The following is a 130,982-nucleotide window of genomic DNA, read 5'->3' as shown; positions in this document are numbered from 1 at the left end:
ATGTCCAGCGGCTCTCTCCCTTCCCTCCTGTCCCTTCTTCCTCTCCCTCCCATGTCCCAGCGGCTCTCTCCCTTCCCTCCAGTCCCTTCTTCCTCTCCCTCCCATGTCCCAGAAGCTCTCTCCCTTCCCTCCAGTCCCTTCTTCCTCTCCCTCCCATGTCCAGCAGCTCTCTCCCTTCCCTCCAGTCCCTTCTCCCTCTCCCTCCCATGTCCCAGCAACTCTCTCCCTTCCCTCCAGTCCCTTCTTCCTCTCCCTCCCATATCCAGCAGCTCTCGCCCTTCCCTCCAGTCCCTTCTTCCTCTCCCTCCCATATCCAGTAGCTCTCTCCCTTCCCTCCAGTCCCTTCTTCCTCTCCCTCCCAAATCCAGTAGCTCTCTCCCTTCCTTCCAGTCCCTTCTTCCTCTCCCTCCCATGTCCCAGCAACTCTCTCCCTTCCCTCCAGCCCCTTCCTCCTCTCCCTCCCATGTCCCAGCAGCTCAGCCATTTTTCCTCCAGGTCCGCCCATCCGCATCCTTCGCGCTGCGCTCCTCCCCCTGCCGCGTTCATCCGTCCCTAAACAGACGCGGCAGGGGGAGGAGCGTAGCTGCATGTGCAATTGCATGGCAGCGCAGCGCGACCGGCGAAGGAGGATTCTACTTGCAGGGAGGGACCGATGCAGCGGAGCTTCGGGAGAAGACAGGGCAGGAAGGAAGCGCTGCCTCCGTGGGACAAAAGGGAGACAGCAATGCGGATGGGCGGGCCTGGAGGGAAAATGGGTGGGCCTTGGCCCATCCAGGCCCACCCGTGGCTACGCCCCTGAGTAGCAATACAGGTGGGGAGATCAGGGGGAGAGGGATCACGGGCCCCCTCCTTAATTTCTGCCCTGGGCCCCACCATGTCTAAAACCAGCCCTGGTGCTGACATTCAGCAGTACTTAACCTGAGTGTGCTGCTGAAAGTCACCACAGACCATCTCTGCACTGTCTGGTTAGTGCCAGGGGAGTCCGTGGGCAGAGTTTAGGCAGATCCTGGGAGGATCAGCCAAAGTTAGACCTCTAACCAGTTAAGTAAGCAGCTAAAGGAATAGCCTAGTGCAGTGATGGGCAACCTTTTGAGCTTGGTGTGTCAAAATTCGCCAAAAAACCAAGCATAACTTGGGTGGTGTGTCACTTTGAGAAAAAAAACATAATTTCATGATATTTATAGTTTAAATAACAAAAATATATAATTGTAATATATAACTGTACTTAATAAACCAAAAACTAATTATTTAACTTACCTGCTTAGTGACTTCTTTGTTCATCTGTCAGTCGGTTTCTTTTGTTGGTCTTGATATTATTTAACTTGTGTGGGGTGCCGTGACCTAAGATAAGTGAGGGGGAGGGGGAATTCTTTAACTAACCTGTTATCAATAGAAATCAAACAAAATAAAACATGGAAAAGAAAATAAGATGATACCTTTTTTATTGGACATAACTTAATACATTTCTTGATTAGCTTTCAAAGGTTGCCCTTCTTCGTCAGCTAATCAAGAAATGTATTGTTATGTCCAATAAAAAAGGTATCATCTTATTTTCTTTTCCATGTTTTATTTTGTTTGATTTCTACTGATAACCTTAAGAGTGGACTAACACAGCTACCACACTCCTTAACTAACCTGGAAAGGAAAGAAAGAAGAACAGCAGCAGCAGGGTGAGACTTAGAAAATGAAAATCAGCTCACACTGCACATAATTCCCTGGAAGGTTTTCAGTAGATTGTCTTTCTTTCATAGAACTATGCACCCCTCCCCCCCAGACTGAGAAATGCCTGCCCTGTTAAATCATGGCATAACCTGCTGTTATATTACTTATATTTATCCCAAACAATTTAAGATTCTTAAGAATCTTACCTCACTGTTATGGCGGCGGCTAAGCAAGGGGCAGGCAGGGCACAAGAGAAGAGTCAGAAGACAGAGACCAGACTGTCCCGCTGCAGCCTCGTGCTCTCGTCGACTCGCGATTATTATGGCAGCGGCTGAAGAGAAGGCGGCAGGCTGCAGACAGTAAGCCGCTGCGCCTGCGTGAAGCGTGCAGTGCGTGCAGGATTATCACCAGCTGATGCCGAGCATGCAGGCGCTGGCTGGCACGCGCAGGAGCACAGACGCTGCCTCTAGCCTGCCTGCGTCGCCGTCGCGCGTGCATCAGAGCAGAGGAGTTAAGAAGGTGAGGTGGTCGCGTGCTCATCGGAGGATTCTGTCGGGGAGTGCGGGGCGGATTTCAGCATTCCCTTGATTTGTCGAGAAACCTGGACAAATCAAGGAAATGCTGAAATCCACCACGTGTCAGCGAAAATGGTACGCATGTCAGTGCTGACACGCGTCATAGGTTCGCCATCAGGGGCCTAGTGGTTAGTGCAGTGGACTTTGATCCTGGGGAACTGGGTTTGTGTAATATAATTTTTATTGATTTCATATACTTACAGAGATATCAACACTGCTTTTGTATAATATAGCCAATAATTACAAAGTAAACAAGAAAAAAAAATTATATTTCTTCAAATAACTATACATCACTTGGCTTCTTTAGACCTCTACATTAAGAAAGGGGGGGGTAGGAATCTGTGAAGTTAACACCACTTTACATACATGATTAAACAATATATATGGATCCGTATATCCCATTACAAACTTTATCTCTGCAGTTCTCTACCATCTAGGAAGGTCTGGAGTTGATCGGGTGTATAATATATGTATTTTGCCTGATTCAATCTAATAACACATTTGCAGGGATATGCCAGGAGGAAAGAGCCCCCTAATTCCAGAACTTTAGACCTCATAGAAAGAAACTTTTTTCGCTTTTCCTGAGTGAGTTTAGTCACATCAGGGTAAAGCCAAATTTTCTGACCAGCAAATACCCTATTTGTTGACTTAAAATAAAGACTCATTATTGCATTTAAGTCCTGTTGAAAAACAGACGAAACTAACAATGTCCCTCTTTCAGGTGCTTCTTCGATAGTCTGTTCCAAAATGGCCGTGACGTTTTGCAAGTCTGTTAAGTTCTCTGTATCTGCTTTTTTCATTGTAGTTGGTATATAATAAATCTTGTTCAGCGGGGGAAACACTTCTTGAGGAAATTTCAAATTTTCTTTCAAATATCTGTTAAACATATCATTTGGTGATACAGCAGGGGGAACTGGGTTTGATTCCCACTGCAGCTCCTTGTGACTCTGGGCAAAGTCACAACCCTCCAAGGTCCCAGGTACTTATTTTGTATATAATATGTAAACCGCTTTGAATGTAGTTGGAAAAACCACAGAAAGGCGGTATATAAGTCCCATTCCCTTTCCCCTTAAAGAAGTTAGGACAGCTAAGAGGCTGGTTAGATTAAGCTGCAGGCACCAGAGGCCATGGAAGGGCAGAGAAAGGGTAAATACAACACACCTTACCCTTCTGATCCTCCCTCCCACCCCTCGTAACTGTATCCCTCCCCGTCCTGATCCCGCTTCCCCTGAAGATAATTCAAGGCAGGCCTGAGTTCCCCCACCCTGGAAGGCCTCCCTGTCTGAATGTCAGCTGGAACCCACATAAGCTCTGGTGCCTTCCATGGCAGGAATTAACACTGGATATTCAATGCTGGTGCCTGGAAATGGCCTGGCATTAAATATTCAGAGCTAATTCTGCCCAGTGCTAAATGCCACAGGCTGAATATTGACCAATATGTATATATACAGTATTGCCCCAGATACAAAATAAGTACCTGTATGTAATATGTAAACCGCTTTGATTATAACCATAGAAAGGCGGTACAGCGTATCAAATTCCATCCCCCTTCCCCTCCCTCCCCCAAACACAATTTAATATTTAAAAGTATGTGATCTAATGCTGTTTTTTCATGACAGTTCTAGGAGGGGAAAGGTTGGGGTGATTAGGCTTGTTGAGTTTAATTATCAAAATCATGGAGACAGGGAGGTGCTAATGGCCTGAAAAGAAAAAGGGTGGGGGGGCTCAAAGCTGAAGTTTGAACTTTTGCATAGGGTGCCCAGTACCCTTGCACCAACCCTGATTTGCCCAGGTAATTTATCAGTTATCAAAGCAAATCATTTTCAAAACTGACCTTAAACTTTGAATCTTTTCCCCCTCCCTGTTCTATCTTACATGAAATATTCTCAATCTACTTCTATGAGGAATAGAATGCTTGCAGATCACTTCATACATATGAGAACTTGACAGACCATCATGCTAAATTAACTCAGAAACATAGTAACATAGTAGATGACGGCAGAAAAAGACCTGCATGGTCCATCCAGTCTGCCCAACAAGATAAACTCATATGTGTATACCTTACCTTGATTTGTACCTGCCTTTTTCAGGGCACAGCAGTATTTCCCGCCTCCCAACCACCAGTCCCGCCTCCCATCACCGGCTCTGGCACAGACCGTATAAGTCTGCCCTCCACTATCCTCACCTCCCAACCGCCAACCTCTCTTCCCCCACCTGCTCCGCTACCCAATTTCGGCTAAGCTTCTGAGGATCCATTCCTACTGCACAGGATTCCTTTATGCATATCCCACGCATGTTTGAATTCTGTTACCGTTTTCATCTCCACCACCTCCCGCTGTTTTGGGCACGCTTCGTCTGCGTGCCTGCACGCTAATAGTAAATTTCAGACTGGGAGGAGGCGGTGCAAGCAGCCGACTAGTAGCAACAACTTGAAAATGAGCAGAACAGACAGTAAAAAGGAAGGCGTCCGATTTACCGTGGGTGCAGGGGTTATTACCACTCCCACAGGGTGGGGAAATAACCTCTGTTTACCGTAAAACTTTGAAATTTTCTGCCATTCCCACAGTTTTACCGTGTTTACCCGCTCCCATGTCATTCTCTAAGCAGTTAGTTAGGAAACACAGATTATGAGATCACAAGTTTAGCTGAGCAGTTAAAAATAGGGTTGGTTTTTTTTTTTTTTTCCTGGTATAATAGAAATACAGTGACAGACTAGGATTGGGGGGGGGGGGGGGGAGGAGAGAGTTGTCCAGAGCCACAAGTGTAAGGTGGGGGGAATCAGAAAATAATCTTATCTGAGAGCACCCAGATCCAAGTCCAGCTTCTGTTCTGTGTAGAGCAGGGTTGCCAGGTGGAAAATTTTTTTCCCACCCAAACCAGCCTAAATCCAGCCCAAAACCCGCCCAAACTCAAACCCCGCCCCTGACACCCCCACCCCCGCGTCATCACCCCCGCCCCCGCCATCATCAACCCCGCCCCCGTCATCGGCCCCGCCCAAAACGTCATTAACCCCGCCCCCGCAGCCCAAAAAAACCGCCAAAAAACCGCCCAAAAGACAAAAAAGAAGCCCAAAAAACCGCAACCCGCCGCGGGCAAAAATTACCCGCGGCGGGTCGCGGAAAACCGCCCAATTGGGCGGTAAAACCGCCCACCTGGCAACACTGCTGTAGGGACAAAAACCACGTGGAGAGAAAAGCTCCACCTCTGTTATGCAATTACCTTACAACAAAAGCAGATGGGGGAGGGGAGGAGTTTCATACAGAATGGAAGCAGAGGGGAAAAAAAATACAAGAGAAACTACTACCGATTTTAAAGCACTTGTTAAATCCAGTTCCTAGATTATCAACTATCAAATACAAATAGCCAATAAGCAGTTTTAAAATCAGTTACATAGAGTACAGATATCAATTAGAAATAGCCACTAAGCAGTTAGTTAGGAAACACAGATTATGAGATCACAAGTTTAGCTGAGCAGTTAAAAATCATATTATGATCACTGTTATCAAGCGGCCCCAGCACCATTACCTCTCGCACCACATCATGTGTTCCACTAAGGACTATCTAGAATTTTTCCTTCTCTCGTCGGCTACTATACCAGCTGCTCCATAAAGCTGGCCTTGATTTCATCAAGGAATTTTACCTCGGGGTAACTGAAATCACCCATTATTATTGTGTTGCCCAGTTTGTTTGCATCCTTAATTTCCTTTAACATTTCTGCATCTGTCTGTTCATCCTGGCCAGGCGGACGGTAGTACACTCCTATAACTATCCTTTTCCCCTTTACACATGGAATTTCAATCCACAGTGATTCCAAGAAGTGTTTTGTTTCCTGCAGAAATTTCAATCTATTTGATTCAAGGCTCTCGTTAATATACAATGCTACCCCTCCACCAATTCGATCCACCCTATCACTACGAAATAATTTGTACCCCGGTATGATAGTGTCCCACTGGTTATCCTCCTTCCACCAGGTCTCAGAGATGCCTATTATATCTAATTTTTCATTTAGTGCAATATATTCTAACTCTCCCATCTTATTTCTTAGGCTTCTGGCATTCGCATATAGACATTTCAAACTATGTTTGTTGTTCCTATTTACATCATCCTCAGTACTTCACAGTAATAATTTGCAATCGTTTGTCTGATTATTATTTTTATTTAAGGACTCCTGATCTACTAGGGTCTCTTTTGCAACCTCACTATCAGGATACCCTATCTTCCCTGTTTGGTGATATCTTTGAAAGATACCTTATCCCGATCCATGCGCGTTTGAGCAACTGTCGGCCATCCCCCCCCATTTCTAGTTTAAAAGCTGCTCTATCTCTTTTTTAAATGCCGATGCCAGCAGCCTGGTCCCACCCTGGTTAAGGTGGAGCCTATCCTTTTGAAATAGGCTCCCCTTCTCCAGAATGTTGCCCAGTTCCTAACAAATCTAAAACCCTCCTCTCTGCACCATTGTCTCATCCATGCATTGAGACTCCGGAGCTCTGCCTGTCTCTTGGGCCCTGCGCATGGAATGGGTAGCATTTCAGAAAATGCTACCCTATAGGATCTGGATTTGAGCTTTCTACCTAAGAGCCTAAATTTGGCTTCCAGAACCTCTCTCCCCCATTTTCCTATGTCATTGGTACCCACATGTACCAAGACAGCCGACTCCTCCCCAGCACTATCTAAAATCCTATCTAGGTGACGCGTGAGATCTGCCACCTTCGCACCAGGCAGGCAAGTCATCAGGCGATCCTCACGTCCACCAGCCACCCAGCTATCTATATGCCTAATGATCAAATCACCAACTACAACAGCTGTCCTAACCTTTCTCTCCCGGGCAGCACTTGGAGACATATCCTCGGTGCGAGAGGATAGTACATCCCCTGGTGGGCAAGTCCTGGCTACAGGAGTACTTCCTTCTTCACCAGGGTGATGCTCTCCTTCTAGGAGACCTCCCTCCTCCAAGGTAGCACAAGGGCTACCAGACTGGAGGTGGGACTTCTCTACAACATCCCTGTAGGTCTCCTCTATGTATCTCTCTGTCTCCCTCAGCTCCACCAAGTCTGCTACTCTAGCCTCAAGAGAACGGACACGTTCTCTGAGAGCTAGGAGATCTTTGCATTGGGCACACACATATGACATCTCACCAACTGGGAGATAATCATACACGTGACACTCAATGCAAAAGACTGGATAGCACCCCTCTTGCTGCTGGACTGCTGACTCCATCTTAGTATTTTTGAATTTTTCAATAATTTAAAGCTTGATACAGCATTAAGGATATTTGTCTAATATAAAAGTGTCTTTTAGATTATATAGTATATTGTATGATTTATTTAGTGTTTCCTTCTTAGATGGTAATGAAATGTATTTAAAACTCTGTAAGAGCACTCCTTGCTTATTACCCAAATTACAATAACTGACTATAAATGAAGAGTTGTCCTAGGGGTGGGTGGGAAGACTAAACTGGATCCTGCAGTCCCTGGTAGATTCTATGTGTTAATGCTGTGGTACAAAGTTTTTAAAACTAAGTGGAAAAGACTATGGAAATTAGTCATCTTATTTTCTAACTCCTCTTACTCTCTTACCTATCTGTTAACCATCTCTCTGACCTCATGTTCAACTTTCTTTAAATTAGTCATCTTACTTTCTAACTCTTCTATCTATATGTTCCATCTTTGCTTATACCCTACACTGTCAATTAAATGTCTACTACATATTGTGTTGACATTATAAGTAGCAAACTATGCCATACTTTGTATTGCTATTTGAATATTTTCACTGCTGTAATTGTCTATTGCTTATGTTTGATTTATTCTTAATGAACACCACCTTGAGTGAATTCCTTCAAAAAGGCGTTAGATAAATCCTAATAGAGAGTGAGGTGGATAAGGAAAATTTGGGCCATGATTCCTGTTGCACTGCAGTGGCCCCAGTTGAACTCTGGTGCTCTCTCTTCACTTCTGCACACCTAGGGATACTCTCTGCTTATCTCATGCCTTCTTGCATTCTTTTACTGTTTTTATCTCCCTCACCTTCACTGGGAGGTCATTCTCATTCTGGGCACAGAGTTCTTTAAGAAAAATGCTTATCACTTTTATCGTCTTTTTCTAGTACTAACGGATTACACAGCACTTTTCGTAGAGAGGTGTGGTAGCCGTGTTAGTCCGCTTTTAAAGGTAGTCAATAGAAATACATTTCTTGATTAGCTTTCGAAGGTTGCCCTTCTTCGTCAGATCGGAAATAAGCAAATGTTGGTAGATGACAATATATATATAAGTGAAACATCAAAGCATTTCAGTGACAGTCTAACAGGATGGGAGTGGATAGGTGAGAGACAGGGACAGGGGGATATGCATGGAGACAGGAGGGTGACAAAGCAGTACAATTTTATGGTTTATAATGGGCTAGAAAACCCAGATCTTTGTTAAGTTCTGCCTGGTGGGTGTCAAAATATTTAGTCGTTCTGACTTCAAAGGTCTTACGTTCCTGTATTGTTTTAAAGCCCAAACAAACCAAGAAATCAAGGAAGTCTGCAGCGACCCTGCAGACAAACCACTGATCACACTTTTGGAGATACAGATCAAATGGGGATAGTAAACCTCTCGAACCATCAATTATTACAGCATGAAGTCTGTGTACTCGCCAAAGGACTTTCATTTTGCCCATCCAGCAAGCTGGACGAAATTCATTTATACTCAGACCTGGAAGAATTCTTTAGAAAACTGCGCCTGAAGGCACATTTTCACAACAAAGGAACTCCCAACAGACCGGAATACAGTGTTAGACTGTCACTGAAATGCTTTGATGTTTCACTTATATATACTGTCATCTACCAACATTTGCTTATTTCTGATCAGACGAAGAAGGGCAACCTTCGAAAGCTAATCAAGAAATGTAGTATGTCCAATAAAAAAGGTATCATCTTATTTTATTTTCCATGTTTATTTTGTTTTATTTCTATTGATTACAGCACTTTTTAAAAGCGACAGACACTGAGGTTTGATAAATCCCAGACCTACAGAGCTTATAATCTAAAGGGTCTATATACTAAGCTGCATAATTGGTTAATTACATGTGCATTAATGCCAAAAAAAATGAATGTGAAACAATAATGAACTATGTCACATGCAAATGCATGCAAAAGGTGACTTGTAATTTTGTAAGCTGTGTTGATCACAGAAAGTTAATTATACCTCCAGACATGTTGTTAACTCTCCTCTACGATCAACTTAAAGGGACCAGCAGAGGGAGGAAAACAAGTCCTTCCCTATCTTTTAGCCCCTTCCTGCACACCTGACACCGCACATAAAACATCTGGGTCCCTCAGCACATCCCCACCCCATCCCCTTGTATGACATATGCAGGCCCATTGCAACCCCCCCCCCCCCCCCCGGGCCGCTGAGAGGGGGGGCAAAATTCCCCAGGCATGGGCCTTCAAGGGAGGCCTGGCACCAGAGTCTCTCTTTCTTGCTCCTGAAGGGACCCGGGTGATCACGTCCCACCAGGAGCAGGAGAGAGAAAACTCTGGCGTCAGGCCCCCCTTAGAGGCTGGGGAGGGCCCGAAGGTGCAGACATAGCAGACTGGTGGGGGGGGGGGGGGGGCTGCCAACAGAAGAGATATTCCTCCAGCGCTGCTCTTCTTCATAGTCCGCCGCATTGCCTTCAGGGGCTGATTTTCCCCTCAGGCCACGCATGCTCGGTTTTGAAATAGAGCATGCGCAACCTGAGAAAAGCAGCCGCAGGGGCAGACCACGTGGCAGGGAGAAGAGCAGCGCTGGAGGAAGTCTCTTCTGCTGGCGGGGCCTTGGGATCCCTGCCAGCTAAGGTATTACAGTTGCGGTGGCATTCCCCGGGCCCGGCTCAGTCTCTCGGCGACCATGCCCTCCCCCTCCCCACCGCCTTAGAGTTTCCTGCCAGCATCCATTACCTGCCAAGTATCCCTGGTGTCTACTAGATGTGGGTGGGGGGAGGGGAAGGAGCAATCCCTGATCACTTTTGCCCCAGCAGCTACATTTTTAAAAAATGGCACCTCCAGGCCCCTAGTGGTAGTCTCACAATACACCACTAGGGTCAGGTTGCCAAATAGCGAACCTCCTCTTTTACTGCAGCTTAGAAAATGGGCCTCTGAAACAACAGAAAGTAAAGTGGCTTGTCTAAGGTCACAAATGGAATAAGTAGGAAACGTGCATTTGCTTTTCATCATGCTGTTTTTAAAGAGAAGAGCCTCTCTTCCTCCTTCTTTTCCAATAGGATGAATATTTTGGTTGTACTGTGACCACATACCGCCAGAGGAAGAGATAAGTACTTGGGGGTGGGTGTTTCTGGGCAAAGGTTAAGATTTACTGCAATAAGGTGCAAAGGAGAGCTTTGGATGAACTTTGTCTAGCCTGACAAGCCTGATAACAATTTTGAAAAAAAAAAAATTCTCACTGTCCTGACAAACTAGGAGACTGAGCAGACATCTCCCTGACAGGAACAAGGAGAGATTAGCACAGCTGAATTCACAGTAGAGGTACAGTAATTCCCTTATCTTTTCTCTTTCTTCATGATCCTTTTGGGTTAGAGGTTTTATACTTTTTGAATACCAAAGGTATGCAGCTTTCACTCTGGCCATGCTGCGTTTAAAAGTGACAGCCCTGGGAGCTTTAAAAGGATTATGGTCGCCGAGGGGGGGAGGCAGGTGGGGCAAAATTCCCCTGGCCAGGGTCTCTATCTCCTGCTTCTGACAGGACCCAGGTGATCGCATCCCAGCAGGAGTAGGAGAGAGAAATTTTCGGCGCCGAGCCCCCCTTGGAGGCTGGGGATGACCTGGAGGAGCAGACACAGCAGGACTTCAGGCCAGGGCTTCTGGTTTGGCTGACAGGAGTCCCCCCCCCCCCCCCCAGGCCCCACCAGCAGAAGAGGTCTTCTTGCAGCACTGCTCTTCTTCACTCTGCCGCATTGCCTGCCAAGCGGCTACCTTTCCTCTCAGGCTTGAAACTGAGCATGCGCAACGCGAGAGAAAAAGCAGCCGCAGGGGCAGGACATGCAGCAGAGTAAAGAAGAGCAGCGCTGGAGGAAGACCTTTTCTGCTGGCAGGACCTTGGGATCCCTGCCAGCCAAGGTATTTGCATTTGCAGCAGGCAGCCTCGGCGATCCTAGGGGGGTGGGGGGGGGGGGGTGGCAGGGGTGGCAGCAATGATCCTGGGGGGACGGCAGCCCTGCCCCGGTCCCGGCTCAGTCTCTCAGCAGCCTGCAGAGGGGTCATCATGGCAACAGCGGATTACTTACATTCCAAAGTAGAAGTAATTTGCAACAAGTAGAAATACTCAAACGCCCTGGGAGCTTATATTCAGGCTTATATAAAGAGGAGTTTTATTTACCTGATATCCCTTCCTTCATTTTAATTCATATGGAATTAGTGCTTACTGATATGTTTGGGAACTGGGAATGAGAACTGTAAATAATTAAGAGATCCTTTTACTATACTGTGGTAGAAAGTGGCCATAGGATGCCCATATGTGGGTTTTTCCCCACATGCTAAGGGCATTTTTACCATTTTCAATGTTTTTTTTCACTCAATGAATAGTTAACCTCTGGAACTCTTTGTCAGAGGATGTAGTAACAGCGGTTTGCGTATCTGGGTTTAAAAAAGGTTTGGACAAGTTCTTGGAGAAAAAGTCTATAGTCTGCTATTGAGACAGACATAGGGAAGCTACTGCTTGCCCTGGGATTGGTAGCATAGAATGTTGCTACTATTTGGGCTTCTGCCAGGTACTTGTGACCTGGATTGGCCACTGCTGGAAGCAGGATACTGGGCTAGATGGACCACTGGTCTGATCCACTATGGCTATTCTTATGTTCTTATGTTATATTCTTATGTTCTCCCCTCTCCCTTTTTTCTTCTTCCTCTCCTCACTTTCCTGTCATTAAGCTATAGTTCTTTTCCATGTTGGTTATTTTGTATATTTTTGTAAACCACTTTGATTCTAACGCTGGGGAACTGAGGAACTGAGTTCGATTCCCACTTCAGGCACAGGCAGCTCCTTGTGACTCTGGGCAAGTCACTTAACCCTCCATTGCCCCATGTAAGCCGCATTGAGCCTGCCATGAGTGGGAAAGCGCAGGGTACAAATGTAACAAAAAAAAAACCCAAAAACAAAAAAAAAGGTGGCATATCAAGTGCCTAATAATAATAAACTTAACATGCTCATATGACAGAACAGTGTGTTTTAAGTCTGTAAAGTGTATTGGGTATTTCCAGAAGTATATTTCTCTAGTTTGGCCAGCATGTGGTGCATATTTATGTTTTGAAGCTGCTGCAGAACCAAGGCTGCTTTCTTTGTTTAAGCCTTTTGGGAAGGCAGTCTGCAGTATACTTTCAAACTTGTTGTTCTGGGCTCCGATTGGCCTAAGAGCTCAATTTCATTTGGAGTGTACTGGCCTTTTCCCCAGTCTTAGACAGGAAGAAAAAGAGAGATAGATCTCTTTTTCTGAGGCCTGTGATCAGTTATATTTGATAATCTGTGAGCAGCGTATTTCCTGATCTCCCCAAATACTTTTTAGAAAGTAAACAAATGTTTAGATATAGTTTTATAATTGATCCATATTTCAGTTACCTGTTATTGTTTGTTAGCTGATTGCATATTTTCTGTCCACTGTTCAAGTTGTGACAATAAACCTGTTTAGTTTGTTGACTCTGCTGATAAAGAATCCTGGTGGGTTGTGTGTTGGGTCTCTGAGTGCTTTCTGGGAACTGTAGGACCAGTAGGAGTGTGGCCTCCAGTAACCTAGAAATCACTGGGGATGGAGGAAGTGACGTCAGCCATCAGCATGGCAGCCTGAATTCATAGCTCCCTCTCCCAACGCTGCAAAATTTGGAAAAACTACGATCTAAACGGCAATAAACATCGCAAAATTGTAAGAACTTACCTCCTGACTCACAGGCGCCATGAGTAAAGCGGCCTCGACCCGAAAAAAAGAGATGGACAAAACGGAGAAAAGCACAGCGAGTAAGGCCGCTAGACACCGTGAGTCCCCGGAGCGCGGATCTCCGTCGGACTCAGATTCAGCGCTATCCGTGTCTGAAGCGCGAGCCCCTCCTTCCAAGAAAGGATTATCCGTCGAGCTCCGTAAGTTATCTGCCACTATCCAGTCAGAGATTAAGCAGTCAAAAGATGAAATTTTAGAGCGGATGGATACGCTCAGCGCGGATCTTAGAGAACTGGGTGGCAGAGTGGAGGAGGCAGAATTAAAAATAGACGAGCACGCCGAAATGCTAGATAAGCATACTAACACGTTGCAGACGATGGAACAAAAACATGACCTCCTGCAATATAAATTAGATGATCTTGAAAACAGGGGACGGAGAAACAATCTCCGTTTCCGAGGAGTTCCTGAGGGCGGAGACACGGAGAACGTGGCAGAGATAGTGCACACATTATGTTCTACCTTGCTGGGCTCTGAGGCAGATGAACTGAGATGCGAGCTGGATAGAGCGCACAGAGCTCTTGGAGCGCGAAAGGAGCAGCAGACACGGGACATCATTGTGAGATTTCACAAATATGAGACCAAGGAGAGAATTCTAGCCTCAGCTAGGAAGACAAAGAGCCTGGAGTACGGTGGAGCCCCGGTTCAGGTCTATCAGGACCTCTCGCTATATACGCTCCAGATGAGGCGGCAGATGAGACCGGCGCTGGAAGTCCTGAGCAAACATCAGACACAATATAGATGGGGCTTCCCCTTCTCGTTAAACTTCACCCTGAAGGGCACCAAATATCGGGTGCAAACTCTTCAAGAGGCTTGGGAGGCCTTACACGCTGTTGAAATGGTGTCCACAAAGACTGCACCTGGAGTGGTGGCGCCAGCTACTAAGACGAGGCTTCAGCGATGGCAGAGAGTCCCGGGACCCATAAAGCACAACAACCAGAAGCGCTGAATCAGGTTGGATCGGGACACTGGGACTATGCTTCCAGGGGATTACTCTGATGGGTAGGCATAGCTGTATTTGCCAATTGACTTTGAACACTGATATTAGGTCTGACAATAGCCCTACACCACAGGGCTTTGGAGAGCGTTGAAATGGTAAACTGAAGGGAGGGATTAGTAATGAAGCATGTAAGGGGTAGGTGTATGTGGAATCGTGTGTAAGCTGATATTGATGGGGGAGGGATAGATGTGGGTTTGGGCACTGTGTGGTGGGTGGATAACTTCCTAGAGTCCCACTTGGAGGACATCGGTCTTTCAATTGGTGTGAATGGAGGGGGCGGGAGGGGGCGGGTGGAAGGGAGGGGGGATAGTGGGATGTGGGGAAATAGGGGAGAGAGCGGGGCACTGCTGGGTATGAAGGGCGCACACTTTGCACTATGGCACTGTATAGAGATGTCACGAAGGGGTGCGACAGAACAGCTTTACTACACTCCATGGAGATGAATACAGACTTAAAAATTCTCTCGTATAATGTAAAGGGCCTGAACATGCCCCAGAAGAGGCAAAAGTTTTAAAAGGAAATAAAGCAGCACAGGCCACATGTGGTTCTCCTGCAGGAGACGCATTTGGTGGGTAGGCATGAAAGGCTTCTTTCTCACCCAGAGTATCCAGGGGTGTATTTTGCCTCCACAGCTGGGTCAAAGAAGGGAGGAGTTGCGATCTTGATCCATGCTGCGGTTGGGGTGCAGGTTCTTAAGGTAAAGAGGGACATGGGTGGACGCTATATTTTTATGCATATCAAAATTGACAATGTGGACCTAACCCTGGCTTCTATATATGCGCCCAACACAGGACAGGCTGGTTTCCTAGAAAGAGTCAGAAACTCCCTGGCCACTTTTGCACAGGGCTCACTTGTAATAGGAGGGGACTTTAATACAGTGATGAACCCAGGCCTAGATCGTTCAGGGCTCCCCAGAGGTGAGGGTCAGAGGGACTCTTTGGCCTTGAGGTCTTTGGCGCTCTCACTGGGCACAGTGGATCTGTGGAGGGTGAAACACCAGAGGGTGCGAGACTATACATTTTACTCTGCAGTATATAATTCTTATTCACGCATTGACTACATGTTTGTGGATGCAACCCTAGTGGAGCACGGCCCTGATGCAGGGATAGGTAATGTGACTCTGTCGGACCATGCTCCAATATGGGTGACTCTACCAAATATTAGGGCCGAAAAAAAAAATAAAAGATGGACACTGAATGTTGGTCTTCTGCGGGAGGGGGCAGTGGTGGATGGCTATAAACAAATGTTGAAAGAATACCTTGAATTTAATTTAGGCTCAGGGCCCTCGCTTAGCACGATATGGGATGCTATGAAGGCGGTGACCCAGGGATATTTCTTACAACTGGCCAGTAGACAATCGAAGGCCCGTAAGGCGCAGATCGCAAATTGTCTGGAAAGCATTCGCCTGCTAGAGGAACAGCATAAGGCCAATGGATCAGCACGGGTCTTGAGAGAACTTAGTTACCAGAGAATGCGCCTTGACTCCATATATTCAGAGCACCTAAGCATGCTACAGGCAAAGAACAGGTTGAGCTCCTATGCACACGCCAACAAAATAGGGCGCCTTCTCGCCATAAAGCTGCGCAGGCCAAAAGTTGAGCGGAACATCTTAAAGATACGAGATGCCGGAGGAGGTACCTTAAGTACGTCCGAGCAAATATGAAACAGATTTGGGGAATTTTATAAAGACCTGTATGCCCAGGAGCTCAATCCTTCGATGGACCTGATAGATCAATACTTACAGGATAGTGAGCTTACCTCTCTGAGTCACCAGCAGCAGGCACTGTTAGATGAGCCGATCACCCCTGGGGAAATCCAGGAGGCAATCAGCAGTCTCCCCTCACATAAATTGCCCGGGCTCGACGGATTGCCCAATGAGTTCTATAGGAAGTTTGCCCCTGAGATAGCTCTGCTCCTAGCAGATCTGTTTAATCAGGTGGGGAGAGGGGGGTCATTACCTCAGTCAATGATGGAGGCATGGATAGCGGTCCTACCTAAACCAGGTAAAGATCATTCTGAATGTGGATCCTACAGACCTATATCTGTGCTCAACGCAGATGTCAAAATATTGGCTAAGGTCAGTGGCGTACCTAGGGTAGTTGACACCCGGGGCCGGTCATTTTTTAACACCCCCCTCCAAAATCCAGTACTAGGCATACCGAGAATACAAAACACTCAGGACCTATAGAGCAATTCTACCATACCATAAGCAGTCATTTCTATGAGTCACACATGGAAAAAGAAAGCTTAAACACTACAGTGAGCACTAGAACATCAATTCACCTATTGTAAAACGAAACCAGACAGATAGTACAGATCGTCAATCCTGCACAGTCAATGCCAACTGAAAGTCATGTCTTTTTCACAAACACAGATACACCCTAATCCACTATAGAACAAGTAATCATAAACTTTCTATTTATCAAAAATTAAACTGAACTCCCAAGATGCCAGACTCTGCATACAATGCAACACCACAGAAACAGAAAATGTCCCCTAGTACTGTGCAAAATATAAAGACAGCAGATGTAAATTTGGAGAAAAAAACTAACAAATATCAATCACCACTTTACAAATTAACAAATAGAAATAAAACAAATATAGAAAATAAAATACCATTTTATTGGACTAATACATTTAGCTGTCAGAGGCCAAAACCTTCTTCCTCAGGTCAATACAGTATAGTGTGTTACAGTGTCCTAACCTGACCTGAGGAAGGGGGTTTTGTTCTCCGAAAGTTAGTCAAAATGTATTAAAATTAGTCCAATAAAAATATTACCTTATTTACATGTTCTATTATAAACATTTATTAACACAGCTACAATACTACTTTATCCTAAAGCAAAAAAAAAAAAAACCAAAAATATATATTTTATTTACAGTTTGTTGTCTCTGGTTTCTGCTTTCCTCATCTTCTTTTCACTGTCTTCCTTCCATCCAGCATCTGTCTTCGTTCTTTCTCTGCCATCCAGTGTCTGCCCTCTCTGCTGTCCCCTCCATCCAATGTCTGCCCTCTCTCCCTGCCCCTTCCATTCACTGTCTGCCCTCTCTCTCCCCCTTCCATTCACTTTCTGCCCTCCCTCTCTCCCCCCCATCCATCCAAGGTCTGCCCTCCCTCACCCCCCCCCCATCCATTAAGGGTCTGCCCTCCCCTCTCCCCCCATCCATCAAGGGTCTGCCCTCCCTCACCCCCCCATCCATCCATCCATCCATCCATCGTCTATCCCCTCTCTCTCTCTCTCTGCCCCTTTTTTCAGTCCCCAGTTCCAGCCCTCTTATCCCACCTGCCCCTAGTTCTAGCCCCAGCCCACACCTCCCACTTGCTCCCCCTTTTCAGCCCCACTATCCCACCAGTCCGCAGTTTCAGCCCCAGCCCTTTTCTCTCACCAGTCCCGAGCTTCAGCCACAGCCACTTCTCCCTGTCCCCTTTTCAGCCCCCAGTCCCCCCAGCTTCAGCCTCTGCCCCTTTTCAGCCCCCAGTTCCAGTACTAGCCCCCTTATCCCACCTACCCTCTTTTTCATCCCCCAGTTCCAGCCCCCTTCATCCACATGCCTTGCATTAGGGACCCCTTTTCAGCCCCAGACCCATTTTCCCACCAGCCCCAGGCATGGCTCCCATTTTCTTGCATGGCCCCTTCCCCACCCCCCTTCTCCCCACTCGTCCCCTTCTCCCATCTGAGATCCCCCTCCCCAACCCAGTCCCCTTCTCCCCTCTGAGACCCCCTCCCCACCCCAGTCCCCTTCTCCCATCGAGACCCCCCTCCCCACGTCCCCTTCTCCCATCTGAGACCCCCACCCCCCTTCTCCCCAGCCCAGTCCCCTTCTCCCCTCTTCTCTCATCTGAGACCCCCCTCCCCATGTCCCCTTCTCCCATCTGAGGCCCCCCTCTCCAGTCCCCTTCTCCCATCTGAAACCCTCCTCGCTCATCTAAGCCCCCCCTCCCCAACTTGACCCACCTACCACCTTCGATGACAGCCCTCATCTCCTGCCTCCATCCGGGGCTTTTAAAAAAAATCTGAAAAGCAGCATGGCAGGCAGTGCTTCGTGTCTGCCCTGCCTGCTTGTAAAAGAAAGCGGCAAATCTCCTCATCGACGTCGCGACGTCGCGTATTCCCTCACTGGGTCCCGACCCAGCGAGGGAAGACCCGACGCGACATCGTGACGTCAACGAGGAGGTTTGCCAACGCTTTCTTTTACAAGCAGGCAGGGCAGACGCGAAGCGCTGCCTGCCATGCTGCTTTTCAGATTTTTTTTTAAAGGCACAGGATGGAGAGGAGACGAGGGCTGACTGCAGTCAGCAACGGAGCACCCCCCACCCACTGACACCCGGGGCGGACCGCCCCCACCGCCCCCCCCCTTGGTACGCCACTGGCTAAGGTACTGGCAAATCGTCTGGCCCCTATTCTACCAGTACTTATCCACCTAGACCAAGTGGGCTTTGTACAGTATCGAAAGGCGATGGACAATATTAGAAGGGTGGTGGATATAATGAACTTGGCAAAAAACAACCAGAAGCCGTTATGTCTTTTAAGCCTTGACGCGGAAAAAGCCTTTGACCGGGTCCACTGGCCCTTCATGTATAGGGTGATGGAAAATATGGGGTTTGGAATACAGTTTCATAGCTGGATTCGGGCCTTTTACGCGTTCCCCAAGGCTTGTATCCGGGTCAATGGCGGAAATTCAGAATTATTCACTCTGCATAGAGGTACTAGGCAGGGCTGCCCCTTGTCTCCCTTATTATTTGCGATGGTGATGGAGCCTTTTGCGGCCCGTGTGCGGTCTGATCCTAATATCTCGGGAGCCAAGATAGCAGATAGAACCTACAAAATGGCCCTCTTCGCAGATGATGTACTGCTGTTTGTCACTCGACCCTTGACCACTTTCCCGTATCTAGAACAAATGATACAGCAGTACTCCGCAGTGTCCGGATTTAGGGTCAACATGGCAAAATCTGAGGCCCTGAACATGACACTTCCGGAGGATGTGGTGGAGTCCTTAAAGATTTCTTCTCCCTTTCGGTGGGCTCACAAACAAAATATTTGGGGGTGAATCTGACTAGGGAACCTTCGGAGCTCTTTAATGCAAATTATAAGGGGCTGGGTAAAACTATTATGGAAGATCTAGAGAGGTGGGGAGATCTGGGAACATCATGGTTTGGTAGAATAGCCATCCTTAAAATGAACATCTTGCCACGATTGTTATACCTTTTTCAGGCGCTGCCTGTGATAATGCCCAGGCGATTCTTAGCTAATTTACAAGATAAGTTGGTGCGATTCGTCTGGGCAGGAAAACATCCTAGGCTAGCGAGATCGCTCCTATATAAGGAAAAGAAGAGGGAAGGACTGGGGGTACCCAATCTCAAATGGTACTATAGGGCAGCGCAGGGGAAAGCAGCACTTGAATGGTATCAAGAATACCCGGATCGCCAATGGGTGCATATAGAACAACATTCGGTGGGTGACAAACCATTGAGTGCACTAATGTGGTTGCCAAAGTCTTTTAGAAGTATGACTGATAGAGCTTGTCCCTCCATAGCTGTAACACTCCATTACTGGGATAGTCTGTTCCCTAAGAGACAATGTATATTGACCCGGTATACTCCAATAGCCTTTAACCCTTTATTTTTACCTGGTACTGTAACGGGGATTTTCATCAAATGGTACGAGATAGGGGTGAGAACCTGGGGCCAATTATTTGAAGCTGATTCCCTGGTACCTTTTGATGCATTGCTGGACAGATACCCAGGGATGGAGGGAGGTGACTTTGCCTATTGTCAATTGGTATCTCTCCTTAAAAGTAAGGCGGTGAGGGAGGTGATGCAGTGTGAGAAATTAGACCTGGAGGAGATATGCGAGCGACATGCTTCCTCTATGGGATTGATAGGTTCCCTGTACCTTAATATAAGCAAGCAGGCGCCCGGCTACGGGGTACATAGAAGAAGCTGGGAACGAGAGCTGGGGGTGAGCTTGGGAGACCCTGGGTGGGAGAGCATAGAAAAAGCAGTTGTGAGGGTGTCGACCCATGTACCCCTGCAGGAGAATGCTGTGAAAGTACTATATCGATGGTACCTTACGCCTGCTCGATTGCGGCGGATCTTTCCGACTGCTTCGGGCATGTGTTGGAGAAGGTGCAGCCAAGAGGGCACCATGGGGCACATATGGTGGAAATGTGTTAAAATTCATGCCTTTTGGAAGGTGGTACACTATAGGTTGCAGACCTGGTTAGGATGTGCAGTGCCCTGGGCCCCCGAGGTGTTCCTGTTTTCTGCTAGGATCGCAGGCCTATTGTCATGTCAACAAACTTTGGCTAAGCATGTGGTTGGCACAGCAAGGGTGGTTGTAGCCTCACAATGGCGGAGGGAGGGGGTTCCCCCACTAGCTAAGTGGCTTAATAAGTTGAGGTATGTGCATGAAATGGAGAGACTGGTGGCTGAGCATACATAACAAATAGGGAAATGGCATTCTGTTTGGAAGTACATTCCTATAGACGCTCTGACGATCTAGTATGTCTGTAAAGAGAGTGTTAAGAAGGGTAGTGCCCAGTGGTGCTCTCCTGGCGGGGTGGGGTAGGGGGGTGAGAGGGGGGGGGGTAATATTTGCTCTATTAAAAAGTTGAAAAAATTTTGAAGTTCAGTGATGTTGGTATTGGAAAGTTGAAACTACGATGAGTTATAATGTATGAGGCATTAGTGGAATATTGTATTAGTCATAGGAAAATGTGTCCTGATGGAATGTACTTTGCATTTTTTGTGTTGTTTCAATGAACAATAAAGACTTCATACAAATTTAAAAAAAAAAAGAAATCACTGGGGATAATTTGAGAGCGGGAGAATCACCCAGAGGCGGTTGTGATCCAGTCGGTGGGAGGAGGGTGCTAGTGTAGAGCACAAGCGGCAGGTGCAGACGGACCTGAGCTGTGCTGGGGATAGATCCTTTAAGGGGCCACAGGGTAGTAGTGGGTGGGGGGAGAGAGAGAGTATGTGAATGTTGGGCTCAGGGCAAGGCGGTTAGATAAAACAGGAGAAGGGGTGATCCTATCTAGTCCATTATATGGACTGAAGCCAGTATGCAGAGCTTGCCATCATACTGGTTCACCCAAAACAATAGCAAACACTATTGAAAACAATAGTAAAAGATTATTAAAAATAAGGGACTGTCTATGCGTGGTCCATCTGTAAAAAGTCTAAAACTGTAACAGTTGGATAGGCAGTGCCTTAAAAGGTGGAGGACAAAATATATTTTTTTATTTTTGTACTTATTTGACATTTTAATTTATTTGAATGCTTCCCATATGTAAATATAAATATCAATTGGGGCACATGGAATCACATCTGCATCTGTTTTGTAGAAGTTTACATTTTAGATGCACAAATGGATTATTCCGTTTTCAACATGTTTCAGGGACAAGAGGTTTTATAAGTCAAAATAAAAATAAATATTTTGTTTCATGCAGATCTCTTTGTTTAAACATAGCTAAATGGGCTATAATTCCCTAATGCAGTTCATTGATTTTCTTATATTTTATTCTTGTGATGACTTATACTGTGCCTAAACTGAAAACTCTTATCTCTATCTGGTCGATAATAAAAGGAGCTCATTGTGAACACTATCCACCCTAAAAGGTTGTTTTCTGCCTGTATATGAGGAATTGTGATATTGGATATATATGTGTGTACTTTTGCTCCTAGTCATAATCCGCAGATAACTGTGGGTGACACCCCCCCCCCTCGCTCCGCAGATAACCCGGGGGGGGGGGGGAATCCCCCTGCTCTTTGTTGGCAGTTGAGCTATTTTCAGCGATCACTCAAAAAAAAATTTGCACTCAGCGGGTTGCTCTTTAGAGGGAACACTGTGAGTGCTTTCTGAGAACTGTGGGACCACTGGGATTGTGGCCTTCAGTACCCTAGAAATCACTGGGCATAATTTGAGAACAGGAGACTCGCCCAGAGGTGGTTGTGACATAGTAACATAGTAGATGACGGCAGAAAAAGACCTGCACGGTCCATCCAGTCTGCCCAAGAAGATAAATTCATATGTGCTACTTTTTTTATTTGTACTGTCCTCTTCAGTGCACAGACCGTATAAGTCTGGCCAGCCCTATCCCCGCCTCCCAACCACCAGCTCTGGCACAGACCGTATAAGTCTGCCCAGCACTATCCCTGCCACCCACCACCGGCTCTGGCACAGACTGTATAAGTCTGCCCAGCACTATCCCTGCCGCCCAACCACCAGCCCCGGCACAGATCGTATATGTCTGCCCACACTAGCCCCGCCTCCCAACCACCAGCTCTGCCACCCATTCTAGGCTAAGCTCCTGAGGATCCCTTTCTTCTGCACAGGATTCCTTTATGTTTATCCCACGCATGTTTGAATTCCGTTACCGTTTTCATCTCCACCACCTCCCGCGGGAGGGCATTCCAGCTTAGACTTGGTGAGAGAAGGCTCGGTCTCTAGAGAGCAGGAAGGGTGCTGGGCTGGCTCCTTCCCCAGGTGGGCAGAGAGGCCCGGGGAAGAGTTTCCCAGGAAAGGCCCAGGACATGGGGCCTCTGGGCCCTACGGACCAGAAGGCCCGGAAGGGTTGTGTGCAGCTCAGTCCAGCCTCGGGGAGCAGAGAAAGGAGCCCTGTGGACCGCAGGGCTCAGCGTCTCCGAGATGAAGAGGTAACAGGTACCTCCTCCATGACCCAGCGGTTTCCGGAAAGGGAGCCTGAAGAACATGGAGGGGGGAGGTGGATAGGGAGGGCCTCGGGCCTCCAGAAGGTGGAAGGAGAGGAGCCGAAGTGATTGGTCGGAGGAGGAGGAGGAAGACAGGGAGGATGGTGTACGGTCGGTGAGTGAAGGACCGGGGCACTTGGCTAAAGAAGTGGTACAAAGGGTGCGAATGATTAAAGCCCTGGAGAAAGACATAGAGGAGCAGGGGAAACGGCTGAAGATGGCAAAAGCCATGACTAGGCTGGCCCCGGGAGATAAACGGGACATTTACAAGAAAGAAGAGGCTCGTTTGTTAAAGCAGCTTCAACACAAAGAAAAGACTTTGGTTTCATTAAAGAAGAATACTGATAATCCCTTAAGGGAAATTTACATAAACTAGGAGAGAATGGCACAAGGCACAGCAAAATCTCAGAGTCAGGTTTCCCCAGTATATACAGCAGAACTTTTTCAACAACAACAGTGTGTGAGTGAGGACTTGCCAGCTACAAACACTGGACATACACTGCAATTTATGAAGGGCTTAGCAAGTCAAACAGATTCTGGTGCACTTACTGTGATGGCTGCTTCTGGTAATGAGAGGGGAGGAGGCAGCAGGGAGTCCCTAGTATCTCTGGAGCCTACAAGGACAGAGAAAGAGCTTCAAAAGGCTCCTACACATTTGCAGGCTATGGAAACCAGAGATAGAGACTTTTTCATACAAGAGCTCCAGACAAGTGTTCCTAGTCTTGCAGAAAGAAGGTTTCCTGAAGAAGGTAAAAAGGACAGTTTTACTCTGGTTGAAGGTGCATTTGTGGAAGAACTATTGCCAGCAATGTTGCCAGGTGGAAAATTTTTTTCCCACCCAAACCAGCCTAAATCCAGCCCAAAACCCGCCCAAACTCAAACCCCGCCCCCGACACCCCCACCCCCGCGTCATCAACCCCGCCCCCGCCGTCATCGGCCCCCGCCTCCCACGTCATCGGCCCCACCCAGAACATCATCGGCCCCGCCCAAAACGTCACTAACCCCGCCCCCGCGGCTGAAAAACCCGCCCAAAAAACAAAAAAGAAGCCCAAAAAACCGCAACCCGCCGCGGGCAAAAATTTCCCACGGCGGGTCGCGGCAGGGGCGTAGCCACGGTGGGCCTGGGTTGGCCCAGGCCCACCCATTTTCCCTCCAGGCCCGCCCATCCGCATTGCTGTCTCCCTTTTGTCCCATGGAGGCAGCGCTTCCTTCCTGCCCTGTCTTCTCCTGAAGCTCGGCTGCATCGGTCCTTCCCTGCAAGTAGAATCCTCCTTCGCCGGTCGCGCAGCTACGCTCCTCCCCCTGCCGCGTCTATCTGGCCCTCTGTGATGCACTTCCTGTTTAGGGCCAGATGAACGCGGCAGGGGGAGGAGCGAAGCTCCATGTGCATGGCAGCGCAGCGCAACCGGCGAAGGAGGATTCTACTTGCAGGGAGGGACCGATGCAGCGGAGCTTTGGGAGAAGACAGGGCAGGAAGGAAGCGCTGCCTCCGTGGGACAAAAGGGAGACAGCAATGCGGATGGGCGGGCCTGGAGGGAAAATGGCTGAGCTGCTGGGACATGGGAGGGAGAGGAAGAAGGGACTGGAAGGAAGGGAGAGAGTTGCTGGGACATGGGAGGGAGAGGAAGAAGGGACTGGAAGGAAGGGAGAGAGTTGCTGGGACATGGGAGGGAGAGGACGAAGGGACTGGAAGGAAGGGAGAGAGTTGCTGGGACATGGGAGGGAGAGGAAGAAGGGACTGGAGGGAAGGGAGAGAGCTACTGGATATGGGAGGGAGAGGAAGAAGGGACTGGAAGGAAGGGAGAGAGCTGCTGGGACATGGGAGGGAGAGGAAGAAGGGACTGGAGGGAAGGGAGAGAGCTGCTGGGACATGGGAGGGAGAGGAAGAAGGGACTGGAGGGAAGGGAGAGAGCTGCTGGGACATGGGAGGGAGAGGAAGAAGGGACTGGAAGGAAGGGAGAGAGTTGCTGGGACATGGGAGGGAGAGGAAGAAGGGACTGGAGGGAAGGGAGAGAGCTACTGGATATGGGAGGGAGAGGAAGAAGGGACTGGAAGGAAGGGAGAGAGCTGCTGGGACATGGGAGGGAGAGGAAGAAGGGACTGGAGGGAAGGGAGAGAGCCGCTGGGACATGGGAGGGAGAGGAAGAAGGGACAGGAGGGAAGGGAGAGAGCTGCTGGACATGGGAGGATAGGGAGAGAAAGAGGGGAGATGGATGGAAGTATGCAGAAAGGGGAGAGACTGGAAGGATGTGGAGAGAGAGAGAGAGGGGAGACTGAACAGAAAAGGGTAGAGAGATAGAGACACTAGATGGAAGGATCAGGAGAGAGGGTAGATGGGTGGAAGGATGAGGAGAGAAAGAGGGAAGACACTGGATGGAAGGGTAGGGAGAAAAAGGAGACGCTGGATGCAAAAGAAAGAGGGGAGCTGCTGGCTGGAAAGAGGGAGAGGACAGAGTAGGGAAAGACTGGAGAATAAGAGGAAGGGGCATGTGGAGAACAATGGTGAGGAAAAGATGAAAAGCCATAGGTGGTGAATGGACAGGAAACCCTGGCAAGAGAAAGACGAAGGAAAGCAGAATCTAGAGACTGGGAGCAACACAATGAGAAAAAGTAAATGGCCATACAACAAAGGTAAAGAAAATAATTTTATTTTAATTTAGGGATAAAGTAATATGGTACCTGTGTTAATAAAGTTTCAGACCAATACTTCCTTCCTTAGGTCAGGAGAGGATACCATAACAGCGTTATGCTGACCTGAGGCAGGAGGTTTTGGCCTCTGAAAGCTCATTGAAAAGGGTGTTAGGCTTTTAAATAAATTTTCTGAAACCTGATGCACTGAAAAGCAGCACTTTACCCCTATGTGACAAATGCATCTGATTAGTGTGACTAAATTTTGCTGGGGAAGGGGGAATAGAGAGAAAATTTTGTGCCCACTCACTTTAGGTTCAGGCCCATCCAAAATTGGCAGTCTGGCTACGCCACTGGGTCGCGGAAAACCGCCCACCTGGCAACACTGGTTGCCAGCAGAAGAGCTCTGCTTGCAAACACAGGTGCACTCTACAGGCTCCCTGAGTGCAGGAACTGTTGCTAAGTTACAAGGAGTAGTTGCAGCTGTGCAAGCAGGCTCTGGGGAATCCTGCCTTCCAGAGCTGGAAAGACAGGTTTCTGCCAATCAGGAGGAAGCAAGGGGAAATTCCTCTCATAACACAGTGACTGGTCTCGCTCCTCGGGACCCTTCTGAGCAGGATGCAACAGACAGCTGGCTGGGAGCAGAGGAGCCTGAGCAGCAGGATATTCAGAGGGAGCAGCAGTGCAAGGTTTCTTCTGAACAGATAAACAGGGATCTCCCCTGTGGACAAAATCTGGAGAACAGTGACAGTCTAGTAAATGGTTTCAGTTTGGACTTGGGGGGGAAGGCTGCTGTGGATGGGGTGGATGAGCAGGGTGGGGGATTGGTAAGAGAAGAGGGACAGAATGGGTGTACTTTTGAAGCTATGGAGGTGGCGGTCTGTGATCAGAGGAGGGGGGGAGGAAGGGAGGGGGGTGGTGCTAGGGCAGGCTGCAGAAGGTAGAGGGGGTGGGGGGGGGGACAGCTCAGAAGGGGCAGTTGGAGAAGGGCATGGGTTTGGATGGTCAGGACGGTTCCAGGTCAGGGAAGAGCGGGGGTGGGGAGGGGAAGAGGTCGGTATATTTTGCGGCTGTGGTGAGGGGGGAAGGAGAGCAGGGGAGGGGGAGGTTAGGTTTTGCGGGTAGGGGGGGGAGACGGGTTTGGAGGAGGAGGGAGGGGGCAGGGGCAGATCCCCAAACGCTGGAATGTCGTTCAGCTCAAATGGGTGGGGAAGGGGGGTATGCCATCCCGGGATAAGGTTTTGCAGTTGGTACTAGGGCTAGGGTTTATTCCAGAAGATTTATATGCTTGCATCCACCCGGCTAACATTCCGGAATATGATGTCAGTTTTTTGACTCAAAGGGGGATGGAGGTGTTTTGGGAAAAGTACGAAGAAGTTCGAGGGAAGGGGGAATGGAGAAATTATAGGATGATTCCGATAAGCAGACCTGATCTGGTGCAGGTGATCCTTTTAGTCCGGAATGAATCCATCTCAGCGGCGGACCTGGCCTTCTGGGTTCAGCGGTATGCTGAATTGAGAACTCCACTAACCAAGCTCCCGGATCCAAGTAGAGTATGGGCAGGGGGGTGGGGGGCTTTAGTTAGGCTTAAACAGGTGGGTCAGGTGGTCCAGCATATTCCCTCGGCAGCTTTTATCGGGAGAGATAGGATCCTGTGCTTCTATAAAGGACAGCCAAGACAATGTTTTAGGTGTGGGTCTTTCCGCCACTTTAGCATGTCCTGCCCGGTACAGCAGTGTGCAAAGTGTGGGTCTAAGGATCATCTTTCGGAAGAATGTTCCTCTATCCGGTGCAATCTTTGTGGGGATCTGGGGCATGCCTTTCGGGATTGCCCGAGGGCTTTTCATAATGAGGGGGAAGAGGGTGGGGGACGGGGGAGTTTGGTCCAGGAGGGGGGGGGTGGGGGTAGGGCGGTTTCAGGGTCAGGGCCCGGAGGTACAGAGAGTAGGGAAGCTGCAGAAGGGGAGGAGGGAGGAAGAGGTTTCAGGGGTACAGGGGGAGGAACAGGTGAGGGAACGGGGGGAGGGAGAAGGGGGTTGGGTTCAAGTTCGTAAGAAACAAAGGGGGGCTGAGGGGAAGGGTAGGGAGGAGTTGGGTGGCTCGGGATTTGGATCACAGGAGTGTAGGGTGGAGAACCGTTTTCAGATTCTGGAAGAGGAAGGTAGGGAGGAGGAGATCGAGGAAGGTGGGGGAGGGGATGGAGAGGGAGTCCTGTGGGGGGGATGAAGGGAAGAGGAAATTTGAGGTGGAACAGGGGGAGGGTGGTAGGTGTAAGAAGAAGGGGGGGAAGGTCCGGATGGTAGGGGTTGGGAACAAAGGAGGAGGGGGGGGGGGTTGGAAGTAGAGGGAGTGGAAAAGAGGGGGACAGGAGAAGGAGAAGGGATTAAGAGGCGGTCTGATAGGATCAGATCTAGACAGGAACAGGGTAAAAGGGGTGATGGGAATGAGGTAAGGGGGTGGGAGGGCAGAGGAGCAGCTCAGAATTAGGGAGCAAGTAGGGGAGGGGGGTGGGGGCCTTCTTTTGTGAGAGGGGAGATGGTGGTCTGGATGACTCTAAGAAGAAGAAGGGGAGGAAGAAAGGAGGGGGGGGGAGGGGGAAGGGAAGGATAAGGGTTTTAAACTTGGTGTTCGGGATTGGGCGGAGGAAGGAAGGGATTCTGCAGAAGGGGTGCAGGGCGTTGGTAGTGGGTTGCTGCAGAGGGCAGATATGCAGGAAGGAGGTGAGCAGAGGATACCTTCTACTCAATGATGGTAATGGCAGGAATTGTATTTTTGTTTGCCACATTGAATGTGGCGAGTGTGGCTTCCCAGAGGGCGCAATGTTTGGCCTTTGATGGCCTCTCTAAGATACAGGCAGACTGTATTCTGCTTCAGGAAACACGGCTACAAACGCTAGAAGCGATTAGGCGGGCACAACGGGCCTGGAGATGGGGACCTTCGGTTTGGGGTTTGGCAGGAGAAAGGTATGGGGGGGGGGGGGGGTAGGGATCTTATTTAAAACACATAATGTAGATATTCAAAAAGTGATAGAGTTAGGTATAGGGAGGTGTTTGGTGGTAGATGTGTTGTGGCATGGGGTGGCGTTGCGGATTATTAATATTTATGGGCCTCAAAGTAAGAAGGAACGTTCCTCGTTGTTTGGGAAAGTTAAACCTTATCTCTATACAGCACGTCAGGTGGTTTGGGGGGGGGGGGGATTTTAATACTATTTTAAGGAGGCAGGATAGTGGGGGGAGGACAGCGCAGGTGAGGTATGATGGGGTACATTTGGCCGGGATAATGAAAGGGGCAGGGCTGGTTGATGTGCACATAGAACATTCCCCTGAGGTACAGGGTTTCACATTTTCACGGGGTCAGTGTAAGAGTAGGATAGATAGATTTTTGGTTCGGGAAGGGGCATGCGGGCAGGGCCCCAGATTAGTGGACGTAAACTTCTCGGACCATAAGCTGGTGTTAATTGAGGTAGGAGGTTGGGCGGGGCATAGGCCAGGAAGGGGTTTATGGCGGCTCAACCTTAAATGGGTAGCAGATATGAGAATGCAGGAGGAGTATCGGGCCTTCTTGGAGGATCAGCTCTCCATCCAGGGTATTTTTCCCTCTATTGGAGAATGGTGGGAGGTAGTCAAAAAGCGCACGAGGAGATTTTTTACCCAACAGGCAAGAAGGGAAGGACAGGAAAGGACGAGGTTAGGAACGGCACTTAAGAAACGCAGGGATTATTTACACTCCACAGGGGGTAGGCGGGAGGATATCCTGGAACTGCAAGCGCAGTTAGAGAAGGTCCAATACGATAGATTTGCCTCCTTGCTTTATGAACGTGATTTCGGAAAATTGATTAGTCCTGATCCGTTTGTCTGCTGTAAGGAGCGGAGGGAGCGGAGGGTAGTGGGAGGGTTAAGGGACACAAGGGGGGTAGTGCAGGTTTCGAAGGAGGGGATTTTGAAGGTAGTAGGAGAACATTTTGCACGTTTTTTTTCGGGAGGACACTTGGATAAGGAAGTGATGGGACACTATATCGATGGGACACCAGGGGTGGGAAAGGGAGGGCCCCATCTCCAGGCCCTGTCGCGTCCCTGGACACTGGGGGAAGTGGAGGAGGCCATCGGGGCCTTACGGAAAAGAACGGCTCCAGGGCCGGATGGCCTGACGGCTGAATATTACCAAACGTTAAGGTCTATCTGGCTCCAATTCTGTTGCAGGTCTGGGAAGCCGCATGACAGCAGGGGATTCTGCCCCAATCTCTGACAGAGGCAGCATTAGTTTTGCTTAGTAAAGGGAAAGATCCTGGGTCCCTGTTGAACTGGCGTCCTATCGCCTTGTTGAATGGGGACAGGAAAATTTTTGCACACATGCTCTTAAAAAGGATGAAGTCAGTGGTCCAGAAAGTGGTGGCAGTTTCACAGCAGTGTGGGGTTAAGGGGAGGGGGGTCTTGGAGGCGGCTGCATGGGTTAGGGAGGGTCTAGAGCACAGCCGGGGGGAGGGGAACGGGAGGTTGGTGGTGGCTTTAGACCAAGATAAAGCTTTTGATAGGGTACAGTGGTTTTTTCTTTGGAGGTTGTTAGAGCATTATGGATTTCCAAGGGATTGAGTGGCACAGTTACAGTTACTTTACACCGGGGCCAGTTGTTTTCCTCTGGTAAATGGTTGGAAAGGGAAGAGTTTTGGGGTCACAGCAGGGGTTCAGCAAGGGTGTCCCCTAAGTCCTCTGTTATACACCTTCGCAATAGATCCCTTTGTTAGGCGTTTAGAGCAGGGAGGGAGGGAGGGATTTCGGGGGGTGGAGGTGAGTACAGGGTGTCATTTGAGGGTGGTAGCTTACGCAGATGACATCACAGTGTGGGTGGTGGATCCAAGGGAGGGGGAGAAGTTGCAGGAGTTGATTTCCAGTTACTCACGGGCCTCGGGGTCACTGATTAATTTCCAGAAAAGTCAGAGTTTATGGGTGGGTCCACCAGGGCTGGCATTTGCTTTGGGAGGGGGGTTTCCGGCCGCAATTGCCAGAATGAGAGTGTTAGGGGTTTATTTTGATCAAGGAGATTATGCATCTTTTAGCTGGCAGCGGTGCATCCAGGCAGCTACAGTCAAGGTTGACAGATGGAAAGGCTGGAGGATGACAATGTCTGACCGGGTTCAGCTGATTAAGAGGCACCTGGTGCCCATGTTCCTGTTTCTCAGTTATATTTGTTTGGTGCCAGCACACTGTTATACTACCCTGTATAGTGTCTTTTTCCAACTACTGTGGGGGAATCGGCTGAACCCGGTTAAACGGAACATTACATACTTACCCCAGAAGGATGGCTGGGTGGGAATGGTGAACCCAGTGTTATTTTTCAGTTCCCTGTTCCTCCAGTTTAATTTGGGACGGGCAGTGGGTAGGGACCCGCCAGGGTGGGCTCAAAGTGTCTTGTTATGGTGGGAAAGATTTTGGATTCCATGGCGGATGGGGGGAAGGGTGGCGGCTTTAAAGAAGGGGGCACCCATGCAGGTAGGGTACTATTGGATGTTGGTTCGGTTGGTAAGAGTCTGGGGGATCACGGTGGAGGAAATTAAGGCAGGGAGGTATGGGTGGAAAGGGTGCGGGCCCAGGCCTTTTCAGCACCCCTGACACTCCGAGATGCACCTGGGTCGGTGCTGCGGCACGGCTTGCTATTGGTTACATCGAGGCGGATTCCGCCTAAGTACAGGGACATTGCTTGGCTGTCCTTTCATGGGAAATTGTATGTGAGAGGAAATCTCAACTATAGGACTATGCAGGATTGGGATTGTCCAAGGGGGGAATGTGTGGGTACGGAAGAAACAATGGACCATTTTTTGCGGGATTGCCCCTTTTCAAGGACCGTGGGGGATAGAGTGGCATCGCTTTTGCAAATTTTAGCTTCCGGTCGTACTCATATGCTGATTGGGTCTATGGGCGGCAGCAGCGAAGTGGGGGTTTGGATCCGGTGACGGAGTTTATCATTTCGGTAATACTCAGGTTTTACCTTTGGATGGCTCGGTGCGGGGTGTCCCTGCACCAGGACTACAGGTCGGCTGAACAGGTTAGTTGGGACATAATTAGGGGAGTTCAGGAGGTGGCTAAATGGGAACGGGTGACGGAAGGGTTACAGAAGGCAAATGTATGGTGGAAACATGTTCATTTGAAACCTCCATAGGGGAGGTTTGGTATAGGGTGGGGGTTTTTAAGGGGGGGGGTTTAGTTGGCTTTGTATAGGTGTTTAGGGTCTAGGAGATATGTGGGGTTTTTTTATTGCTTGTACATACTTTTGTTGAAGTATTGTTTTGCGTTTCTTTTAATAAAAGAGTTCTCCAAGCATCCTCCACCCTCTCCGTGAAAAAATACTTCCTGACATTCTTCTTGAGTCTGCCCCCCTTCAATCTCATTTCATGCCCTCTCGTTCTACCGCCTTCCCATCTCCGGAAAAGGTTCGTTTGCGGATTAATACCTTTCAAATATTTGAACGTCTGTATCATATCACCCCTGTTCCTCCTTTCCTTCAGGGTATACATGTTCAGGTCCGCAAGTCTCTCCTCATACGTCTTGTAACGCAAATCCCATACCATCCTCGTAGCTTTTCTTTGCACCGCTTCAATTCTTTTTACATCCTTAGCAAGATACGGCCTCCAAAACTGAACACAATACTCCAGGTGGGGCCTCACCAACGACTTGTACAGGGGCATCAACACCTCTTTTCTTCTGCTGATCACACCTCTCTCTATACAGCCTAGTAACCTTCTAGCTACGGCCACCGCCTTGTCACACTGTTTCATCGCCTTCAGATCCTCAGATACTATCACCCCAAGATGCCTCTCCCCATCCGTACCTAGCAGACTCTCACCGCCTAACACATACGCCTTTCTTGGATTTCTACTCCCTAAATGCATCACTTTGCATTTCTTCGCATTGAATTTTAATTGCCAAACCTTAGACCATTCTTCTAGCTTTTTCAGATTCTTTTTCATGTTTTCCACTCCCTCCGGGGTGTCCACTGTGTTACAAATCTTAGTATCATCCGCAAATAGGCAAACTTTACCTTCTAACCCTTCGGCAATGTCACTCACAAATATATTGAACAGAATCGGCCCCAGCACTGATCCCTGAGGCACTCCACTACTCACCTTTCCCTCCTCCGAGCGAACTCCATTCACCACCACCCTCTGGCGCCTGTCCGTCAACCAGTTCCTAATCCAGTTCACCACTTTGGGTCCTATCTTCAGCCCATCCAGTTTATTTAAGAGCCTCCTGTGGGGAACCGTGTCAAAAGCCTTGCTGAAATCTAAGTAGATTACGTCTATAGCACGTCCACGGTTCAATTCTACGGTCACCCAATCAAAGAATTCAATGAGATTCGTTTGGCACGATTTCCCTTTGATAAAACCATGTTGTCTCGGATCTTGAAACTCATTTTCTTCCAGGAAATTCACTATCCTTTCCTTCAGCATTGCTTCCATTACTTTTCCAATAATCAAAGTAGAAGCCTGTAGTTTCCAGCTTCTTCCCTATCACCACTTTTGTGAAGAGGGACCACCTCCGCCGTTCTCCAATCCCTCGGAACCTCTCCCATTTCTAAGGATTTATTAAACAAATCTTTAAGAAGACCCGCCAGAACCTCTCTGAGCTCCCTCAATATCCTGGGGTGGATCCCATCCGGTCCCATGGCTTTGTCCACCTTTAGTTTTTCTAGTTGTTGATACACACTCTCTTCCGTGAACGGTGCTATATCCACTCCATTCTCAAATGAACTTTTGCCAGTCCATCGTGGTCCTTCTCCTGGATTTTCTTCAGTAAAAACAGAACAAAAGTATCTATTTAGCAAATTTGCCTTTTCTTCATCATTATCTACATAGCGGTTTGCAGTATCTTTTAGTCTCACAATTCCCTTTTTAGTCATTCTCCTTTCACTAATATACCTGAAGAAATTTTTGTCACCCCTCCTTACCTTTCTAGCCATTTGTTCTTCCGCTTGCGCTTTCGCCAGACGTACCTCTCTCTTGGCTTCTTTCAGTTTCCTCCGGTATTCCTCCCCGTGTTTCTCGTCTTGAGTTTTTTTGTATTTCTGGAATGCGAACTCTTTAGCCTTTATTTTCTCAGCCACTTGCTTGGAGAACCATAGCGGTTTCCTTTTTCTCTTGCTTTTTACTGTCACTAGGAGGAGGGTGCTAGTGTAGAGCACAAATGGCAGATGCTGGTGGACCTGAGCTGTGCTGGGGATAGACCCTCTAAGTGGCAGCAGGGCAGCCCCAGGCTAGGCGTTCTGTGACAGAACATATATCTACACATGTGCTGGAATGCTGTTCTGTGCTTAAATAACAGTAATGCAGAATTGCATGCACAGAATAGAATTCTAGAACATGCACACATAAATGCTCATGCAATTCTGGTGCCAAGAGAATTTTCTTGTGTGCCAAAATATAGGGCAGACCTGTGAAAGCAAATCAGAAACCACTGTGCTGTCTAGTTCAACATATGAGCACCTTGGGCTGATCCAGTTCACCATTCCTGCAGAGCTGAACAGTATGGAACATCAGTGCACCAGACTGCTGTCAAGAGAACACCTGGTTAGTGCCTGTGAGGGAGTGGGTGCTATAGTGAAAAGCACTCCCTCACTTAGCTTATATAGTTGAAGGATCCTCACCAACATGGCCCATGTTTCAGGAGGGAGGTGATGTGGATAAATTGTTGAATATGAAGGAACAGGGTTGGATTTATGTATTAAATAAAAAATACCCTGGAGGGTTAAATGTAGAAATAGATTGGTGGTCTCTTATATAACTTGCACGTTGACAGGCTGAGAATGTTGTCAATCATTGGGTTATAATGATATGTCAGCGTTTAGATTGCAGGCACCATTCTGAAACTTTGTAAGTAAGAAAAAGCTAAGTGAGGTAAGAAGGACTGAGCCACTATTCAGACAGCTATTACTTATGTTAAGGAAGCTATGGCCCAATTACAGGATGAAGATGTGGCCTGAAAATTGGAGGATAACCCTGTGTGTCAACTGCAGAAGGAGAATGTGAGGGCCAGGTTGAAAGGGCTATGTCTGCGTTACGGCACCGACAGTTGCTAGCGTGGCTTTGTAAAGGGGGGAGGGGGTTTAGTGAAGTAAGAAGGATTGAGCAGGAGGGTTTATTGATGATTATTTTACTTTATGATTTTATTAAGATTGTAATATATATATGTATATTTTTAGGGCCATAACCTGATGCAGGTGTCCTAAAACATGGGCCATGTTAGTGAGGCCTTCAATGGTATAAGCTAAGTAGCATTTATTTTATATTTGAATATTTAATTAAAGGCTTGTAAGATAAAATAATAAAATTTCCATGAGAAAGTTAAAACACCTATGACGATATCAGTAAATCATTGGGCTGTGTCCCAGTGTGAATAGTCACTGCTGAGGTCAAATGATTCAATACCCGCTGTACTAATGGTGAATGGTGAGGTGCTGGGCTTTTGTTGAATTTGTTTTTCAGTTTTACACATGTATAGTCTAACTTTGTAAAATCAGAATTCAGATATTTATGCCATATAAGTGTCTAAATGCCAGTTTATGCATGTCTAAAACATGAATAGTGGTTCTAAAGTATGTGCCTTAACCTTTAGTTGTATACAGAATCATGGTTCTGTGCATCAGCTGCCATTTAGTGTTTTTATTTTTAACTCTGATACAGCAACAACCTGCAGTTGCAGAAAGCAGGTTGCCAGGGTTGTTAGGTTTAGGACTATTGATCCTTGCTTTGTTGGGGGGTTTTCTACAGGCAACACTTTGGTCTGAGCACACTTTGCAGGCAGATGACAGCGGTAGAGGAAATGCCTAGGGCAGGGCTTCTTCTCTCCAGGGAAATTCATTAGTCAGAGAGAATTGGTCACACTATCCAAATGCTTATTAAAACTTGTTAAGAAAGGGTTGTTGCAAGCTAGTAATTAAGGGGTTAAAATCTTTTTCTCTGAAAGGTCAGTTAATTTGCAGATGCTGGGCGAGTAGGCAGTGCTTGTTTTCAGAATGCCAATAAAGATGTCTGTCCGAAGAGATTTGGCTGTACAACCAGGCAGTTTGCAGGATAACGAGTCAGTAGAAAGTGAAGAGAAAAACACAATTGTTCATGTTCAGTATCTCATTCCCTTCCTTGCCTGGAAGCAAAGGCTGAGAGTCCCAATCTCCTGCTCCCACTGTAGCTGTCCTTCGCGGACGGTATAAAAGCCAGATCTGCGGGATTCCCCGGGATCTGTTAAGTACTACCTTAAGACTGGAGCGCTTCTTTGTTTGGACGAACCGCTATTTACAGTATGCAGCGATGACCTAACCCAGCGCTGCGGTTCTCTATTCCCCTCTTCCGTGGCGAATCTTCAAGGTGGTTTAATAGACTGGAGTGGAAGTGAGCCTATCTAGTCCACTGTAAGTAAGGAAGCCATTTGATTACTCTCTGTTTCTACTCCCCCGCGCAGCCGTCATTGCCATTCACTCAAAACACATTTGCTTATTTCTGATCTGACGAAGAAGGGCATTAGGGCAACCTTCGAAAGCTAATCAAGAAATGTATTAAGTTATGTCCAATAAAAAAGGTATCATCTTATTTTCTTTTCCATGTTTTATTTTGTTTGATTTCTATTGATAACCTTAAGAGTGGACTAACACGGCTACCACACTCCTCTTCTTCACTGTGAAATGTCCTTATCTAAACGACTGGGCAAATTAAAAAAAAAAAAAGAACTTTTAAAGATTGTGTAATTGAATCCTGGAGGATCCCGCTGCAGCCGTCCTTTACCTTTTGCCTGGACTTTGTCTCTGCCCACAGCTTGCAAAGTTCAGATTTGACTCTTTCACCTCCTCTCTCTGCATGTGGGCTACTGCTGAGAGGCAACTTGCAAGTGGAGAGATGAGAGTGTGAGTGACAGAGAAGCCCACCCTCAGGGCAAATCGCCTTGGCATAGTGCCCAGGCAGGCCTAACTGCGGAGATTGCTTTCTTTCCAGTTTGAATGGACCGGAGGCTTACACTGCTCCCCCCAGGGACAGTCGGCTTCAGAGCAGAATTTGGCAGTAGCAACAGACGCTGGATGTAACTTTAACTTAAGCTGCACAGATGCGGAAATGTCCTTGTGGAATTCAATAGCGTGGTTCCTGTGTTAATAAATAACAGAAAAGAAAATAGAAGAGAAAGTGATACTTTTTTTTTTATTATTAACTTACATTTTTGGACTGGCTTTCTGGAGTTAAAAAGCTTCAGGTAAGGTCAATGTATATAAACATAAAACAACAACACTAGAATATATCATAAAAGGATTACAATGAAAATGTAGGGGAGGAGCTGCAGAGGAGGGAGAGGTAGATTGTGGATCAGAAGGTGACAAAGCAGTAAATTCAAATCTTTGTTAAGTCCTTTGTTGTAGATTTCAAAATGATCATTTAAACATTGAAAGTCTTATGTTCCTGGATTGTATAAAGTTCCCTTTTAGTATCCTGATTATTATGGCATTGAAGCAGTGCACTGATCTTCAAGAAGTGCTCCCAGGGGTGACCCAAGGCAAGGTGCTGCCTGAGATAGGGCAGAGATGCCGCCACTGCCCCCCCCCCTCCCTCCCTCCTCAGGCCATGGTCTGGCATCTCCTCTCTTCCTTCCTCCAACCCCTTCCCCGAGTTTACCTTCTTTTCCCATTTTCCAAAAGGTGGCAGCGAGTCCCATGCGCTGCCCAGCCACCGGCACCGGCCTTTTTTCTACTGCAGCCTGCCTCTGAGGAAACAGAAGTTACATCAGAGAGGTGGGCCACAGTAAAGAGAAGAGGCTGGTGCTGGCGGCAGGGTAGTGTATAGGAATCTCTGTCACTGCTTTTTGGAAAATGGACAAAGAAGGTAAACTTGGGGAAGGAGGTGGAAAAAGGAAGGGGGAGGTGCCGCTTCAGGAAGCGTGCCGCCTGAGGCCCCTGCCTCAGGTGGCCTAATGTAGGGCCACCACTGAGTGCGCCCCCACAGAAGTGTCACCTTGGTTTGGCTTGGGGCAATTTCTCCAAATGGTTAGTTTTGCACATGCCATGACAGAAATGAACCTCACTCCTAAATTAGGGTATGCTCACCGTAGAAATTGAATCATGCCTAAGAGAGCTTCCCTCTGGTGTTCGTAAAAGGTCTGCTTGAAAACAGTGGCGTAGCCAGAAGGCAATTTTTGGGTGGGCCAACAGGTTGGATGGGTGGGCACTAGAGAAAATTCTGCCACCTGATGCACTCATGCTCCACCACTACCCCACTCCCAATAATTTCAATGAGGGGTAGCAGTGCAGGCTTCAGTGGCTGCAGGCCACGTTGAGGGCTAGGAGAAATACATGAGGCTGCATTCTTCATCCCCCACTGAGCCATGGTCTCCGAACACACATATGTGTTTCCCCCAAATATTCTGCATCTATAGAACCCCTGGCCCTTTCCCAACAGTGGATGCAGTCCAGAGCTAGAACATTTCCCCATAAAACTCACCATACAAAAATTGTTGTTTCTAGTATTCTCAATAACGGGTATATTATAAAGTAATACAAAAATGTATCAAACAAAAAGTTACTCAGAACCTAGAACAAATATACCATGCTATTACTAACATCCAAATCAAGGATCCTACCAATGATATTTTAGGGCCCTAAATTTTTCAGTGGGGCCCTAAAATATCAGTACAGCTATTGAAAAAACTGAACTAGCCAAATTACTACAAAATACTACATAGAAAATTCATGCTAACAGAACACCTTGGTCACATAGACAAAACACAAATGCCAAATACAGAAGAAGTGACCATAAATTAAATTGAAACCCCAAGAAGCCAGACCTTGCATGTAGTACAACGCCAGATAAATAGGGATGCATTTCTTCCTACACTGTGCAAAACAAAGATAGCACGTACCAGGGAGGGGGTAAAACTAGGCAACTAATCACAAAATAGAAAAATAAAGGTTTTTCTACCTTATGTTGTCTGGTCATTTTATTTTTCAAATGTTGGTCCCAGGCTCTGGTTTCTGCTTCTCTCTGTCTTCTTTTAACTCTCTCACCAAGGTCTCCAGTCCATTTGACATTTCTTCTCTCTCCATGCCCACTGTCCGTCTTCTTCCATCTCTGTGTCTATCTTCCTCTGTGTTCGGCATTTCCCTTTCTCTGTGTCCTTATATTTCCCTGTCCAGCTTCTCCACTCTCTTCCTCCCCCATGCCAATGTGTTTTTCTCCTCTCCAACCCCACCACATCCAACTTCTCTCCCTCTCACTCCCCCTCCTTTTCTAGAGTCTGGCTTGCTTGCCTGTCTGACCATACCCCCCCTGCTGTGTGTTCAGTATTTGATCCCCACTTCTTTCATCCCCCTGCTCTTGCATTTCTTTCCTCTCCCTTCCCTGCAGCCTCTCTTTCCCACAACAAGTCCAGCACATCATTTCCAGAAGTCCAGCCACCCACAATCCAAAATCCCTTGTTGGCTTCCCTCCCGCAGGTCCAGGATCGCTGCTGCTTCGGCCTCCTCCTCCTTCCACCGCTGCTATGCTTGCAGCTTACATTTTCAGGATGCCCGCCAGCAATTCACAGAGTTAATCCGGGGCCTTCCCTCTGCTACTTCCAGCCCTCCATAAACAGGAAGTTGCATCAGAGAGGGCCGGACATGGCAGAGAGAAGGCCCTGGAGTGCCTCTGTGAATTGCTGCTGGGTGTAATGAAAAGGTAAGCCGCAAGCAATGCAGTGGCATTGGGGGAAGAATTCTGGACCAGATTCTGTTTTGTCGGGGTGCACCACCTCTGAGTGGGTCTTGGACAAATGTGGGTGCGCCTGGGCCCATCCAGGCCCACCCGTGGCTAAGCCTCTGCTTGAAAATGATTTTAATCAAGCCTATGGCACCCAAAACTATGGGAAATATTTCCGTATTTGTCTGCCACATTTTTTTTGCTCTCAAACTGCATTTATTGGTACTTGACCTTCTTTCTTTCCACATGATTCATAGAGTAATCACTTGGGACCGATACCTTTATGATTAATGCCATTGTGATGTTTTTCTCTTGTACCACTATGTCTGGTTTTTGTGCATTCAGTTTTTTATTGGTCAGGATTGGGATGTCCCAGGTTATAATCTCTTAATTTTCCATAGTTCTCTTAGGGTTGTGATTAAAATGCTTTTCAGGTAGAGTGATGTTGTAATGCTTATAGAGTTTCCAATGAATGAAACATGCCACTTTGTTGTGTCTTTCTGTATAAAAATTTTCCGTCATCAGCACTTTGCAGCCATCCACGAGATGAGTAACCATTTCCAGCTCTTTCTTACAGAACCTACAAACGTCGGTTGTACTGCTTTTTCTGCGCTTACTATGAACAATATCATTCATTATCCACTGTTTTATGTCAATCTCTCATCCTTAGGTTTCAGTTCTCCTCTCCTTAGCCATTCATGTGTCCTGGCTTGATCCATGTACATTGCCTTTGCCATTTCTTTTTCTTTGTTTGCTGAACTAGTTCTTTAAAAACTATTTCTCTTGTTTTGCATATTTTGTTGGTTCCATTCCTGTACTTACAAGTGGACTGTCAATCATTCCTTCTGCTCATCGAAATGCCTGTCCAAGTTTAATGATGGAACTAGAATCTGGACGCTTGCACTCCTACTTAAAAACTTTTTGTGCGTTTTGATCTGTTGATGTTGGAGGCCTATGTTGGTAGCCTTATATGTATATTTCTATGATGCCCATTTCTCCTTCATCTCTGGAAATTTACTATCTCATCATACACTAATTCTTATAGATGACCTTATGAACATAGAGGATTTTTTCTTGTTCATGTATCAAATTTTTCAAGGTATTTAAGAGGCTAGTCAACAATTCCTTGGTTTGTACATCGGCAATTTTTCCAAATGGGTTGGTTTTGTTCATACCACAATAGGAATGAACCTCACTCCTAAGCTAGGGCAAATGGAATATGATCTCAGTCTCTCAAATTTACTGCTAACGCTAGCTAGAAAACTTGCATCATGCCAAAGAGAGCTTTTCTCTGGCTTGGAAGCTGGAACATCAGGGCAAGAATAATCTCTGGAATATGGCTTGAGAAACAGGGAAAAGGCAGTCCGAAAAAGCCGCAGAATCTGATCACCAGAGGAGGAAGTGAGTCTGGAAACAGGGGCACGACCACACCATGTCAGTACCTCCCCCTCAAGTCTCCCATGGACCCCACAGAAGGTCTGGGCTTCCAGGGGTCTTTTCAGTGGAACCTGCTGATGAGCTTTGGAGCATGAACATAGACTGCAGGATTGGAAGTTGAGAGCAAGTCTGGAGCTTGAAGACAGGATTGGATCTTGTAAACAGGACTGGAGCTTGAGAACAGAGCTGGGGTAGTACCACAGCCCATGGACTTCCATGGGCTGTCCTCAAGATCATAGACCACCCTGGCGACAGGGATGTCCTGAACCCCATATCTAGGGTTCATTTTTTCGAGCATGGTACAAGAAATTGGAGTTTGAGGAGTTTTCTTAGGACAACTGCTGGACAGAGTCTGAATCTTGGATGCAGTAAGAGAAAAGGTCTTACTCTGAAAGGAGCTCCCTCATAAGAGCAGGTTTGCAGTATTCTTCCTCTCTTGACATGGGGGCCATGTTGCCGCTTGCTGCTGAGGGCAGGCCTCGGCCAGGAATTCAATGGTCTGGAGTGGAACATCAGAAACACAGGTGGTGGCTAGGGTGACAGCAGAAGCGTCAGAATCCAGGCACTGTTGTTCGAAGGCATCGCTTCAAGCCATAATTTCACCACTCTCCCAGTCTAAGGTTGGATTGTGTCTCTGTAGCTAGCGTAAACCCAAGCAGCTAAGCTCTATTCCTGGTTTCTGCTATAACCAAGCTCTGTTCCAGGTTCCTGCTACAGCCAAGTGCTACCTTCAAGTTCCAGAATTCCAGTCTTGCTTACAAGCACCAGTCCAGCTTTCCAGCTTCAGTACTGTTTTCAAGCTCCAGTTCAGCTTTCCAGCTCTAGCCTTTCTGTCTCCAGTCTGAGCCTATATTGCCTGGGTGATTCGCCTGCCACTAGCCATATTCCAAAAACAGCCCAAGGGCTCACTTTCTCCTTGAGTTTGTGACAGTGATATAATGTTTACAGAGTTTCCAATAAATTAGATGTGCCACCTTGTTGTCCTTGTAGAAATGTCATGTCATCAGCATTTTGCAGCTAACCTTGAGGCAAGTAACCGTTTCCAGCTCTTTCCTACAAAATCTACAAATATCAATTGTACCAGTTTTTTCTATGCTTGCTCTCTGAACTATCTTGTCCAAAATCTGCTGTCCTGAGCTGAAACTTTGTCTCTCATTCTTAGGTTTCAGTTAATCTCTGCTTAACCATTCATGTGTCCAGGCTTGATTCACATATGGTTCCTGGAGTAATACTGTACGTTTCCCACTACTTTTGTGTATTTGTCACTTGTTTTCCTTGTTTGCTGATTAACTTCTTTAAAGAGCCTTTTCTCCTGCTTTGCATATGCTGTTGGTTCCATTCTTAAGTGCGGGTTCTCACTCATTCCTTCTGCTTCCCAGAATGCCCTTCCAAGTTTAATGATAGAACTAGATTCTGGATGCTTGCTTTCATATTTCAGCACTTTTTGCACATTTGGATCTGTTGGTGATGTTAAATAGGCCTGGAGGCCTATGATGTTACCTCTATATGTATTTGTATGAGGCCCATTCCTCCTTTAGCTCTATTAATGTACAGTCTTGACATACACTGATTCTTATAGACTACCTTCTGAGCATGGAAGAGTTTTCTTGTTCGTACATCCAATTTTTCAAGATATTTAAAAGGTCAATCCAAAATTCCACAATCCACAATCAACAATCGCAAGCTGGTTGATAACTTGTATCATATTCCTTGATGTTAGAGCGCTTTTCAGTAGCAATTGCTTCTTCCTCTGCTCATAGATATTTATATACCCCTTCCTGTTCAAGTTCCTTGATGGCAGAGATGTTTTCAGTTTTACTCAATTTTCCTCCAAGTAGTGTTGCCTTAGCTCATTTATCCAGGCCAAAGGTATCCTGATGTCATCTGAAAGCTTTTTACTAAACAGAGTTGTTCTGCCAAATGTTGATCACTGTAACTGTAGAGCTTCAAGTCATCTGCAAAGAGAAGGTGTGGTGTTACCTCTGGGTCCTTGCTTTGTAGCATCTGATGTGATGTCTTTGTGAACTGATTCTTTTCTTTTACATCTGGTGTAGAATTATACAGAGGAGGAGCATATAGATTATCTGTTATTCAATGCAGAATATGTGAAGATAGGTGCTGCTTTTGTAAGACAGGCCACATGGTAAAGATGGGAATCAATTCACTTGCAAAACTTTTCTGATATGAATCAAACTCTATAAGACTGATTACTATAATAACTAAAATGTAATGTGAGAGCTTAATTGCTGTTTGTAACATTTTCAGTTGTGTCTCTGCTTGTTCCTTGACACAGGGCACCATGGCGAAGAGAGTCGCAGTGATTGGAGCTGGGGCCAGTGGGCTTGTTTCTATCAAATGCTGCTTGGATGAAGGGCTTGAGCCCACCTGCTTTGAGAGAACAGATGATATTGGTGGGCTCTGGAAGTTTAAAGTAAGTGACTTTGTTAGCACAGGTACAGTAACCCAGAGATTAACTGATGTGTCCCTCACAGGCATTTTATCAGACCCTACAGTGGCCCAGACTTTAATCTGGCTGACCCCACAGACATGTCATCATATAAATCCAGTGACCCTGGCACTAGTCAACCTTTTTGATTTTTAAGAAACTTTTAAATTAAGAAAAAATAATACATTTAAAATGAATACATTAAAAAGTACTATATTCTTTATATGTGTTGATTATTATTTGTAAATAGTCAATATGCCAAAGGGGCAGTTCTATAACTAAATGCCTTCATATAGATGCCCCACGATTACACAGTAGGAGCCCTATCAATCATAAAGCTGGCATAAGTGGACCCAAGTAAGTGATAGTGTTCTGTAAGTTATGCATGTAAGTGGGATCCCCATCCATGTTCCACACCCCTTCTTGCAAATACAGGCCATATAAGTTGAGCAGGTATTTGTACAATAGTGCTTAAGTGCCCTGTTTTCACTTACATGGATAAGTGCACACATACTCGTGTACGTGCTAGTATTCTAGACGTGTATGGGCATGCAAATGGAGGCACCTAGACTATACAATTGACTTTTGTGCAAAAAATACAGAATTTTCAGTTTTTATATTAATGTAATTAAACTCTGGAATTCGTTGCCAGAGAATGTGGTAAAGGCGGTTAGCTTAGTGGAGTTTAAAAAAGGTTTGGACGGCTTCCTAAAGGAAAAGTCCATAGACGGTTATTAAATGGACTTGGGGAAAATCCATTATTTCTGGGATAAGCAGTATAAAATGTTTTGTACTTTTTTGGGATCTTGCCAGGTATTTGTGATCTGGATTGGCCACTGTTGGAAACAGGATTCTGGGCTTGATGGACCTTTGGTCTTTCCCAGTATGGCAATATGTACTTATGTAAAATAATCAAACATATAAACGGCGAGTGACCGACTCACTCGCAAATGCGCAGTAGAGACTTCCCTCTCTGTCCCGTCCCCATGTCAATACGTGATGACGAGGGCGGGACAGAGAGGGAAATTGCGCCGCCGAGGTTGATACCGCTCCCCCCCGCCCGAGGTCACCGCTACCGTTACCCCCCCCCCCCCCCCCCCCCCACCCGGCCCGGGCCCTCTCTCCGCTACTAAACTTACACATCCATTCGCTGGAATGCAGCAAGCACATCAGCTGAGCTGCCGTCGGCCTTCCTTCCCTGCCTGTGTCCCGCCCTCGCTAACGTTACGTCACAGGAGGGCGGGACACAGGCAGAGAAGGAAGGGCCGACGGCAGCTCAGCTGATGTGCGTGCTGCGTTCCGGCGAATGGATGTGTAAGTTTAGTAGCGGAGAGAGGGCCCGGGCCGGGTGGAGGGATGGCAGCGACTCCGGGGTGGGGGGGGGGAACGGTAGCGGTGGCGACCTCGCGGGGAGGGGAAGGAAAACCCCAATACCAGCCCGTTTTTACGGGCTCAACGGCTAGTATGTAATATAACGCTATTTTGGCACAAAAACAGATTGAAATATAGGACATTATCCTATATTTATTAAAGAAATTTAAGTCTTAGGTTAGAACCTCTGTCTTTGTCAGCCAGGTAACCTGCTGTGACAGAGAATACCTCACATTGTTTCTCTATGACCAAGTGAGAAATGGAACATGTTTCTCTCCTTCACTTAACTCCCTCTACCCTGGTTCCTAGTCTGGGAAGTTGCTCCTTCCTACATAGGTTAATCCGGAGCACACATTTCTCCCTAGACTTCCCATAAGAAGCAGAGAAGTAGCCTATTGCTTAGAGAAGTAGGCTGTGCATCATATAAGCTGGGCTGTAAATTCCACTGATGTTCCTTTTGACCACTGTTCCCTCTAAGCTGAGCGGGAGTCTTCCACCTAAAGTCCTGCCAGGGGGGCGGATGTTCACTGTCATATTTTCTATAGTGATTGAAAACATGATATAGCAATGCAGTTGGATGACTCCTACTAAGCTTAGAGGGAACAGCCTCTTAACCCTCAATTGCCTTAGGTACAAAATTAGGTTGTAAGACATCTAGAAACAGAGAAATATCTTATGTGGCCTAATACAAATCACCTTGAGATATTACTGAAAAAGACATGACCTAAATCCAAAATCCCATCAGTGGTTGTGCCTAAAGTTTGGAACGTAATGCAAACGTACGCTTATATTTAACAGATTTGGTGTGCATCTCTACCATTATAGAATTCTAGCATAGTGCCCAGTGTTTGGCACCTAACTTTTAGCGTCATTTATAGAATTCTTATCCCCCCTTTCTGTTCAACAGCTAAATACTGCCACTAAAAGGATAATTTTTAAGCCCACTCTCATTCTGTCCTAAACCCAGTTCATAATTATATGGGCCACATCTGGCTATTTAATGATAACTATCTAATATTGCCCATATAATTTTTAAAACTCTACAGATAGGAAAGTTTTACATTCACTGGAGCCAGTGAACATATAACTTGCTTTGAATATTGACTCATTCATATTTTTCCTCTGGATAAAAAAATGGGAAAACGTTTTTTGTCAGCTAGGCTCCTTACGCTCATGAATCTGAGCAAATGAATTGCAAGTGAAAATGTAGTTTTCAAAGTTTTAGGTGCTTCTTAAATTTAGGCAGATTTTCAGCTGAAAATTTAGGTTTCCTAAATTCAGCTTTGAGTCTTCTTACATTTAGTCAACTGATGTAGGTCTTGATCATTTTTGAAAAATTGAGCCCACAGGGACGGGAACAAACTTTGTCCCCGTGTCATTTTCTAGTTGGAAGGGTAAAGGGTGGTGGTGGGAAGGAGGGTTATTGTTATTATTGTTTTCTATTTGTAATTTATACACAACAGTTGCACAGCATATTGTTCCTTTTTACACTTTAATAAAAAGATTTAAATATACAATCATAAGTGTTCAAGGCTTCTGTAGGTGAGGACAGAGCCCACGGGGACGGGGACAGAACCTGCGGGATTGGGGTGGGGATGGAGACCAACTTTGTCCCCGTGTCTTCTCTAGTGTGAGATTTAGCACAAATAAAGAGCAGGGATTGTAATTTAAGACACACTCCCTCTGTGAAGCCATCTGGCTAGCTCTGTCATAGGTTTTCTGTACTGTAGAGCAGGGCTATGGTTTATGGATCTCTATATAGTCTAAATGGGTACAGATCATGGTACTTAATGTGCTTCTCCAGCTATGGTATATGAAACACATAGTAGGAAGCAAGTGTTGTGTATCAACATGCTAGGATTAAATGAAGTCTGGAGTAAGGCTTGAGTGAAATGAGGGGGTCTTTCGCTACAGGGAATCTACTGTCAAGCAAAACTGTTGGCTAGTGACACAGAGTGATATTTTACAACTACGGGCATGAAAACAGTTGATAGTAGTTCCATTGGATACTCTGTTTCTGAAGGCAATATTTTTTTTTTGATGTGGCAACATTGTATATTATTTGCCAACTTATTACTCCTGATGCAGCCATTCTTGACAAAACATGGCCACACTGGGTTCTTTTCATGAATCTTTCTTAATAAATGAGGTGGTTTCTAACCACATTTTGGTGCTGTTCTCTGAAGGAAAGCTGAACATATGTGTGTGTGTGTGGGGGGGGGGGGGGGGGGGGAGGGAGGGAAGGGGATGGAATTTGATATACTGCCTTTCTGTGGTTACAGTCAAAGCAGTTTACATATTATATAGAATACTAGCATATTTTGTATTTATTTTGTACCTTGGGCAATGGAGGGTTAAGGGACTTGCCCAGAATCACAAGGAGCTGCAGTGGGAATCAAACCCGGTTCCCCTGGTTCTCAGGCCACTACACTAACCATTAGGGCTACTCCTGCACTCCAGGAACATAGCATTATCAGTTATTTTCCAGTTTTGCTATTTTTTATTTTTAGTGATTTCAAATTCTATTGATTATTTTAATCCCAGGAAGTTCCTGAAGATGGGAGAGCAAGTATCTATAGGTCTGTGATCATTAACACCTCCAAGGAAATGATGTGTTATAGTGACTTTCCCATTCCAGACGATTATCCAAATTATATGCACAACTCTAAGATACTAGACTACTTCAGGATCTATGCAAAACACTTCAACCTTTTGAAGTACATCCGCTTCAAGGTAAGCACTATTCCATAATAATCACTATTCTACTTCTACAACATAAGTACCATTCATTTTCTTTCATTTATAACACAAAAAAAGCAAAATGTCGTCTTTTTTTTCTTTAGTTCCCATCTGCTACTTCTTCTTTTCTCAGGTCTGCATCTTGTCTAGCCCTTACCCCGCCAGCTCCAGCAGTTTTCCTCAGTGGGGCCCGAAGATCTTGTCATGTCTCACTTCACTCCATGCAGTGCCTTCCTTTGGTTGATGCAGTGTAATACAAAATCCTCTTCCTCTCATGTGGTATTACACTGGGACCAGTCGCAAGGGATTATCTTAGAAGCAGTTCTGTAACTATTACTGGAAAAGAAACATAAAAGACCTGACTTTATAAAAGGATACTTGTGTGAGAAATCCAAAAAGGAATTTATTTTAAGCCCATTAGATAAAGATAACATAGGTGCTTATCCTGCTTATTTTCGAATGAGAAGGCCGGCCATCTTCCGACACAAATCGGGAGATGGCCAGCCATCTCCTGAAGCCGGCGAAATCGGTATAATCGAAAGCCGATTTTCGTCAGCTTCAACTGCTTTCCGTCGCAGGGCCGGCCAAAGTTAAAGGGGGTGTTTCGGCAGGGTATGGAAGGCGGGACGGGGCATGGTTCAAGATGGCCGGCTTCGGCCGATAATGGAAAAAAGAAGGCCAGCTCTGACGACACTTGGGCTGCCTTCACTTGGTCCATTTATTTTTAGGACCAAGCCTCCAAAATGTGCCCCAATGACCAGATGACCACCGGAGGGAATCGGGGATGACCTCCCCTTACTCCCTCAGTGGTCACCAACCCCCTCCCACCCAAAAAAAAATTAAAAATCATTTTTTTGCCAGCCTCTATGCCAGCCTGAAATGTCATACCCAGCTCCATGACAGCAGTATGCAGGTCCCTGGAGCAGTTTTTAGTGGGTGCAGTGCACTTCAGGCAGGTGAACCCAGGCCCATCCCCCCCTACCTGTTACACTTGTGGTAAATGGGAGCCCTCCAACCCCCCCCCCCAAAAAAACCCCCCCCACTGTACCCACATGTAGGTGCCCCCCTTCACCCGTAAGGGCTATGGTAGTGGTGTACAGTTGTGGGGAGTGGGTTTTGGGGGGATTTGGGGGGCTCAGCACACAAGGTAAGGGAGATATGCACCTGGGAACTATTTTTGAAGTCCACTGCAGTGCCCCCTAGAGTGCCCGGTTGGTGTCCTGGCATGTGAGGGGGCCAGTGCACTACAAATGCTAGCTCCTCCCACGGCCAAATGCCTTGGATTTGGCCGGGTTTGAGATGGCCACCATTAGTTTCCATTATCGCTGAAAACCAATGCCGGCCATCTCTAAAGCCGGCCCAAACATTGAGATTTGGCCGGCTCCGATCGTATTATCGAAACGAAAGATGGCCGGCCATCTTGTTTCGATAATACGGTCAGGTATGCCGCTTTCCGGGGCCGGCCTTAGAGATTGCCGCCCATATAGATGGCCGGCCCCGTTCGATTATGCCCCTCCATATGTCTTGAATGTAGGCACCCAGAATCAGCCCCAGGAGTTCATAAAGGTCAGTGCATCTGAAGCAGGTATAAATGTCTGTGCTACAATTTTTAAGTATGCACTTAGATTAGCGTATTTTATCATTTAAGAGCGTACTTGCAAACTGTGCTTCTGCTTCACCCAAACTCTGCCCCTGTACATGCCTATTAGCAAAGTACGCACCATCATGGCATGGTTTGTACTTTATGCTGGTCAATATTCTATCAGACCATTTACGCATGTATCTGGCCAAAATGACTCTCTAATTGTGTACTCATGTATTTTAAAATACATTCATACATCGTAACTCGGCCCCTGCTCTTTTTCTGAATTCCTTTTTTTTTTTTCTTAAATGGCTGTTTCCAAATAAATGTGCATTTTTCTCATCCTTATAGGTATTTTACAAAAGGCCCTGCATTCAGTTAGCCTTTTGAAAAATACTAACTTGGATGTCCCTTTTTCCTTTTGAGATGACCTATGCAAAAGTATAGCCACCCACTAAACCAGGTGTCTGTAATTAGCCACTTTGCAGAGGCATGTTTTCCAAGTACTAGGTCTAACCAGCTAAATCCTAAAGTTGCCCCTTTTGAAAATGTACTCCAAGGTGCCCAAGGATGTAACTATCCCAATTACTATTTGTTGTTTTCTTTTTCTCTTATGTTTCCCACTCATGTGGGATCTTCAGTTATAGCCACCACCCTCTACCACGCTACCTGTGCTTGAGTTGAAAAATATTGATTTACATTTTTTTTGTTCTTCTTCTGGAAGTAATTAAGGACACTTGTGCTGAGCTGTACATCTTTGTCTCCTGTGAAAAGAAGACTTTTGAATTTGCATCTAATAGATATCTAACTACCCAATACCATCTAACTAATCAAATCAGTTTATCCATGTATAACACGTAGAATTGTTTTGATTAGCTGTGCAGTTTATAAGTATGCTATAAATAATAATATCTCACTTCTGAGTACAGAATGATAGGCAGATTGACATTAATGCTCATAAAGATTAGTTTATGCAGAGTCAGCATTAGAACATAAAGGTCCTGTAGGTTCAGAACCTGAACCATTGATGGAATTGAAAAATCTCTGTCCCATATTAGAGTAGTCTATCACTGAATCTACAAAATGGACGACATTATTAGTATCTGTGGTTTTTGAACAAGATGGTAATGCTATAATGAAACAATATTTTAGACACTCTCAAGATCTTTTTTATGGTCAGAAGATACGAATCTACCCGGACATTGCTAAAGTTACCCAAGAGAGGAGGAAAGTTTTCCTTGCAATGAGACAAGAGGTCAAAGACTTGGTTGGTAGTTTCTTGTGTTATGATGACTGCTATACTGCGGTAGTGAGCCCTTGTGCCTTGACACAGCACGGTGGACTGAGGAGGCACGCCGTACTCGGTCAGGCAGCCGGACAACCCCTAGCTTCACCTGGAGAGCGACCACCGTTCCCCGGGAGTTGAGCCCCCAGGTGCAGGTGGACACCAGGACTTCTGGATACAAGTGGGGTCGCACAGCCGCCGGCCATGGCAGGCAGCACAACTGAGAATAGTCGGGTCCAATCCACGAGTCAGGGCAGGCAGCATAACAGAGAGTTGTCAGGTGCAATCCAAGAGTCAGGGCAGGCAGCAGAACAGAGAATAGTCAGGTGCAATCCAAGAGTCAGGGCAGGCAGCAGAATAGAGAGTTGCCAGGTCCAATCAAAGAGTCAAGGCAAACAGCAAAGTAGACAGCAAAACGCTCAATCCAAGCACCAAACCTCTATAACGATAGAAGCCGAAGCAAAATATGAAGGCGACGGTCGTTCTTAAATAATCCCCTCATTGGCAGTAACCTCAAACAGCTGGGAGAACAATCCTGGGTTGGCTGGCTGCTGGGGAGGGGAGGAGCAGAGCGAGGAGCGGCCAATCCCACGTCAACAGACGAGACAAAGGACCGTGCCGGAAGGAAGCCCCACAAACGCCGACAGTCCGCGTGGCCGGCCTACAGACTGAATTGGGATGGCCGGCCACGAGGCTGCCGCAAACAAGGCCAACACTAACCGCCAACATGGCCGGCCACTACTGCTGGGATAACATCCGCGTGGCCTTCTGGGGTGAGTCGGAATGGCCGACCATGAGACCGAAGCGACCATGGCTGACCCTGACCGCCGCCATGGCCGGCCACCGCTACTTGGATGATGTCCGGAGACGGACCACCCATGCAGACTGCACCGCAGGTGAGGAACGTAACACTTGATAGCTTTCCCCTGTAATTGTAAGATCAGATATGCTCAAGTACATAATTTTTGTTCCAGAGCAGTTGCGCTCCTTTTTGTACTTGAAGGAGTTATAATGTGTATAACTATGCCTGCGTGTTAAGTATAAGGACCTTGAGGTAGTGTACCTTTTAAGCCTTTTATTAATAATTTGTTTAATCTCCTATATTTTGAATTTCTTCTCCCCCTCTCTCTCCTTTTTATGGTCTAAGGAAGGATTTATGATTGTATGATATTCATTTCCTGTATCATTTAATGCCTGTTTTTCTATGTTCAAGAGTTGATTGTTTATAAATGAATAAATATTGAAAAATAAAAAAAAGAACATGAAGGTCCCAGGAGATCTCCAGAGCTCAATATTATCCAAGTCACCGTACAGAATATTGCACGGTAATGTTAGCTGGATATCTTACCCAGTTAATGTAGTTAATTTTAGTCAGTGAATATCAGTACTACCCAGTTAAATTCCCCCCCTTCCAACCACCATGTTTCTGACTGCAGTTCAGTTTAATCTGTTTACTTTCAACCATACATTAAATTGTCCAGCCATAAGTAAACTGACCAGCAGCCCAGAAAATATAAATTCCTTTTCATTCACCAGAACAGTCCAGAAAGTATAGGTTGTGCCCCTCAGCCAGCAAATGGAGACAGAAACCAAAGAGCTGTGAGCTCTGCACTATAACAAGCACTGTGCAGCCCCAGGTCAACAGTAGATGGAGACAAGGTCGTCTGTGCAACAGAGAACTGATCTGGTGAGTGTTCCTGGGTCCAGCTAAGAACTGGTCACCCAGTTGATCATGAAAGATCAGAAGAGATCCAGAGTCCTGCTAGGAGATAGCTACACTCAGAATACCTGGAAGAGTCTAGATCTCTTCCCTGCCCAGGCAAACATACTGGTTTGCCTTCCCTCTCCCTTCTTTGTTTCCCTCTTCTCCATTTCTCTATTTTCCTTATCTTTTCTTAAAAGAATGAATAAAAGAACTCTTCCTTTATTTGACTCAGTGTTTATAGGAAAGGTTACTCTGTCAGTCTGGCTTTGGAGTTTTCAGCGGAGGGAGGGAGCTCCACTAACTGCTGGAGTATTTTTACTTCCTCTGAAAGGCGCACACTACATCGGGAGCAGCAGTGGTAAAGGTGGGAAGTTGGATCAGCATCAGGGACAGCATTGCTTCAAGAAGGGTAAACTTTCTCTGGATTGAGGCAGGTGATAGAAATTAAGGATGCAGAGCTTCTCCTGCACCACAGTGTTTTTTTCCTCTCCTCACTCAGTAACCTTCATGCTGGGGCTACTGAAACAGGGCTGCAGTTTGCCAACTGATGCCAAACAGGGAAGAGAGAGAGTTTTTCTGGGAGGTTTGTGCTATGTATCTCAGTTGACTTAGGTATCTATAGAGACACCTCCAAAGCATGCTAAACAGGAATAGGCAATTCAGGCCATAGGGGATCAAGCCATTCCAATCACTTTGCAGTGGTGTTAGCTTCATATGTGGTGTCTGAAGATAATCTGGAAGCTGTGGCTGCAAGTTCTACTCAGTGTCACATGGCTGCCGACAAAAGCATGGGAAAGTCAGCCATTTTGTCTTCCTTTAGTCTAGAGGCTTAATTCCCATCCGTCTTCCTGTTTTATCTTTGAAGGGGGCCCTAGCAAGGTGGAAGCTGTCCTTGCATGAACTTCCAGTTATCCAGGTACTGCTTCAGAAGGCTCTAGGATGCTGCATACTTGGGATTTTTTCACTTGAGTTTTTACTGTTAATAAACAAGGCTTTTATTTTGAAGTAGGCACTGGGGCCTGCAGGATAGGAGATCAGGGAGCATCCTAGATCTCACAGTCTAAGGCACCCTAGTTAGAGGATTGGGTGTATAGTCACTGGCTTCTGGAGGGGAGTTATAACCATCTCAGTGTGCTCAGTGGGTCTAGTAACTATTCTGGAGAGAAGAGCAATGGGCATGATTTCTCAGGTACTGAATCCCTGGCTAAGGAGTCAGGAACTATAGGAGATCACATCTTGGAGGGAATCTATAACAGACTAAGATCTTTCCAATATACCAGCAGGCTTATTTTCGAAAGAGAAGGATGCCCATCTTTCGACACAAATTGGAAGATGGGAGTCCTTCTCCCAGGGTCGCCTAAATCGACACAATCGAAAGCCGATTTTGGGCATCCCCAACTGCTTTCAATCGCGGGGACAACCAAAGTTCCCTGGGGCGTGTCAGAGGCCTAGCAAAGGCGGGACTTGGGCGTGCCTAACACATGGGCGTCCTCGACCCATAATTGAAAAAAAAAAAAGGGCATCCTTGATGAGCACTTGGACGACTTTACTTGGTCCTTTTTTTGTTACAACCAAGCCACGAAAAGGTGCCCAAACTGACCAGATGACCACCGGAGGGAATCGGGGATGACCTCCCGTTACTCCCCCAGTGGTCACTAACCCCCTCCCACCCTCAAAAAAAATAGTTTAAAAATATTTTGTGCCAGCCTCAAATGCCATACTCAGCTCCATCGCAGCAGTATGCAGGTCCCTGGAGCAGTTTAAGTGGCTGCAATGCACTTTAGGCAGGCGGACCCAGGCCCATCCCCCCCCCCCACCTGTTACACTTGTGGTGGTAAATATGAGCCCTCCAAAACCCACCAGAAACCCACTGTACCCACATGTAGGTGCCCCCCTTCACCTGTAAGGGCTATGGTAGTGGTTTACAGTTGTGGGGAGTGGGTTTTGGGGGGCTCATCACACAAGGTAAGGGAGCTATATACTGGGAGCAATTTCTGAAGTCCACTGCAATGCCCCCTAGGGTGCCCGGTTGGTGTCCTGGCATGTCAGGGGGACCAGTGCACTATGAATGCTGGCTCCTCCCATGACCAAAGGGCTTGCATATGGTCGTTTCTGAGATGGGCTTCCTTGGTTTCCATTATCGCCGAAAATCAGAAATGACCAAGTCTAAGGACGACCATCTCTAGGGACAACCTAAATGTCAAGAGTTGGACGTCCCCGGCCGTATTATCGAAACGAAAGATGGACGCCCATCTTGTTTTGATAATATGGGTTTCCCCACCCCTTCACCGGGATGTCCTGCGAGGACGTCCTCAGAAAAACTTGGGTGCCTCTTTCGATTATGCCTCTCCAGGTGATTCAAATTATCATCTAGCTGGAGTAGTAGGTTCTTAGAATAGTCAGGGCCTGGGTAAGTTATACCCGTTGGTCCCAGAAGAGAAGGAGAAGCTAAAGTTGTCTGAGGTGGATGCATTAGTGATGTGATTACTAAGACGATAACCATCTTCATAGAGGGGGTTATGGGCCCCAAAAGACATGCAGAATTGCAAGAACAAGACCTTATTAAAACAGAGCTTTGAGTGTCAGTGTTGGACCTTCAGGCAGCCATCTGTAGTGCCTATATCTCAAGACCATGCTTGTGTTTGGTTCAGTATATAGAAGATGCCTCAGAAGAGGGTGATTGGAATCCAAAAGAGGCATCTTTTTTGAAGGCAGAACTAGGACTATGGTAATGTCTGTCTCAGGAGGCTCCTATAACTATGAAATTGATCTGTGGATATGTCCTCAAAAACCAAACAATAGGCTTCTCTTTCAGCTTAAGCTGCCTTTTAGAGAGATGATAATGAAGGATTTGGGTGAAGGAAAACTACAGAGATTGCAAAAGGATAAGCCAAGAAACTCTTCTGATTTGTTGATAGGAAGAACTCAATTCAGAGAGGCTAAATGGTGCTGTCAGTTCCAGAGTAGGTCATTGTCCTTTTATTTTAACCTCAAAAGAAGTTCTCAGGGTCAAAAGATCACGAGAGCCACCAGTGAAGTGGATAGGTGGGCTGCTGTCTGTGTTTTTTGAGGACTGGTCTGCTGTCTGTGCTTTTTTGAGGAGTGGAATCAAATAACTTCCTGTTAGCGGGTTTGGTGGTAGTGAGGAGAGGTTATATATTAGAGCTTTCTCTCTACGTCACAGATGCACATATAGAGTCTCCCTGTTATATAACAGCTGAAAGGATAGTGGTGATGACCACATTAGAAAGGCTGTTGGCATTGGGAATGGTGATTCCCATCCGAAAGGAGGAAAGAGACGACAGATATTACTCTAGTATGTGGTCCCAAAGAAAGAAGGCTCCTTTTGAACCATTCTGGATTTGAAGAGAGTAAACTGGGCACTTCAGATTCCTCATTTCAGGATGGGCACATTGCATTCTGTCATTTTGACAATGCATTCTGGGGACTTCCTCACAGCACTGGATTTCAAGAAAGTGTATTTATGCATTCCCATTTGAGGCCTACACCATATGTCTCCATGGTTTGACATCCTAGGTCAGCACTGTCAGTTCAGGGTACTTTCCTTTGATTTGGCCATGGCTCCTTTTCCAAAATTATGGTAGTAGTGGTGGTGGAGCTTCTTAGAGAAGGAATCTGGGTCCATCCATGTCTAGATGATTGGTTCATCAAAGCGAAGTCAAAATGAAAGAGTCAAGAAGTGACAGCTCTGGTGATGGAGCTTTTTGCAATCTTTTGATTGGGTAGGCAATCTTGAAGAGAGCAAATTGGACTCCTTGCAGTACATAGAGTATCTTGATTCAGTACCAGCATGCACAAGGTATTTGTACCTAGACAAAAAATGCTGAAGCTCTAGGCTCAAATATGGACTCTCAAAGCTAAGAGGGCATATCATGCCTGGGATTATATGCCAGTGCTGGATTCCAAGACAGTGCCCTTGATCTGGTTACATGGAGTCATGCCCATATGTGCCCGCTGTGGTCATCACTCCTCACTCATTGGTCAGCTCCGTTCCAGTCTTGCAAGAAGTACCTTATGTGGACTGTGAAAGGGCCAAATGAAAAGGTGTCTTTAGTCAAGAAATATAGTGAAGGGCATGGACTTGGAAGCTCCTTATTGGTTGGTGGTGACAACAAATGTGAGTCTTCTTGGCTGGGAAACTCATTTTTGTAGGTAGTTGGCTCAAGGATAGTGGACAGCAAGCAAGGCATCCTGGTTGATTTACTACTTGGAAATTCAGGTCATTCAAAAAGCTATACCTTTCAGACTGGTTCAGGGCAAGGTGGTCATATAATTCTATTAAAATGTGACAGCAGAGGCTTATCTCAATCGGCAGGGATGAACAAAATGTCTAGCAGTATAGCAAGAGAGGCTTCTATGTTGCTTCATTGGGCTGAGAACCATCATCAAATATTTTCAGTGATACATATTGCAGGATCCCAGAATTTTTAAGTGGATTTCTTGAGCAGGCATGTTCTCGGCCCAGAAGAATGGGAGCCAGACAAGGCGTTTGCCATGATCCAAAACCAGTGGGGAACTCCAGTGATGGATTTGATGGCATTCAGTCAGAATACCAAGGTTCCCCAGTTTTTCAATTATTGGAAGGAGTGTAGAACAGGAAAGTTGGATGCACAGTCAGCAGTGTTATATCTGTTTCCTCCATGACAACTACTGAGCTAGATTTCACAGATGGTGGTATGTAACTTGGGGTTGGCATGCTGTACAGATCAGGTTTTGCTACAGGTTGGGAAGAGTCTGAGGCTTCCTCAGGAGAAGAGACATCATACAGGGTCAGTGCTCATCCATCTCACTTTTGCCTTACGGCTTGGCCCTTGAAAAAGTGTGTCTAGGTCTAGACGTTACATGAACAGGGTGAGTACAATTTTCTTGCAGGCACAGAAATGCTCTAGCTCATTAACCTATGCTAAGATTTGGATGGTCTTCAAAGCATGGTGTAGAGAGAGAGATTTTTTTCCCCATTTCAGGCCTAGATTTTGTTGCTTCTGCAAGACAGCCTGAATAAGGGCTTAGCCTTGGACTCTTTGAAAGTTCAGGTGGCAGCCTCGGCCTGTTACCACAGTTGCTTGGAAGGGACATCATTAGGATCACACCTTTATATTGTGCGTTTTCATAAATGCATGGCGTATTTGCATCCTGTGATGTGCTTGATGGTCCCAACATGGAGTCTCAGTTTGGTCCTTCAGGCTTTGACAGAGGCGCTTTTTGAACCACTAAAGAATACATCCTTGAAAGATTTTTCCTTGAAGGTGGTATTTATGGTAGCAAGGCAATTTTTAGAACTGCAAGTATTGTTCTGCCAGGAACCTTTTTTGCGTTTTACAGAAGCAGAGGTTTTGGTTAAGATAATTTCGTCCTCCCAAAAATAGTGTCACCTTTTCATGTGAATCAAGTGGTGGCATTACTGTGCTTTAGTTGTGAAGACAGAGGAGATGATTGTAGAGTGCTGTTGCAGTACTTGGAACTCACAAACAGACTCCATATTTGTGTTGTTTAACAGAGCCAAGAAAAGTGAAGCTGCTACAAAAGTGACTATTACACGTTGGCTGAAAGAGGTGATCATATTGGCTTATGTTTTCAAAAGTCAAGGATCTCCTAAGGGCCTTAAAGCACATTTGACCAGAAGTATGGCCACATCTTTGGTAGAATCCAAGCAATATAGATTGGATGTTCATGCCAGGGAGGATGCAGCTTTTGGGGCTGAAGTCCTAGCTGCAGGGATTGCATCATCCCACTCAGTGTAAGGATTGGTTTGCGTACTAGACTGATCAGGTGACAAAAAGGAAGGAAACATTTGGTCTTACTTGTTAATTTTCTTTCCCTGAGTGCACCAGACCTATCCAGAACCTCCCCCTATTACCTATTTACTATTTTCTGTTACCTGGATTATTAGTTACATTAGTAACTTTCTAGTCAATTTGAGATGTGGTGAGGCAATGGGAAGGGCCTCCTAGTTGCTCAAGTGTCTGTTTTTCCAGGTATGGATTCTCTCCTTCCATGGAGTTGTATTTGGAGAGGGGTTTTTTGGGGGGGTCATCTTTGTTGTGTTATAGGAATACTGGTGAACTGGTGCTGCACAGTGCCTTTTATGGGAAAGAGCTCACAGCTATTTGGTCTCTTATCTTTATATTTGGTTGAAGGGCATAATCCATGCAATCTGGACTGGTCTGTTTGGACTCCAGGAAAGATTAGCAAATTTTTCCTTTCAAGATGTATCTGCTTAAAATAACTGAATAAGTCTTTTGTATATCTGCCACATAATATTTGTTGTTTTTTTTTCGTTTCATTTAGACCCTTGTTCATTCTATAAGAAAACGCCCAGATTTCTCCCTCACTGGTCAATGGGATGTGATCACAGAGACAGATGGGAAGCAGGAATCAGCCATTTTTGATGCTATTTTGGTTTGTACTGGTCATCATACAGACGCTTACTTACCACTGGCCTCTTTTCCAGGTATGCAGGCAAGCTTTTGTGACAATACTATGTATATCAAGTTTACCTCATTTATTGTATTTTATGTTTATATTTGGCCATTTTTACTGTTGTTATGTTGTTAACAAAATTGTAAGTTTTATGTTAAATTGTACTGCTGTACACCACTGTGAGTGAATCTCTTCATAAAGGCAGTTAATAAATCCCAATAAATATATATGTGGTCAACAAAACAGAGGCAAGGTAAATAAAATGTATCTGCCAAAAAATGAAGGAAGCAGATTTTATTGTGTGTGATGGTGATATGTTCATTCCTTTTGATAACCAAGGATATCCTTTGATTTGACACATTTCAAGTTGTGGTCCAGGTATCGGTTCTTCTGATATTAGATAATTGTAATGTCTTATATTTAGTTTTGTCAAGGAGAGTGCTGCATCATTTACAGGTAGTACAGAATGCAGCACCTTGGCTGGTTTTCATGCTACCTCCGTGTTCTGTCCAACCTCTGCTTAATCACTTTCATTGGTTACTGATTGTAGAATAAAGTGTAAACTTTTGAGTTGGTTTTCTGGGTGTTTTATGGGGCAGGGACTAGATATCTGTTTAAGAAATTGGCTATTTATGTGTCTAGGGTGCTTATTTCTAAAAGTATCATTTTGTGTTTTGTTTTATTTCTATTTATTATCTAAATAGTCAAAAGCTACCCTGCTACAGTCATACATTGAAATAAGTTGCAAAAACTAATTTGTAGAGTAGGTATCCCATTAAGAGCATAGAACAAGCCATGCTGGGTCTGCCAAGGTCCATTAAACCTGCATTTTCTTGCCACAAACATTGAGTGAAAAATGTTGCCTTTAATTTGCTTTAAATGTGCTACCTTTTGTGATGCTTCTTTGTGAACTTATTTTGGCAGGAGCTCTCCCCGCCCCCCCCCCCCCCCCCCCCCCCCCCCCAGGCCAGCTTCATCCATCCTTTGTATATATTGCACCTGGTGCCTCCACCTGAGGTAGAAGGATTTTAGTTGGTGAGATTTCCCTTCCTTCTCCCCAGAACAATTCTAACATACACTTCTGTCGGGTTAAATCTTAGAATTTTCTATTCCTCCATTATCTGTGACCTGCACTACCTCGACAGATTTCACAGACTTCATAGAACAGAGAAATAAGTCTGTATTCACTCTTTTGGAACCTCAGCCCTCTCTGGCCAAGTCCTGCAGCTGCAGTTGTTCCAGCACTGAAGACTCCCTCTCCCCCCAACAGTACAGATAAAGAGAGAGAGAGAAACAAAGTTTTCCCTCTATTTTAGCTCATTTAGAATCCCAGCCCTCTTTAGACTAAACCCTGCAATTGCAGCCTTTCAGCAAAACCCTCTATCCAATCCAATCCAATCTCCACTCCCTTTTCCCATCTCCAACATCCATTGCTCCATCCATCAGCCCTGAAACTCACACAGCTCCTCTAGGGTCACTTCACTTGCTCTCTCTAGGTATCAGGGTGAGGTATTTGCCTTATTACCAAAGACACCTCTGTTTTCTTTGCACAATAAGTGCCTCTCCTTCAAACATGCTCTAGTTTTTTTCTTTTCAGCCATTTTAACCATTTTACATATACAAATAATCATTATTTTTCATTGTAAGTTCAATAATTTGCAAATAGCTATGATCCGTTCTCCTGTAGCACACACAAAGATCAGAATTTGGTTGCTAGGGAGAAAAAGAAAGATCCTTTTCAACTGGTAGGCTGTCCCCAGCACACAAACGTCGTATTAAAACTGCTCCACCGAAGGGTCTTATAAATCAAGTGCCAGCCTGTTAACACACAAACCATGTCCTATTGAAAACCCCTTTGTAGAGGGGTTTCATCTGTTAGTTTCATGGACTATTCTCTTGGTCTAGTACTATTTGAAGGTGTAAATAACCATTTCCTCTTTACCTGTCCCATCCCATTTAAGATTTTATAATCCTCTATCATATTCCCTCTTAGTCATCTCCTTTCCAAGTTGAAGATTACTACTACTACTATTACTACTACTATAAATCATTTCTATAGCGCTACCAGTCATACGCAGCGCTTCACAATTGAACATAAAGAAAGAAAAGACAGTCCCTGCTCAAAAGAGCTTACAATCTAAATCAGGACAGACAGACAGGGCCAATAAGGATAAGGGTAGGACAGACAGAAGGACACATAGGGAAAGGGGCTATTAAAGATCCCCAACCTTTCTTCATAAGTGAGCCGTTCCATCCCCTTTATAATTCTTGATGCCCTTCTCAAAACTTTTTCTAGTTCTGCTGTATCTTTTGTTGAGATAGGGTGACCAGAACTGCACAGAACACACAAGGTGTCACTGCGCTGTTAAGTCTATCTAGAGTTATTATGATATTCTCTGTTTTACTCTTCATTCGTTTCTAATTTATAACATTTGATTTTTTTGGCCACTGCAGTACACTGAGCTGAGGATTTCAATGCATTGTGCATAATGACTGCAAATTTCTTGTTCTGGGGGATGAATTAATTATTGCATATTTATAGTGAGGATTATTGTGTTTTGTGTATATCGCTTTGCACCTTTCTGCATTAAATATCATTTGGCATGTGAAGTGTAATATTGTAACAGGGTACCTAGGCAGAGAAGGCACTTATAGTACGTTTTGTGTATTGTTTCTGTACTATAAAGGCGTAAGCACAAAATAATTTTTAAAATAATTTCAAAAACTAAAAATGAAGGGTCTCTTTTACCAAGCCACACTAGCGATTCCTGCATGGCAATGCCAATGAAGTCCATTCAAAGTGAATAGGCTTTGTTGGTATTGGTGGGCGCCAGAAATCACTAGCTTGGTTTGGTAAAAGAGGCCCTAAATGTGAATTGGGCCTCAAATCTGGTAATGTAAAATTTAACAAAACAAGATTTGGGTCATATTAACTTCACCAAAGTTTTCATCATTAGTTCATAGAAAATAAACATAGTACAAATGTGCAACCCCTTTGCTTATAAAGTTATACTGATTCCCAGTCAAAGCCAGAATAACATTCAAACTATGTACATTTGTTCTCAAAACTCTATATGGCTTAACCCCTGATTATGTGCAACCTTTAATTGGTCTCCCCTTTGCAATGCTCTTCTCCCTGGTTGAAGAGATAATCTAACCCTCCACTATCACAGTTGCAAAAATGTGATCTACAAATCAATCTACAGGAATCCCTTACCTCTGTACCAAGTGTGCCCTGCCCCACTCTGCTCATGCGAATGCCCACCTACAATGTACATGTTATTGAACATTGGTGCATACGTGTTGCATTTAGCCAGTAACTTCTCATTTATGCACAAATGTGTTCACATAAATGTTCCAGTATTTATTTGCATACTTGACACCCAAATCTGGTTGGTCATTATAGAATTTCTCCCAAAATGCTGTTCTACACACTCGGGGGTAGATTCAGTAAATGGCACCTAAAAAAATCAGTGTCAACCCCCCCCCCCCCCCCCCGCTTAAGCGGTATTTTCAAACTGAACCAAAGTTCAGCACGGTTTATAGAATAACACGTAAGTGTTATGGTCATGCATAAATTTAATGCCCACCATTTGCGCTAATGAAATGTGGTGCAAATGCCTGCGCCTAAATTGATGCACGAAGCACCTTTATTCTGTAATTGTGTGTGTAACCGAAAACCACCCCAAAACGCCCATGCCATCCCCTGTCTGCACCCCCATTTTTGGGCCATGCGTAAATTTTAGGTACAGATCCTGCACCTAACTTTATGCACGTGACACCCAATTAAAGCAAATTAGTGCCAGTAATTACTTGTTAAAAAGCCAGTTATTGGCACTAATTGGCTTGTTAAATTGTGCACACAAATTCGAACCATGCTTAAATTTGCACGCTCAACTTTTGGCGACCTTTATAAAATCAGCAAAAATACTTATAAAATTGCCGCTTTATTACAGGCAAGTGCACTGAATATTGCCCTGTACAGCAATTTATGTTTAATATGGAAATCTGATACCCAGTACAGATTTCCACTTTATCTGCTTTTACATATTCCAGAAAAATGACAAGCAAAGAATTTAGCAATTCAATACTGTCAGAAGGCAAGTATGAATGGTTTATTTGCCTGGTCCTGATGTCTAATTCTGTTGTGTCCAAAGGTATAGAGACTTTCAAAGGTCAGTACTTTCACAGTCGAGATTACAAGGACCCAGAAGAATTCCGTGGAAAGAGAATCATTGTGATTGGAATTGGGAATTCTGGCGGGGACATTTCTGTGGAACTCAGTCGTACTGCACAGCAGGTTTGGCTCTCAAAGGACTATGTAAACACATATTCTGCATGTAAAACCTGATATCTAACTTTTACACAAAATGAGGTAATATATATAGACTTTTAGGGAGCTCTGAGAGAAGAGGCTGTCGCTTAGGGTAAATGAACTATACTTTGCTGAGATATTTGGTAACTTATAGCTTGGGATGAAAGAGAATTTGCATGTTTTATTAATTTAAACTAACCGCTGAGTCTTGCTCTTGAGTAACACTGCTATACATACAACCAGCAAGATAGAATCCTCTGAGTGTTATTTTTGGAGGAAAAAAAGACTTCAGAAACTCTGTATTCACTTTAACAAGCTTGTGAATCACAGACTGTCATAGATCTCCCTCAGTACTTTTTGTTGGAGACTATGATACAGGTTCCTCATTAGTCTAAAAAAACCTCCAAAGTGACCTTATTGAGCTGTATTATTTTAATACTCTATCATGTCAAAATATTACAAGGTAGAATACACCTATCTGAGCTGTGGCGTTATCCGGAGGGACTGCTCGACAGAAAGCTTCTGTTTCCCCCAAAAAATGCTTCATCGGGAGCTGAGCCCTCATTCGCCCATAAAGCCCTTGGTGTGGCTGTACACAATTTTCAGCAACACCAAGGGCTTTATGGGCGAATAAGGGCTCAGCTCTCGATGAAGCATTTTTGGAGGGAAACAGAAGCTTTCTGTCAAGCAGTCCCTCCGGATAACGCCACAGCTCAGATAGGTGTATTCTACCTTGTAATATTTTGACATGATAGAGTATTAGAATAATACAGCTCAATAAGGTCACTTTGGAGGTTTTTTTAGACTAATGAGGAACCTGTATCATAGTCTCCAACAAAAAGTACTGAGGGAGATCTATGACAGTCTGTGATTCACAAGCTTGTTAAAGTGAATTCAGAGTTTCTGAAGTCTTTTTTCCTCCAAAAATAACGCTCAGAGGATTCTATCTTGCTGGTTGTATGTATAGCATGTTTTATTAATAAACCTTTTTTTGAATTTCATTTTTAAAAACCCCAAATATTTATTAGTTTGTTTAAATAGTTTAAAATTCTTTTGCCTTAGGTTAAAGAATAGGTTAAATTCTTTTGCATTAGTTTTTATAGCCTTAGGGGTCCTTTTATCAACAGACAGTGGGGCTACCACTGGAGTAGCACACAGCAAATCGGCCCTACTGCCGGGCTCACCCAGGAGCCCAGCGTTAGCTCCGATTTTGCCATGTGCTGTTTCCAGAGCTAGAAAATAGTTTATATTTTCTAGCACAGGTGGACAGAGAGTAAACATTAAGGGCTCCAGCAGTAAATGGCAGCGCTCAAACTGTTTAAGTAGCACATGGCCATTTACTGCCCCAACTTGGAAAATGCCCTTGTACCCACTGTGGTAAAAAGGTGGGTTTGGCGCATGGCGATCACACGTTCCAACGCAGGCCCCCTTTTACCACCACTTGATAAAAGGCCCCTTAGAGCATTAAAAAGTAGGTATTAGATAGCTTAGCAGATCTAAATACTTTTGTTATAGTTTAAAGTTAATTGTTACAGCTCTTCAGCATTAAACTGTACATATTAAACAGCTTAGCAGTTTATAGTTTAGTTTTCTTTTCCATCTACCCCAGGCACATCTATTCAGTTATAGTCAATTATCCCAATTAAGAGAATAAGGGAAAATTTTCATTATTGGGTATTTTTCTTAGCATGTGATTCATCCTAAACAGTAATTATTTGAAGTTCAGTAAGAAGAAAATGCAAATAAAACTTAAAATATATCAAATAGTTTTAAGGGCCCTTATGTTAGTTTAGGCATCCCTATTCACCTAGCAATCTAAAATAACTAAACAAATCATCAATATTAAGATACAGACAAGCAGTCCAGTAGTGAGATTGGAGCTACACAGTCTTTTGCACTGAGTGCCACATGTATGATTATCTCCCATTTGATGAGAGATCATATGTGTGCACTCAGTGCAAAGAGCTCCTTGCTCTCAGAAACAAATCCAATCTCTTGAGGCTAGAGGCTGTTAAGAAGCTGAGACAGATATAAAGAGGAGACCTACAGGGATACAGTAGGGAGGCCTCACATCCATTCAGGCAGCCATTTTGCTGTCTTGGAGGTGAGAGGTCATCTTACAAGACCTTGATAGGCCTGGAAGTGAGTCGGTAGCCAGAACCTGCCCTCCAGGGAATACAGTATCCTCTCACACCGAGGATGTCTCTCCAGGAGCTTCTGCCCAGGAGAGAAGGGTTAGAATGGCCATTTTAGTTGGAGATTTGATCATTATGCATGTAGATAACTGGGAGGCCAGTGGGTATGAGGATTGCTTGGTCACTTGCCTGCTTGGTGCGAAATGGCAGACCTCATACATCACCTAGATATGTTTTTAGACAGTTCTGGGGGGGAGCTGGCTGTCTTGGTACTTGTGGGTACCAATGACATAGGATCTTAGATAGAAGATTGAAATCCAGAAACTCCAGGGTAACATTGTCAGAAACGCTCGCTGTTCCATTCTGGGGAAGGAGGAGCCTGTTCTAAATAGATGGAATCCACCTTAACTGGAGTAGAACTAGACAGCTGGTACTAACATTTATAGTAAAAAGTAGGTAGAGCAGTTTATAACATTTTTACCAGGAAGACTTACATACCCACCTGTTCATCGGTCACATAGTATGAATTTTTTGACACTTTTTATTGCATTATTTTAAACTCTATTCCCAAACAATATTTTAGTTTTTTAAAATAAAAAAAAATTAGAACGCCAATCAATAGTTATCTTATAGATACATTCTTTAAAGAGTTAAACCCCCAACTGACTGGGAATGTATCTTTAAGATGAGTATTGATTGGCATTTTAATTAAAAAAAATTACAATATTATTTGAGATTAGAGTTTAAAATAAGGCAAAAAAGTGTCAAGTGTTAAAAAATTCATACTATGTGAATGATGAGGAGGTGGGTGTGTAAGCCTTGCTGGTAAAAAAGTTATGATCCAGTAAGGGTCACTGCTGAAGTCTATAGTTCTAATTGTTAAATATTGGAGGTTGCTAATTCTTGCGGATATTTGAGGTCCTCTATGAAAGTATTTTGGTGCTTCATTTGTGAGTATAGCACAAAAATAATACAGAGTAAATCAACCTAATCTGTGAGAATATTTTTTTATAGGCCAAGACCCTCCTATAAAGATGGAGAAAAACCTAGGTAACCTATAACCTAAGCCTCTGAAAAAAAAAATCACCTTCATTGGTCAGAAAAACTCTATACCATATAAAAAAAAAAAGGAATATTGAAAAAAGTTTTCTAATAAATACAGTGACAATTAAAACTGGTGAACAAGTCAAAATAACAAAATCATTTGTTTTCACATTTTGTACTTAAGCATGAAAAGTTCTATGGAGGTGTGCAGGAACTGAGTAGCTAGAAGTGTTTACCAGATGAGCAACTGACGACAAGGGCTCCGGATTTTAATCGTCACTGCATTTTTTAGAAAAAATTTGTCAATAATCCTTTGTTTTGTATATTGTATGGAGTTTACTGACTGATGAAAGTGACTTTTTTTTTTAGAGGCTTGGGTCCTCTGTATGTTATATGGAGGACCCATGGAGGGCTTCTTTTACAAAGCCGTGCTAGCTATTCCTGCATGGTAAATGAAAGGAAACCCTGAGGTCTTTTCTCCATCTTTTTAAAGAGCATCCTGGCATATTTTTTTACCTTGTGTTATTTGAACTTTCCCTTCTGTACCCTTCAGTTGAGTTTATATAGCACAAAATAAAGGGGGTGGAGCATGGGAGGGACATTGGCGGAACTGCCACCTACACACAACTTACAGAATACTGTCAATTAACGCCTGCCTCTGCCACAGTTATGCCCCGATACCATTGTAGAATAGGCTGTCACCATTCAGTATCAGGCATCTAAAAGAAGGAGCTCACTTATAGAGTTACTTATTTTTATGTCTAGGGCATTATTAGAAATGCATTTTAATTTGATCCCTGAGTACTGCTGCAGACTATCTGAGGGTGTCAGGATAGCAAGGTCCCTTAAATAAACCTGTACTGCATAGAACACAATGTGGACAGCAATTTCGTCACTTTGTACACAGGTCTTTCTGAGCACCAGGCGTGGTTCATGGATATTGAATCGGGTTTCAGATTATGGCTATCCAATAGACATGATGGGTTCAACTCGCTTTCTGAATGTCATGAAATATACCTTACCATCATCTCTGGTAAACTGGTTGGCAGAACTGAAGTTAAATCGAAGGTTTGACCATGCAAACTATGGCCTAAAGCCACAACACAGGTATGTAATGCAGTGGCGTAGCCAGAAGTCAATTTTTGGGTGAGCCAACAGGTTGGATGGGTGGGCACTAGACAGTGGTTTGCTGGTAAATGTTTAACAACAGGCTCTCTCCCTGGTCCACCTCTGCGCCCCCCCCCCCCCCCCCCCCCCCGGTCCACCTCCCTTCAAAATTGCAGAGCTGGCTATAGCCGGGGAGAGAGCCTGGGGGTGGAGGCAATGCATTACTCTCTCCAGGAAAAAAAATTAAATGATCCCAGGTGCCAATCTAATTCATGTTTAATGTGGGATAAAATGCCATAAATAAATATAAACTTTTAATGTTGAGCACCTGATTCTCAAAGTGGACATATTCCAAACACTATAATGAAAATAAAATGATTTTTTTCTACCTTTGTTGTCTGGTGACTTTGTTTTTCTGATCATGCTGGCCCAGTATCCGATTCTGCTGCTATATGTCAACTCCGTTTCCAGGGCTTCCTTTCCATTTATTTCTTTCCTTTCCTTCTTTCTTCTTCATTTCTGGTCCTCCGCAGACTTGACTGTCCAGTGGATCCAGCTTCTGCCTATTTTCTCCATCAATGTGCAGTTTTTCTCCTCTCTTCTTTTCCCCTCATATCATCTCCTTCCTCTCTCTTCCCTCCCCTCCATCCATGTCAGCATTTCTTCTCTCTCCCTTCCGCTCCATCCATGTGCATCTCCTTTCTCTGTCTTCCCTCCCCTCCATCCATGTCCAGAATTTCTTCTTTCTGCCCTCCATCCATGTGCATCTTCTTCCTGTCTTCCCTTCCTTCATGTCCATCCCAGACCAACAATTCTCTCCCTGCCCTCTCCTCCATCCACCCATGTCCAGCAACCCTCCTCTCTCCCCTGTCCTCCCCTCCATGTCCGGCAATTTCTCCTCTCTCCCTGGGCCCTGTCCTCCCATCCATGTCCATCGAGGCTCTTCTCTCCCCTTTGACCATCTCCCTCTCATTCCCTTTCCAGCACTCCTAGTCCCCCCTCTGTCTCTCCCTTACCCAGTCTCCTAAATTCCTCCCCCCATCTTTCACCCACTTCATTAGTCCCCCATTCCCCATACTCTGTACTCACCACCCCTCCCAATCCCATCCTTCCCTCTGCTCACCAACAATAAAGAACGACAATGTGGACGCAGGCAGCAGCTCACAGGTTTGCTTCCTGTGATTTGAGTGAACGGCGACGGCTGCGCGGGGGAGTAGAAAAAGATTTTCTAAACGGCTTCCAGTTCCTTCCCTCCTTCTCTAGTCGCAGCGGCGAACTGGCGCGGGCGGCCAGTAAAAGCATAAAGTAGCCAGGCTCTTCGACTCCGTCCGTCCTTCGCTTCCCTGCTCTCTCAGCGCGTCCCGCCCACCCGAAAGGAAATGACATCAAAGGAAGACGGGACGCGCTGAGAGAGCAGGGAAGCGAAGGACGGACGGAGTCGAAGAGCCTGGCTACTTTATGCTTTTACTGGCGCCGCCGCGAGTCTGGAGCGATCAGATGAGCCAGAGCGGGTACCGTTTCTGCTGCAGTGTGTGTGCGCTTGGGTGGGCGGGCTGCCGGGCGGGCGGGCCTGAGCTGAAATTGGGTGGTAATGTAATGGGTATTATTCATATCTTTATCATGTTAGAAAGGGAAACAATCAATATAAAATGTACATTTAGGGGTCTGTTCACTCAGGGGCAATTTTCAAAATAGCCCACCCATAGATTTTTTACAATTTTTCTGTAGGAAAATCCTTTAAAAAATGCCCATGGCTGCAGTTGAATTGAGACTTACCACCTGTTTTTTTTTTGTGCAGAAGAAATTTGGGTAAAAGCATAAGCACATGAATGCATGCTAGTTTCTATTCTCAGCCAAAGACCTTTCTCAGAAACATCTCCCTTTTACTCTGTTGAAAATACGTAAGATCTGAAACCCTGAGGGAACATTTAGTCAACTAAAGGGTGGACTATTTTCAAACAATCTAATTTGGTATTTATCTGGCTAAATGTTCTGCTCTACCACATAAGTAAACCTATGGAACCAGGGCAAGATTAAGGCATAGGCACTTATCTAATGTCCAAGTGTTTGGGAGAGGCCTTCTGAAATGTGCTAATTCAGTGGCTCCCAAGGCAGATTTTTGTCCTGGTAAAGTCAACTGCTGGCATAAGAAAAAGTGATGGTAGGCCAGGGCTGCAGCTATCTGTCTATTCTTTCCACTCCTGTGCATTGGCCCCCGAAGTTGGCAGAAGTAGTTGGCGAGCAACTCTTCTTTCCTGCTGTGCTCTCCTCTTGTCAGTTTTCCTCTGCAGTCAAAACCACATGGGGTCCTGTTTATTAGAGTTTTCAGAGGTATTTATATTATCATGGGACCTAGGACCTTCGAAAAAATTAATCATGCCCTATATGGAACCATGGATATGTAGATATTGATCTGTGCATCTGGCCTCAGATGCTCCCGACTCTTTCTCTGTGCATCTGCATGATAAGTTTTCATCCTGTTGCACACCTGCACACCAAGGCATCCTGTTTCTAGGGTCCTTGCTCTCACCATGAAAAGATAAAACCCACTTTCCACCCGGGAGGAAACCAATAGCCAATAGGAAAGATGCACATTTAAAGGGAAAGTGTATTACTGGGTGCCAGCATTTCTGTGCTGTTCACACTTGTAAATGTACTGAATATGAGCACGTTTGTGGGTAAATGTACACTTGCGCAATTAAATGCCACCAAGTTGACAAACAAAGGGCATAGGTAAGTGGCATAGCACATTAATTGAAGGAGGAACTCACATGGTTGGAATGTGGTCGGGGCTCCCACTGACACATGTAACTTGCCCTTGTCACGTTTAGGAGGCCACAATTATGCCAGATCTATGGCTGGGGTAGGTATGGGCTCATAAATGTAAGGCGCACCGATGCCAAGTTTTACTAGTATTATCTAATGAATTCTGGGATAGAAGTGCTCTCGCTGTGTGGCATCAGGGCACCTAAACAGAAGCACAGGCTTATAGAATTGCCCACTTACTGGCCACTGGTAGATATATAACTTTCTTTGAAAATTAACCCAGAGCATTCAGCATTTATACAGGTAAATTAAGTATGCAGAAATGCCAAATTTATTCTCATTACTTACAACTTCGCTTAATGTTGATTGTCAATAAATAATATTTCAGTAAAGGAAAAACAGAAATCTATGGGTAACTTAATTTAGTACAAACATATATCAAGTTAAAATACCTTAATACTTACATTCAAAGGCTAGTAGATTTAAATAGATAAATGCATACAAACGGTGCTGCTGAAAATTAACATATGACTGTAGATGGATACAAAAATACACGCATAGACATCCAAAGATGGGGTAAATTTATAAAGTTTTTTTTTTCTGTTTAAAGCAGTGGCCTAGTCATGAGTGGACTCGGATGGGCAGGGTCCCATCCACTTTGTGCTCAATCTCACCCAACAGTGGTGCACATCACCTGTATAGCTGGCAAGGATCCCTAAGCCCTGCCAGCTGAAGACCTCCTTTTCTGGAACCCCCGAGCCATCTCAACACTGTAGCAGTTGGCAGCACCCCCTCCCCCATTACGCTCAGTTCATGTGCAAGAACTGAGCATGTGCAGTGTCTTGGAGCATGGCTAATGACTACCACAATGTTAAGAATGGCCCAAGTGTTCCAGCGAAAGAGGTCTTCAGGTGGTGAGGCTTGGGGATCCCCACCAACTAAGGTATTAATTTTTAACATTTGATGGGTGGGGGTGGAGAGGAAATGTGTGAGCCCTCCCAGAAATTGTCTTTTGCCTAGGACTCTGACTGTTTTTGCCGCATGCCAGGGTCCTTTTTACTGCAACAGATTAAAAAAGGGCCAAAAATCAACATGGCCATGCGGTGAGGGAGGGGGAGCACTTACCACCACCCATTGAGGTGACGGTAAGGGCTCCTTCAGTAACCTGGCGGTAACCAAGCAGCGGGCGGCACTATCCGATTAGCACCGGGTTAGTGCCATGCTAATTACGGAAGAAGTTTCCATAGCGCCAGAAATGGCAAATGCTCGTGGTGGAAGTACTTTGACAGCTGCGTTTGGCCCGCAGTAGTTCCAGGTTGCCACACAGCAACTCTTTAGTGAAAAGGGCCCCAGAGTGCATATACACATTTATATCTCTTGGACAGATACAAGTTTTTACATGTGAATTTGTACACCTTTAGGGCTGATTCTGGCTGCTTATGTTATAAAAGGCACTTAGGAGCAGTGGTGTACCTAGCTAGCTTGCTTGCCATTCGGGGTGTGTCGCTACTCTGCTATCTCCCGAGGTGCATCACACACACACACACCCCCGAGGCGTGTCACATCTCCACCCCCACCATGTATCACACCCTACACAGGGAGCAATTTATGAAGTTCACTGCAATGCCCCCTAGGGTGCCCAGTTGGTGTCCTGGCATGTCAGGGGGTCCAGTGCACTACAAATGCTGGCTCCTCCCACGACCAAAGGGCTTGCATTTGGTCGTTTCTGAGATGGGCGTCCTTGGTTTCCATTATCGCTGAAAATCAGAAACAACCAAGTCTAGGCACGACCATCTCTAAGGACCACCAAAATTTCCAGACTTGGGCATCCCCGACTGAATTATCGAAACAAAAGATGGACGTCCATCTTGTTTTGATATTACGGGCTTCCCCGCCCCTCCATCGGGACGTTTTGCGAGGACGTCCTCAATAAAATTGGGGTGGGGGTGGGGGTGGAGAGGAAATGTGTGAGCCCTCCCAGAAATTGTCTTTTGGCTAGGTCTCTGGCTGTTTTTGCCGCATGCCAGGGTCCTTTTTACTGCAACAGATAAAAAAAAAAAAGGCCGAAAATCAACATGGCCATGCGGTAAAATTCTATTTACCGCATGGCAATGCGGCGGGGGAGGGGGAGCACTTACCACCACCCATTGAGGTGATGGTAAGGGCTCCTTCGGTAACCTGGCGGTAACCGAGCAGCGGGCAGCACTATCCGATTAGTACCGGGTTAGCGCCATGCTAATTACAGAAGAAGTTTCCATAGCGCCAGAAATGGCAAATGCTTGTGGTGGAAGTACTTCGACAGCTGAGTTTGGCCCGCGGTAGTTCCGGGTTGCCACACAGCAACCCTTTAGTGAAAAGGGCCCCAGAGTGCATATACACATTTATATCTCTTGAACAGATACAAGTTTATACATGTGAATTTGTACACCTTTAGGGCTGATTCTGGCTGCTTATGTTATAAAAGGCACTTAGGAGCAGTGGTGTACCTAGCTAGCTTGCTTGCCATCCGGGGTGTGTCGCTACTCCGCCATCTCCTGAGGCGTGTCACATCCCCACCCCCACCATGTATCACACCCCACACTGGGAGCAATTTATGAAGTCCACTGCCATGCCCCCTAGGGTGCCTGGTTGGTGTCCTGGCATGTCAGGGGGACCAGTGCACCACACATGCTGGCTGAGATGGGCGTTCTTGGTTTCCATTATCGCCGAAAATCAGAAACAGCCAAGTCTAGGGACGACCATCTCTAAGGACGACCAAAATTTCCAGATTTGGGCATCCCCGACTGTATTATCGAAACGAAAGATGGACGTCCATCTTGTTTCGATATTACGGGTTTCCCCGCCCCTCCACCGGGACGTTTTGTGAGGACGTCCTCAACAAAATTTGGGCGTCCCTTTCGATTATGCCCCTCTATGTTAAACTGTCCCTACTGTATGCTGTTTTGAGCAAATCTCTTCTTAAAGGTAGTTAATAAATCCCAATAAATATATGAGCCACTTACATTTGCACACATAGAGGCCGGTATTCAGACCATGGGAGTTAGCCAGGCTGATTCCCGTGGTCAGCGCCCAGCCTGGATATTCAATGCGGAGCCGTTTCTGGTGACCGGCATTAAATATACGGTTTATTTTTGGCCAGTTTCATCTTAACTGGCCAAGTCAGTATTCAGAACTGGCCAATAAAGTTGAAACCTGCCAAAGATAGGCCTGCTATTTCAGCGGCCCAATTTGGCCACCAAATTTAGCCGGTGATGTGCTGAATATTTGCGGATAGCTGGCTATATCACGCAATATTGCTGCTTATCTGCTAAGTGCTGACCGAAAATATTCAGTGAGAGATAACCAGCTATCTCCTGCTGAATATTCGCAGATAGCTGACAAAGGGCTATTTAACTGGCTAGGAGATGCTCCTGACTGGTTAATAGTGCTGAATATCAAGTGGACATTTTGTAAGTATGCACCTATATCTGATGGTGCATACTTTGCAGGTGGGCAGAGTTTGGGTAGGGCAGGGGTGGGGGCACATGCATGTAAATTATAGAATACTATAATTTATGCACATCTCTCTCCAGTGTAGGCATGAGCATTACACCAGATCTCTTGCTGGCATAAGTGCTCACTTAAGAAACATCCATGAGTATTTACCTGTTTACACTAGTATTCTATAAAGAAAAGTAGGTGCCTACTTCCCTTTCTAGAATCGGGATAAATAGGTTTATTCTTGGTGCTCTCTGAAATTCGCCTCCATGTGCAATAAATATGTGGTTAGAAAGCAATTGATCACATTCACCCAAAATCCCCTTATCAAAATTGGATTGGGTTAAATTGCACTCATCCTTATTGACTGTTTCTTTGTGACCTGTATAGGGTATTTAGTCAGCACCCAATGGTGAATGATGACCTGCCAAACCGCATCCTTTCTGGCACAGTATTGGTAAAACCAAATGTCAAGAAGTTTACTGAAACAGCCGCCATCTTTGAAGATGGAACAGTGGAGGAGAATATTGATGTTGTAGTCTTTGCAACAGGATACAGCTTTGCTTTTCCTTTCTTGGAAGAGTCCACTGTCAAAGTCCATAACAACCATGTATCCCTGTACAAATACATTTTCCCTCCTGATCTGGAGAAGTCAACAGTGGCTATCATTGGTCTTATTCAGCCTCTTGGTGCCATCATGCCTATTTCAGAACTCCAGGCTCGCTGGGCCACAAGAATTTTTAAGGGTAAGTGATCAGAAATGATTAAAATATATTAATTTGTGTACCAAAGTCAGAGACTTTGTGAATCCTGTTTACTAAGTCCATTAGTGATGACTAGAGAATGGGTAGGGATTGCACCTTAAGTTTAATTCAGTGGTAGTTACTGCATGTTAACTGTCAACATGGTTCAGTTAATGCCACCTGAATAGATGTGCTAACCATAACATTATCTACAGTGCAGTTAGCTTCTGGTAGTTACATTTCCTGTGCATGAACTGTATGGGAAAATGCTGTGGACATTACCAGTGATAAAAACAGAGGTTTTGTGGTTACAGAGCTTTAAGTGGGGATGTTATCAACGTGGCCTAGAGTTAAGACATGTTATTTTTATACTAACATGCTATTTTATGCAATGAGACCTAGCTACTAAAAACTGGGATTAGCAATAAAATAACACATCTTAATGGCAGCCCACATTGATAACTTCCCCCTTTATTTGACAACTACATACCACACTTTAGTAAAAAGGGCCCTATAAGTTTTATTATAGCAGCCAATTTTTAGATTCCTTTTACTGGTGCAACATCTGCAGGAACCGTTGATCCGTTGTCTTTTCACCACTCTGTAGAGTAAAATGTTCACCCCTGGTTTGCTGAATGCCCACCTGATGCTCCTTAACAGCACGAAGAGAACTAGTCCAAACTATTTCCCCATTAACTGCCGGATTCTATATGTTGTGCCTTAATTTCTATGCAGAAATCGAAGCATGATCAATAAGAATGCAAGTAACTTAATTGGTTAACCATCTAATCAGTGCTGTCAATTGGATGTTAAGCAATCAGCACTAATTGGCATTAAGATTTACATGCACAACTCGCTAAGCGTATTCTATAACATGGTGCGCATAAATTCTAGGTCATGGACGGGGCTGGGCGTTTCTAAAATCTATGCGCGTTGTTTAGAGTACACCTGCTCTGTGCCTAATTTAGGTGTCATGATTTACGACAAGTGAAATGTGATGTAAATGGCCATAACTACGTTTGGTCACTTGGAGATGCGCTCAGCGTATTCTATATACTGTGCCGAAATTTAAGCCTATTCTGTAAAATTTAGGCATACTTTAGAGAATATGCCTAGGTGTATTTTTTTTGTCTGCACGGAATTTCCAGGTGCCGTATATAGAATCTAGCCCTAAATGCATAAGAACACCTCTCAATAACAGCAGTTTTACTAAGTGCAGCTGGGATATGTATTTCTTGATGCAGGCATTTGTACCTTGTAGCATACATTAGGTAAGTTTCTAGAGTTCTGATATTAGATAGTAGAGGCCTGCTATAATCTGTTACTGGTCCCATGGGAAGCTTTTATAGAGGGGTCCCCTTTTATTTTTATGTGGATAAGCCACATTTACTATATCTCCTTGAGTAGCATGTCACATTTGTCAATAACTGTCAACAAAACGCTTGATATCAAATACATAGACAGAAGATTCATCAAAATGGTTGACTGCAAACAGGATTTGGTCATTTTGAAAAAAAAAAACATCATGTTGTTCTTCGTATGTTATGGTTATTCCCCCTGCACACAAGCACCAAAGAACTTCTAGGGACTGCCTTAACTATGTTTGATTTTTAACACCCTCAGACAAAATGGGCCAGAGTATTTAAGTTAGCCCTTTACACACCTTTAAGATCCTCTCAAGAAGCATCACTATCTGTCCCCTCACCAAAAGAAATTGTATGATTTGATAAACCGCCTGCAAACCTTCTCAGGAGTAGCACCCACACTCTGGAATTTACTCCCAGAGGGGCTATGTACGACTCAAGACTAGCTCGACTTCAGGAAGCAGGTGAAAGCCTGGTTTTTCTCCCAAGTCTTTAATACATAGTGGGACCCTTTTTCAGAGCAGTGGTAAGCTCAACGTGGGCTAACTAGCTGTTCCTCAGACCCCATCCCCACCAACCTACTTAGCACCATCGCTCCTACTATCACCCCCACCATCTGTCATATCCTCAACCTCTCTCTCTCCACTGCAACTGTCCCTGACATCTTCAAACATGCTGTGGTCACACCACTCCTCAAAAAAACATCTCTTGACCCTACCTGTCCTTCCAACTACCGCCCCATTTCCCTCCTACCCTTCCTCTCCAAGATACTTGAACGCGCCGTTCACAGCTGCTGCATTGATTTTCTCTCCTCTCATGCCATCCTCGATCCGCTTCAATCCTGCTTTCGCCCCCTACACTCGACAGAAACGGCACTATCTAAAGTCTGCAATGACCTGTTCCTCGCCAAATCCAAAGGTCCCTACTCCATCCTCATCCTCCTCGACCTATCCGCCGCTTTGGACACTGTCAATCACAACCTACTTCTTGACACACTGTCCTCCTTTGGATTCCAGGGCTCTGTCCTCTCCTGGTTCTCCTCTTATCTCTCCCATCGTACCTTCAGAGTACACTCTCATGGTTCGTCCTCCTCCCCTATCCCGTTCTCTGTTGGAGTTCCTCAGTGATCTGCCCTTGGGCCCCTTCTTTTTTCAATCTACACCTCTTCCTTAGGCTCCCTGATCTCATGGTTTCCACTATCATCTTTATGCTGACGACACCCAGCTGTATCTCTCCACACCAGACATCACTGCGGAAACCCAGGCCAAAGTATCGGCCTGCTTATCCGACATTGCTGCCTGGATGTCCAACCGCCACCTGAAACTGAACATGGCCAAGACTGAACTTATTGTTTTCCCACCCAAACCCACTTCTCTTCTCCCTTCACTCTCTATCTCAGTTGATAACACCCTCATCATCCCTGTCTCATCCGCCCGCAACCTCGGTGTCATTTTCGACTCCTCCTTCTCTGCGCATATCCAGCAGATAGCCAAGACCTGTCGCTTCTTCCTCTACAACATTAGCAAAATTCGCCCCTTCCTCTCTGAGCACACCACCCGAACTCTCATCCACTCTCTCATTACCTCTTGCCTTGACTACTGCAACCTACTCCTCACCGGCCTCCCACTTAGCCACCTATCCCCCCTTCAGTCCATCCAGAACTCTGCCGCACGTCTTATCTTCCGCCTTGACCGATATACTCATGTCACCCCTCTCCTCAAGTCACTTCACTGGCTTCCGATCAGATACCGCATACAGTTCAAGCTTCTCCTACTAACCTACAAATGCACTCGATCTGCAGCCCCTCCTTACCTCTCTACCCTCATCTTCCCTTATGTCCCTACCCTAACCTCCACTCTCAAGACAAATCCCTCCTTTCGGTACCTTTCTCCACTACTGCCAACTCTAGGCTCCGCCCTTTCTGCCTCGCCTCACCCCATGCTTGGAACAAACTCCCTGAGCCCATACGCCAGGCCCCCTCCCTACCCTTCTTCAAATCATTGCTCAAAGCCCACCTCTTCAATGTCGCTTTCGGCACCTAATCACAACACCTCTAATCAGGAAATCTAGACTACCCCAACTTGATATTTCATCCTTTAGATTGTAAGCTCTTCTGAGCAGGGACCGTCCTTAATTATTAATTTGTACAGCGCTGCGCAACCCTAGTAGCGCTCTAGAAATGTTAAGTAGTAGTAGTAGTACTGCCGGCCCAGTGTGGCCGCCAGCGGTACTCGCGCCCTGAGCGTGTGCCATTTCCAGGAGAAAAAGAAAACCCCCAGAAATGGCTTGCGTGGTGGTAATCGGCATCGCCGCGCACTGCCCGGTTACCGCCGTGTTAGCATGGGAGCCCTTATCACCACCTCAGTGGCTGGCGGTAAGGTCTCCCTGTCACATGGCCATGCGGTAAGAGTTCTCTTACCGCATGGCCATGTGTGCCTGGGGTCTTTTTACCCGCTGCGGTAAAAAGGACCCTGGCGTGCGGGAAAAATGGCCCCTGCTGCTAGCGTAGAAGGACCCCAGTATGACTGACAATACACCACTCTGCATCTGGACTAGCTTACTTCACACATTGAGGCATATTTTCAAAGCACTTAGACTTACAAAGTTACGTGTAACCTATGGAACTTTGTAAGTCTAAGTGCTTTGAAAATGAGCCCCACTATAACTTAGTCCAGTTCGTTATCGTATTTAACTGTAGAAAGAACCTGCATTGAGTTTAGCCACCCATCTGTTTATCCCAACTTACTCTGTACTACCCATCTTGTCCCCATCTATATATCTGCACTTGGCCTCTCGGCTACGTATTGTGGAAATCATTAGCATTAGATCTGTTATTTGAATGTTCTAATGCATACTTATTATAAAGTTCATTAGTATTATGCTGATATCGCATTATATCTCTGTTATTTGAATTTCAGCGCTATTAAATGTGCATATTTTGATACAGTTTCATGGTCCTATTATTAGGATTTAATTTGCTGTTCTCAAGTTTACCTCATTTATTGTATTTATGTTTGTAGTTGGTCATTTTTACTATTGTTATTCTGTTAACAAAATTGTAAGTTCTATGTTAAATTGCATCCACTGTACACTACCTTGGGTGAATCTCTTCATAAAGGTAGTTAATAAAGCACAATACATAAATAAATAACTGTAATGGCTTCCATGACAGGCCAAGAATGAGACTAGTTGCCATTGCTATCCCCAGCCATCCCAAGTCCATGAAGGGTTGACGCCCAAGGCTACAGGAGCTGTGGTGGGGTTTATTTATTAAAAATGTTAAATTCCGCACTATCACAAATGTTCTAGGTGGATTACAATTCTTCACATACATCTAATATAATAATAATTTGTACCTCAATGCAAAAAAATCTTCATTACTTGATCAACTGATACTTGCTGAAAAGTAGACCACTGCTCATTTAAGGACAGAGGACAAGACAATTCAATAGGTAGTCTTGAATTATCAATTTGATGTACTATTATTGTCACTATACCCATAAAACAATCAGCAATTGTAAAGCTAGAAATAACAAGATCAGAATCTCGTGGGTTCTTAGGTTCTCTTAACAAAGCTGACTCTATAGCAAATTGCTCCTTAGAACTCAGAGCTTTTTCAATAACATCATCATAATACACACATTTTGCTACCCGAGTGGCCTTCCAGTAAGATGTAAGTAATGAATTGTAATTATCCTGGGAAATTCTGGAGGGAAATTGTTGCCATTCTCTCTCACTCTCTAAAAGTCTGTTTCAATAACCGAAGCTCATCCATGAACCAGGGCACTTTGTGAAAATGACACTGGGCCTTCTGGTTTCCAGCCTGCTGCTCTAACAATTAGATTATTCTTTCACCCCCGTGTTCTTCTTTTATGAATAATTTTAATTAATATGCATGGAGCAGAGTTCGGGCTACAGCATGAGATTAAATTGTTTGACTTTCTGTTTTTATTAGGTACTAGTAAACAAAGGCCCGTTTCTGAGCGCAATGAAACGGGCGCTAGCAAGGGTTTCATGACTGCATGGCTCGTCGCTGTTTTTACCTGGTTCGTGGCGTGCACCGCTGCTGTTTCCATTGTAGCTCTGTGTGGGTGGCGGTTTTCGTGCCCCGCCCTCTACGTCATCGCGTTTTGACGCAAGGGCAGAGCAGAGCTACAGTGTTGAAATCCGGAGTTTGTGGCCTGAGTAGATCATTGGAGGTGAGAATCTGCTCCGCCCTCAACGTCATAACATTTGACGCAAGGGCGGGGCCCAGAGACTGTGATTTTCGTGGCTTCAGAGCTTCGAACATATGAACCTTGGCTTCAGTGACGTCAGCAGACAATAGAACGTTGAGGGGGAGTTTTATATATATATAGATGTACAAGATATGCATAGTTTTGTATGTAGACTAGAAATGTGATAAATAAATAAATGTTAAACATTAGTACAAATGTTCTTCACAAAAAAAGACAACAGGTCCTTCCTAGAATGATTCTTCTTACAATTATAGGCTTTATTTTGTAGGAGTGACTAAGCTACCTACTGCAAGCAACATGAAATATGATATTGCACAAAAGAAGGAGGCAATGAACAAACAGTAAGAAATTCTGCATTTACTCAGAGTAATAACATCCTGTCACTTGATAGTTTTTTTTCTGGGTCATCATAATATTTTGTTTGATACAGGAATAATTTTCATTCCATTGAGTTTTATTCATTTAGGGACCCTTTTACAAAGGCGCGGTAGGCTCTATGCATGAGCAGCATGCGCCAAAACGAGACTACTGCCAGTCTAGCCCCTCTCCCCCCGCAGTAATTTCGGATTTGGCATACACCCATACCGCTGGGACAAGTTTTATTTTAAAATTTCCTACCACGTACGGTGTTTCCAGCATTAATCAGCAGTTGGCGTGTGCCAAACGGTCACCGCACTTGTAGCACATGAGCTCATCGCTAGATCAAGGGCTCAGGCTGTAAATAGGCATGCGCTGGTTTCAATTTTACCACAGTCCTTTTTCCCAGAAGCGGGAAAAACTGGCCCAGCGCCTACCAAAAACACGTGCCACACTACCGCAGGCCACTTTTTGCCGTGGCTTAGTAAAAGGATCCCTCAATATACTTCTTTCTGGAAAGAAATTTCAGTGCTTCTAAGTGAAATCTGTAAGACAGTCAGTTCACAGCTGACATATGACTTCTCTGACATCAGCAACTCGAGAACTCAAATAATGAATCAATAGAATTGCAATGTGCAAACTTCTTCAAATCTGCCTGTTGCATGACCTCTACATAGTCCTACTCTTGATTAATCACTTTTTTAAAATATATAAATCAAAGTGATGTACAAAGGTTTTTATTTTAATCTGTAATATTTAATTGAAAAGAACACTATTAAAATAGGAAAGAATCCTTTCATACAAAGAACAATCAGACAAAAACACCCAATTCTAACTACTGTATTCTTGCTTCATGCTTAAGTAGAGGAGTGTGGTAGCCGTGTTAGTCCACTCTTAAGGTTATCAATAGAAATCAAACAAAATAAAACATGGAAAAGAAAATAAGATGATACCTTTTTTATTGGACATAACTTAATACATTTCTTGATTAGCTTTCGAAGGTTGCCCTTCTTCGTCAGATCGGAAATAAGCAAATGTGCTAGCTGACAGTGTATATAAGTGAAAACATTCAAGCATTACTATGACAGTCTGACAGGGTGGGAGGATGGGGGTGGGTAGGAGGTATGCATGGGGACATCAAAGCATATCATTGATATTCTAACAGGATGGGTGTGGATAGGTGAGGGAATAAGCAAATGTTGCTTCATGCTGCTACTCTCCTACCCAGGGACGGTTTAGGAAATAAATTTATTGAGAAAATAGGTTTTTCAAAAGAACCTAAATGTCTTCAAAAAAGTTTCAGATCTAATGACCAATGGAAGACCATTCCAAAGGAAAGGAACCAAAAAATAGAAACCACTTTTACGTCTCATTTCATAGTAGACTTGCCTAGAATTAGGACAAGCCTGTGATCATTGATAGAGCGCAAGCAATGATTTGGCATGTATGAAATAGCCAGTGAAGCTAGATAATAAGAAACAGAATCATAACATCAGATAAAGGCGAAATGACCCATCCAGTCTGCCGTTCCTCAATAACCATTAGCTCCTCCTTTTCCTAAGGGATCCCATTTGCCTGTCCCATGCTTTCTTAAATTCCGATACAGTCTTTGTTTCCACGGCCTCCACCGGGAAGCCATTCCATGCATCCACCACGCTTTTCGTGAAAGATTCTTCCTAAGCCTATTTTCTCTTAATTTATCCTATGCCCTCTCATTCCAGAGTTTTCCTTCATTTGAAAAAGGCTCACTTCCTGAGTATTAACTCCACTGAGGTATTTAAACGACTCTATCATATCCCCTCTCTCCCGCCTCTCTTCCAGCGTATACATGTTGAGGTCCATGAGCCTGTCCCCATATGTTTTATGACAAAGACCTTTTACCAATTTGGTAGCCACCCTCTGGACCAACTCCATCCTCCTTATATTTTTCCGTAGCTGCGGTCTCCAGAATTGCACACAGTACTCCAAATGGGGCCTCACCAGAGACTTATACAAGGGCATTATCATCTCTTTTTTCCTGCTGGTCATCCCTCTCCTTATGCACTCAAGCATTCTTCTGGCTTTGACCGTCGTGTGTTCTACCTGCTTGGCCACCTTAAGGTCTTCAGACACAACCACCCCCAAGTCCCACTGTTCTTCCATACACAGAAGCACTTCACCCCCTATACTGTACTGCTCCCTTGGATTATTGTAAACCAAGTGCTTGACCCTACATTTCTTAGCATTAAATCTTAGTTGCCAATTTTCAGACCAGTCTTCAAGCTTCACCAAGTCCTTCCTCATGCCATCCACTCCCTCCGAGATGTCCACCCTACTACAGAGTTTGGTATCACCCGCAAAGAGACAGATCTTACCAGACAGCCCCTCTGCAATATCACTCACAAAGATGTTAAAAAGAGCCGGCCCGAGGATCGATCCCTGTGGCCCAATATTGATAACATCCCTTTCCTCAGAGCAAACTCCATTTACCACTACCCTCTGTCTCTTCCCATTTAACCAGTTTTTCACGCAGTCGGTCACTTTAGGTCCCATACCAAGGAAATCATGTCAAATGCTTTGCTAAAATCCAAGTATATTACATCTAGCGCCCCTGCCATGTCCAACTGTTTGGTCACCCAGTCAAAGAAATCAGTCAGATTTGTCTGACACGTTCTGCCGCTAGTAAAGCCATGCTGCCTCGGGTCCTGCAGTCCATTTGATTCAAGAAACCTCACGATCCTTCGCTTTAGAAGCGTTTCCATTAGTTTACTCACTACAGAGGTCAGACTGACAGATCTGTAATTCTCAACCTCCTCCTTCTGCTCTTTTGCAGAGGGACCACATCCTCCGGGACCACTCCAAACTCTAATGAGGCATTGAAGAGGTCAGACAGTGGAGCTGCCAGAACATCTCCAAGTTCCTTGAGTACACTCAGATATATCCCATCAGGCCCCATCGCTTTGTCTACTTTTAGTTTATCTAGCTCCTCACAAACACAGTCTTCTGAGAATCGGTCCTGGTCTACCACATATCCAACCCCCTTAGCATTTGTTTTCTGTGGTCCTTCCCCCAGCCTTTCATCCATGAGCGCAGAATAGAAATAATTGTTAAGCAGTTCAGCTTTATCCTTATCAGCTTCTACATATTTCACCCCCTCAGCTTTGAGCCTCACAGTGTTATTTTGGCACTTCCTCCTGCCACTTATATATCTGAAAAAAATGCCTTCTAATTTTACCCTATTGGCTATCTTTTCTTCCATTTGTCTCTTCACTTTCCTGACAGCTTTTCCAACTTCTTTTAGCTTTTCCAGATATTGTTGCCTGTCGTCCTCTTTGAGTCCTCTTGTAACTTGTGAAGGCTAATTTTCTTTCCCTTAACTTTTCATCTACTGCGTTTGAGAGCCAGAGTGGCCTTCTTTTCTTCTTACTCTTATGTAATCTTCTGACATAAAGGTTAATCGCCTTTAAAGCAACTCCTTTCATTTTCTCCCACTGCTGTTCTACTTCCTTCAACTGTTCCCATCCAACTTTTCCTTGAGAAATTCCCCCATCTCGGCAAAGGTAGTTCTCTTGAAATCTAGGACCTTCAGTCTCAAATAAACCCTCTCCCCTTTTGTCATAATATTGAACCATACCATTCGGTGATCACTAGATGCCAAGTGATCTCCTGCAGTAACATCAGAAACAATTTCCTCGTTTGTAAGCATGAGGTGTAGAATAGCTCCATTCCGCGTTGGTTGGGTCACCCACTGCTAAATCAATTCTTCCTGTAGAGAATCCAAGATCCCTTTGCTTCTAGTTGACCCTGCAGCAGGGATGCCCTAATCGACGCCCAGCATATTAAAATCTCTTATCAGTAGTATTTCCCCTTTTCTAGCTATCTTATGGATATCTTCTATTGTCTCGCCAATTTTTTTTACTGTGGAGGTTACCTGTATATTACACCAACATAAATACATTATAATGACTGTGGTGCAGTGCATATGTGCCAGAATGACAATATGCAAGATAAGAAGATTTTATAATGCAAGATAAAAAAAAATCATATACAAATATTTTCAGGGTTTTTTTTTGGATCTATGATTACTTTTTGTACTGTGTGCAGAAGAATCGCTAAAAAAAGCATTTTTGTCTTTGTTTGCCACAGTTATATGAGATCTTTTTTCCTCCTTGCAATGTCACTCCTCACTGGTTGGGTTTTGATTAGTATCTACAATTGATTTCAGTGAAGCTGATCTGCAATGTGGTTTATACAAGAAATTACATTGGCTCCCTGTTCACTTGAGGATCCAATTTAAAATTCAAACACCGACCAATAAAGCCTTACATAAGCGTTGTCATACTGGGACAGACCATCAAGCCCAGCATCCTGTTTCCAGCAGTGGCCAATCCAGGTTACAAGTACAGTGGGGGAAATAAGTATTTGATCCCTTGCTGATTTTGTAAGTTTGCCCACTGACAAAGACATGAGCAGCCCATAATTGAAGGGTAGGTTATTGGTAACAGTGAGAGATAGCACATCACAAATTAAATCCGGAAAATCACATTGTGGAAAGTATATGAATTTATTTGCATTCTGCAGAGGGAAATAAGTATTTAATCCCTCTGGCAAACAAGACCTAATACTTGGTGGCAAAACCCTTGTTGGCAAGCACAGCGGTCAGACGTCTTCTGTAGTTGATGATGAGGTTTGCACACATGTCAGGAGGAATTTTGGTCCACTCCTCTTTGCAGATCATCTCTAAATCATTAAGAGTTCTGGGCTGTCGCTTGGCAACTCGCAGCTTCAGCTCCCTCCATAAGTTTTCAATGGGATTAAGGTCTGGTGACTGGCTAGGCCACTCCATGACCCTAATGTGCTTCTTCCTGAGCCACTCCTTTGTTGCCTTGGCTGTATGTTTTGGGTCATTGTCGTGCTGGAAGACCCAGCCACGACCCATTTTTAAGGCCCTGGCGGAGGGAAGGAGGTTGTCACTCAGAATTGTACGGTACATGGCCCCATCCATTCTCCCATTGATGCGGTGAAGTAGTCCTGTGCCCTTAGCAGAGAAACACCCCCAAAACATAACATTTCCACCTCCATGCTTGACAGTGGGGACGGTGTTCTTTGGGTCATAGGCAGCATTTCTCTTCCTCCAAACACGGCGAGTTGAGTTCATGCCAAAGAGCTCAATTTTTGTCTCATCTGACCACAGCACCTTCTCCCAATCACTCTCGGCATCATCCAGGTGTTCACTGGCAAACTTCAGACGGGCCGTCACATGTGCCTTCCGGAGCAGGGGGACCTTGCGGGCACTGCAGGATTGCAATCCGTTATGTCGTAATGTGTTACCAATGGTTTTCGTGGTGACAGTGGTCCCAGCTGCCTTGAGATCATTGACAAGTTCCCCCCTTGTAGTTGTAGGCTGATTTCTAACCTTCCTCATGATCAAGGATACCCCACGAGGTGAGATTTTGCGTGGAGCCCCAGATCTTTGTCGATTGACAGTCATTTTGTACTTCTTCCATTTTCTTACTATGGCACCAACAGTTGTCTCCTTCTCGCCCAGCGTCTTACTGATGGTTTTGTAGCCCATTCCAGCCTTGTGCAGGTGTATGATCTTGTCCCTGACATCCTTAGACAGCTCCTTGCTCTTGGCCATTTTGTAGAGGTTAGAGTCTGACTGATTCACTGAGTCTGTGGACAGGTGTCTTTCATACAGGTGACCATTGCCGACAGCTGTCTGTCATGCAGGTAACGAGTTGATTTGGAGCATCTACCTGGTCTGTAGGGGCCAGATCTCTTACTGGTTGGTGGGGGATCAAATACTTATTTCCCTCTGCAGAATGCAAATAAATTCATATACTTTCCACAATGTGATTTTCCGGATTTAATTTGTGATGTGCTATCTCTCACTGTTACCAATAACCTACCCTTCAATTATGGGCTGCTCATGTCTTTGTCAGTGGGCAAACTTACAAAATCAGCAAGGGATCAAATACTTATTTCCCCCACTGTATCTGGCAAGATCCCAAACAGTACAATACATTTTATGCTGCTTATAATAAGCAGTGGATTTTCATCGTCCATTTTAATAATGGCTTATAGACTTTTCTTTTAGGAAGATATCCAAACCTTTTTGAAACTCCTCTAAGGTAACTGCTTTTACCAAATTCTCTGGCAACAAATTCCAGAGTTTAATTACACATTGAGTGAAGAAATATTTTCTCTGATTTGTTTTAAATTTACTACTTTGTAGCTTCTTTGCGTGCCCCCTAGTCCTAGTATTTTTAGAAAAGAGTAAACAAGCGATTCATGTCTACCTGTTCCACTCCACTCATTGTTTTATAGACCTCTATCATATCTCCTCTCAGCCATCTTTTCTCCAAGCTGATTTCTCCAATTTTGATTTTGCCACATGTCCATTTTTGGCAAAAATTTTTAAAAAGGTCTTTTTTACAGGCACGTTGAAAAATGGATCAGCGCATGCCCAAAACCCGCGCCTACACTACCGCAAGCCATTTTTCAGTGTACGTTTGTAAAAGGACCCCATTGTATCAAATGAATTTACATCCCAGTAATAATTCTTATGTTAAAAAGAAATTTTTTGTTAAAGAAATATGAAGTTAGGATTTGTAACATAATTAAAAAATAAATATGTCATAAATAAGATTTTGATGCATACTGGTAGGCATAAATCCAGTGTGCAGGGCATTGACATCTTTTTCTTAGCTGTCTGCCAGTAGTCTGTCAATGTATTGTTTCTGAAATGAAGGAAAACCATGATATATGCATATACAAGAAAACAAGAAGGTCAAGAGAATATCAATATACTTTTTATTTTAGGTTCACACAACTTATGTGATAATTCGTGTTTTCTTCTGTTTTCAGATATGTGACTAGCAATCGCCACACTCTTCAAGTAGACTACATAAACTACACAGATGAATTGGCCATGCAGTTGGGTGTCAAACCCAACATTTGGAGCCTCTTTCTCACAGACCCAAAATTGGCTAGGGAGGTTTTCTTTGGCCCTTGTACACCATACCAGTTTCGTCTAACCGGACCAGGGAAGTGGAGTGGAGCCAGACAAGCCATCCTTACCCAGTGGAACCGAACTGTGAAGCCAACAAGAACTCGTGACATAGCTAACTATTTGAATCGGTCGTCAGTACCAGTGTGGCTTAAACTATTTGGGCTTATTGTTCTCTTTGCTGCTTGGTACTTTTTTAGTTTTTAAGCTAAATAAAGACATTTGTCCCGCTATGCTAGATTTCTTCAAACTCAATCTATCTTCTCTTCTTACACATGTTACAGTGTAAAACTAAGCAGAGAAAATTGGAAGATTGGATCCTATGGGTCAATATTCAAAAGCATTTAATCAGTTAGTCGCTTCTTCTCAATTTGAAGTCTGATAGAATATTTAAAATTCCAATACCTCCAACACTGTCCTTTGTCAAGTCTCTGTGTTTAGGATTCGGACGTGTGATAAATCTAGTAGAAATTTATAATACAAAGTTGAATTTCTTACATAAATTTATGTTTGTCATTGTAGAATTATAAGAAAACAGGGCTAGAAAGAACTGCAAAAGATCAACTACATGTACATTTCAGGACCTAGTGAAGGAATGGCTCTTTGGACAGGGCTGTAAAGAGACAGAACATTGGTAGGTAGCCGTATTGTATGTTTATATTGAGCAAGGGATGGGGTGAATGGGAGTGGGATTCACATTGTGTGATTGCGTTTCTCGATTGTAAATCACTTCAGGTTTGGAGACAAATAGAAGTGATATACAAATTATCTAAATAAATTAAATAATTAAGTCCTTATGGCTGCATATAGGAACATATGCTTAAGCCATTCCTGAAAGATGCTTCTCTAATCAGCTCGTACAGCCTATAATAGACAGACTGCAACACTGGCATGTAGGGGATCCAGATTAGGTCACACATTCATTTGGGTCAGTTCATTCAAACTGCTGCAGGAGTGGAGCTACAACTGTGAAAAAGAAATAAAAGCAACCTTTTATGGATGACCATTCTACCATTTCCCAAAGTAAAATGATCTACATTTGCTATAAATATATTTTCCTGAATGTCTTTAAATAAATCTCTATTGCTGAAATTTATGTCCATTTCTTGTCTTTTCCTCAGTGAATAGATAACTCATCTTCATTATTTCACCCATTTATGTATATCATATACAAATGTTATCAAATACTACGCTTGAATGTAACTTGCTTTGAGCTACAGCGGAAAAGGAATGAGCTAAATCTAAAACTCCTTCCTTCTTAGTTCTCGAACCTTTTATCATTTTTTGTTACTTTTCTTTAAATTGTTTTGTTACTTTTCTTTGAATTGCCTCCAAAATAAAGAATTTGCAGCAATGTAAAGAACTTTACCAAGACGACCTTCTATTTTCAAAGTCATGAGTTGTTTGATCAATGAACTAGTTCATGCCTATGAAGTCTCTCACTTTTACAGTTGATGCAAATGAGAACAAGAAAGCCAATACATGCAGCCTTGTGCATAATGTTATCATATCTCCAGTTTGAGTTCCTTATATGAACACTTTTGCAGATGCACTCATAACATAATAGCATTCATTGATATGCAGATTCCTGCCACAGTTACTCCAGCATCAAGGACAAATGCTTTTGGCACTGGTGTAGCTGTGTGGCAGGAATGGATGGGTGTATGTATGATTTGGATCCTTTTCTGTATGTCAAGAAAAGCCTTAAAACCCACTGAACTTCAACCCCTATATCATAAAATATTAGAGAAATGGGATTTTAACAATGTGTGGCAGTATGGTGCAGTTTCACAAGCTTTTAAAGACACATTTGCTTGTGAAAGCGAGGGGTTGAGATTACTGTTTTGATAAATGTATGAAGCATTTTTTGTTTTATGACATTATTCTATATGTTTTATTGTGATCCACTTAGTTGTAGGCGGAATAGAATTTTTTAAAAATAAAAATAAACTGACCAATAGCAGAGTAGCTTTACAAATGTTCAATGATATCGCAATGCACTCCAAGCTACCTGACAGTTCAACTAGACTGAACTGGTCTGTTTTCCATAAGAAAAGGTGGTGGGGGTGGGGACAGGAATTCAAGTGTTGAGGATATTGAGGACAAATGGAATATGTGAGTTTGTGGTCAGCAGGCAACAAAATCTGAATGAATATTTCAAAAGTTATGAGGGGAGGCATGAAATTCACGCAAAGATAATGATATTTATATTTTTAAATGTTTATTTGAATGTTTTCAAATACAATAAAAGCAAGCCTACTTATACTGAAAGCTGAAAAATTTAATACACTAATTAGAAAAGAAAAAGAAACAACATTTATTCTACAATACAAGGTAAACTTAATCAGTTATATTCCACCATAATAACTGGATATCTTATCCGTTTAAATCAGTGCTTTTTTTGTGCCGGTGTGCGCTGGTACGGTGTACCCGCACCTTTTTTCTGAGGTCTGGCTCAGCTCCACGACTTTCTGTTTGTGCACCCGTGCTCCCTGTGTTGAAATCTTCTGTTTACCCAAAGTTGCGGTGAACCGGCGGTGAAAGCAGTAGGCAGGCAGGCAGGCTCGCCTCCTTGTCATTTCCCTTCCCTCTCAGCATCACGCCTTCCTCTGATGTAATTTCCTTTCTGCGAGGGCGGGATGCGCTGAGAGGGAAGGGACGCGACGAGGAGGCGAGCCTGCCTGCTGCTTTCACTGCCAGTTTGCCGTGACCGGGTAAACAGAAGATTTCAATGCAGGGAGCATGGGTGCATGAATGGAAAGTTGGGGAGCTGAGGTGGGGCTGGGGTTTGAACGATCTCATTGGCAGGTGGAGGCTGGGGCAAGTCAGTGGACATGGAGGGGAGGGGGAGGATAGGGGGCAAAAGAGAATCGCTGGACATGGAGGGGAGGAAAGAGGAGAATCGCTGGACATGGAGGGGAGGGCAGGGGAGAGAAGAGAATCGCTGGACATGGAGGGGAAGGAAGAATAGGGGCAAAGGAGAATCAGACATGGATGGGAGGGGAGGGCAGAGGAGAATCGCTGGACATGGATGGGAGGGGAGGGCAGGGGAGAGAAGAATCACTGGACATGGATGGGAGGGAATAATAGGGACAAAGGAGAATTGCTGGACATGGAGGGGAGAGAGGAGAATCATGACATGAAAGGAAGGGAAGAATAGGGGCAAAGGAGAATCGCTGGGCATGGATGGGAGGGAAAGATAGGGGGAGGGCAGGGGAGAGGAGAATCGCTGGACATGGGAGGGAAGAATAGGGGCAAAGGAGAATCACTGGACATGGATGGATGGAGGGGAGGACAGGAGAAATGCTGGACATTGATGGAAGACAGGAAGGAGATGCACATGGATAGAGGGGAGGGGAGAGAGGAGAAATGCTGGACATGGATGGCGTGGAGGGCAGGGAAGAGAAATGTTGGAGGGAAGGAAAGACAGAGGAAGGAGATGCACACGGAGGGGAAGGGATAGAGGAGAAATGCTGGACATGGAGGAGAGGGAAGACAGAGGAGGGGAGAGAGTTGAAAGGCTGGAAGTGAGATGAACATGGGGAGAGGGGGAGAGGAGAAATGCTGTACATGGATGAAGGGGAGGGAAGACAGAGGAGGAGATGCACACGGATTTAGGGGAGATGAGAAATTCTGGACATGGAGGGGAGGGAAGAGAGGAAGTGAGATGAACATGGATGGAGGGGAGGGAAGAGAGAGGAAGTGAGATGAACATGGATGGAGGAGAGGTAAGAGAGAGGACATGAGATGAACATGGATGGAGGGGAGGAGAGAGGAGAAATGCTGGACATGGATGAGAGGGAAGAGAGAGGAAGGAGATGCATATGGATGGAGGGGAGGGAAGAATAGGAAGGAGATGATACTGACAGAGATGAGGGAAAGGGAAAAGAGAAAAACTGCACATGGATGGAGAAAATATGCAAGAACTGGATCCACGCTATACCTCCTCCAGTCAAGTCTGCAGAGGACCCAGCTTTTACCTATGGATGTAGAGCAAGAAATGAAGAAGAAGAAAGGAAGCCCTGGAAACGGAGTTAAGGGAACAGATAGCAGCAGAATCAGAGACTGGAACCAACATGATCAGAAAAACAAACTCACCAGACAACAAAGGTAGAAAAATCATTTTATTTTCATTTTAGTGTTTGGAATATGTCCAATTTGAGAATTTACATCTTTTTTTTTTTTTGCGCTGGGTATACTGGAGCTGTAACAGCTTACATAAATTATTTATAATGAAAAAAAAATCACAAGTTATTTTTTCTCCTATACTGGTATAGTATTCTCAATGATACCTGTTTATATGTGCCATGGCTGGTTTAAGGGGTGTGGCTACCATATGGGCAAAGCCATAGACCCCACCCATAATGAGTACCGGTACCTTTTTTCCTACAAAAAAAGCACTGGTTTAAGTGAATACTCAATTGACTTATGTGTTCAGCTAGATCTGCTGAATGTACAGTCCTAATGTTAACTGGATAAATTAACTGGTTAGCTTTAGGACAGTTATATGTACATTTCTACTTAACACCTAAAGTTAATCAGATAACACTGAATATTGGCACTGTTTAACTTTAGCCTATGCCCTTGACATGCCCCTCATTCCTCCAAAGACTTATGCCCAGAAATTCGAAAGCCCCATGCTGTTCGAAACAGCACTCTAAAAATAGCGCTGGAAAAGCATGGAGCTTTACTGCCCCTATGATCAAATTTATGCGTGCTATTATCTCAGAAAGATCCTCCTACACTTGTTTGACAGGTCTGAGCTGTCAAAAGCCCAGATCTGTCAAACACGGACTGAAGGTCTATGGGACCACCAGACCCCAAATAGCATAGCCCTGTGCCCCACCGAACTCCTCTTTATGCAGCCTAGCATCCTTCTGGCCATGGCCGTCGCCTTGTCACATTGTTTCTTCACCTTCAGATCCTCCGACACCAACACCCCGAGGTCTCTCTCCTGAGTCAAGCTTAATAATCTCTCCCCTCCTATCCGGTATCTCTCTTTTGGGTTTCCGCACCCCAAGTGCATCACTCTACACTTCTTAGCATTAAATTTTAACTCTTACTATCAAAAAAACCTTAAGAACTAAAAATTAACTATAGTGCAATGTGCAATTTTTTTTTTATTTTTTATAATATGCTGATAGTGCTGAGTGACTGGGTAGCTTTCACTGGGCTGACTAGCAGTCCTTGAATGTTTCATACCCAACTTGACATCATAGCACCAGTACCTCCTTCCTACCTATAATGTTAAGTTATTGTGATTATCAACAGTTTCTCTACATTAGCAATCACTGTGTGAATCAGGATTCCAAAATCTAAGTTAAAGTCCCAAAAAGCTTGTAAATGCGTGGACTCCCACGTAGGATTGGTTACTTATCTGGCGCTATGTGGGGTAGTGGTTGATTCAACCTCGTTCAGCTGAAGTTCCAGTCCAGTGAGTGATGTGCAGTAAAACGTGATTCCTAAGAATGTTCCCTTATATACAATACAAAGGGAACTGCGCAGTACAGAATATGCGTAGAATATGCCCTGTCCATAGATTGTACACTAAACTGCACTTGCCATGTAGAATTCAGAGCAGACACTCTAGACATGTTAATCCAGTACATAATCTTCTTAGTCTAAGAAACTGGTAGATTTTGTTTACGAGACTTCTGGTGAAACCTTGTATATTGTAAAAATGAATTTCTATCATAGTTTTTTTTTTAATAAAAAGAGTTGCCATAAAATAATGTGTCCTTTTTTATGAAAATGTAATTGATTTCATGAGACTCATACTGCATTGTAAATGACAAATTTACATCTCATGTGTAACCAAGTGTAGAAAACATTGAGGTCCCCTACACTACCTTCCACAAAATAAAAATATCATCAATATATCTTTTGTAATGACAAATGTTGTCTTTAAATGGATGATCATGCAAATATGTATCCTCAAATCAAGCCACATATAGATTAGCAATATCATAGGCCATGATTACGCTGTTGGCTGTACTTTTGATTTGTTGGTAAAAAAAAACATTTTGGAATTTAAAATAATTCCTAGTGAGAGCAATGGTTGCAAGAGTCAAGATTAAACGGTTAGGGATTCTGCTGTTTTCTGTGTGGCCCCAGAGTATTTTCTCAATAACTAACAAGGCCTCAGTCTGTGGTATATTAGTGTATAAGGATTCTACATCTAATGTGACTAATATAACCTTTGATAGATTGCCATCAAACTGATCCAAAAGATTAATCTAGTGGCGTACCAATGGGGGGGCGGTGGGGGCGGTCCGCCCCGGGTGCACGCCGCTGGGGGGTGCCATGGTGCGTGCCTATCACCCAGTCTCCGAGTTCGCATGTGTTCACTGCTCCCTCTGCCCTAGAACAGGTTACTTCCTGTTCCAGGGCAGAGGGAGCAGTGAACACATGCGAACTCGGAGGCGACAGGCACGCGCCGCGGCACCCCCCCAGTGGCGTGTCATTTCACTGGGGGGTGAGGTGTCATGTCACTGGGGGGGGGTCACGCTGCACCCGGAGGGGGGGGCGCATCGGCGATCTGCCCCGGGTGTCAGCCAGCGTCGGAACGCCACTGGATTAATCACGTGTAATGAGTCCCAAATGTATGAATTAAAGGTGTCACAACTGTCAGGAAGTCCGGAGTAGTGAGCCCTTGAACCACTGCCAGTGACCGGCAGCAGCAGGTGAACCACCCAAACAGGAAGCAAGGCTGAACATAGACAGGCTGGTACAAGCAGGACCGGAGCTAGCAAGATTGGAACTGAAGCTGTTGGTAGGCAGGGCTGGAATAAGCAGGACTGGAACAGGATTCAGAATTCTTGAACAGGCTTGACTGGAACCGGATGCTGGAACAGACTTATCTTGGCTGGAACCGGATGCTGGAACGGACTTGGCTTTGCTGGAACAGGATTCAGGATTCTCAAACAGGGTTCAGGATTCTCAAACAAGCTTGGCTGGAACAGGATTCAGGATTCTCAAACAAACAGGATTCAGGATTCTCAAACAGGGAGGACACAAGCAGGATGGGAACTGAAGCTAAAGACAAACAGGGCAGACACAAGCAGGATGGGAACTGAAGCTGAAGACAACAAGACAAGAACTAGCAGGGCTGGAACTGCATCCAGCACACACAGACGAAAACTCATCTGAAGACCTCTGTTGCAAAGGCAAGTCTGAAAGTTCCCAGGTGCTTAATAAAGGCAATTACAGATGAGGTCACAGGTGAGGCTTGGCAGCAGAAACACCAGGGCAAGTCTGGAGTACTGGAACATCAGGACTGGAATGAACTCTGGAACATGTCTGGGATATAGGAAGAAGACAGTCCACAGCAGCCATAGGGACCGGCCACCAGAAGGCAAGATGAGTGCAGGCATGGGATACAGTCACAACTGTGACAAAAGATACATATGACCATAAAAAGAAGTCCACACAAATTGAAAGGGGTTCAAGGACTGAATCATTCCCAGACACAATGGGTCTGCCAAGAGGATTACTCATGGACTTCTAGATTTTAGGTATCATATATATTGTTGGAATTAATGTTTTGTTTTTTTTAATCAAAAATGTACTCTCCTTGGGGGTTAAATACTCAACGTTAAGGGACTACGTTGACCACTTCAACAATCTCTTTTTGTAATTCTGGAGTAGGGTCAGAGTCCAAAGGGATGTAATACTCCCTATCATTAAGTTGTCTTTCTACCTCTAATATAATCAGTCCTGTTTAGAATGACTATGCCCTTTCCCTTATCAGCGGGATTGATGACCATATGGAATTACTGTCCAAAGATCTTACTGCCTAATATTCTTCCTTAGTGAGGTTGTAGTACCTTTGCTTTTTATTCTTTTCCAATTCAGCAATATCTCTTTGCACACACTGTTTGAAAGCCTGTATAAGTGGATCAACCGGCCCAGGTGGTATCCATTTCGATGGTCTTTTTACAACCGAGGTGTCAGTGCTAAGAGACTTGCTTTGGGGGAAAAAAAGTGTATAATCTGTAGTTTACGTGAAAGCGAAAAAGATCAATCCATGTTTGAAATGCATTGTATTGGGTGGATGGCACAAATGGAAAACCTTTTTGTAAGATGTTTGATTCTGAATCTGAGAGAACAATGTCTGAAAATGTTAAAAATGGGTATATCTATATCCAACTGTCTTTGCCGGCATGTATATGGCCTCTGCTCTGTAAGGGCCTGCTTATGCCTCTCCTCCTGCCTCTGTCCTCTCTGATATGTTACATAATTCTCTTTCTAGAGTGGGCCAGCTTCCAGGTTCCCCTTCTTCCAAATATGATCTAAAAAAGACTTTCTTAGGTTGATGCAGGTGCCAGCACTGAATATCAGATAATATAACTAAAAAACCAAGGTCCAATTAGAGAAGGGCAAATGAGAGAACAGAAATAGGGGAATTAATATCGTAGAACCTCAATTACGTGTGAAAATATATATTGTTTTTTGGAGTAATCTCAGAGTAAAAACTCACCCAAGCGAGGAAACGTCAAAGCGATTTATACCTCTAAGGGTGGCTAAGCTTCTCAATCATGGATATACTCCTATGAATTTTCAATTTTCTTAAGTGAGCAGACACCCAGTGCTCTTTAAAATTAAACTTCACACCCTATTATCCATTCTCTCATAGTCCACCTCCAATGAAAACACTCCAACACTCCAATAAGTAGTGCTACGGAGGTATATTTTCACAAGTCCTTGATGACCAAATGCCTTCTATAACTAATGTATCAAAATAATTGTTTTTTATGATAGAAAGAAAGGGAGAATCTTTCTCAAATAACTTAGCTTTAGTAGAGGTGGTCCATTGTTGTATCCTTTTTCATTACAACATCCTCGTTCCACACCAATACTGTTCAAACACTTGTACCGTCAAATCCACGCTACACCAATCTAATTATGTATCACCACTGAATATCAGGCCAGCACTTGTATAACTTTTTTTTTTAATCTAGACCTCCAAGCCCATTCCTGCTCTCTCCTTCCCTGTCCCCCTCCAGAACACCTTCCCTGCCCTGAACCCTCCATGCCTACTTGAATCCTGGTCATCCAGCAGTGGTTGTTGGGGACAGGAGCATAGGCCCCTTGCTCCTGTACCTTCCAGCAACCTTCCAAAATGGCTGCAGCACTTATCATGTAGTACCACAAGCTGCTGTGAGAGATCATGGTAGCCATTTTAGAAGGGCGCCACAAGGGGCAGAAGCAAGGAGGCTGCACTCCTGCCCACAACGACCACCGCTGATTCTTGTGTAGTACCACAAGCTGCTGCAAGAGATCATAGCAGCCATTATGGAAGGTCGCCACAAGGAGCAGGAGCAAGGGGGCTGCACCCCTGACCACAACAACCACCACTGAACCACCAGGGAGACAGGTAGCCTGGGAGGGGGTCTACCTGGATGGCTGTGGGTTGGGGTAGAGGGTGTTCTGGGCAGGAGGAGAATACTATTTTGCTGCAGGTTAGAGGGAGGAGACAGAGAAGGAGAGGGCTTTATTGGGGTGGAAGGGGGATGGGGGGACCAGATTAAAAAAAAAAGAAGTTATGTGGGTGCCGGACCAATATTCAGCTGGGGCCAGCATAACTGTCTTATCTGGGCCCTAGCTGACCATTATGCATAAGCTCCAGGCAGCTAGCCCGCCTGCCTGAAATTAGCCCTGGGTATTCAATACTCGTGCGTGGACATGGCCTGGTGCTGAATATCAGGGCTAATTTAGCTGGTGACGATTAGCGTTTCCAAAAATGCTGATCACTGCCAGCTGAATATCAGAGGGGGAAGAGTCTTTAGAGAGGAAACCTGCTTGTCTGGCCTCGAGACTGAAGGGTTCCCACACATTTTGCATTCTTGTATCAGTTCTTCAAGATATTCAAAGAGTGCCATCAGATAAAAAATTGTTAAAACAACAAGACAATGGTTCCAACTTTGTTGAAGCCTTCCTTATAATTAGACAGCATTGCAGTGATCATAAATATGAACCTGCAAGTGATGAATTAGACAGCACTACTTCTAATGCAGATGATCACGAGAATGATAATGATAAAGCATTCTTTTGTACAAGGAAGTCAAGTGTTTCAGACAGAGTCCTTTTATGAAAAAGGCACCAGTAATATTGCAGCCTGGTCTAATTTGAAGAAACTGTTTATCAGATTGAACAACCCATTTTTTTTTTGTTTGCTAGTGCAGTTGTTGAACATTTTTAGCTGCATTGGATTAATGACACACAAGCTCACTCGCATGAGTGACAGTCATTTTCAAAATGTAGTTTTACTAAAAGCAAAGTGGATTGAATTGTAGAGCAATAAAGTTTTTGGGATAAAAACATTAACAATAGTTGCATTCGTTGTAGTTATAAAAGTACTACATTAGTCAATAATTTTTTTACTTTCACTTAAGTAAATTTTTTAATGTGTTCTTCACTGTACTTATACTTAAGTATTAAAATATGCATTTATTTTTACTTAAGTACTTTGACCAACACTAGATATAAGACACTGCAGAGAGTTTGCTGAGACCCATTAAACCCACTGTTGTCCAATGCTATTCATCCATGTTGGAGGGATACCTAGCAGTATCATTTGTGCCAAACATATCGAAAGTAACTACATGGCTCTGGAAAAGTGGGTGAAGCAAATAGGTGCACAGGTGGAGTTCTGGTTGATCCTTCCTGTCGAGGGTAAAGGCTGAGGCAGAAAGGCTTGTATCGTAGAGATGAATACATGGCTGAGCAGACTTCATCGCTGAGAATATTTCAGCTTCCTGGATCACAAGATGATTTTTCAAGGACTGCTCAGCAGAGATAGTGTCCATCAATCAAGGAAGGGGCACAGTGTCTTCTGCAGCATAATGGCTAACCTACTGAAGAGGACTTTAAACTAGGATCATCACGAAGGGGTAAACAAAGCCCCTGGTAAGTAAAACTTTAAATTATAGAAATCAGGGGAAAGGGCTACATCTGGAAAGCTGTGTATGCTAATTCCTGTGGTATGAATATGTATATCTATCTATATCTATATACAGTGCCCTCCATTTAAGTGCACGTCAGATAAGCGCATGCTCTGTTTAACTGCATGCCGTACTTCGGTCCCATTTTTGACGCCATCAGTTTCTCTGGGGACAAACTTCGGTTTTCCGCACCACTGATAACTGCAAGATTCGCTTATATGCATGGTTTAAGACCGCTCCTTTGCAGGAAAGACTCCGCATAAGCACATGAACGGAATAGGGAAGCTGATTGGCACGTGACAAAGGGGCAGTATATTTGAAATCTCATTGGTTAACTGCCACAGGCAGAATAAACGAAAGAATGCTGTTAGAGTGTACACCGGAGTCGTCGTCGTCGCGCAACTGTAAGACTTTAACACTGGCTGAACGAATAGAAGTTCTTAAAAATTTAGAAAGCAAACAAAGTCAAGCATCTATTGCTAAAGAATATGGTGTCAATCCCAGTCAAATTTCATGTATCTTGAAGCAGAAAGACCAGCTTCTGGAAGACTGGCAAAACAATGCAAATCCACACCGGAAACATAAACAGGCGGGAAAAGCTGAGGATGTAGAAGATGCTCTTCTTTGGTGGTTTTCTCGAGTCAGGAGCAGACAGTTTCCTATCAGTGGTCCATTGCTTATGGAGAAAGCTAATCAGCTAGCTGAAAGTCTTGGTCTAACTGAATTCAAAGCCACTGTTATATGGTTGGAAAGATGGAAGGAGAGGAACAACATAAAATTCAAGAAACAGTATGGTGAAAAACAAGACGCTGATGACTTTGGTGCTGAAAATTGGATTATTTCAGTTCTTCCTACCATCTTGAACAAGTCTGCACCTCGTGACATTTTCAATGCTGACGAAAACGGTCTCTACTGACGAGCGATTCCTGATGGAACACTTGCATTCAAACAAACTGAAACTAAAGGAAGTAAAACGTCGAAGGACCGACTGACGATCCTCCTTTGCTGCAATATGGATGGGAATGAGAAGTTGGAACCCCTCGTCATTGGAAAGAGCAAACAGCCCCGTTGCTTCAAGAATGTTAAGCGACTTCCTGTGTATTACGAGGCTAACGCAAATTCATGGATGACTGGGGAAATTTGGAAGCAGTGGCTAAAGAAGTTAGACACTAGAATGAGGGCACAAAAGCATCAGACTTTGTTGCTTTATGTTAATAGTGCTGCACACAGTGATGATGTCAAGCCGTCTAACGTCAAGGTGGTCTTCCTGCCACCAAACACTACCTCTCTGATCCAACCTATGGATCAGGGCATAATAGCCAATTTCAAACAACATTATCAAGCTCTTATGCTACGTCGTCTGATGAGTGTTATGGATGATCAGACTGGCAAGGATAAACGTGCTGTTGAACTGGCTCGTAATATATCACTGTTGGATTCCCTACATATGCAGAAAGAAGCCTGGATGTGGAGAGGGATGAAACAGATGCAGCTGTTGCAAACGCGTCAGATGAACAGGCTATTGACATCCCAACTGGTGTTACTGAAGAGGAGTTTCATCACTATGTAGCTGTTGATTACGATCTACAAACAGCTGACGACAGCACTGATGTCCAGATATGCGCCTACACACAGGCAACAGCTGATGATGAAACAGATGATGAAATGAGCAGCGAGGTACATGCTGACGAAATTCAACAACCTCCTGACCAGTGGTGTAGCCACAGGTGGGCCTGGGTGGGCCTGGGCCCACCCAATTAGGGCTCAAGCCCACCCAACAGCAGCACACGTATTAATGGTAGCAGGTGGGGATCCCAATCTCCGCCAGCAGAAGACTTCCCCCTGATGGTAATGAAAACGCTATTCTCCAGGATACCAGCACCTGCACATGCTCAGTTTTCAGTTTCAGCATGTGCCTGCTGCAGACTGCTAAGGTGGAAAGAAGCGTTTTCCCGCCAGCTGAGATTTTGTTTTGGTGGTGAGTGAAGGGGAGAACATTTGGTGCCCACCCAAAATCTGTTGTCTGGCTACGCCCCTGCTCTTGTCACTTTTGCAAGAGCGCTGGAGAGTCTCTACACTGTGCAGGCCTATCTGGAGGCCACTGGATGTCAGTGCTATGACAGTTTTTACCATCTACTACTACTACTACTACTACTTAGCATTTCTATAGCGCTGCCAGGGATACGCAGCACTGTACAAGTTTAAACATGGGGAAGGACACGTAGTCTATGGAACTCACAGACACAAGAGTGTACAGAGGACTATGACTGATTACTTCAAGTAAGCCTAACGTCAGTTAACGGAGACTGTATAACGTCAGTTAACGGAGACTGTATACTGTACATATAATAAACAGTACTGTACATATGTTTATCAGATCTCAAGCTTCTTTGGGTCACAACGGTTAAGTTCACGCTCCGGTTAACTGCATGTATTTCTTTGGTCCCAGACCCTTGCACTTAAGCAGATTGCACTGCATATCTATATCTATATTTTAAACCACACAGCAGAAGGGCTCCAATGATGTGGTATATCAAGCTGCAATATACTTGAAACTTGATGGGGCAGGACATGACAATGCCCAAGTTCAGGCCTATAAAAACTGGGCACAACAGCTCTCAGCCCTTTTTAAGCTTCAGGCCAAACCAGGAGAAAGTAAGACTGCATCAGCAGCGTCCTGGAAGTGGGGGAGAGAGGTTATAGAGGGGAAGTAGAGATTCTGTGCCACCTGGGATGGGGGGAAGAGGAGGGAAGATGCTGAACTATTGGGGGGAGGGAGAGGACTTTGTCTGTGAGTGGCTGAGAGAGACCCCTGTCTGTGATTGGCTGAGAGGGACCTGAAGGGACATAATCAAAAGGGAAGGACATCCAAGTAAGTGGAGCTGTGGCCAAGTGGTTGGAGCACCGGTCTTGGGTGGCCAGTTCAAATCCCACTGGTACTACTGAAAAAGTCTGAGCACTTGGATTTTTTTTCCACTTTTTTAAAGCCGGCCATCTGTAAACCCGGCGATCTCAACATTTGACCTAAATGTTGAGATTTAGCTGGCCCCAACCGTATTATCAAAAGAAAAGATGGCCGGCCACCTTTTTTGATAATACGGTTGGCACCGCCCCTTTGCGGAGCCGGCCCCGAAGATGGCCGGCCATATAGATGGCCGGCGCCATTCGATTATGCCCCTCCATGTTAACATTCTATATAAGAATGCATTCAAAGAAATAAGATGCAGCCACTAGATGGTGACAACGTGTTATAAATTATTCTAAGTAGATTGTTTGATTTCTATTGATAACCTAAATTATTCTAAAAACAAAGCAGCAGTAGCACTTAGCTAACAAGGAGGGGAAAAATCACTGTCAATTACAGAAAAGTATTATTAAAATTAATGTCTTCCTCCTCTATGCTCGTTTGCCATTACTGATTCATTCTCACATACATAAATCTTTTCAAAATTACAAGCAGCTACATTAATAAATCTCTGTATAGCCAAGAGCACAAAACTTGACATTACAAACAGGTAAAATATGATTTCCTAGTAAATTATTTATGAAAATTAAGTCACAAAATAGAATAAATATTTAGGGCTCCTTTTACAAAGCTGTAGTACAGATGAAAGGCATGCTAAATGTGAACAAGCCTGTGGGAATAGAATGGGCTTCTTCGCATTCAGCACGCTGCTTATCAGTAGTGCAGCTTTGTAAAAGAAACAGAGAAAAATGTAGGCAGATAAAGACCATATGGCCTATGCAGTCTGCCCATCCATGCCATCTACTCTCCCTATCATTCCCTTAGAGATCCTATGCACTTGTCCCAAGCTCTCTTGAATTCAGATACTGTTTTTGTTTCCATGAATTCACCACCCTTTCCATGCAGAAATATTTTCCTGGTTACTGGAGGAGTAGCCTAATGGCTAGTGTAGTAGACTTTGATCCTGGTGACCTGGGTTTAATTCCCACTGCAGCTGCTTGGGCAAGTCACTTAGGGGCCCTTTCACAAAGGCATGGTAGGCTCTACATGCCTGCAGTGCACACCAAAACAAGACAACCACATAATTTTGGATTTGGCTTGCACCCATATTGTTGGGACAAATTATTTTTTTTTAATTTCCTATTGCATGTGGCATTTCCAGAGTTAATCGGCAGTTGGTGTGTGCTGACCAGTCACCGCGTGTGTAGCGCATGAGCACTTACTGCTAGATCAATGGGTGGCATTAAGGGCTTAGGCCGTAAATAGGCATGCACTGGTTTCAATTTTACTGCAGGCCCTTTTCTTGGCCCATTGAAAAAATCCTTTTCCCAGATGCGGTAAAAACTGGCCCAGCATGTGCCAAACACACGCATCCACACTACCACAGGCCACCTTTTGCCACAGCTTAGAAAAAGAACCTCTTAACCCGTCTAGTAGTGCTATAGAAATTAGTAGTAGTAGTAGTCTGTCCTCTTTTACCTTCAGTCTCACCCCAAAGATCACTAATTAGTGGAGTGCCACAGGGCTCTTCCCTACCACCAGTTCATTTAAATATTTTCATTGCCCCACACTCAAGAATTTGGGGTTAACGTCTATTGCTATACAGATGACATTCTGATAGTTGCAAAAGTAGATGCTCTACGTTTAGAGCTGATATCAGTTCAAGAATGCTTGTTAGCAGTAGCCACTTAAGGAACAGCATCTTGTTCTAAACATCAATAAGTTACATACTTGCTGGATTACGGGGTCACAGGAATGAACCTACTGTTATACCAACTTTTTTAGGGATATCTATTATCCCAGTTGAGAAATTTAAATATTTCGGGATTGTGGTGGATTCTCGATTAGCCTTCAACAACTAGATCACTGAAGTTAGTAAAACAGGTTTTTGTAGTCTTGAGACTGTTAAGATCCATAACATTATTTTGACGATAAATCATTTTACACTCTGCTTCATGCACTGTTAGATTACTGTAAAGCAGTTTCTGCAGGGACTTCAACTGCAAATATCAGAGGTTTACAAATGTTACAAAACACAGATTACTAGGAGGGGCATTTTCGAAAGAAACGTTGAAGTTGGGATTTGAACGTCTTTCTAAAACGTCCAAATCCAGAGGCGGGGAAAAGCTCATTTTCGAAAAAAGATGGATTCCATTTTTCATTTTGAAAATACCAAGGACGTCCTTAGATTTGGACGTCCTCAGATTTGGACGTCTTTAACTTTTGGCAATTTTCGAACCCAAGACGTCCAAATCAAAAACGTCCAAATGCAAGCCATTTGGACATGGGAGGAGCCAGCATTTGTAGTGCACTGGTCCCCCTGACATGTCAAGATAGCAATCGGGCACCCTAGGGGGCACTGCAGTGGACTTCATAAAATGCTCCAAGGTACATAGCTCCCTTATCTTGTGTGCTGAGCCCCCCAACCCCCCCCCCAAAAAAAACCCCACTACCCCCAACTGTACATCACTACCATAGCCCATACGGGTGAAGGGGGACACCTATATGTGGGTACAGAAGGTTTGTGGTGGGTTTTGGAGGGCTTGCTGTTTCCTCCACAAATGTAACAGGTAGGGGTGGTTGTGGGCCTGGGTCCACCTGTCTGAAGTGCACTGCACCCACTAAAACTGCTCCAAGGACCTGCATGTGTTGTCATGGACCTGAGTATGACATCTGAGGCTGGCATAGAGGCTGGCAGGTAATATCTTTAATAATGTTTTTTGAGGGTGGGAGGGGGTATGTGACCACTGGAGGAGTAAGGGGGGATCATCCCCGATTCCCTTCAGTGGTCATCTGGTCATTTCGGGCACCTTGTTGTGCCTTATTCATAATAAAAACACATCCGGGTGAAAACATCCAAGTTTTAGTGCTGGACATCTCTGCCTTTTTCCATTATGGCTCAAAGATGTCCAAGTGTTAGGCACGCCCAAGTCCTGCCTTGACCACGCCTCCGATATGCCCCCTTGAGATTTGGATATCCTTGCGATGGACTTCAGCTAGAGACATCCAAAATCGGGTTTCGATTATACTGATTGGACGTCTCTGATAAATGGACGTCCAAGTGCCGATTTATGTCACTTTTTGGACATCCATCTCTTTCGAAAATGAGCCTCTAAGTAACTATAGGAAATATGATCATATCACACCTCTTTTTTTGAAATTTCATTGGTTGCCTATTTCACATAGAGTGAAATTTAAGGTATTGACCTTAACTCATAATGCAAATTATAACCTACAACCAGGCTATTTACATTCTTTATTCCATACACTCCATCTAGGGTCCTCAGGTCCCTACAAGATCATAGATTAGTGTCATCTTTACAGAGGGCTAGATTGAATTAAACTAGATCGAGAGCTTTTTTTTACCTAGCACCTTTTTTTATGGAATCATCTTCCAACTCATATTCGTATGGAGGGAAATTGTAAAAAGTTTAAAATTCTGGCCTCAGTGGAATGTTAGCTTTTTTGCAAGATGAGTGAAAGGATTTTGAATTTCTGTGTATATGTATCTAGGTCTTTCCTAGCAACATGATGGAGTTCTGAAATATTTTAACTTTTTTTCTTATTTTATATTTATTGTATATGTTTGTAAACCTCTTTTGTCTTTTAAGTTGAGTGGTATATTGTTTTAATAAACATAAACATACATGAAAATTGACCATGTGCAGAGGACAGGCCTCCCTCGTCCATGCTCCATTTCATTAAAATCAAGCATGAGTGCAGGAGGGGAGGAAGTAGGACAGGCACTGCGGCGGCTCAAAAAAACATCAGCTGGAGGAGGGCTCCTGCTGGCAGGGCTTGGGGACCCCTGCCAGCTCAAGTATGTGGGTTGAGGTGGGATAAACTTTTGTGCTCCTCCCCACTTTGGGCTCAGGCCCCCACAAAACCTGGTCTGACTTTGTGACTGTAGCAGACTTCCATATCTGAATATTTATCACCAAATATCCAAATATTAAAGCTATTTCTGAATAGAGATCTCATAACCTTTAGGATGAAAAGCACACACGGGTATAGAACATATTTAGGAAGGACCAGGAGCATAGTCACAAACACAAGGCATTAATGTTTGTAGATAGTGAATGAGTGTTGTGTTCTCAAGTTTTGTGATTGTTAATCAGAATGAATTACACTGTACAGTGCTTAATATGGACAAATGCATTCTCAGTGCAGATCTAGGCAGCACATACACCTGCAAATGCAGGTGTCAATAAATGCAAATGCAATATGTGCAAATATGTATGAATAATTAGAATTTCTGCATATAACTCACTAAGCATGTTCTGTAATAAACTGTGCCTAAATTCTAAAATGCATAGTTCAAAAGGGGTGTGTCTATAGTGGGGAAAATGAGTGCTTCATGGGCGCTCCCAAATTTATGCTCGCTGTTATAGAATATGGTCCAGTCTGCGTAAGTCTACACGCAGGGATTTGCGCCATGTTTTCACTGGTATAAATGGATGCTCATAGTTTAGGCGCTGGGATATCAACTAAGCATATTCTATACACCATGCCTAAACCTCACAGAATATCCTTAGGCGAGAATGATTTCTGCGTGGATTTTCCAGGTGCCATATATAGAATCTCCCCTATATATGCTTTTATGCATGAAAATGCTTTTATGAGTATCCCTCACTACACGAATACCTACACAGACCTTCCTCTTATTCTCTTTATTAGAACCTTCCTCATATTTTCCTTATTAGAAACTAAATAAGTTCTTGATTTCTGACACTTCAATCCTAAGGTGGGTGGAACAAAGGAGAGGCAGAAAATCTGCGATGTAAGCACAGTAGAACAAACAACAGACCAGTGATAACAAGAACTTTAATTCAACCAAATAAATATTTATGTCTGGCATGCCACCTTTTGCCAAGAGGCTGCATCAGAAGCAAAACTATAGGATCACACAACAAAATTAAAAATCTCATAATAATCATATTACATAAAATTAAAAAATTAAAAATTAAAAAAGGTAGATGAGTAATACATAAAATAAATCATATAAGAACCATGCAAGTCAATTAAAACATGCAAAGAAATCTCACAAAATCATAACATTAAAACTTGCAGCATTTAAAGTCTTTATACAATAATCAAAATGTGGCAAAGACTTTAAAAAGTGATCAGAGTGTGGCAGGTGGGCAGACATTCTGATCAATATGCACAAAAGTGGAGCAGACTTGTGAAACAACTCAATGTTATCATTTATTTCCTGGAGAAACTGTGGAAGTCTTGCTGAAAGGCCCAACAGGCTAACTTATAAGAAATACGAGCCTTAACTGGCAGCCAATGCAGGTTCAACAAACAAGGTTCATCAAAGAAGCAGGAACAAGAGTTTTTTCTGTTAAATTTACAGTAATATAAATGTTTATTATTTATTATTTTTCAGCTGACATATTTTTATACATTTTCACAAATGTTAATATGGTTTTTGTTTATTTATTAAATTATATATTGTGTATATTTGTTTAGACCCCTGATTCAAATGTTTGCCAAAATATGGCCCATGTCAGATCCTTCAATGAATTCATTTTACACTTTTCATTCCTGATCATTGTTCACCTTTCAGGCATTTCAAGCATATTTAGCCTCATATAACTCCCACTCATATTTTGCAGTCAGGCTCAGTGAGAGTCAACCAGACATAGCACATTTTATTTTACTGCCCCCTCCCTTTGGAATTCTTTACCCCTTTCAATTCGTAGTGAATTGTCTCTACTGCATTGTAAAGTAGACTTGAAGACATGGCTGTTCCACCATGCATACAACCTATAGCTAAATATCTGATCCATGAGCTTTGGGCTCCACCATCTTGATAACAGCCTGTACCCTTTGTCTTTTTTGCCTAATTATGTTTGGAATAAATGTTAGACTTTCCTATATACTCTTGTAGTTCCTTTCTATTTTATGTTATCTTAGACTATAAACCATTTTCACCTGTGAGTCAGCACAGCAGTATAGAAAGCGCCAAATAAATAAATAATGTCAGGAAGAAAAAAGCTGCCAAACTTCTCCCAGGCAGAGGCAGCAGAGCTTTGCAGGCTAGCCCTCCGGCATGAGCAGGAACTATACCCTGAAAACCAGAGGGTTGGCCTGCAAACATTGAGGAATCTGTGGAGAAGATTTCAGAGCAGGCTGGAGAGGGAAGAGATATTCTCACACTCCTTGCCCCTGGTGTTATTATAGGCCGCACTATGCCCAGGTTGGAAGGCATGGTGGACCCAATATTTAAGGGATTTTCCCTCCAAACTTTCAATGATATGCCTATAACTTGTCCTTTTAGAAGTCTGGCTAGGCCTGAATGTATAAACCTCTGATGAAAACAAATCCCTACACGCTGAGATTAAACTGTGGATCACAACAGGGGTAGAGATTGGGCACAACAAGATAGTTGATATCAGGGTTCAGCCTTTGGTGAGTGGACCCAGAAAGAGGTTCAGTAAGTATGCTCACACCCAGTCACAGCCATTCTATGCTTCCAAATAGTAAGGGTAGATAATATGTGCATGCTATCCATCTCTGACAATTGACCATTTGGAGCAACTGATATAATGTGTAACTTTGGAGTTTGAGCAATGATCAGGCATATACAGCACTGTAACCATTGACAGCAGAGATGGTGACAATGGTGTTATGTGCCTGAGTATGGATTGCATATAGCTATGCCATATATAGCATATGTTCTTGTCTATGTCATAGGTCTGTGTACTGACCCCAATCCCATGTTCTCCCTATAACTGTTCTCACTATATGCCACTTGTTGTGAGTGGAGGAGTAGGCTAATGGTTAGTGAAGTTGGCTGAGATAAGGGGAACAGGGTTCAATTCTCATTGTGGACCCTTTTAATCCTGGCCAAGTTAATCAACCCTCCATTGGCTCAGGTACCACAAAAGAGACTGTATGGGCAGTAGGGATGGAGAAGGTACCTGTGTGTATGCATGTGTCAGTAGGGATGCATGTGTGTATGTATGTCGTGTGTATATATAACTATATATATATTTATATAGTAACATAGTAAATGTCGTTTGTATATATAACTATATATATTTATATAATAACATAGTAAATGACGGCATATAAAGACCTGTATGGTCCATCCAGTCTGCCCCACAAGATAAACTCATTTTACATGGTATGTGTTACTTTATATGTATACCCGAGTTTGATTTGTCCTTCCTTTTTCAGGGCACAGACCGTAGAAGTCTGCCCAGTACTGTTCTTGTACTAAGTTCTGAAGCTAACGTCGAAGCCCCTTAAAATTTACACTCCAGCCCAAGCTGCCTTTTATATATATAGCTTGTATTCTAGCACAGAAAGGCAATACGTCTAATCAAATAGCTCACCTTTTGTATGATGTCTGTCCACTGATGCTCTAGGTTAGGGTGCTGCAGCAGCAGCAGCAGTGGTGAACTAGCCTAAGCCCAGGCTCCTCCAGCGGGGGCAGCAGGAGCTGCACTGCTGCCACCACAGCAGCAGCCAGGAGAGGTTCAGGGTACCCCTTCCTCTGAATCATCCTCCTCTTCACAGTCTGAAGGGGAAGATGAGGCAGAAGCAAGGGGACCCCAACAGCCACCATGCCTAGCCCCTCATGTTTGTCTTTGTGTATAGCTCTCTATACCGCCATCTTGTCCTGCCCCCTCCCCCCCCCCCCCCCCCCCCCCCCGTGAGCGGTAAATAATTTGTTTGATTGATTTAATAACATTGTTTCATTTCTACTACTACTTCTACTTATCATTTCTAAAGCGCTACTAGACGTACGCAGCGCTGTACATTAGACATGAAGAGACAGTCCCTGCTCGAAAGAGCTCAATCAATGTTGCTGTTCTTGCATGTTGTTGCTTTTCTCCAGATGTTCTACCATCTTGATTTATGTTCATTGTTTTGGCCAATCATATTATGTAATGTTTCAGTTCAGTTTTATTTAAAAAGCAAGATACAATTACAATCTTTTTGATAATGATTATATTTTTGCACAAATACACATATTTTAACTTTTGATACATATCCGTCTCATTTGTAAACTAGCTATGTCTCAGGTGACAGTATCAACAAACATTTTTGGATCTTATATTGTAAGAATGAATGCACTAAAGCTGGGGGAATAGGGAGCTTTATCACCCCTCATGGTGTGACCCTGCCTTGTGCTATGCCCATTTTTACCACAGTGCTACAAATGGCTTATTTTTATTTGTTCTTGTAATGGCAATGTGCTTATGCTGCATTCCTGCCCGCCCATCTTAGATACCTAACCACTTGAATACTTACTGCCACCGATTGTATACAGCAGTAAGGGCTTGCGTGCTATCTGAGGGCCAAACACTTATTTGAGCTCTATTCTTGTTTGGCTTATCTAAGATCTGCCATTTAGATGTCTCTATTGGATGGACATCTAAATTCTCTAATGGAGGCAGGATATGGAAATCTACAACTGCTGTCAGTCCATATGGTAAGGGAACTTGGTATGTGCATGCTTTAGGTGACAATAGGGAGGGGGACCAGAAATGGATGTCTAATCCCAATTGCAGAAGGGGGAAGGGACATTCATGTTATAAAGATGTTCATAGTTTGGATATTTCTATCTGTTCTATTCATGTTCATACTAGATGTAGCCAGCACTTAGACATCTGTGTCTCATTTAATGTTGGCGCAGGGTAGATCCTGTTCTGGGCTACTTGACAAGTTGACAAAGGGCCAGCATGAACTTCAATTGTTGAAACTGACACGTCCTAATTAGAAAAGGGCAGAAAACAGGGACATGGAGGTCCGTGTGTCAGCAGATGAACATCTATAGTGCATGTGAGCCACATAGCAACCCACATATAACAGTTGTTTATGAGCGAAGGTTAAGAACCAAGGGTTCCAGATTCAAGTCTCACTTTTAGTTTTATTTATTTATTTGGGGAGAGGGTGGCACAAGGCTTGCATGGAATGGAAAACAACCTACTGTACCCAAAGGTGTAAGAAACCAGCAAGCGTGAAGGCTATGAGGGACAACAGGAACTGTAGTATACTATGAGGACACAGTGTGCCAAAGAATATCGTCTATAAAAAAATTATTAATACAAAACCACAGTTAACTGTGCTGCTTGTCAGCTAGACACTGAATGAGGAATATACTTGCTTATGCTGAGGACATCTAGCATGAACCTCCATTGTTGAAAGTGACATGTCTTAATTAGAAAAGGCCAGAAAACAGGGACGTGGTGGTCTGTGTGGCAGCAGAGGGACATCCATAGCACTTTCAACAATGGAGGTTCATGTTGGTTGTCCATAGTGTATGCAAGTGCATTCCTCATGTATTTCCCAAAAGTGATCTACCAACAAATAGCCTGTTCTACAATACCTGACACATGGACATCCAAGAGCTGACTGCATGCAGCATGAATATATCCATTTTACAAACCACAATGTCCAAATTATGACTGAGGCCAACCAAAGGACATACCGATCTGTGTGGCAGTAGATAAACAACCATATGCTTAAATGTCCTTATTGGTAACCACATGGAGCCCAATGGTTAGAGTAGTTGCCTGTAAACCAAGTCTGAGAATCAAAGGATTGCTGGTCCAAATCCCACTTTTTCCTTAGAATACAAATTTTTTTTCTTGGGTTTTGGGTGAGCTTTGCATGAAATGCTATGCAACTACTGGACTCTCCTCTAGGGTTTAAGAAATCAGCAAGCATTAAGGGCTACTGGAGTATTCACTGAAGGATGAGAGGGATTTTGGTGTAGTGAGAGGGTTCACGCTACAAAAATGAACATAAATTTTGATTTAATCACTCCAACTACAGTGGGATTGTCAATAGCAAATCTCTGGTTCTCTGTGCTGCCTCTGACTCAGCTGTTCTAACCCTTAGGCTATGTCTCTACATGGACACCTATGTGGCTATTTTAGAATATGGTGTTTCCTCTGTAACTATAAAGACATCCGCCTCCCTCTTATTATGCCTAAGTAACTAATATTGGATGTTAGAGTTTCTGTACAGGAGGTGTATGCAGGCAGTGCATGGATGACCTATATGCAACTCTTGCCTTTATATTGTTTCCTGAAACCTTAGTAACATAGTAAATGACAGCAGATAAAGACCTGAATTGTCCATCCAGTCTGCCCAACAGTCACACTCATTATCAAATGTCATGATTAAACCAGCAATGAATGTAATATAAAATACTTGATCATTGTCTCTCTTGGCATTTCTGGACATAGACTGTTGAAGTCCGCCCAACCTTGTCCTTAGTTTCCAACTATTGAAGTTGCCATCGAAGCCCACTCCAGCCTATCCAAATTTATCTTGTCAATTGCAGGACACAGACTGCAAAAGTCTGCCTGGCACTGTCCTCATATTCCAAATTACTGGAATTTCCATCAAAGCCCCAGCCCATCCTAAACCGGATCGCCATATATGGGACTCAGACCATACAAGCCTGCCCAGCACCAGTCTTAGTTCTTCAGAGCCAGAGTCGCCATCTAAAGTGCCACGTGTCATGCAACCATTTAAGTTTTGCTTTTTTAATACCATTCATTTTTCATTTTTCAATTAGAGAACCTCCGTGTTCTTCCCATGTCTTTTTGAATTCCGTTACTGTTTTTTTCTCCACCACCTCCCTTGGGAGGGTATTACTAGCATCAACCACCCTCTCCATGAAAAAGAATATTCCTAAGTCTACCTCCCACCAACCTCAATTCATGTCCTCTAGTTTTACCGTTTTCCCTTCTCTGGAAAATATTGGTTTCTATATTAACTCCCAATGTACCTGAATGTAACTCACCTTGAGCTACTACTGAGAAAGGTGCGAGCAAAATCCAAATTAATTAATTAATACCTTTCAAGTATTTGAACATCTGTATCATATCTCCCCTGTCCCTCCTCTCCTCTAGGGTATATATATTCAGGTCTTCCAGTCTCTTCTCATATGTCTTTTGGCACAAGCCCCATACCATTTTTTCGCCTTCCTCTGGACCGCTTCAAGTCTTTTTATATCCTTTGGGCATCATCCAACACAGTGAACCTCAGCCATTACTCATAGCAACAATACTCACAGTACAGGATTCAAAAAGTTATATGTACCTCAAACACACAAAGTGATGACTAATGCCATTGTCTAAACGCCACTGCTCATATCCTTCAGACCCCGGGAGTAACCTACCTGGATTCCTGTAATTTCTTACAAGCCCATTCAGAGGCTTGCAGCTCCCAAACTTCAATCAGTGGTGGCTCTATGTTTTCACTAGCATATGCCTGTGAGATGGGAAAGTGTGACATATGAGCATCATACATTCACCTGGAGTCACATGCCCTAATTCCTGAGCCTCATCTGTAATGGCTGCTCCTCCACTCATCAAGCGTGGAGGAGGAGCCTAGTGGTTAGTGCAATGGACTTTGATCCTGGGGAACTGAGTTCAATTCCCACTGCAGCTCCTTGTGACTCTGGGCAAGTCACCTAACCCTCCATTGCCCCTGGTACAAAATAAGTACCTGAATATATGTAAACCACTTTGAATGTAGTTGCAAAAACCTCAGAAAGGTGGTATATCAAATCCCATTTCCCATCTATGAAAGCCATTTCTCCAAATTACATCCTCCCAACAGAGATAGAATATTTAGACCCTCTCTCCTGATTCATGCATATCCAGACGACACTACTATTATTGGCCAGAACCTTACAGTACATTGTGAATGGCATACTGAAGCTTGTCCTATAAAAGCAGTGACCCAACTACTTAAATATAAGCGCCGATATTCAGTGAAAGCCATTTACCATATTTACCATGATACGAGGATGCATTCTGAAATTGGCGGTTAGAGGGTGCTAACTGCAGGACCCGCAGATAACCGGTTACAGCTGCAGCCGATATTGAGAAAATAACCAGTTATATATTGACCACATAATTAAACCCAATTTAACTGGGTATCTGTTCATTTGCAAATACATAGCCATTGATATTTAAAAGGCTAACTAGCTAGTGCTTTGGAAAGCTTTTTTATGCTGGTGAAGAGGCCAGGCTCCAGTAAAGCCGATTTCTCACTCCAGGAGACCCAGCCTGGACTGCCCAAGTATGAAGGCATTATGGCAGGAACTGGGGAACTGGGTTCAGATCCCACTGCAGCTCCTTGTGACTCTGGGCAAGTCATTTAACCCTCCATTGCCCCAGGTACAAATAACTTTAGATTGTGATTCCACTAGGGACAGAGAAGGTATCTGCATATAATACCGTATGGGACGGATTCTATATAAGGAACGATGAGTAGTGCATGTTAAATTGTGCACATGGCCAATTTACGTGCACTATTCAATTGAGTGATGAGCCAATTGGTGATAATTGGCTGATAACAACCAATTATTATCACTAATTGGCAATAATTGGAATTTATGCACATTTCTTTTTAGGCATATTCTAAAAACATGTAAATTCCAATGCACATAGCTGAAAAGGGGGCGTGGACATGGGAGGAGTGTGAGTGTATCTGGGCGCTGTTATAGAATTCGGGGGAATGTGTCTACATTTAGGCATGAGGATTTACACCAGGTTTTCGATGGCATAAATGGTTGTGCCTAAATCTAGGAGCATTATCCCGGCTTATGCGCTATTCTGTAGATGCGGTTTATAGAACAGCGCTATGCGTGTTATTCTGACAAACCTACATTTTAGATGCCATTTACTGAATCTGGCCCTATATGTAAACTATTATGATTGTATTACAGAAAGGTGGTATATTACCTTTTACTTTTTTATGATTAATGCAGTCCATGTATATAAAGTATCTGTGGATTCTGCAGATGCCCATCGCTACTACCATTAAGTAGGTAGACAAAGCAGTGCTGCAGAGTGAGCTCTCACAAGAAAAAGTAGCAAATAGGTTTATATAGGAGTCCAGACTAGAACATGATGTCCTCTAGCAGGAAACAGCAACCATGGTATGAACAAACATGGCTAGCCTATCTGGTAAGGCACACTCCGGCCGATAGTTAAAACCATTTAACCAGCCAGGAACAGCTCCTAGCCGGTTAAATGGCATTTTGCCAGTTATCCGCCAATGTTCAGTGGAAGATAGAGGACAGTTGCTGGACATGGGTGGATGGAGGGGAGGGCAGGGGAGAAAGGAGAGTTTCAGGACATGGATGGAGGGGAGGGAAGACAGGAAGGAGATGCACATGGATGGAGGGGAAGGGAGAGAGAGAAGAAACGCTGGACATCGATGGAGGGGAGGGAAGAGAGAGGAAGTGAAATGAACATGAATGGAGGGGAGAAAGGAGAAATGCTGGACATGGATGGAGGAGAGGGAAGGGAGAGAGAAGAAATGCTGGACATGGAGGGAAGAGAGAGGAAGGAGATGAGATGAGGGAAAAGGAAGAGAGAAGAACAACTGCACATGGATGGAGAAAATAGGAAGAAGCTGGATCCACTGGACAGTCAAGTCTGCGGAGGACCAGAAATGAAGAAGTAAGGAGGAAAGAAAAGAAATAAATGGAAAGGAAGCCCTGGAAACTGAGTCAAGGGAACAGATAGAGAGCAGCAGAATCAGATAGTGGGCCAGCATGATGAGAAAAACAAAGTCACCAAACAAAGGTAGAAAAAATTATTTTCATTTTAGTGTTTGGAATATGTCCACTTTGAGAATTTACATCTGCTATCATATTTTGCAGTGTATAGCAATGTGTTTCGTTCTGTTTTTCTGGCATTGTGCTTCTTAGGATTTCAGGTTAATTTTTGAAGAATTTGAATAGGGGCTATCTCTGTTCTGCATGTATGACTACTAGGCCAAGTGTCTGAATAGGGATCTGTTTGTTAGGTTCTGAGATTTTGATAACACATTGTTTTTCAGAGTTGGCAAGACTGTCTGTTCTCCTAGTTCCTAGTCTGTATGCTAATTTGGTTTGTGTCATTTTGGGTATACTGCAGATATTTTTTTTTCCTGGTAAAGGGCTTCTAAAACAGACATCATGTTATGAGAATCAGGTTCTCAAAGTTAAAAGTTTATATTTATTTACTTATTTATGGCATTTTATCCCACATTAAACATGAATTAGATTGGAACGTGGGAGCATTTAATTTTTTTTTCCTGGAGAGAGTAATGCATTGCTGCCCCCCCCCCCCCCCAGGCTATAGCCAGCTCTGCAATTTGGGAGGGGGCGCAGAGGTGGACCGGGAGAGAGCCTGTTGTTAAACATTTACCAGCACACCACTGGTTGAATCCAATGAAAATATGCCCGGATCTTCAAAATGCAGTTTTAAATAAAATTACTTTGTAAAATGAAGCACAAACCACAGACAATACTTTAATAAGTTACCAATACTGGTTATCTGGGCGGCTGCAGCTCCCTTTTACTCCTAACTCTGGCAAAACCTTGCATTAATTTACAAACTAGAAAAACTGCGGTTGGAGTCCTAAAACATTTATCTTAGATACGAATGTGATGCTTCCTAATGAATTTTTTAATGCAGAATTAGACCAGTGTGCAGTATGAGAAATGAATTGTATACAAACTTATGATGAATGGATTCCCAAGGTTTAAGCAATCATGGCACCTTCTCAAATTGTCACCAAGCAGCTTCATAAGCTTTCCCAGTATTGGTAGATTAAAAAAAGCACTTTAACAATCTTGCAATTTCTCCAGAATGATCGTCCAAACATTTGCAGAAACTGGCATTAGGAATCTGTCTGCTCCAGGAGCAAAGCACAAAGTCAGATCCACTGTAAATGAGATGGAAAATCTGTCATAGCAATATCAATCAAACAAATGGGAAGAAAAATCTTTTTTTAAAACTGTAGAGGAGAAAGATCAAAACAACTACATGATATTAACTTCCCATCTGAAAAACATACATAATATCACATATGAACTCTTAAAAATCTATTTCTCCCTTATACCTATAAAAAAAGTGTATTAGGACATGCTCATATGTTTTCTTAGGACAATCACTGATTCGAAGATCTTCAAAAATTGTCCAGGCATTTAATCACAGCACATCTCTGTTATTATGAAATGATGCCTCCAAATGCCACCCTTTATAGTGTTACTTCTGTACATAAAAAGCTCATTTATTTAATTGAAAATGATCAGGTTGCACTTAGCTTGTGCAGATGAGATCCCACAAATAGAAAATCATCTAAATGATGAACAATAGCATCCAAATTTGTTACCTGAGCTTCAATGGAAAAAAGAAGCATAAGCCTCAAATATGCACAAGCCACAGAGCATCCCATTGGCATGCATATATATCTACATCGTATTTTCCTAAAAATCAAAAACCAAACAAGTGAAAAAAAATGTATGGATGAATGGACAATAACCTGAAAGCAAATTCAATATTTGCCTTTGCCATCAGTGAATCCAGACCAAAATGCTGAAATAGAGCCACAGCAGAATCAATACAGAAATTAACACTCATGCCTAAAGGGTAGGATAGATTACGAATCAGTCCAAATTTTCCTGGTCCTTTCTTAGGAATAATGCCTAATGAAGAAATTACTAAATTGTATAAAGGTGAATTATCAAAAGGACCTGCAATTTTTTACAAATCCAACTCTTTTAGAAATTTTCCATCACAATGCTCAGCATTTCATCAACAGAAGGAGCATTTTGAGCATTATGTACTAAAACTTAGATTGTGAGCCCTCCTGGGACAGAAAAATATCCAGGGTACCTGACTGTAACTCACCTTGAGCTACTACTGGAAAAGGTGTGAGCAAAACCCAAATAAATAAATAAAACCAGTCCCTCAAATGGAATCATAAACCAAAAGCAAAACCTTCATACACAAGCAATGTAGTCGTACAATCAGGATAATGAGAACACCAAAATTCTAAAGCTTGTAAATTAATTGGTGAAGGGGCTTTGCATAAGATTGTTGAGTTGGCGCCCCCAGGTTGATGAAAAGGCAAATCCTTTTGAACTGTTGACCCTACTGAAGAATGTTTGAAAGCTGAATGATTGCTCACGCATAAATTGCATTTAAATCTGAAGAGACAGGCAGCATGCTCTCAGTTCTAGGTGTCACAAAATACCCAGAAAAACCACCAGCATTTGAGTAAAATGGCTGAACACTGCTCCTGATTGCTCCCCCTACTGACTGCCAATTATTATTTTTCAAGCACTGACCCATACGTGACAGCCCAGCTACTTGTGGAAAACCTGACTTCATGACACCAGCTTGAACAGGAGTCATACAGGAACCATACGTGAACATCTCGACAACCCCATGCATCTGACTTTTCTGTAGCTGAACTCCTCCCAAATTGCTCATCATACTTTAGCCAGGCCCAGCCCCCATATGTGTGATAAGCACGCAAAATCATATCGGCATAATGCAATATACCAGAATACAACTCTGGTTTTACCCCTCCGAAAAAACTTGCAAGCACATTAGATGCTAACAGCCAATTGAATATAGTTTTGATATTTTAGGTTTCTTCTTCTTTCTTCCTTCATCATTTCCTTTCTCACTTTTTTAACTTCCAGAAACATCCTGGTCTTTTGCTAAAAGCTAAAAATACCTACATATTTACCCCTCAATATTTTCCTGTATATTTTCCTGTATAATTTCACAGATATATGTCTAATATATACCCAAACACCTATTCTAATTTGCCTAATACCTACACTTTCTCTAATTGACCTAACTATAGAAATAAGTAACAGTAGTAGTAGTGGAAAATCTGGAGAAAAAATATTGAGTCAGGATCTCTGACCTCTATAGAAGATAGTCTGTGGCAGGCTGAAAATGAAAGGATAGATTGGAACAGAGGAGAAAGTTCGTCGGATAAGTGCATGCTCTGTTTAACTGCGGTCCCGTTTTTGGCGCCATCAATTTCTAGTGGGACAAACTTTGGTTTAGCGCACCACTGATACGTGCAAGATTCGTTTATATGCATGGTTTAAGACTGCTCCTCTGCAAGAAAGACTCCACATAAGCACGCTCACGGAATATGGAAGCCGATTGACGCGTGACAACCAATGAGATTTCAAATTTACTGCCCCTTTAACTGCCACAGGCAGAATAAGCGAAAGAATGTTGTTAGAGTGTACACTGGGGTCGTCATCGTCGCGCAACTGTAAGACTTTAACACTGGCTGAACGAATAGAAGTTCTTAAAAAATTAGAAAACAAACAAAGCCAAGAATCTATTGCTAAAGAATATGGTGTCAATCCCAATCAAATTTCACGTATCTTGAAGCAGAAAGACCAGCTTCTGGAAGACTGGCAAAACAATACAAATCCACATCGGAAACAAAAACGTGCGGGAAAAGCTGAGGAGGTAGAAGATGCTCTTCTTCGGTGGTTTTCTCAAGTCAGGAGCAGACAGTTTCCTGTCAGTGGTCCACTGCTTATGGAAAAAGCTAATCAGCTAGCTGAAAGTCTTGGACTAACTGAATTCAAAGCCACTTAAGATGGAAGGAGAGGAACAACATAAAATTCAAGAAACAGCATGGTGAAAAACAAGACACTGATGACTTGGGTGCTGAAAATTGGATTGTTTCAGTTCTTCCTACCATCTTGAACGAGTTTGCACCTCATGACATTTTCAATGCTGACGAAAACGGTCTCTACTGGCGAGCGATTCCTGATGGAACACTTGAATTCAAACAAGCCGAAACTACAGGAAGTAAAACGTCGAAGGACCGACTGACGATCCTCCTTTGCTGCAATATGGATGGGAGGGAGAAGTTGGAACCCCTCGTCATTGGAAAGAGCAAACAGCCCCATTGCTTCAAGAATGTTAAGCGACTTCCTGTGTCATATGAGGCTAATGCAAATTCATAGATGACTGGGGAAATTTGGAAGCAGTGGCTAAAGAAGTTAGACACTAGATTGCGGGCACAAAAGCATCAGATTTGTTGCTTTGTGATAATTGTGCTGCACACAGTGATGATGTCAAGCTGTCTAACATCAAGGTGGTCTTCCTGCCACCAAACACTACCTCTCTGATCCAACCTATGGATCAGGGCATAATAGCCAATTTCAAACAACATTATCAGGCTCTTGTGCTACGTCGTCTGATGAGCATTATGGACAACCAGACTGGCAAGGTTAAACGTGCTGTTGAACTGGCTCGTAATCTATCACTGTTGGATTCCCTACATATGCAGAAAGAAGCCTGGAATCATGTTACACAGGCAACCATTGTGAACTGCTACAAGTGGGCAAGTTTGTTAGGGAGAGGGACGAAACAGATGCAGCTGTTGCAAATGCGTCAGATGAACAGGCTATTGACATCCCAGCTGGTGTTACATCACTACGTAGCTGTTGATTACAATCTACAAACAGCTGACGACAGCACTGATGTCCAGATATGCACCTACACGCAGGCAACGGCTAATGATGAAACAGATGATGAAATGAGCAGCGAGGCACATGCTGATGAAATTCTGCAACCTCCTGTCACTTTTGCGCTGGAGAGACTCAACACCGTGCAGGTAGAGGGGCATAATTGAACGGGGCTGGCCATCTTCAAGCAGCGTCCCGACCGTATTATCGAAACAAGATGGCCGGCCATCTTTCATTTCGATAATACGGTCAGAGCCGGCCAAATCTCAACATTTGGGCCGGCTTCAGAGATGGCCGGCATTGGTTTTCAGCCATAATGGATACTAATGCCGGCCATCTCAAACCCGGCCAAATCCAAGGCATTTGGTCATGGGAGGAGCTAGCATTTGTAGTGCTCTGGTCCCCCTCACATGCCAGGACACCAACCGGGCACCCTAGGGGGCACTGCAGAGGACTTCAAAAATTGCTCCCAGGTGCATAACTCCCTTACCTTGTATGCTGAACCCCCAAATCCCCCATAAAACCCACTCCCCACAACTGTACACCACTACCATAGCCCTAAGGGGTGAAGGGGGCACCTACATGTGGGTACAGTGGGTTTTAGGGGGGTTTGGAGGGCTCCCATTTATCACCACAAGTGTAACAGGTGGGGGGGGATGGGCCTGGGTCCACCTGCCTGAAGTGCACTGCACCCACTAAAAACTAACTAAAAACTGCTCCAGGGACCTGCATACTGCTGTCATGGAGCTGGGTATGGCATTTGAGGCTGGCATAGAGGCTGGCAAAAAATGATTTTTAATTTTTTGGGGGGGTGGGAAGGGGTTGGTGACCACTGGGGGAGTGAGGGGAGGTCATCCCCGATTCCCTCCTGTGGTCATCTGCTCAGTTGAGGCACTTTTTTGAGGCTTGGTCCTAAAAATAAATGGACCAAGTGAAGCCGGCCAACTTTTACTTTCTTTTTTTTAAATTATTTTATTTATCATTTTACTTAATTACATTCACATTTATCACATAAATGTAAGGAAATACAGAAATTAATATAAAAAGGAAAACATTTTCTCTCAACAGTATATATTTACATAATTGTCCACAACTGGAAGATCCAAGATCAGGAAAACAATCTTAAAGAAAATAAGAAAAACTCAAAATGGTTAATCATACACTTCACATTTTCTGAGGGAGGAAGGTTAATCGGTTATTGCAGCCGGTACAGTGGTAACTGAAGGAAGTTGCTGCAGAGGATTCTTCATCTGTTTCCACAAACTCTATAATTTCTTAGGTTCAAACAAATAAGTAATAAGAAAAATAAAACACTTACAAGGGAATCGTGCTAGGAAGGTCCCACCTGGGGCAATGATTCCTGGCTGAAAAGCCAAGACTTCACACCTCCCAGTCTGCGATTCCCTTGATGTGTCAGGAAATATATTCATCTTTGAACCCAAAAAACTATCAACCATATATCGGAAATACAATTTCAAAACGTTGTTCCTATCTAATCAAAGATGAAAGTCACTAATAATATAACTCTATCTATAACTTCTGAATTTTCCAAAATGTCAGTTAAACACATCTCTTTTCTCTGAAAGAAGATTTTAAAGGAAATATAATTTTAGTCACCAAAAGGTGGCTATCAGAAGGTATTAGCAAAGTATCAGAGAAATATTTCTTCAAGAATTCAGTAGCTAATATATAGGATATTATAGGTAAATTTATCATTCTCAAGTTATTTTCCCTTAATTGGTTCTCCAGAAATTCCAATTTTTACAAGAAAAATAACTATTCTTCATTACCAAATTATCTAATTTTCATAGAGAAGCCATTTCCGTAATCAAAGTCTCTTTTTATATCTTGGACTTCCACTTTGTTAGGTAAGTATTAATATAAATTCTTTAACTTGCATGTTTATTCCTGAAAAATTTTAAATATCTGAAGAAGAGAGTTATTCACACTCTGCAGCACTTCCCATAGTACATCCATTGTGACATTATTGGCTTCACCAGATCCAATTTCTCCACAGAAACCGCTCCAGATATCTTCGGGGGAAGAGCTCACTCTCCAATCCCCCAGTTGGTTTATTATCCGGAGTCGATGCTGCGCCAGGACCTCCTCGGGTCACATGAAAATCCTAACCCACTTCGGGCGTTTCCATTATTGACCTCCATAGCGAAGCATTACTATTTCCGGGTCTTGGAGGGGTCGTGCCAACAGGGGGACTCAAAGTCACTCCCTCCACTGAGATTTGGCAATAAAGCCTTGCTGTTCCCCGAAGCAAGAACCGATATCCCCAACGTTATGACCCCGAATCTCTCCAAAATAGACTGAGAAGTGGTGGGAACCCCAGCCGTGTTCGAGGAGGACAGCACCACGGCTTTGCCTTTTCTCTTCCCCATTCTCTGGGGAGCACACCTTCTTCTTCAGGCATTCTGGTGTAAAACGGGAACTCAACTAGCGTACGTCCTCCCTCAACGCCATCTTGGATCCTCCAGGTTGGGATAACTTTTACTTTCATAGCTGCCTCTACTACAGTCATTTCTCACTTCAGACAGTTTCAGCCCCCTCTGGCACAAATACACAGGGGTGTCTGCTCAGAATTGACACCCACCACAGCAGACAACCAATAGGGTTACTCACTAGTTACTGCGCCGCATATATCTAGTAATGCTATAGAATAAGAATAAAAACAGATACAAACCTATTACTACGAGAATGGGACGATAGATGCAAATCAATACTAGACAACATCGCCCCAACTCAAACCAAAACATCACGCAGAAAAAAATCAACACCATGGTTCAATGAAGAAAAATCTCAAAAAACAAGTTAGAAGATTAGAACGTCCATGGTATAAAAAGAAGGATGAATCCACACTCAATGCCTGGAAACAACTTCAAAGAAAATACAAATACACCATAAGACAAACTAAAAAAGACTATACTACAAAACTGAGATTGGACAAACTACACGGACACGCACAAACTCTTCCAATTTGTGAATAAACTACTAGATACCACACCAGTCACTACCAATAATGAAGATACACCAGGAGCAGACAACCTTGCGAAATACTTCAACGAGAAAATTGTCCAACTGCGAAAAAAAAATACCTGTCAGTGTCATTGACTACGCCGAATTCCTTGACCACCTAGACCCAGACCCGGGCGTATACCCAGCAGACAGAACCTGGACCAACTTCGAGACATTATCAGAGGAAAATATCTTTCAAACGCTCAAAAGATTTGCCAAATCTCACTGCAAACTAGACACATGCCCAAACAACCTTATGACATATGCCCCTCAACAATTTATAACGGACCTAACGAATCACTTGAACTATATGTTACAAAATGGACTCTTCCCAAAAGAGAAAGGAAACATCCTACTCACCCCTATACCCAAAGATACGAAGAAAAGTGTTAGTGAAATAATCAACTACAGACCAGTAGCATCCATGCCCTTAATACCCAAAATAATGGAAGGGATGGTGACTAAACAACTCGCACATTACCTATACAAATTCTCAATATTACATGACTCCCAGTCAGGATTTAGTTCAAACCACAGCACAGAAACAGTACTAGTCACTCTCATGACTAAATTCAAACAAATGATCGCAACTGGAAAGAACATACTACTTCTACAATTCGACATGTCTAGCGCTTTCGACATGGTTGACCATGGAATACTACTACATATCCTTGAATACTTCGGAATCAGAGGCAACGTTCTCAAATGGTTCAAGGGGTTCCTAACCACAAGATCATACCAAGTGACATCCAAATCGACCACATCAGCCACATGGATACCTGAATGCGGAGTCCCACAGGGATCCCCCCCTCTCACCGATTCTATTCAACTTAATGATGATACCCTTGGCCAAACTACTAACAAACTAAAATCTCAACCCATACATATATGCAGACGACGTAATGATCTACATCCCATTCAATCAAGGTTTAAAGGAAATCTCCAATGAAATCAACCAAAGTCTACAAATCATGCACTCATGGGCGGATGCATTTCGGCTGAAACTCAATGCAGAAAAAACCCAATGCCTAATACTCTCCTCTCAGCACAATACAAACAAATTCACCACCATAAACACACCTAAACTGAATCTTCCAATCTCAGATACCTTAAAAATCCTAGGAGTCACAATTGACCGACACCTAACACTTGAGAACCATAAGAAAAACACAACCAAGAAAATGTTTCACTCAATGTGGAAATTAAAAAGAGTAAGACCTTACTTCCCAAGGTCCGTCTTCCACAACCTGGTGCAATCAATGGTACTCAGCCATCTAGACTATTGCAACACACTATACGCTGGCTGCAAAGAGCAAATAATCAAGAAACTCCAAACAGCCCAGAACACTGCAGCTAGACTCATATTCAGTAAAACAAAATATGAAAGTGCTCAACCCCTACGAGAAAAGCTATACTGGCTCCCAATCAAAGAACACATCACGTTCAAGATATGCTCCCTAGTTCACAAAATAATTCATGGGGAGGCACCAGCCTGCATGTCAGACCTGATAGACCTACCACCCAGGAATGCCAAAAAATCATCCCGCACATTCCTCAACCTTCACTTCCCCAACTGCAAAGGTCTAAAATACAAACTAACGCATGCGTCAACCTTTTCCTACCTGAGCACACAATTCTGGAACGTGCTGCCGCGCAATTTAAAAACGAACTATGAACATACTAACTTCTGCAAACTACTAAAGACCCATCTCTTTAACAAGGTATACCACAAAGACCAACAAACGTAAACCTCTCCACAAGTATCCAGAAAAGACTTAGTATATCTACTTGTAAGACTACTATCTTGTCTTATCTTAATCATGTCACCAAAGATCTGTTTGTAACACTAAATATCTATCTTATCATGTATTTCCATTATTCATGATATATTGTAAGCCACACTGAGCCTGCAAAGAGGTGGGAAAATGTGGGATACAAATGCAATAAATAAATAAACAAATAAACAAATAAATAAATAAATAAATAAATAAATAAAGTAGTAGTAGCAGTAGTAGATCCATTTTATCAGAACAGGTTGGTCCTGTGTTGGACTTGTGGTCCTGCTTTCTTTGGGAAATCGATGAAATAGTCAGCAGGCTGTATTGACCTTGTTTTAAAAAAATGAAACCAGTTGGTGACTTAAATCCTCCAAAGTGCCACAGTGTCCCTCTTGTCAGGACTGAGGACAGACTGGGCTGAAATTGTGTGTGATTTCTGGTCTCCAAGCAAAATCCTTTGTCATAATGGACAGTATAGGTCACGGACACCTCCTCCTCCACTGTGACATCACCACATCTGGACACCATAGCAACACTGAAAAATATATATATGCGCATACATTAGGGACCATAATAACAGACACAAAAAGGGGCGGAACTGGCACAAGTTTAAATTTCTGAACAGTAGTATCAATGTCACTTGTCAAGGTTTCAACCCTGGCCACTCTCCATTTGCACATCTTTGATATTCATTCATAATTTAATCACTTTAAAAAAAGTGGAATAGATCTCACATTCACCTAGCTCATGCCTGGATTTCAAATGGATGAGAACATAGGCCCTGATATTCAAACTGATTAAGCCGGCCGCTGGCTGGTTAAATTGCTTGGTTGGGGCTAGCAGCTCATTTTTAGTGGCACTTGGCATAAAATAAATGTCACTGAATATCGTAGTTACTGCCAAACACAGTCGGCTATGAGGGGCGTTCCAGGGGGTGGTATTCAGCCCTTAAGTGGCCAGATTTACTGCATAAATGGGATCGCATAAAGGTTTATCCTATTTTTATGTGGTAATCCATGGCCGCTTACCCCAGGATTCTATATAGCATGCCTAGCATTCTGCACCAAGCGGAAATCCAAGCGGATTCTATAACAGCGCGCATAACTTAATTGGCTTAAGCTAATCAGCATTGATAACAGCACTTAACAAGCAATAATGAACACTAATTGGCAATAATTAGAATTTACGCACACAACTCGCTAAGTGTATTCTATAATGCACTGCACCTAGTTTCTAATGCTCACAAGCAAAAAGGGACATAGTTATGGGCAGGGAAATGGGTGTTTTGTGGGTGTTCTGAAATTTACGTGCGTAGTTATAGAATATGGCCCAGTGCACCTAAATCTACGCGCAAGGATTTACGCCATGTTTTCATTGGCATAAATGAACACGCATAGTTTTAGGCACTGGAATACCAACTAAATGTATTCTATATACCCCTCCTAGTGGTGCTGGTCAGAAACCTGTAGCAGTTTTCATAAACTAGTGCAGTGTTTCCCAACCATTTTTATGTTATTAGCATCATCACCTTCCCCCGTCCACCCACCTGGCATCATCATCCCAGTGTGTTGGTGCCTAAAAAAGATGCTTTTAAGAAGAATAGGGATAAACAGGGCTTTTGCTCAGCAGCTACTTGATGGTACCGACTACTGATACCTTTTTCATTACCTGCTAAAATGGAACTATGGTCTCCAAGTATTAATGAATAAGTTCAGGCTCAGCACACCCGAAACACATACACTCACACACACACACACACACACACACAGAGTACAGACCTGTGGTGAAGAGGTGCTGAAAGGAGAGCTGCTGTACCCTGTGGCTGCTGAACAATGCAGAGGGGAGGGGGCCCCCCTGCAGGAGGGCCCCAGGCTGAAAGGCCTAGCACACTTGGAGCTGAGAAACACTATGAAGGGGAGGCTTCCTCCACCCAAGCCCCAAGCATGCAACCAGGAGAACCAGGAGAGCCCAGGCCTGTGGACGGAGGAAGGACCAGAGCCCAGCAGCGCTTGCTGAGGAGCCAGCTCACCCTGACTGTAAGTCCTGGCCATAACATTCCTAAGCTGGGTGAAGAACAGGGGGCAAGAAGGCAGGGCCCGGGTTCCAGAGCAGGGTTCTCTGCATCCAGTATCAGAGGAGAGGTGGTGGAAGAGAATAGCGGAGAGTCTGAAGAGGACGTTAGTGAGGAAGAAGAGGAGGAGAAGGAATCCAGGCCTAGGGCCTGGCAGAAGAAAGAGGCCCAGCATATGACTCCTGAAGAGGTAATTAGATCAGTGAAGAAAATGAATCGAGTAGAAGGTGAAATAGAGGTACTGAGGAAGCGGCTGAAGCTAGCAAAAACTATGTGTAACCTGGCTTCCACTGGCCCACGAGACAAGTATGTTAAGGGAGTTGAAGCGCTCCAGAAGCGGCTTACAGCAAAACAAAGGCAGCTGCAAAAACTAAAGAACTGCAGAGATAATCCCCTTCGTGAGGTTTTCCTGAACAGGGAGCGCGTGCAGCAGACCCAGACGCAGTCCCAGATCCAGCAGGAAGCAGAACCCAGAGACACACAGGACTCCGTGGTTCCAGACACCCCAGAGGCTATGCTGGAAGGGACAGCAGGGGAAGAGAAACAGCAGCAGCCAGAAGGAGGAAAAGACAAGACTGACACAAATAATTCCCAGTTATCACCAGTATTTTATTTCCTACAGGATTCCCAAGAGCTAGGTGCTCCATCCACTTACCAGCCTTGTAGAACAGAGGCTCCTAGTCCAGTTGTGGCAGGTACTGTGGATAAGGAGGGGCTCCAGCACTGCATGCAGCAAGAGAGCCTGGCAAGTTTGGAACACAAAAGAGCTCTGAAACTGAAAAAAATTCAAAAACGTCCCTTATACTTAGAGAGCTGGCAGGGCATAGCCGAACCCACAGAGAAGAGCTCAGGTTTGCTGGGAGAGACAGAGAAGAAAGACAGCCTGGAGAATCAGAACAGTTTGAATGCTGAGGAGAATCAGAACAGTTTGAATGCTGAGGTAGGAGAAGAATCACTACACACTGAGCAAGTACAGAAGTTACCAGGAACAACGGGAGGGAAAGTAGAGCAAAAACAAGGGGTTTTGCAGATGGAGACAGAGACTAAAGAGGATGGGAAAGTACAGGAATGGAGTAGTGGAGTACTACAAGAGATGGAAGAAGCTGAGAGCAAATATGGTGGACAGAGGGCGGGAACATCGTGGGAACACCACAGTCACTCATGGACAGAATTGATAGGGCAGACCTCTGAGCAGGGCTGTCCAAGAGCTGCCATCCAATCTCAATCAGAAGTGCTGATGACATCATGGGGGAAGCTCAGTGACAGGCAGGGGCTCCCAATAGATTCTGCCACTCAGAAACAAGAAGAAAGAGCAGAAGGGAGCTTCTCAGAAACTCATGCCCATCAAAGCAGGAGTCCCAGAAAGGAGAGAGAGAATTGTGGAGAGTGTCAGCTGCACCAGGAGGCGGAGCCAAGACCCAGATCGAGTGAGACAGGGCATGGAGGAGAGTGTCAGCTGCACCAGGAGGTGGAGCCAAGACCCAGACTGAGTAAGACATTGCCAGATACAGAGAGAGTACATGAAGGAGAGTGTCAGTTGCACCAGGGGGCGGAGCCAAGTCCCAGACCCAGTAAGACAGAGCATGGAGGAGAGTGTCAGCTGCACCAGGAGGCAGAGCCAAGACCCAGACTGAGTAAGACAGTGCCAGATACAGAGAGAGTACATGAAGGAGAGTGTCAGCTGCACCAGGAGGCGGAGCCAAGACTCAGACTGAGTATGACAGTGTCAGAAACAGAGAAAGTGCATGGAGGAGAGTGTCAGCTACAAGAGGAGACAGATCCCAGACCTGGTCTGAGTGGGACAGTTGCAGAGCAAGGGAACGAGTGCTGGTTGGGAACAGCAGCAACTGGCAAAGGACTGGAAGTAGAATATTGCAGAGGGGGAAGAGACAGAAACAGCACAAGTGAACTGAACATAGTGGGGTTAGTGGACATGGGAGAGGAGGGAGGGGAAGAGAGGGGGCGGGGAGGAAGGCAGGAAGGGAGTGGGGAAGGGGGAGCATACTGGTATCAGCCCCTTTATCCTTTGCAGCAGTAGTACGGGGAGGAGGGGCAGAGACAGGGAAGGAGGAGGGGAGGCAGGAGTCAGACATGGAGACAAGGGGAAATCCATTTTCTGGTCCGTTGCGGGGTCCCGGGAGCGGTGTTACCCCAAAACGTCGAAATGTTGTCCAGCTGCGTTGGGTGGGCACAGGGGTAGCACCACCTAGAGAGGTTGTTTTAAGAATGGTATTCTCCCTTGGCTTTATCCCTGAAGATTTGTATGCATGCATACACCCTGTGGGAATCCCTGAATATGATATTAGTTTCTTAACAGGGCGAGGTTTGGACCTGTTTTGGGAAAAGTACACAGAGGTGCAGCATCAGGGTAGATGGGTGGATTTTAAGGCTGTCCCCATCAGTAGACAGGACGCAGTCCAGATTACCATTTTGGTACGTAATGAATCTCTTATGGCTGCAGACCTGTCATACTGGTTGGGACGGTATGCCGAAATTAGGACCCCATTAAGCAAAATACCAGACCAGAGTCGTGTGTGGGCGGGGGGGTGGAGTGCCCTTGTAAAATTAAAACAGGCAGGCTATGTCACCCAACATATACCTTCAGCCGCATACATTGGAAGGGATCGAATTCAATGCTTTTATGCAGGACAACCCAGACAGTGCTACAGGTGCGGATCTTTCCGTCACTTAAGCATGTCATGTACAGTGTTAAAGTGCTCGCGATGTGGTAGTACAGATCATGACACCAGCGACTGCACTACCATACGCTGTAACCTGTGTGGAGGCTTGGGGCACCCTTTTAGCAAGTGCCCACAAGCATCGCACAATCAGGTAGAGGAAGAGAGGAGGGGGGAGGAAGGGGCACAAGCAGAAACTACAAGGATACAAGGACAGAAGCGGGAAGCATTAAAGGGATTAATGGATAAATCAAATACCACTATTCATACAGAGGCAGGCACTAAGGGAAAGGGAAAGGGGGAGAAAAGGGCATCAGGTTTGGATCACATTCAAAGAAGGGGTATTTGTGAAAGGATGGAAGAAGGAGGTGGGGAGAAGGGGGGAGAAGAAGGGGAAGCATGGACCCTAGTAGGGAAACATGGAGGGAAGGGGGGTCGGAGGAAGGAGGGGAGGGGGCTAGCCCGAGCGGGGAGAACAGATATTCTGGAGAAGAGCCAGAGTAATCGATATGCAGTGTTTCAGGTTTCAGGTGAAGGAGAGGGTGATCTTGAGATGAATCCACCCCAAAGGGAGGTTTTGGAGGAGAAGAGGAGGGAGGGGAGGGGAGCAAGGAATGAATCATCTGAAAGACTTAACAGAGAGGAGCCAGCAGTGTTACCCCCAAGTCTAACATCACATCCTACTAGTTTAACGAAGGGCCTCATGCAGGAAATAGAGGAGGGTAAGGAAGGGATGAAAGGGGAAAGGGCTGGTCCAGAGGAAACCAAGAAAAAAAAGGGTAGAAAGAAAGCCGGGGAAGATGACTCAGAGTGGCAGGATTTGGAATTAGAAGAAATTATAGAGGATCCTGAAGAAATGATGGGGGCAGGAATATCTGTGAAGAGGGATTGCGGTGAAGAGATGAGGAGGGGTAAGAAATTTAAGAAATAAGCCATGGCTGCCTTGTCCTTAATCTTTGCAACTCTGAATGTAGCCAGCATAAAGGCAGAGAGAACTAGATTTGTCGCCTTTAGCGATTTGACCCAGTGCAAGGTAGACTGCATCCTGTTGCAGGAGACTCATTTGGATTCTTTGCAGCTCCTGCACCGGGCCAAGAGAGATTGGAAAGGGGGGCCCTCATTCTGGTCTCTGGCCAAAGAAAGATGCGCAGGGGTGGCTATTCTTTTTGCCACCCGAGAAGTCGAGATTACGAGGGAAATAGAGGTGGAGATAGGGAGGTGTGTTGTCTTAGACGTTTTCATTAGAGGGGTAGCAGTGCGAATCATTAACTTTTATGGGCCCCAGATTAGTTGGGAACGCAAGCAGCTGTTGCTCCGGGTGAAACCGTATTTATATACAAGCAAATTGGTGGTATTTGGAGGAGACTTTAATATGGTCTTACAGCAAGCAGATAGAAAGGGGTCCAGGCGTCAGGTGGGTTATGACAGCCTCCAGCTGGCAGCAATTGTAAAACAGGCAAGACTGGAGGTGGCGGGAGGGAAGGGGTTCACTTTCAGAAGGGGAGACACGGAGAGCCGTATTGACTGGCTCTTTGTAGGCGGGTTGGCTAGGTTTCAGGGGCAGCCGAATAGATGGACGGAATATTCAGATCATGCCTTAGTTTCCACAGTCTTAACAATATGCGAAGGGGCGCAGAAAGGCCCAGGATTTTGGAAACTGAGTGCAAAGTTATTAGAAGTAGAGGAAAACAGACAAATATTTGAGGGTTTTTTAGCAGACCAAGAAACACTATGGGAGGTGATGGATGATAAGGGAGCCTGGTGGGACATGGTAAAGGGGCGATTCAAAGCCCTTTTCCGGTCCCTAGCCAGGAAGCAGAGTCAGGGGTTACAGGCACAGTGCTGTCGTCTTCGTAAGCAATTGGACCACGCGGTCTCCAACCATCTAGAGAAGGGAGAGATAGAAGCTTTGCAGGCCCAGTTGAGGCTGTTGCAATATGATCGATACGCTGCTTTGCTTCTGGAAAGGGAATATGGGCATCGGTATTCCCCGGATCCTTTCCAGAATTGCAAGGTAGCAGTAGGACACAAGGTCATTTATGCTATGAGAGATGAAGCAGGGCAGCGATTGACGAACCAACGTTCAATCGAGGCCAGGGTCATTCGGTTTTACACCCAATTGTGGGGGAAAGAGAGCTTGGTTTCTAACTTCATGCTATCATACGTGCAGAGTGCCCCAGGCTTGGAAAAGGTTTCGGAGGGGGAGATGGAACAACTGCTTAGGCCCATTACCACAGGAGAGGTAGATGATGCTATTGATACGCTATCAGCACGTACAACTCCGGGTCCCGATGGGCTGACCCCAGAGTTCTACAAAAAATTCCGTGTGGTCCTGATTCCAGTGTTAGCTGCAATTTTTAATAATTGTTTGCAGAACGGGCGTTTGGCCCCTTCACAGCAGTGTTCTATTTTGGTTCTCCTTGCAAAGAAGGGAAATCTGGAACTTATCGAGAACTGGAGACCCATAAGTCTT

At 44.3% G+C, this 130,982-nt stretch overlaps 1 protein-coding gene across 4 annotated transcripts; it reads left to right on the top strand.

The window, feature by feature from the left end:
- The first annotated feature begins 10,638 nt into the window (after positions 1 to 10,638).
- Positions 10,639 to 88,147, top strand: LOC115471913 (dimethylaniline monooxygenase [N-oxide-forming] 5-like). 4 transcript variants are annotated; one of them, XM_030205848.1, is made up of 9 exons: positions 10,639 to 10,740; positions 42,967 to 43,104; positions 47,035 to 47,223; positions 58,111 to 58,273; positions 62,400 to 62,542; positions 66,644 to 66,843; positions 73,477 to 73,832; positions 79,700 to 79,772; positions 86,638 to 88,147. In XM_030205848.1, exons 2-9 carry the CDS (start codon positions 42,973 to 42,975, stop codon positions 86,984 to 86,986), a joined length of 1,605 nt encoding a protein of 534 aa, XP_030061708.1. In that variant the 5' UTR covers positions 10,639 to 10,740; positions 42,967 to 42,972; the 3' UTR covers positions 86,987 to 88,147. The 4 variants fall into 4 exon arrangements, with proteins under 4 accessions (XP_030061708.1, XP_030061712.1, XP_030061711.1 ...); XM_030205852.1 differs by lacking the exon at positions 10,639 to 10,740 and adding an exon at positions 26,135 to 26,226; XM_030205851.1 differs by lacking the exon at positions 10,639 to 10,740 and adding an exon at positions 35,570 to 35,932.
- The last annotated feature ends 42,835 nt before the right edge of the window (positions 88,148 to 130,982 follow it).

This window comes from Microcaecilia unicolor, chromosome 6, assembly GCF_901765095.1.
Source record: "Microcaecilia unicolor chromosome 6, aMicUni1.1, whole genome shotgun sequence".
NCBI lineage: Eukaryota > Metazoa > Chordata > Amphibia > Gymnophiona > Siphonopidae > Microcaecilia > Microcaecilia unicolor.
The sequence above is the reverse complement of the archived record's forward strand: the minus strand, read 5'-3'. Positions and strand labels throughout refer to the sequence as shown.

Coding starts and splice junctions, on each gene's coding strand:
- LOC115471913 (XM_030205848.1), top strand. CDS start 42,973: ATGGCGAAGAGAGTCGCAGTGATTGGAGCTGGGGCCAGTGGGCTTGTT. Junction 43,105..47,034: donor GTGGGCTCTGGAAGTTTAAA/GTAAGTGACTTT, acceptor TTTTAATCCCAG/GAAGTTCCTGAAGATGGGAG. Junction 62,543..66,643: donor TCAGTCGTACTGCACAGCAG/GTTTGGCTCTCA, acceptor CTTTGTACACAG/GTCTTTCTGAGCACCAGGCG.